The sequence below is a fragment of the Lytechinus variegatus genome, chromosome 4 (genome assembly GCF_018143015.1).
Source record: "Lytechinus variegatus isolate NC3 chromosome 4, Lvar_3.0, whole genome shotgun sequence".
Classification (NCBI taxonomy): Eukaryota; Metazoa; Echinodermata; class Echinoidea; order Temnopleuroida; family Toxopneustidae; genus Lytechinus; species Lytechinus variegatus.
The window spans coordinates 21306902-21417968 of record NC_054743.1 but is presented as its reverse complement, the minus strand read 5'-3'; the positions used below and the strand labels follow the sequence as shown (position 1 = coordinate 21417968).

At 35.6% G+C, this 111067-nt stretch overlaps 3 protein-coding genes and 1 long non-coding RNA gene across 5 annotated transcripts; 3 read left to right on the top strand and 1 right to left on the bottom strand.

Moving 5' to 3' along the window:
• The first annotated feature begins 10933 nt into the window (after positions 1-10933).
• On the top strand, positions 10934-46897 carry LOC121412886 (activating signal cointegrator 1 complex subunit 3-like). Its single transcript, XM_041605648.1, has 35 exons — positions 10934-10954; positions 11337-11540; positions 12055-12195; positions 12604-12768; positions 13979-14236; positions 14960-15094; positions 15679-15870; positions 16295-16519; positions 17279-17380; positions 18570-18845; positions 19095-19268; positions 22633-22867; positions 23171-23454; positions 24141-24318; positions 24521-24630; positions 25273-25413; positions 26473-26558; positions 27315-27472; positions 27975-28108; positions 28449-28569; positions 29252-29397; positions 30140-30277; positions 31456-31576; positions 32650-32785; positions 33363-33491; positions 33941-34049; positions 34507-34647; positions 36525-36580; positions 38128-38302; positions 41480-41637; positions 42787-42910; positions 43302-43413; positions 43742-43839; positions 44372-44531; positions 45030-46897. The coding sequence occupies exons 1-35, from the start codon at positions 10934-10936 to the stop codon at positions 45119-45121; spliced, it is 5235 nt and encodes a 1744-aa protein (XP_041461582.1). The 3' UTR covers positions 45122-46897.
• A 5908-nt stretch (positions 46898-52805) lies between these two features.
• Positions 52806-88473, top strand: LOC121413617. Its single transcript, XM_041606518.1, has 12 exons — positions 52806-53019; positions 56982-57128; positions 67617-67796; positions 68082-68903; positions 70078-76509; positions 79693-79803; positions 81801-81967; positions 83417-83495; positions 84021-84152; positions 84846-84973; positions 85396-85568; positions 86099-88473. The coding sequence occupies exons 1-12, from the start codon at positions 52906-52908 to the stop codon at positions 86191-86193; spliced, it is 8580 nt and encodes a 2859-aa protein (XP_041462452.1). The 5' UTR covers positions 52806-52905; the 3' UTR covers positions 86194-88473.
• Positions 88474-97009: 8536 nt separating this feature from the next.
• Positions 97010-100232, top strand: LOC121413616. The gene is made up of 2 exons (XR_005969758.1): positions 97010-98654; positions 99045-100232. It is a non-coding gene; the product is annotated as an uncharacterized LOC121413616 (long non-coding RNA).
• Positions 99136-107701, bottom strand: LOC121413615 (transmembrane protein 50A-like). Of its 2 annotated transcripts, none has more exons than XM_041606515.1 (7): positions 107616-107701; positions 106245-106388; positions 105684-105796; positions 103201-103268; positions 102295-102402; positions 101665-101725; positions 99136-100719 (listed from the first exon to the last, which is right to left on the bottom strand). In XM_041606515.1, exons 2-7 carry the CDS (start codon positions 106344-106346, stop codon positions 100674-100676), a joined length of 498 nt encoding a protein of 165 aa, XP_041462449.1. In that variant the 5' UTR covers positions 106347-106388; positions 107616-107701; the 3' UTR covers positions 99136-100673. The 2 variants fall into 2 exon arrangements, with proteins under 2 accessions (XP_041462449.1, XP_041462450.1); XM_041606516.1 differs by having other exon boundaries at positions 106245-106385; positions 107616-107699.
• Between the last annotated feature and the right edge of the window lie 3366 nt (positions 107702-111067).

Sequence of the window (111067 nt, the reverse complement as noted above, 5' to 3'; positions counted from 1 at the left end):
AATTGAACATTTACAAAAATGATATGAAAAATACTTGGAAGATTATTAATAATGTACTGAACAAAAAGAAAAAGAGCTCAACAATCACAAAAATAAAGTCAAATAATACTATTACAGACGACGCTAATAAAATCACAGGAGAGTTTAATTCATATTTTTCAAATGTCGGCAACAACTTGGCTAAAAATATACCTCGAACTAACAAATCCTTTTCTGATTTCCTTGACGACCCTACCCCCAATTCTATGTTTTTTAGCCCTACTAATTCTATGGAAATCATAAACATTGTTAGCAATCTACAGAATAAGCAAAGCCCGGGGTATGACGGTATACCAAACTTTCTTCTCTTACCACTGGACGGGTCCCCAATAAAATGAAAATCTCCAAAGTCATCCCACTGTTCAAAAAAGGTGATAGCCAACTCGTTTCTAACTATCGTCCAATATCCTTACTAACTTCACTATCTAAAATTCTAGAAAAACTGGTCCATACCAGAACTAGTGATTTCTTCAAATTACATAACATTTTTTCAAACTTCCAATTTGGATTTCGTAAAAATCACAGTACTTCCCATGCAATTTTGTCATTTATAAATAAAGTCACCACTTCCATCGATAATAGTTGTCATACTGGGCTAATTTCGAAAGGGTGGGTGCTGTCGCGTTAGGGTGCGTCAACGCGAACGCGAAGATTCGTCCAAAGCCCCCCCCCCCCCGGTTTGGCCGAAAGGGTGCGTGTGTTTAATAATAATGAATAAATAAATACAAATATTTATAAGAAAGCTGAACAAACAAAAAAGACGAGTGATATATGAAATTTGCATAGGAACATAAATCATCATATGGCACAAACATTCTTTTTAAGGTAAAAAAAAAACAATGACGGCATGCTGCATGAGGATTTTTCGGTGGAAATATTTTATGGTGTAATATTGATACATGTACAAATTATGACTGATTTCAAGGTTCTTTCAAATAAAAAAAAGTAACTTACCTTCAATTTTATACTTTGCAGGTGTGTATTTATTACAAAGGAAAACATTCGTATACCTGGAGATATTCGGTGTCCCCCAAATTATAAAACTTACGGCAGATGTGTCCTGGAAGGGCAAGGCCAAAATTGATGTCGGGTCAGCATTCACAACGTTTAACTCTTCAGACCCTACCTTACTATATTTTACACTTGAGACCCTGCCTCAGTATATTTTGTGAGATGTATCTGTTGTGTATGTGTGCGTGTTGTGTGTATAATAATAATAATAATAATATGTGCGTGTTGTTTGTATAATAATAATAATACTTATAATAATAAAAATAATAACAATAATAATAATTATAATAATGATAATAATAATAATTTTCACCCCAAAGAGTGAATTTATGGAAATGAATTTGGAGTGAAAAATTGGCGCCAAGTGGCTTATTGCAAGGGTGGGTATCTGATTTTATTATCATTATTATTATTATAATTATTATTATTATTATTATCATTATTATTATTATTATTATCATTATTATTATTATCATTATTATTCTTAGTTGAACTTTTCTTTCTTTTCCTCAAATTGTCAATGCTTTAAATGATTGAAAATCCACTATTTTACGTGCAAATTGGCAATGTTTGACAAAATACCTTATATTCAGCTTTCTTATAAATATTTGTATTTATTTATTCATTATTATTAAACACACCCTTTCGTCCAAACCGGGGGGGGGGCTTTGGACGAAAGGGCGCGTTCCAGTGAACGCGACGCGACGTGGCGCTCCCAACGCACCCTTTCGGCCAAACCGGGGGGGGGGGGGCTTTGGACGAATCTTCGCGTTCGCGTTGACGCACCCTAACGCGACAGCACCCACCCTTTCGACATAAGCCGTCATACTGTCGGTATCTTCCTGGACTTCTCCAAGGCCTTCGACACTATAAATCATGAAATTCTCCTTCATAAACTGTGTCATTATGGAGTTAGAGGGAAGGCCTTGGAGTGGTTCAGGAGTTACCTCACTGATAGGACCCAATTTGTATCAGTAAATAATTGCAATTCGACTACTCTTCCAATTACTTGCGGTGTCCCCCAGGGTAGCCTACTAGGCCCACTTCTTTTTATTACTTACATCAATGATATTAAAAATACATCAAATTTACTTTCATTTATACTTTTTGCTGACGATTCCAATATTTTCTTTTCCCATGATGATATTAACCAACTCGTTAGAACCTTAAACTTTGAGCTAAAAAATGTTACAGATTGGATCAAGGCCAACAAACTTTCACTTAATCACCAGAAGACAAACTACATGCTTTTCAGTAATAAAGTCAATACTCTAAGTGACAGGATTTTCTTTGATAATTTGTTCTTAATAATGTTTCCACTACTAGATTCTTGGGTGTCCTTATTGACGACAAATTATCCTGGAAGCCTCATATCGATAGTATATGTAAAACAATTTCTAGAAACATTGGAATTATTAATAAACTTAAACATTTTCTCCCTTCCCGCACTTTGTTAACATTATATTACACACTACACATATTCTACCATATATTAATTATGGAATTATTGCGTCGGGATGTGCAATACAAACACAAATAAATAGAATATTACTTCTCCAGAAAAAAAGCTCTAAGAATAATTTTTCAAACACACTTTAGATCACATACTGATATCTTATTTTTTGAAAATAACATTCTTAAAGTAAATGACATATATCTTTTCGAACTTAGTCAATTTATGTTTAAATTAAGCAGGGACGATCTCCCCGCCATTTTCTTTAATATGTTCCGTAAAAATGCTTCCGTACACAGCTACCCAACAAGGCAACGTCAATGTTATCATCTTCCTTTAACAAGAACTTTATTTGCAAAAAACTCGTTTGTCTTCTCCGGGCCTGCCTACTGGAACTCTCTGCCTCAAGATTTCAAAGAATCCCCTAATGTAAATATTTTTAAACGCAAACTGAAAAAAATGTTAATTCTGAAATATTCGTCGCAAACAGGTCAAGCTGAATAACTAAAATAACTAATTTAATTATACTCAACTTTTATGTATATGTGTTTATATTATATACATATAGTCATGAATATTATTTGTTTTACATTCTTTTTTCTTCTTAAAACTGCAATTAGCCAAGTACCTGCTCCTGCTGCCTGCCATCTTTCTTTCTACTTAGTGTACTGCACTGCTCTGTCCCTTCTGTCCCCCCCCCCCTTACCTCCCCCTCTCTTAAAATATTGTATAACGTAAATATTTCTTTACATGACCCATCAGTTACGTTTTTTCAAGTGCACAAAAATTGTATTTATTTTTAAACAAATTTATTATTACGACCCAATATTTATTTGTTGTAGTTTTATATTGAAACTAAGTTAGGGGCTTGCCTCCTGTACAAGCTTTGCTTTTTTCGGCAAGTCCCTCCGTTTTCCTTTCAAATACAAATGTGATTTCAGATAAATTTATTTACTCAATTGTGTTCTTTAAATTTATGATTATTTATATATACATATTATATTTCGTAGTATTTTCGACCTTGTTTTGTTATGTTTATTATATTATTGTTATGTTCATTATATTATTGTGAAACGGAAATAAATAAATCAAATCAAGTGAAAAGTTAAAATGACTGTACTAATAGCCCTACACTCACCTCCGTGCATGAGTAAACATTACGCACGGCGCGCCCGCAATACCCCCAAATATATACCCCCGATGACCAAGAGTCAAGGTCATAATCATTTAAGAGTTGTGCATGTGTCTGGAGAGTTAAGGTCAAGTACGTGTTCAGCAGCAACAGGCAGGGCCTCCAGACCGTGCTGGACACCATGTACTAGCGAGGGATATTAGGCACATTGGAGGGGCCTCTCACTCTCACCACACCATTCATCCAATAATAACGTTCAAAAAATAAAATGATTAAGGAAAAATACTTTTATCATCAATCTCACATTAAATTAATTGAAAAGATATTTTGTAATGAAGTTTACTGCAACATGATTATATTGGATATTATGACGTAATGCACAACTGGATTCATTCATTGCCGCATGCAGCTATTATACCTGGCTTACTTTGGCAAAAATCGCCTCACAACTACCTCCTAATTATCCAAGATCGAACATTTACCACATTAAAAAATTTCGTATTATTTGATAGAAGATACTCTTTCAGGATTATGAAAGCTTTGTATTCATGACTTTTTTTCATTCCATTCACGATTTTAAGATGTATTATTTCATTACTCATTCGTTATACATATGATACATATTCTCGGTTAATTTATTTAACACTCCTGAAAGTAATTTATCATTGTCTTCAATCACATATCATCATGATCATATGAATACCTTTGGGTACCGCCCCTACCCCAATCCGAACTGCCAAAGACTAAACAGAAAATTACTGACATGCGACAGTTTGATTCAGGACTCTTGATAGTCGCAAACCCTTGAGCACCGAAAGGGACAAGGAAAGGGCATTATGCCCCATGGAATTTCGATGGGCTATTTATATTTTTGTGGGAAGGGGGTTATCAGAAATCTTGTCAATTGTTCGTATCGAAAACTTTGTTGACCTTTACCTCTTTTATTCATTTTTATAAAATTGGCCCCTTACGATGTTTTTTCCATAGGCATCAGGTCTTTGGACTACTGGCTACATGCAACGAAATGTAACAGTTAGTGCCTCTATGTGATTATAAGTTTGATTATTTGTGTGTTCTATAGGATGGTGCTTATTCTTACGACTACGACGATGACGACGACGATTACGATGCTTTGAAGGCAACACAATTTGTTCCCTTTGATGGTAATCAATTTGGCCATCAGAGTGTAAGATATGATGACGACGAAGGTGGCGTGCAGGCCAATGACAACCTTGGAAATGATGATGCGCTATGTGGAGCCCTCATGGAAGAGATGTACGAGGGCGATGGCGATGATGATCTCCAGTGTCTGCAAATTGGGGAGTAGGTTGATGAAGCTGTTGCTGCCACTTTATCTATTTCTACTTGGCATACATGTAGACTATTTGTCAATCAAACTATTTTCATTTTGCCTAATGACAGTTTTGCTTTTCACATTTCGCATAATATAATTTTGTTTTCATGAAATAGTAGCACGATTCATACTTGATCCTTGATGTAGTAATCCCTTTGGCAGCTCATACAGAAGCTATACTGGGATGATAATACATCCACTATTAAACTATATATCCGCTATTAAACAAAACTAATGATAGACCAAATCAAAAGAGGTTGTTTTGATGGAAAGTTAAAGTACACAAAGTGAGACAAAAATGATGGCAAAGACAAAGTGAAAACTAAATTAAAACAGGTAGAATTTCGACGAGTTGATTTTAGGAGAAATGGTTTCAAACAATTTAAGAGCATCCGAAGCGCGCGAGGGAAATTTCGATATTTTTATTACAAAATCCAATTTTGTGATAGATTTTGACATAATATTCAGTGAATAATATACAGTGCGTATAAAAAAAGTTTACACTTTGAAAAAGCCCTGGGAATTAAAATATATACCACACCTGGGTAATTTTTTCGCATATAATCTTAGGTTTGGGTCTCATTCACCCAATGAAAGTAAAAGTTTTGACAGAATGTTACACTTGAGTAAGCACTGTCCATTTTTGTAAAGTTCGCAGTAATCTGTTTGCGCAGAAATGCTAGTTTTCACGCAGTGTCAAGGGGAAAGAGCGAAATCAAATTTACCCTGCGAAACATTTCTCATACATTTCCCTTGCACTTTTAGTCGATTGAAATAAAACAGATACATTCAAGCATTTTTTAACAATTTTGCCACCCAAATTGAAATTTCAACACTTAGTAAGCACAACCTTTACCCTTTATGTGCCAGCTGGATCTGAGGACATAAATAAATCTGAACAAAAATTTATATCATACATCTCCAGCATTTTTCTACTAAGTTTTTATCATTTAAAGTGGGTTTACATTTCATTTTTTATGTAATACTTGTTTCTCCACACCTTTTCCAAGCCTGACAATGATTAACAAAATGAAAATCAAGCCTAAGCCATTTCATGTATGTAAGTGTTAAGCAAATACCATCACGATGGCCTTGGTGTGTGGGGGTGGATGGGGCGCAATGCACTCTTTGAAGTGTTTTGGGCAAGGAAAAGGGTTAAAAGGGTAAAAGATAATTTCAAATCAATTTTACTAGCTAAATTCAACGTGTTCTTTATGATTAAGGTCTACTTTTATTCGCATAACTATTTCAAAGTTCTGCGCAAATCATTTTTCACTAACTTATCAAAAGTAAGTGGTGGTCACTCAAGCGGAAATATTTTTCGACAGTTATATCGTCATTTGCTTAAATGGATCTGTACCAATGTTAAATTGAGGAAAAATTTTCAGGATATTACAAATGTATAATTTTACAGGATTTTTTTGATACGCACTGTATATCACCCTTCTCTCTTTCGTTTTTATTCCTTTCCTCTTTTTTTTCCTTGGTTATTAAAAAATTGTACGCCACTGGATTAGTTGATCAATTTTGACCAGTCTCCGGTAAAAATGAGATGTTTCGTGAAAAAATTGACTTGTTTCAATAATTTTGATTAGTGATTATGTAGTATTGAAAAGATTATCATATTACAGCGATGCTTTGCACCATGATGACTTTGGGGACGCCTTGCCCGATGACGGCTTAGATGACTATGTCTATGATGAATTCGCCGATGGTTCCTTTACCACTAATGTTGTGGCAGGATCCTTGGTAATTAATAATAATAATATATATCATTTTTTAATGAGATGGCGAGTCATCTAGTTGCCTATTCCATGTATTCAATGGCGCACTATATATTACTATTTATGATTGTAGATTTACCATAGATTAATAACATGAACCTCAGGAAGTGATAAGATAATAATAATGATAATAATTATGGTGGTGGTGGTGGTGGTGTTGCTGCTGCTACTGATGGTGATGACGGTGAGGGTGATGATGATTATTGATGATGATGATGATTGTGATGATGATGAAGATGATGGTGATGATGATAGATATTGTATGATTATTATTCAATATTTTGTTTTGCTATATATAATATAATTTTTCGACATCGTTGTCATCATGAACATCATCATGTAACTATTTTTTGTTGTCATGATCTTCTGCTATCTCTAGGTGAAATTACCAAGAGGCAGCACACACGTAAATAAAACACAGTCCGAAGAAGTCACCATTCCTCCAAGTGACAATGCTTCTTTGTGTGATGATAAACCAGTGGAGATATCCAGCATTGACCAGGTGAGTCTCATAGGCTTTCCAAGAGTAAAATGAGATGCAGTTTGAACTCTTCGCCTTCGAAATGTTAATTTTGTGTTTGTTCTTTGATTCTTATTAAAGCTTTCTCTTAAGAATAGAATTAAACTCAGATCGCCGAATTTGATAAAGTGTTGAATTCGATTCCAGGATAAAGCCGCTTCTAGAAAGTCATCTACTTAAAATGTGTAAGAAATGACTTCTCTGGAATGGCTCTTGCGGGTGTAAGCTGTAACTAAACAGTTTCTAAAACCATCGGGACAGTCAACGATATTGGTATTTCAAACTAACCGAGGATTGTTATTCTCTCTTTATTCTTTTATCCAAATCTAACGAGGGGGGGGGTCGGGGTAGAGTCCCTCTTTACATAAGCAAATATCATATGAAATATATTTCCTTGATATTCAAACGAAATTTGAACTTTGGATATTAATATGCAGTAAATTGCCTTGAGCTACTGGACTTAGTTTTTAATAAAACTCTCTGCAAAATACCGTTCAAAATATAAAATGATTAAAAAATGACTTTTATTATCAATTCTCACATAAAATTAAATGAAAAGATATTTGTAATGAAGTTTACTGCAACATAATGATGTAGGATATTATGAAGTAATGTTATGTAGTATGTATTTAACTTCCTTGTTATCATTTCAATCATTCACCTTCACTTCCCCCAATGTCATCTAAGAATCTCCAAGCCCCCAATACCATTTAACTCCTAAACCTTGACCATAAAAATACCAACCCTCAGTGACGTCAGCTAACTTCAAGGAACAAAAGTTCTAAGAAGTATGACTCACACTTCCAGCCTCAATCACTTGCATAGAGCATCACCACACAGAGAAAGTTTGATAGACAGTTACCTGTAGACCAATCAGATCAAGTTGAGATCACTCCCACCTTAAATTGTTACACCCCCAAAACTAATGATATAAATAAGACTTCTTGATTCTTAGAGAGAGATACAGAAGAATACTAGACTCACACTCATCCATATAGACTGACTGACTTCAAGACTTAGACGTCCATCCAATATCATTTTAACTTCAGAATTTAATCTTATACTTCGAAATAGTTATATTCATCGTCTCCTGTTTTATCTAAATCTTTGTTGATGTCTTCATGTACTTCGAATTGTAAACTGTAGCTGATAATTGATTATTAAATACCCTGTGATTTTAAACTTAATAACTTTCTCCAAATTTTCTTCAACACGACAGTAATGCACAACTGGATTCATTCATTGCCGCAGCTATTATACCTGGTTTACTTTGACAAAAATCGCCTCACATCTACCTCCTGATTATCCAAGAACGAACATTTTACCACATTAAAAAACTAGTATTATTTGATAGAAGATACTCTTTCAGGATTATGAAAGCTTTGTCTTCATGATTTTTTTCATTCCATTAACGATTTTAAGATGTATTATTTCATTACTCATTCGTTATACATATGATACATATTCTCAGTTAAGTTATTCAACACTTCTGAAACCAGAATAATTCATCATTGTATACAATCACATATCATCATGATCATATGAATACCTTTGGGTACCGCCCCTCCCCCAATCCGAACTGCCAAAGACTAAACAGAAAATTACTGACATGCGACAGTTTGATTCAGGACTCTTGATAGTCGCAAACCCTTGAGCACCGAAAGGGAGAAGGGAAAGGCATTGAACCCCCCCCCCCCCACCGATGGAATTTCGATGAACTATTTATATTTTTGTGGGATGGGGGTTATCAGAAATCTTGTCAATTGTTCGTATCGAAAACTTTGTTGACCTTTACCTCTTTTATTCATTTTTATAAAATTATCCCCTTACGATTTTTTCCATAGGCATCGGGTCCTTGGCCTACTGGCTATCAGGTCGCCCTTGGCCTACATGCAACGAAACGTAACAGTTAGTGCCTCTATGTGATTATAAGTTTGATTATTTGTGTCTTCTATAGAATGTTGCTTATTCTAACGACCACGACGATGATGACGATTACGATGCTTTGAAGGCAACACAAATTGTTCCCTTTGATGGTTATCAATTTGGCCATCAGAGCGCAACATGTGATGACGACGAAGGTGCGGGCGAATGTGGCGTGGAGGATAATGACTGCCTTGGAGAAGACGACGCGCTATATGAAGCCCTCATGGAAGAGATGTACGAGGGCGATGGCGATGATGATTACAAAGAATTGGAATTCGATCTCCAGTGTCTGCAAATTGTGGAGTAGGTCGATGAAGCTGTTGCTGCCACTTAATCTATTTCCACTTGAAGTACATGCAGACTATTTATCAATCAAACTATTTTCATTTTGCCCAATGACAGTTTTGCTTTTCACATTTTGTATGACATTATTTTGTTTTCATAAAATAGTAGCACGATTAATATATCCGCTATTAAACAAAACTGATCATAGACCAAATCAAATGCGGTTGTTTTGATGGAAACTTATAGTACACAAAGTGAGACAAAACTGATGGCAAAGACAAAGTGAAAACAATTAAAACAGGTGAAATTTCGACGGGTTAATTTTAGGCGAAATGGTAATATTGATTAGTCCAGTGGCGTGATGGGCAAACAAGTTTGAGGGGCCAAATATGGCGCATCGGGCAATTATTTTTTTTAAGTTACGAGCATGCGAAACTCACGAGCAAAATTTTCGATATTTATAGTACAAAAAATAAAAATTTGGGATAGATTTTGACAAAATATTCAGAGAAAAATATATGTCAACTTTTCTGTCTATCGTTCATTCTTCCTCTTTTTTATACTTGGTCGTTAAAAATTTGTACGCCAAATAGTTGATCAATTTTTACTAGTCTCCGGTAAAAATGAGATGTTTCTTTTAAAAAATTGACTTTTTCTATCAATTTTGATAAGTTTATGTTTCAATATTAAAAAGACCATCATTATCATATTTTCAGCGAGGCTTTGCAACTGGATGACTTGTGGGACGCCTTGCCCGATGACGGCTCAGATGACTATGTCTATGATGAATTCGCCGATGCTTCCTTTATCACTAAACTTGTGGCAGGATCCTTGGTAATGGATATTTATCAGGCCGGTCATCTAGTTGCCTATTCCATGTATTCAATGGCGCACTATATATTACTATTTATGATTGTACATTTACCATAGTTGAACATGAACCCAAGGAAGTGATAAAATAATAATAATAAAGTGTGGTGGTGGTGGTTGTGTTGGTGGTGATGCTGCTATGTACTGATGGTGATGACGGTGAGGGTGATGATGATGGATGATGATGATGATGATCATCATCATCATATCACTCTTCGACATCGTTGTCATCATCATGAACATCATCATGTAACTTTTTTTGTTGTAATGATCTTCTGCTATCTCTAGGTGAAATTACCAAGAGGCAGCACACACGTAAATAAAACACAGTCCGAAGAAGTCACCATTCCTCCAAGTGACAATGCTCCTTTGTGTGATGATAAACCAGTGAAAATATCCAGCCTTGACCAGGTGAGTCTCATCGGGTTTACTAGTATGTAAAGAGTATGAACTCGTTGCCTTCAAAAAGGTTTATTTTGTATGTCCTTTTTGGTTCATATTAAATTATCCTCTAACGAAATTAAACTCAGGGGTTCGTTGCAGAAAGAGTTGTGTTTAAATGCAAGTCAAAAAATCAATTGTAAGTCCAAAATGCTCGCTGCTGATTGGCTGAAAATAAAGTTGCGTATGATTTTTAGAGTTGCATTTGATTGCAACTCTTTTTGCAACGGATCCCAGGTCGCCGAATTCAATAAAAAGATTTCGATTCCAGCAGAGCTACTACTAGAAAGTCATCCATTTTCAGATTTGTAAATTTGGTGGCAGATAAGAAAAGAGTTGTCTTCGGAATGGCTTTTCTTACTGTTGTACGCTGTAATGAATCAGTTTCTAAAGCCATCAAGAGTGTCATCAACAATTATAGTGGTCATTCATCCTAACGGAGCATGATCCTTAATGATACATTTCAAAGTAAATTAAATTCATTCTCCGCTGTTTTTTTATTATTATTATTTTGCTCCAAGGTTGGGCAACTAGCTTTCAAAGGAATGAAGACTCTGAATCGAATTCAATCGGTGGTCTTTGACACGGCATACAACAAGAGTGAGAACCTTCTCATATGTGCCCCTACGGGTGCTGGAAAAACGAACATTGCCATGTTGACTATCCTCCATGAAGCTCGGAAGCATCTGGATGCACGAGGTGCCGTCAAGCACAATGAATTTAAGGTGAGAGATCATTGATAATTCCTTATCATCCAGTGGAATGACAGCCAGAGTTTGTAGGCCAAACGATCTGTAAAACCTGGATAGACCTAGATCTTTCAATACCAAACAGCAGAAAATATTTGTTTTTTTAGCTTGTACTGGCAAATGTTTTTGAGCATCTGAAATTTTTTGTATGATTAGCGAAGTGCAAAATGTCAGCCCTTTCAATGATTTTAAACATAATCCATGAAATATTCGTGATGTATGATTTCTCCATGTGTCAGAGATCATTTTCACTCACTACCATGAAGCCCATTATTGAGACACAAACATGTAAAAATAATCACCTTGGTTTGCTAGCAGTGCACTGTCTTCACGTTCCGTGACATTTTATTCAAAAACACAATTTCAATTTTTAAGTTACAATTGTATCATGGTTGCTGATTGAGAGAAATACAAGCCAACCAACATCAAACTTTAGAACGGGAACGTACCCCTGAAAATATAATAAATTGTTGCAATTTTTCTCATAAAGGTCGTCTACGTAGCTCCCATGAAGGCCCTTGCCGCGGAAATGACGCTCACCTTTGGATCTCGCCTTAAACCCCTAGGTATCTCAGTACGGGAACTTACAGGGGATATGCAGCTCACCAAGAAGGAAATGATGGATACCCATGTAAGTGTGGCAAATAAATATTGTTAAATTGATTGGACAAGTGAAAATTCATCGTAATTTTTACTAACAGTCTGCGAAACGGGCGTCCTGAGCATTGACTTTATAAACCAATATTCGTGTCAAGTTCCTCAGTCATGTCTGTTAGTAGCCACTATAGATTACATATATTACTGAGGGATAAATGCAACTTTGGGCTTACTGGACCTTCTTTGGGTCAAAATGTACATTTGGTTTGTATTGTAATTATAGCATAGAAATTGTCATCTCTTCGTTCTTTGGGGAAATTGCCAGACAATAGCTATATATAGCCCTGCAACTATCCTGATCATTTCAGAGACTTCCAGCAGTTGAAGATAATGTAGATGGTACTTATAACTACCATATATGCCTGTATCTGATTGTCTTTAGATGTTGGTGACGACCCCCGAGAAGTGGGATGTGGTGACCAGAAAGAGCGTCGGGGATGTGGCCCTGACCCAGCTCGTTAAACTCCTCATCATCGATGAGGTCCACCTCCTCCATGAGGATCGCGGTGCCGTCATCGAAAGTCTCGTCGCAAGAACACTTCGGCAGGTAATGACTGGGCACCAAGGGCTTAAAGCATTTTTTGCAATACAGGGAAAGTATGTCGATGTTGTCACCATTAAATGAAACGGCGCAAACACTCAAGGCCTGGACAGTATTTAAGTAAAGAAATTGTTGGATGGTTTATCTGGCAAAATCTTTTTCATTCTAAAGTTACCGTACAATATTAAACACTACTGCCTCTAAGCCGATCACAACAAAGGGAAATAGTCAGATCTATAGATGACGAGTTAGAGGATGACACATGTTGGTGACACATTCCCAAGGCGTCCTCTAGGGCCAAGAGACAATTGCGATATTAGTAATCGGCATTCTTTTCGCAACCTGTCCGGACATTTTTTTTAAAGAGGTATGCCGGCTTCCCTTAATAATAATAATACTATCCTGACTATATAGCTGGATTTATAAAGCGCTTTTTGCCTGATGATACAAAGCGCTACTATTATTTCCCCGGCTTTAGCTCGAGCTCAGTGCATGCAAGGAATTACTCCTGCCGAGTACCCATTTACCTCACCTGGGTTGAGTGCAGCACAGTGTGGATATTTTTCTCGCTGAAGGAAAACATGCCATGGCTGGGATTCGAACCAACGACCCTCTGTTTCAAAGGCGAGAGTCAGAACAACTAGACCATGACGCACCCACAATTGTCATTGTGGGTGTCATTCACTTGTCATTTCTAATTACCTCCTGGCGTTTGAGAGCATGCAGGGGGATCCTGGAGAGAATTTCATCAATATTTGTCGGATCTGACAACTTTACTTCATTTTGATTAGCTTAGAAGCAAAGGTGTCTGACTGTTTGTCTGGTAACCGTCGGATAAAACATACGACAATTAAGTTTCTTCTTGGCACGCATTCCAAGATTTATTTAACAACACTTTGACAAACAAAAAACTAATCGAATGAAATATTACCTACATATGCATACGTCCACAATATCTATTTCCAATCAATGAACCTGCTAGAAGCCATATTTTGATAGTTAGATCTTCCGACTCTGTTTCAGTTGTAGTAGATTGATAAATTGTTCTAGGTGGTGGTAACATCTTTGTAATTTTAATGACTTTTTTTATTATTGATTTAATTAAGGTTGATGACCAGGATCCCAAGAGGTGAATACCATATCCCCGCCCCTAGTTAAACCATGATGATGGTTAATAAAACATTAAAAGATTCAATGTACTGATGTATGTTTCCAGGTGGAATCCTACCAGAGCAACATCCGGATAGTTGGGCTGTCTGCAACCTTACCCAACTACAAAGACGTTGCTAAGTTTCTCCACGTCAATCTCAAGAGCGGATTGTTCTACTTTGATGGCCGATTCAGACCAGTGCCCCTTCAACAGACGTACATAGGTGTGGCGAAACCTGCCCTCGGCGGGTTTACCGAACAACGCACAAGAATGGACGGCGTCTGCTATGAGAAAGTTCGTGACCTTGTTGATAAGGGTCATCAGGTAAAACTGAAATATGAATGTGGAATATCATTCAATATGATGAGAGTCTGATCATGTATTTGAAACAAATACCTCTCATCTTATAGATGTACACTATGCATTTTCATAACACGTTTACACTATTCATATTAGATCTTATCTACAAGCCATGAAAAATTATTAGCAAATAACCAACAGTGATCGCTGAAAAGTTAAGCTCTTGTTTTAAATGATTCTTCACATAGATATTCAAGTAAAATAACAAGGTAAGTAACCTGCACTGCATTTGTACACAACATTCCAAACACCTACCACTGCGACATATTCCTACTCTCTCACCCACACCCACCCTATACATCACGGCCCCGGATGTGGTATATATGTCATTAAGAACACCTTGTAATAATATCCCACCGCTGCCACCATATACTTAACTTGACATCCGGAGAATGTTTTATGAAGCAGTTGCAAGCTCCCATGTGATTGGCTGGAAGCAACTTTGTCAACAAATCCCCTGCGAGTTGCTCTATGAATAGGGGGTTACGGTTTACCAGGGCCTCTCTTTACGAATATCAGAACGGCATAACCCATAAGACAGAGACATCGCTGTTGAAATACCAGAGGAAATCTTTAACAAAATAACATGTTTTAGTCGTTTACGTCATGATTGTGTAACTTGCGAATAGCTTTATCATGTTTATGAAACAACCCTGATACATTTCTTCAACTCTTATTGGTCTACAGGTTATGGTGTTCGTGTTTGCTAGGAACGCTACGGTGAAATCCGCCAATGACCTGCTGGATAGAGCAAGACTCCACAATGACACCGAAATGTTCAAAGCTGAAGAGAACGAGGAGTTTAATGCTGCTCGCGAAGAGGTACATGTAATATATATACGGATTCGTGAAAATCACAAAGATATGACATAAATGAATTCGGTCTGAGTGTGACCAACTGTATCTTGACCCTAACCATCTCCAGTGGCGCCAAAACTAAGCAAACAAAGTTATTGTGCGTTTGTATATCAACAACAACCCCACCCCTATCCCTCTTCTGTTTTATCGTCTATGCCTTTATTTGGTTGTTATCGAGTTTGTGCTTTGGTAATCATGTTATCGAGTTTGTGCTTTGGTAATCATGGCCTCGAGTAGGATTGCTACTTTAAAAACCATTGCAGTATTGATTAGCATATACAGTGGTGCTAAAAAGTTAGTGAACCCAACCAGAAAATGCACTCCTTTTTGTCGAGTGTTGAATGGCGACCCCTGAGAAACAAGCTTTATTGAATCTAATATCACCTGACTTCACAATTAAATATTAAAAGATGGCAGAACTTGAATACTTTTAGATAATTGTGTTCGTTTTCCGGTGGGATTCACTAACTTTTTAGCACCACGGTATAGTAACATAAAGATATAAGCCCCTCATAATCGAAATAAGAATTGTTTGATTTTAATTTTAGGTGCAGAAATCCCGTAACAGGCAGTTGAATGATCTGTTCGATTCGGGGTTTTCCATCCACCATGCCGGCATGCTTAGGCAGGACAGGAACTTGGTTGAACGCTACTTTGCTGCAGGGCTTATCAAGGTTCTCTGCTGTACATCTACCCTTGCATGGGGAGTCAACCTTCCAGCCCATGCAGTCATTATCAAGGTATGCGCAGCGGCAGATCCGTGGCAAGTGAGGGTGTCAGTATTAAGAGCAGGAAGACCTTCATTTGTCTGTCTTCAGAGAAAACTAAATAGGCCAGGGGTCGATCCATGAACCTGTTCATTAGTTACGCATCATTATATTGACAAACGACTGGTAACCCTTTCTTGTAGTAAGTGAATTGCCAAATATTATCATCGGTGACGATTTAATTCCTAGTGGAAGGCCACCAGTCATATGTAATCAACATCTTCCATTAAATCCCTAATTTTGCCCATTCAGCTCTGATCCTTTGTCAGGAATGATATCCAATTTAGTTTCGTAAGATCGGTCGATGGGCCTATTGGTTTAAGGAGCAATGAATCCTCATCACATAGCAAAGTGATTCCTACTGTAAGTCTATTAAAATATGTTCAATCATTTCCAGGGCACACAATTCTACAACCCTGATAAGTCTAAGTTTCAGGATATCGGCATCCTTGATGTCCTGCAGATCTTTGGCAGGGCAGGGCGCCCTCAATACGATACGTTTGGAGAGGGGTACATCATCACTACTCGTGAAAAACTTGTCCACTATCTGAAGCTCATGATGGAACAAACACCGATAGAGAGTCAGTTCATCAAGCGTCTGGAGGACAATCTCAATGCAGAGGTATTTACAAATAAAATGTCCTTAAGGCGACGAAAGACTACCTAAATTGCTTGTTTTGGTAATCAGTAAGATTGTCAGGATTACCATTGCAAACTAACTTAAAACAATATTAACCAAACATCCAGCATTGATTAAGACTTTTGTCCAAATGATTGTATCTGTGTGGATTCAATCTAGAGTAGATGTTTAACTAGTCCGTCTAGGGTGGAACCATGATACTTTTGAAAGATGGGGAAACAAGTTAGCACGGGGAAAGTATAATTTATCGTTAGAATGAAGATAAGGATATTGAATGATTCCCCTTCGAGCCATTTATTTTGACAATATTCTCATTTCTAGTAGTTTTTGTTTTTCCTTGTATTCATTCTCCATTTTATTTCTATTATCAACAGAAGGCTCATGATTAAATATGATAGTATCTTGGAATATAATGCTGAAATATTGCATACAAATTTTGAGAAAGAAAAGGCACCTTGGTTTCAATCGTTAGTGGCACTATGAGGTGTACATAAAAGTTCAGCTCTTGTTTAATTAATAAAAGAAGGAGAGAGAAAAGGGAGAAGAAAACAAGAAGGGAAAAAAGATCGATTATGGTCAAGTGACTCTGTATCATAGTACGGTTACATTGTTCATCCTAAAAAAAACACATGGTAGATATGATGTCTATCTTTGACCCAATTCTCCTGCTTACATCTTGATTGACATGGTGTATCAAACCTTTAGTATTCACTTAGCATGAATTATATTCACATTCCATAGGTTGTTCTTGGCACTGTGAGTAACGTGAAGGAAGCAGTTCGATGGCTCAGTTACACATACATGCATGTGAGAAAGCAGGCAACTAATGATCTTTTCACAAGGGTAAGTGTTTATGATTTAACGTTTTTTACGATTAGTAACTATCGTTTTCCCCACATATATTATTATGAACCCATGATACACTGGTCAGTGATATCATACTGGATATAAATGCTAAAATGAAAAGTATAAGAATTAGCAGCAAACAATAGATGCTATAGTAGAAAAGAAGAGTACCCTATGTACAAATATTAGCAGTAACAATAGGATTATATCAGTATTCATTATGATAGCAATAATTGATTTCGTAAGTAAAATGGAAATAGAATAAGGCCTATTCATATTAGGTTTTAAAGTAGTCATGTAGTATTGGGCAACATTGTAGATAACTACTAGTACTAGTATATCGTCGGGATACTAATGGTAGTAGAAGTTGTAAGGTTAAAAACAGTATAGTAAAAGAAGTATTAGTAACAGTAGTAGTGGAAGTAACAGTAATAGTATTATTACAAGTACTAGTAGTAATAGTAGTAGTTGTGGTAGTAGTAGTTGTAGTAATAGTAGCGGCAGTAGTAGAAGTAGAAGTAGTAGCAGTAGTAAAATAAGTAGAAGTAGTAGTAGTAGAAGTAGTAGTAGTAGTAGTAGCAGTAATAGTAATAGTAGTAGTAGTAGTAGTAGTAGTACTAGTAGTATTAGTAGTAGCAGTAGTAGTAGTAGTAGTAGGAATAGTAGTAGGAATAGTAGTAGAAGAAGTAGTAGTATGAATAGTAGTGGTAGTAGTAGTTGCTGTAGAAATAGTGCAACAACATCATTATTAGAAGATGAAATAGAAGAAGGGAAAAAAAGAAGTAGTAGTAGTGGAAGTAGTAAAGGTAGTTAAGCAGGATAAATTTTAGTAAAATTATTTTTTTTTATTAATTTATGAAAATAAATATAACTTGAATATTAAAAAGTATTAGTATACATATGCTTGATTTTCGAGGAGAGTGCAAAATAAAAATAAAATTAAATCTATCTACAGTAGATGTTAAAATAGTAATTTAGTATTTGGCCCCGTTTTTAAGGAACCATGTTATATTAATAGGCCTACTAATAGAAAAAATTTAATGTGTATATTCCATAGCCTTCTCACTTTCCTGATTATTTTGTCAAACTATTCTTTCAGTTCATTGCCTTGTTAACACGGAATGGCCCATCAATCGTTTACATCGTTTAATTTTCCTTTTCTTTCCAATTTTTATTCTTTTTTAAGCTGCGTGACCCTGATATGACGAGGTACCGTGAACAGCTCATAAAGGACTCAGCACAGGCTTTGCACCGTGCCAAGATGGTAGTTTACGACAAAGACTGTGGGACTTTGGACTACACAGAGATCGGGCGAATCGCAAGCCATTTCTACATAAAGCAAGCCACTATCATGCTTTTCAATGCCTCTTTGGAGTTGTGCCGAACACGTGAAGAGATACTCAAGTTGGTGGCGAAGGCCGCGGAGTTCAAACAAGTAAAGGTATGTTGTGGAGTAAACTATTAAAGTGTAACTAAAGATAAATATATGTGTTTTTTTTTATTTGCCTCATCCCTAGCAAATGCAAATCATTTCTCGTTCATTTTGCAGACAAAGTCAACACTATTTTAAAAACTTCAAAAAATTGTCCGAACATGCTAACGAAACAAAAATGGGCACTGACCCCCCCCAAAAAAAAAAAAAATTGGGCATTTGTCATTCATCAAGTGGGAAACCATGAAACATATTGCTGTTTTCATTTCTTATAAGTAGGTTCGGAAAGAAGAAGAGAGTGAACTTGAACAACATAGGAAATATGACTGTGAGGTCCACGTGAGCTCGGTCAAGGATTCGCCTGGCAAGGTCAATGTTCTTTTGCAGACTTATATCAGTGGAGGAAACTTGAATTGCTCTTCTCTAGTGTCGGATACAAACTATGTCGCACAGGTACGGTTTTGTTTACGGCGATATTAATCGAGTCGAATCGATAGGAATGCATGATAAAATGTCAAAGGTCAGTTTCAATGATATGAAATTAACAGATTGTATTTCGCTATGAACGATGAAATGAATCTATAACTAAGCCTATTGCCGTAGTCACAAATTCAATTCAATTCAATTTTTCAATTCAATTCAATTTATTGTTAAACCATCAAATACAAGAACAATACAAACAAATTAACAACAATGAATGGAAATTACAATGATGGTAAGGTGACCCCGGCGAAGCAATGCTTATAAAAGGGGCCACCAGATAACATATATATCAATAAATATAAAAAAAACACAAACATAATAACACACTCAAAGGCGAAACTGACTCAAGATTGACAGAATCTATCTATGGTATGTCCAATGACGTACTATTGCTTGGTTTGGATTCAGTTTCATAGGTGACTTCATCATAAATTCATCATATATTTCATATAATCAGAGAAACCATCAAAAACTTGATCTTAACAATGTATGGTATCCTATATGGAATGGATATTTATCACTTGATTACTATAAATGCTTTACCATGTTTACATTGTAAGCCTAAGCATTGGACTAATCAATAAAACCATGTAAGATGACCTACCATTGATTAAGAAAATACAAGCAGCAGCAACAGAAGAAGTAGAAGTAGTATAGTAGTAGTAGTAGTAGTAGTAGTAGCAGTAGTAGTAGTAGTAACAGCAGCAGTAGTAATAGTAGTAGCATGCAGCGGTAGTAATAGTAGTAGAAGTAGAAGTAGTAGTAGAAGTAGTAGATGTAGTAGTAGAAGTAGTAGTAGTAGAAGTAGTATAGTAGTAGTAGCAGTAGTAGTAGTAGTAGCAGCAGTAGTAGAAGTAGTAGTAGTAGTAGTAGTAGAAGTGGTAGTAGTAGTAGTATATTGGTGGTGGTGGTTGTAGGAGTAGTAGTAGTAGTAGTAGTAATAGTAGTAGTAGTAGTAATAGTAGTAGTAGAAGTAGAAGTAGTAGTAGTAGTAGTAGTAGTAGTAGTAGTAGTAGTAGTAGTAGTAGAAGTAGTAGAAGTGGAAGTAGTAGTAGTTTTAGAAGTAGTAGTAGTATTAGTAGTAGTAGTAGTATATAGTAGTATAGTAGTGTGTGTTGCTAAACTTCGAGTCTCGAGTATCGAGTTTCGAGTCTCGAGTTTCGAGTATCGAGTTTCGAGTCTCAAGTTTCCAAAATTTGATTAGAATTGGTCATTAAATACCCTCGCTTTTAATTGCTTTTAATTTAACCGCTATTATCCACAGATTAGCGAAATCATGCACGTCAAACAGTTTTACTATGGTGCCGCTAAAATCTCCTAAGGACATAAAAGGAAAATGAAGTTGACACGTTGCAAGCTGTTATTCCATTGAGGCAAAATATGCTTTTTTTCAGTTAATCGAAGCTACCTATGCAGTAGAAAATGATTTAAATTTTCGATTGGACAATTATAAAAAGATATGCAGTTCAAGGCTAGAGAGTACAATTATGTAGCCTCCCGCAATTAATATAGAAATTATAGCTAAAACACAATGAATAAATCTAATTTAAAAAAGGCTCTATAATGACATAAACAAACATCGTTAAATACACATTTCCACCATTACTAGGAAAAGTCATTTTTGATGACTTTGTAAAAATAATTTCAAGACCTATCTTCTACTATTAACAAAATATTATAATTCGAATGAAAAAGGCGAGACTCGAATGTTTGAAAAAATTCGAGTTAAAAGCGCTGTCATTTAATACTAATAGTAGGAGCAATAAATTTGATTAATTTGTAAATAGAATGTCAAGGCCTATCTACTATTATTAACAAAATATTATAAGTCGGATGAGAAAGGCGAGACTCGAATTTTTCAAAAATTCGAGTTAAAAGCGCTGTCCTTTAATACTAATAGTACGAGCAATAAATTTGATTGATTTGTAAATAGAATGTCAAGGCCTGTCTACTACTATTATCAAAATATTATAATTCGGATGAGAAAGGCGAGACTCGAATTTTTACAAAAATTCGAGTTAAAAGCGCTGTCCTTTAATACTAATAGTAGGAGCAATAAATTTGATTGATTTGTAAATTCGGATGAGAAAGGCGAGATTCGAATTCTTGAAAAATTCTAGTCTCGCCTTTCTCATCCGAATTATAATATTTTGTTAATAGTAGTAGATAGGCCTTGACATTCTATTTACAAATCAATCAAATTTATTGCTCCTACTTTTAGTATTAAAGGGCAGCGCTTTTAACTCGAATTTTTGAAAAATTCGAGTCTCGCCTTTTTCATCCGAATCATAATATTTTGTTAATAGTTGTAGATAGGCCTTGACATTCTATTTAAAAATCAATCAAATTTATTGCTCCTACTTATGGTGGAAAAGTATCTTTAACGATATTTGTTTATGTCATTATAGAGCCTTTTTTTAAATTAGATTTTTTTCATAGTGTTTTAGCTATAATTTCTTTATTAATCGCGGGAGGCATACGTGTACTCTCTTGCCTTTAACTGCATATCTTTTTATAATCATCAAATCGAGAATTTGAATCATTTTCTACTGCATATAGGTAGCTTCGAATACCTGAAAAAAGATAAAGCATATTTTGCCTCAATGGAATTACAAGCTTGCAACGTGTCAACTCCATTTCCTTTTAAGTCCTTAGAAGATTTTAGCGGCACCAGAGTAAAACTGTTTGACGTGCATGATTTCGCTAATCTGTGGATAATAGCGGTTAAATTAAAAGCAATTAAAAGCGAGGGTCTTTAATGACCAATTCTAATTAAATTTTGGAAACTCGAAACTCGAGACTCGAAGTTTAGCAACACACTATAGTAGTAGTAGTAGTAGTAGTAGTAGTAGTAGTAGTAGTAGTAGTAGTAGTAGTAGTAGTAGTAGTAGTAGTAGTAGTAGTAGTAGTAGTAGTAGTAGTAGTAGAAGTAATAGTAGTAGTGGTAGTAGTAGTAGTAGTAGTAGTAGTAGTAGTAGTAGTAGTAGTAGAAGAAGTAGTAGTAGTAGTAGTAGTAGTAGTAGTAGTAGTAGTAGTAGTAGTAGTAGTAGTAGTAGTAGTAGTAGTAGAAGAAGAAGTAGTAGTAGGAGTAGTAGTAGTAGTAGTAGTAGTAGTAGTAGTAGTAGTAGTAGTAGAAGAAGTAGTAGTAGTAGTAGTAGTAGTAGTAGTAGTAGTAGTAGCAGCAGCAGCAGCAGCAGCAGTAGTAGTAGTAGTAGTAGTAGTAGTAGTAGTAGTATCAGGAGTATAGTAGAGAAGTATAGAAGAAAAGAAGTAGAAAACTGCTTGGAAGATTCATTTACTAGTATTCTACCTCAATTACAAATTTCTTCTTCAGAACTCAGCCAGGATCATGCGAGCTTTATTTGAGATAGCCCTTCACGAAGGGCGTCCTCAGTTAGCGTCCAACGTTCTCACCCTGACCAAATGCATTGATCAACAAATGTGGTCTTCCAAGAATCCTCTACGCCAGCTGCAATCGCGTGATTGTAATAGACTTCTCAATGTCGCAGGGGACACCTTCGATAATAGCCGACTTGCAACCTTGTCTCCCGATCAAATAGGTGTGCATTGTAAATTATGATAGTCTAGAATGAATGGCATTGATAGTAATCATTCCGATGTTATTTCACTTGAAGAATAGTTGATATTGTTTATTGATCGACCATTCTATCTATATTTGTTTTGATTCGGTTTATTTGACGTATAATAATCAATGCATGAATACTTAATATTTCTGTTTGTTATTACACGAGGCACATCTTAACAATATATTCGTCTTGTTTTTCTTCCAGTTCAAAGGTGGAACACTTACTTTTTTCTATGAGGTTGACCCTTACTACCCATCTGATGTTTTATTTCTTTGTTTCATGTAGGTGACATAGTTCATGAGTTCGAACATAAAGTCAGCAAAGCGGAACGCATTGCCATCGGAACACGAATCAAGCAGGCTGCCAAGGAGTTCCCCCGTCTTCTCCTAGACGCTACTGTCCAGCCTCTTTCGACAACTGTCCTCCAGATCCGTTTGAAGGTCACTCCCGATTTCGTGTGGAACGACAGGCTCCAAGGCTACGGGACGACCAACTGGTGGCTTTGGATTGAGAATTCATCCGCAGACATTATGTACCATCACGAGTTCTTCAGCATCACTAGTCAACAGGTTGGAAATAGGTCTGGGTGGTGCTTTGAAAAGATTGAAGCATAACTCCAAGCTATACCTTGTCACTAAAGGCGTGTCCCCTTGGCATCATCTGGGAAGCTTTCCTTAATTTTGATCGGCCGAGAGCAACGGTTACTAGAGTAACTGTTGGTTAAAACGGGACTTGTCGGATGAAACGTCCGATAAATCCTTTCATGAAACGCTCCCAAGATCAATGTGATTATGCGATAAATCACCTGCAACTAGGAATTAAAGATCTTAAAGGCCTTGCTCAATTCTTTGTGTAGCTCCCACTAGAGTAAAGCATGACATGGGTAACACTAGAGGGGGCAGGTATCTTGGACCCTTAGATATCCCTGATAGTAATTGGGTTACAATTTAAAGTATTTACAGAATACACTGCCAATCAAAGAGTTAATTATTCCTCCTATATTACAATCTCCGGGCATTTGTGCTTTTTAATTCCATTCAGCATGAATGTATGATGAGGCAATAAGGCAGTGACGTAACAGTTTGTTTCAACTTCAAGCACTGAAGAATATCAAGACTCCACATTATAATACGTAAAGTTTTAAGATCTATGAAACAAAAAAAATCACTTGGCATGCTCAGGATCGCTTTATTCCTCGATTCATTCCCTCACCTACTTAACCCCCTTCAACAAACTTTGTCCTTGTCTTTTACAGGTTCTCAACACAGAAGAGCAAGAAATTACAATGACCATACCTGTTTCTACGTCGGAAAGGCTTCCCGCCGAGATCAACGTAAAAGTGGTATCTGATTCATGGCTTGGTGCAGAAACCAACCTGCCTTTGTCCCTTACTACAGTTGTTCTTCCTAGAGAAAAACTTTCCGAATTCAATGGTAATTTAAGCTTCAGATTTTAAGAAAAATAACAATGATTCACGATGAATTTTCGTAGACTTCAGCAGATCTATGAAACTAAAAAAAAAAATGATGAAGGAAATACCAAACAGGAAATAAAGCAAAAAATGTTCATCCATAAAGCAAAAATAGAGTTTATCCCTAACCTATATATATATCTATCTCTCTCTCTTATGTTTAGTGTTTCGTCAACTAAAACCAGGAGAGGAGCCGAAGGTCCTGCCCAAGACAACCCTCCAGAATTTTCGGCATCAGATGTTTCCTTTTTACAATTTTTTTAACCGTTTCCAGGTAACAAAACATTAAGGAAACATAGTTATGGTGAATAGGGTAATACTATCCAGTAATTTGATATCTTCCTTAGATCTGTCAACAGAACAATGCTTTCCATTTTCAGAAGAATGTGGTAGACCCTACCGCAAAACCAGAAAATAGCCTTGAACTCGGACATGATGTCTCTTTTCGACCTGCAATCATCAGAGTAATAACGCATGGATGAACAGAACACTAAAATGAAACAACCGTCATTCAGAGTCCACCGTTTCTTCTAGTTCTGTTTTCCGATTTCCATTCGCCTAAACGAAAGGGTTTTTTTTAATCTAGGTATTTCAAGGTAAGGCAAATCAATGGAAGAACTGATATAGGATGATGATGCTGTCAACGGTATGATGTTGATTAGCAGTTGGGTGTATGTCTAAATCTTTTTATCACTGTGTTTGATAATTTAAGTTTAAATTGTGGATATCGCCAAAATACACCAAATAGGATTTGAAACTTGATTAAATTAGATATTTGATGATTATCAATACATTATTATAATTTTGAAACCATCTTGGGCGACATGCAACGGAGGTTTTCATCAAGCTTGCATCTTTGCAAAGAGATGTTTTACAATAACTGACATTCTTTCTCTATTTTCCATCGGTATTGGAGGACCTACAGAGAGTACTCTTTAGCCAGCTGTACACAAATGCAGGTAGCAATGTGTTGATTGGTGCCTCGGGTGGAGTGGGTAAAATTGTGGCCGTCGAACTAGCAATCTTAGGTGCCTTCAATGCCGAATCCGACACCAAGGTGAATTAATGAATAGTCAAGTACAACATGGGAAATTATCATTTTTGTCGCGACATTGATACTCTGATTAGATTTTTAAATTTATGAGGCATCATAAAATGCATGAGAATGCACTTACCTTGAGGGGTATAACATCCTTGTACAAGAAGTCGATTCATCATTATAATCATTATCTTCATCATCACCACCACCATCATCACCGTCATCATCACCATCATCACCGTCATCATCATCATATTCATCATCATCATGGTTTTCGTCCTCGCCTTCATCATAATCATAATTTTCATAATTCTTTCCACCAATATCCCTCTAACCACTATGGCTCCATTTCCATCAGTATCACACTCACAATCATCGTTGTCTTCATCATTATCTCTATCAGTACTATTATTGCTGTCATCATCTTCATCTTTGAGCATTATAGTAATACATTTTCATATCTTGGTTCTAGTGGAGGCTTAGCATGGGAGATGCCCTGTTAAAATCATTCAAGTGCGAATGGTGCAAAGAAATAATAAAATATTGTTATAAACACAATATGTTAAATTTAGATATGTTCCTGGCTGTTGCAAAATATTATATAATGCATTAACAATGTAGATATAAACAAAAGTTAAAGGTATTGTTTAACTTTGTGAGCAGCCGATTTAAAAAGATTCTTAAACCAAAATGAAACATGTGTACAAGTGCATGTATTAGAACTAATAAACCTTGAAAACAACCATTATTGATAATGAAAAAGCTAAAACTACAAGGCAAACCCCGATTTTGTAAATAGGCATCTTATAGACGCCTAAATAGTACACATTAGTGTATGGGATGAAATTAAGATGGTCTTTCCGGTCACTTTATATTTCAATTTTTCCGGTCACTTTATATTTTGAATTTTTGAAATAATAATTATTTTCGAATGCACTTTCTTCTGGGCTTAATTTTTGTAACATATCACAGACACAGGTGACAAGTGTGACCTTCTAGCTGAGATTTTTTAAAAGTCAAACCAATGTTAACCAATCACTTTAAGTTATGTAAAACAATATTCCAATCTATCTGTAGGCTGTGTACATAGCCCCTCTGAAACCTCTCCTACGGCGCCGCTTCAAAGACTGGCGAGCACGGTTTGGCGATATCCTAGGGAAGAAGTAAGTTTAGATTTTAGTATTGAGTCTTTATCTTTTGATGGTGTTTTCTGTATTTTTTTCCAGAATAGATATATGATTAAACATGTATTAAGAGAACAATCTATAAACACTTTTAAAACTCTATCCAAATCGAAATAATAATTGTAATAATAGAATAATAATAATTAAATTGAGGCAATGATGAGGGAAAGGGAAGGAATGAAGTAAGAGAAGTATAAGGAAGAAACGAAGAGAAAAACGAGGGTCTACGCGCACTGAGACCTTTGTAATGTGAAATGCGCTATACAAAACCATTCTAGTAGTAGTAGTAGTAGTAGTAGTAGTAGTAGTACTCAATGGCGGACCGTGAACCGGAGGAGACAAAGCATTGGAGGGGCTCAGCGTTTTTTACAAACAATTCAGTGCCCCTCCATTGCTTTGTCTCCTCCGCGTCACGGATCGCCACTGGTAGTACTTGTAGTAGTATCATTATTATTATCATTATTATTATTGTTCTTATTATTATTATTATTATCATTATTATCATTATTATTATGATTATTATCATCATCATCATTATTAGCAGTTTTATTATTATCATTATTATTATTATCATCATCATTATCATCATAAAGACCCTCCTTATGTCGAGAAAATATAGGTGAAGGAGCATGCAGAAGGTGGCGAGAATATAAAGAAATGAGATGATCGTTGTAGGTAATGGTTTGGTTTTTTACTTGAAAAACAGACTATAATCAAATCAATTATCTTTTGTAGGATCTACATGTTGAATGGTGATCTCATTTCTGACATCAACACGATCAGGAGAGCAGATATTATTTTGACAACCCCTGAGAAGTGGGATGCTGTCTGTCGGAGAGGACATAATATCGAATCCATCTCTCTCCTCATTCTGGATCAACTTCAGTTTCTTGGTTTGTGAAACTATCACCATTATATTCACCATTATTATTATTATTATTATCCTTGTCATCTTTATCATGCTCATCACTATCGCCATCATCATCCACGTTATCATCGTCATCATTCATGTAATCATCATCATCATCATCCTCGTCACTATCACCATCATCATCACTACCACCATCATCAACATCTTCGTCATCATCATCGATATCGATGTTTTTTTCATTGCTATTTGAAGAAATTGACAAAAATCTAAAATTGTAGTAGATTTTGCTATGACCGTTTGGTATGATTGTTACAAAAACTGACTTATTGTTAGAGGAATATTTAATCAGTTGTGTCGTATTTAAAAAAAAATTACCGTCTCAGAATTTCAGTGATCAAAAATTATATTCAGAACAATGATATACCTATTAATACTTAATCTAGTTTCACAGATTTAGATATGGTAGCGAATTTCATGTTGTGTTTAAATGCCTTGAGTGAAAATCAATATTTTATTTTATCCAGCATCTAACAGTGGCTCATCGCTAGAAGCCATGGTAAGTCGGATGAAGATGAGATCATCCAAACTCCGTATTGTGGCTCTTTCAACTCCGATGGCAAACTCCAATGATGTTGCAGAATGGCTTGATGTAAAACAGGTATAAAAAAATTATCAGACAGATCAACGAATTCGGGTGTTGTCATTTAGTTCCGATTCCCTTGAGAACATAGGTGTCCCTTTGCAATTATTAATATTAGCTATAGGCAGCTCTAGATTTGCAAGAGTAATATAGGTCTTATCCCTCAATGATCTTGCGACTACAGGCCTGCTATTTTCCCCTCAGTCTTATTTGAAATAGTAGGACTAAAATCTCAAAATCACTTAGAGGGAATAATATTTACTATTTCCCTCATGATTAGTTAATATTTGCATATTATACGCTTGTCTTTCAAACTCTATAACAATGATTGCTTTTACTAATCACCTTTTCATATCAGGGTTCCTCGTTTAACTTCAAACCGACGGAAAGACCTGTTCCTCTCCAGATAGTCATACTTGGATTCTCTGGCAAGTACTACCACAATCGAGCTGCTGCTATGAACAAGCCTATATATCTGGGTAATTAAAGATTAAAGCTTTTACATTCATTGTTCCGATTTTATTGGGTTAGATATAAATAGAAATGATCGTGCTTGAAATAAGCCTTAGAAAATACTTAAATTTATAAAGGTACAACAACTTAACATGATGATATGAAAATATCATCCCGGGGGTGTTATTTCTATTGAAAGGTGAGTATGTGTGTGAGTGGGTGTGAGTTTGAGTGCGTGATCCCGTGTGGGAGAAGGCGCCGTGACCCAGAGGTCTAAGGCGCCTGACTGCACGTGGAAAGTCCGGGGTTCGATCTCCGACCGCGGCGCCTATGCCTGTGACCAATGAATTTAATTGGCAATGCTCTTTTATCCTGCATTGAAATAAATGAAAATCCTTCACTCATTATTGGTAACTAGGTGTGCACTTGTTTGTTTTAAGTGGTTGTGTGCATTATTTTTTTTGTGTGGGGTGTATATATGTAAATGTGTGGGTGGGTGTGTGTGATAGTGGGCGTCTCTATTTTCTTGTGAATACCTCTTCATAATTGATTCTTAATAATATTGAAATTGGCTGTAAAACAGCTATTCATTCATAAAACTATTACATAGGAACAGAGAGGGAATAAGCCTACCTGTGCACATACACGACAACATGAAAATTCCTGTAATATACGAAGCACTTTGTTATGATTTATTTTCATGTATAGAAATCAAGGCAACCTCCAAAAAGAAGCCTGTCATTGTGTTTGTAGCTTCAAAGAAACAGACGTCAGCCACAGCCTTTGAACTTATCGCTTTCCTTCGATCTGAAAAGGATCCAAAAATGTGGCTCCATGATATGACACCAGAAGAGGTAGATCTCAACTTTCTTTATATGAGAATTATTGCCAAAATTTTAGTATATTTTGTCTTTATTGTTCAGAATGATAGTAGATCATTTATAAACAAGTTTACATTCTTTCCTCATGTAGACAGAATTCAGTGTATGGAACCCCGCCCCCTCTTCCTCCCCCCCCCCCCCTCACCTCCTTTTTTCTCTCTCTCGCTTCATATATGTTCATCAAAAATTATTCATCATGTGTGTTTATCTCAGTGTTTCCACAGCTCCAAAATAAATTTCCCGAAACTGAAACCTGAAATTCATAGATATTTCCTTGAATTTTCAAGTTTGATTTTAAAAAAAATCGGGCAGTAATACAGCGAGCCTAAATTTGGCGTAGGTGGCCAAAATCAAGGAATTTTTTTTTTTTTTTACTCCCTCTTTTTTCTCTCTCTCTCCCGCTTCATATATGTTCATCAAAAATTATTCATCATGTGTGTTTATTTGTCTTTTCCCATCACATTCAATGAACCATCACGTTTACCTTAACGTTATTTAAAGAATGAAACAACGCAAGAAGGCGCAACTACTCATACCTGAATGGCAGCGCCCTAAATTAGCAAAAACAACGTAAACATTCATTAAAGTAACAAATTCTATTATACGAATATATTTAAGAAACTTTATTTACAAACATCTTACCTGATTAGAATCAAGTGTCTTAATACTTTAGTATAGGCTATAGTAAATTTTGATTATTAATGTTATTCTTCAGATTGCTGATGTATGCAAGGATATCACAGATGACAATCTGAAACTCTCCCTAACCTTCGGGGTTGGCATCCACCATACCAGTCTCTCTATAGATGATAGAAGAACGGTAGAACAGCTTTACCGAGCAAAACACATACAGGTATCGTGAGCATGATGATGAGGAGGAGGATTACGATGATGATGATGATGGTGTTGATGATGATGATGGTGATGGTGATGATGATGATGGTGGTGGCGGTAGTGATGATTGTGATGTTGATGATGATGATGATGATAATGATGATGATGATGGTGGTAGTAGTGGTGGTGATGATGGCGATGGTGGTGATGATGATGATGATGGTGGTGATGGAGGTGGTGGTGGTGATGATGATGATTATGGTGATAATAGTTATGGAGATAAGAGGAGAAAATAATGATGATAATTATGATTATGATTTTAGGAAGATGATGGTGATGATGATTAGAGGAGTCGAAGAATGTTCATGATGATGATAATAATGTTGATGATGATGGTGGTGGTAGTGATGAATATGATGGCGATGATGATGGTGGTGGTGTTTGTGGTAGTAGTGATGATGGTGATGTTGATGGTGATAATTAGAGAAGGAGAGTGATAATGATGATAAAAATAATTATGATTATGATTATGATGAAGATGATGATAATGATGGTAATGATGACGATTATGACGATGGTGATATTGGTGGTGGCAGTGGTGATGGAAATTTTGGTACTTATAGTGATGGTGATTGTATGTTCTTATGATATAGAAAGCTAAGGGAAATAATTTCTATGAGAAAAACAATTAATGGAATATAAAATAAGAAAGTAATAACTCAAAATTTTCGGCTTGAACGTGAGTACCCTTATGGTAATTAGTGGGAATTTACTAAAATAATAAAATAATTGAAAAGGAACCTTTTTTATTAATATTGATAAATGATGAAATACTGGCAATAAACGTAATTCTTTGACAAAATTAGAACACATTGCATATTCATGATGTATGAAGAATGATACATGATTGATGGCTGCCCTAGCTCCAGAAAAACATGAAATAATTCACACATTACATTATGTTCTAAAACTTTTGTTCCTGATAAAACTCTTTCGATAAATCAATGTTTATCCACAGATATTTTAATAAAGTATTCCAGTGATATCGTTTCTCCATCTACGTCAGGGGAGCATTTCATTAAAAAAATAGTCTATGAATGTTGTTATAAGCTACTGAAATCCTTGCCCCTGATTGGCTCAGAACAAACTTGCCAGTGAACATCACTTAAAAAGAGGCTTCATGAAACACCCTCACAGGTACTTGTAGCAACCAAGAACCTGGCATGGGCGACAGATCTGCGTGCTCGTTTTGTTGTTGTCAAGGGAACGGAGCAATATGATGCCAAGACTGAGAGATACGCAAACATGGCTATTACAGGTAACAAATTATTTGTAATACTAGCGGGGGTACATGATGCTCCTAAAACCATACTCTTTGTCAATGTTGGCATGTCTTGTTAACAATTTCATTAATTTGTATTCTTGGTGATTTTCATGGCGTATACTGTAAATAAACTTTAAATCAGTTTATGTAGGATTTTGCATCACTGCATCCAAGCGGCGAAATCATTGTTCAGAGGGGGGGGTGTATTGTTTCACCCCCCCCCCTTTGAATGGTATGACGTAACGTATTTACGCCAATGTTTGGGATTCTATGCTATGATTCATGCTAGTAATGAGATTCTGAAGTTTAAAAACATATTCCAAATAATATAGACATTTTTGACGGCCATATGCAGAAGGGATGCTGCACAAATTTTAGGTTCCTGAATTTTATTGCAAATTTTTATGAAATTCCACTCAAACATTGCAAAAGTCATTTTCAGTTTTCGAAAATATTTGGTGGGATCAGCCCCGTCGATTTGCTTCTTCCCTTATATGTAATACTTCATGCACTACCCCCCCCCCCCTCGATCCAGAATAGCATTACAAGTATGGCAATAATTGATTATTTATTTTTACACAAAGGCAGTTTGGTATTGCATAGTCGTAGTAACAGTTTTTTCTTTGTCATATTCAAATGGCCAAATAGTCACATCTGATAATTGATGCAAACCATTCCTTATATTTTCCTCCCCTTAACATTAAAATCAGTATAAGATAATAACAATAATAAAAATGATAATATAACAATTGCTAATATTATTCATTATTATCATATATTATTGTTATCAGTATTATCATTAATATCATTTTTATTATTATTATCATTATTATTGTTTATTATTATAATGATAATAAGTAGTAGTAGTGGTAGTAGTAGTAGTAGTAGTAGTAGTAGTAGTAGTAGTAGTAGTAGTAGTAGTAGGAGTAGTAGGAGTAGTAGGAGTAGTAGGAGGAGTAGTAGTAGTAGTAGTAGTAGTAGTAGTAGTAGTAGTAGTAGTAGTAGTAGTAGTAGTAGTAGTAGTAATATTCCAATTCTCCTTACCATGATCTATTTCTTCTGATCAGATATACTTCAGATGGTTGGTCGTGCAGGACGTCACAGTGGTGATTCTAGAGGCTCAGCTATGGTACTGGTCCACGATGTCAAGGAACACTATTACAACAGTTTGCTCAAAGAATCGGCTGTCGCCATTGAATCAGGGTAGGTCTGTTTCACAAATTCAAGAAAATTAAACGCAACTTGACTTTCAGCCAATTCTGCAACTGATTAAAAAAATAGAAATAGAAATTCTCCGAAAAATCAGTTTGTTCAATTGATTGTCGGCCCGGCAGCTAATATAGGTAGCACCAGATCAAATAAGAAGGGCATATCAAGGACTTGTAATTTTATTTTTTTATGATTGTAGGAGTTGAAACCAAGTTACGTACAACAAGTCAACAGGGCATCCGTTATTGGTTAAAAAGAATATCTTGAACATGGTGTTAGTAGATAATGTGTATGCTTATAAATTCTAGGCAGCCTTATGTGAAAGTGAGAAAGTGATCTTTATCATTGATAAAATATTCTTAAACAGGTATACACCCAAGACAATTATACAATGATTATCCGGTGTGATGCCACAAAATAAATGATACATTTCTTATAAGGTGTGATATCTACATGTGAGTTCTTTTTTAGCAATCGTACAGGATACAAAAAGGTTACTCAGGTCAGGAATAAACAAAGATTTACTAAAGTATTTCCTCTCAAATTTGACGATGTTTGGTGATCCTTGCAGGCATTCCGTGGACTCCCTGGCAGGTCATGTTAATGCAGAGATAGCAGAGGGAAAGATCGCATCTGTGAGGGATGTTGAAAAATACCTCAAGAAAACGTTCTTCTACAGCAGACTCTCTTCCAACCCAAGGTAATCTCATTCGCTCATTAGAGGCTTTCTAAAGTTACTGTATTCAACTCAAGTATAGTTGCTCTATCGGTTTAAGAGATTCACGGCTTATAATCTACAAGGTTATCCGTCAATGACAACAATCTTTTATAAAATGTAGATATGAAAATAAATTTAAAGCCATAAAACCTGTAATTCAATGAATGCAAGTTAGCCCGTTTGTCAAGTTTTCAGGATTTACTACATGCAAAGGTTTGATGATCAAAATATCAACAGCAAACGTACACTCAACTTTTTATTCTTTCGAATGTAAATGTGAAAAGCAAAGCTTAAAAAAGGGTGCTTCAAGATATTAACAGTGGTCTTCCGTACTAATATTCCCCCATTCTTTCCCATTCCTTCTTTGTATTTGGATCTATCTCTCTCCCTCCTCCCTCCCTCCCTCGATCACTCCCTCACTCTCCCTATAGTTTCTACGGTGTGGAAGACTCCCACACTGCTACCATCAGATCATTCCGCTCAACCATGGCTGAGGAAATCTTGATGAAACTCATGGATGCTGAGTGCATCAATACGGAGGTATGTCTATATGTTGTCTCGTTCTCATTACGCTTTATTGAACTATATATACTTCAATTGTATGCCACAATCCTCTCTCTTAATAATGACCGAAGTTTACTCTCCCTGGATTTGTAGGTCTGGCACATTCTTCAACATCTGTGATCCCGTTATAAAAATTTATAACTAGGTAACTTTGCCATTACTATGATAACGGGGCTCAATTACAGCCATTCAAAATTTAAGTTCCCATGGTAGATCTAGTTAACATAATAGAAAAGATACCATGGTTTTAAGTTTTAATTCATGAAACGGTCCTGATGTTCATTTTATATTTGTTATTATTAGTATTATTGCTGTTGAAAGTCTTTCATTTCTTTTTATATCAGGAAATAAACGTCAAAATGTTGCGCAGAAATTCGGGCAATGTTCATACTGTAAATACTAGCTATTACATTTTCTGTTCTTCCTATTTTAGTCTGCCCTTGGCAGTACATCCTGCGAGCCAACAGCGCTGGGGAAGATAGCAGCAGAACACTATGTCCAACCAGGAACAGTTCTGAAGTTCAGACGCTCAACAACACCCACATCCTTGCCTGACTGTCTCAAAGTCTTGTCGGTGAGTTCACTCTCTAAAACCCAGTAGATGTGATGGCAGTGGGACTATTCATAATAATGATAGGCATTTATATAGCGCCATATACAGTATCTACAAATATTCTATTCCGAGGTGCATTGTATCACTAAAGTGGTTCAAGAAATATCTAACCGGGCGTTCACAGTTCGTTTCACTTGATGGTAATATTTCTGAACATAAACCTGTTCTTTGTGGAGTTCCACAGGGCAGCATTCTTGGCCCACTTTTGTTCATTACTTATATAAATGATATTGATATGTCATCGAGATTGCTTCAATTTATACTTTTCGCAGATGACTCTAATATATTTCTGTCGCACCCCGACCCAGACCAATTGACGCAAATATTCAATGACGAACTAGAAAATGTTTCTAATTGGATAACAGCTAACAAACTCTCTCTTAACCTAGAAAAAAATAGCTACATCCTATTTAGCAACAAGATTACGACTGTACCAAAATATCTAATTTTAAATGATACTGTTATACAAAGAGTGCGATCTACTAAATTTTTGGGACTGCTCATCGACGATAAACTTTCTTGGAAAACACATATTGATAATATTTGTAAAATCATTGCTCGCAACATTGGTGTCATTAAAATATAAAGTCACTTCTTACCCCATTCCATTTTGTTATCATTATATTCAACGTTAATTTTACCTTATCTGAATTACGGAGTTGTTGCATGGGGTAACGCAGCAAATTCTCAAATTAATAGACTTTTTATATTACAAAAAAGAGTGATTCGTATTATTAGTCATGCAGAATTCAGGGCACGTACAAACATTCTGTTTTTGAAAAATAAAGTCTTGAAGGTTAAAGATTTATATTCTTTCAACTCGGACAGTTAATGTACAAGTTTATTAATAAACAATTACCATTACCTTTTAATAATATGTTTGTAAAGAATGATACGATTCATAAGCACTTCACACGCCAGGCGAGTTCCTTTCATTTACCTCTGAAGAGAACATCGTTTGCTTTGCACAGAAGACATTTGTTTTTACTGGTCCAAAATTATGGAATTCTTTTTCAAAGGATATTATACAATGTAATTCAATACAAAATTTCAAAGGAAAACTTAAAAAATATCTTCTGAATTCATATTAGATTATCGTTTTTCACAAAGTAATGTAATTCAGAACTTAATATGTAACTGTGTTTGTTAATTTCTCTTTGTATATATGTTTAATCGTTTGTTTGATTTCTGTATACAGTGTATACTGAATCATTTATTTTCATTTATTTATTTTTTATTCATTATATATTGTTTATTTCTTTATTCTATCTTATTCTTTATTCATAAAATGTACGGGGCCTTCACCCTACAAGCTCTGCTTTTCAGTTGGTCTCCTTCTCTTTCGATTTCATAGTATTATCGTATTATAGAAATGATTTACATGTTATAATTTGTAAATATGTATATTGAACTATCATTGTAAATGTAAAAAGATTGAAAGAGAAAACAAATGAATTGAATTGAAATTGAATTATTATTATTACCCGGCTTTAGCTCGAGCTGCCTTTCAGCGCTCATGCATTCAAGGAATTAATCCTGCCGGGAACCCATTCAACTCACCTGGGTCGAGTGCAGTACAATTTGGATACATTTTTTGCTGAAGGAAATTACACCATGGCTGGGAATCGACCCATATACATTTCATTTATTGATTAAGGCCTGTGCGATTATTTTTTCTTTGCAAAAATTTTTCTTTCTTGCCCCTGTCCCCTTTCATATATAATTTCAGGGATAATTCATCTTCATCAGCTTGTCTTGAAAGTGTTGCCGATGAAGGCAACTTTTTCACTCTCCGAGATACATGTATCTCTTTATCTTTCTCTTTCTTCTTTTTACAGGAAGCAGAAGAGTTTTCAGGAACTCCAGTGCGTACAGATGAAGCTACCTCAAACAGGTCAATAGAACTATAAACCTTATCCTTGGAGTCAAAAGTATTCAGGCCTGTATCAGGCGGGGGTCTCAGGGCACATACCCCTTTGACCCCATGATTTTGTAACGAATACCTCCTAAACCAATTTCGGAATAATAGAGGAAAATGTGTATTTTTAGTGAAGTTATTTAGAACAAAAATATTGATAGTCGGTTTCTCCCCATGAAATCCTCCATCTACCCTGCTGTATTTGAAGTCATAGCAGATGTTTTAAAGTAAATTAGTAGTAGTAGTAGTAGTAGTAGTAGCGATAGCAGTAGTAGTAGTAGTAGTAGTAGTAGTAGTAGTAGTTGAAGTAGCTGTAGTAGTAGTAGTATTTGAACTAGCCGTAGTAGTAGTAGTAGTAGTTGAAGTAGCCGTAGTAGTAGTAGTAGTAGTAATAGCAGCAGTATTGGAATACTAGTAGTAGTAGTAGTAGTAGTAGTAGTAGTAGTAGTAGTAGTAGTTGAAGTAGCCGAAGTAGCCGTAGTAGTAGTTGAAGTAGCCGTAGTAGTACGCCTAGTAGTCGATGTAGTAGTTGTAGTAGTTGTAATAGTAGTAGTAGTGGTAGTAGTGGTAGAAGTAGTAGTAGTAGTAGTGGTAGTAGTGGTAGTAGTAGTAATAGTCACTAGCAGTAGTGGTAGTAGTAGCAGCAGTAGTAGTAGTAGTAATAGTAGTATAGTAGTAGTAGTAGTACCAAATAAAAATAAGAAAATATAATTTCATTTATTTTTTATTTACAAACATTTAGAAATGTCAGAAATGTGTCATCACAAATCAAAATAATGATAACATCTTTAATATTCGATGGATTCTCCTCATAAATTCACCAGTATTTTTATTTTCTACTATTTTTACAATAAACATTTCTTCAGGGTGCACTTTCCTTTAAAATTTTTCTTACCCTCTATCAAATTTACATGGTGCAACCTCGTCTTCAGTAGATGTTGAAGTAGTAATTGACAGACTCATTATGAATTGTACATTGCGTTGTCACTTTTCAGACAAGTTCCCTTGTTTTAACCAATTCTTGTGTCTGTTAAAGAATTGACATTCATTTAACCATTTCAGTCTGACAGATAATTCAGTGGCCATTATATCTATTTTGTACTGTATATTGTCTCTTTGATTAAGAAAATTGAACTTTTTAAGGCTCTGTCATTTTGTAGGCCTTATCTATTTTTTTCAGTTGCCAAATCAATGCCATAATTTCCACCCAAGTCCACGTTTGAGAAATTGTTATAGGGGGATCTTTATCTAAATTCACATTATATTGTAGGGGATCTGGCTTTTTTAATAAAAGAGAACGTCACCTTTCCCACAGATTTTATTTTTCATTTAATCTTTCATTTTGTCTGACAATGAATTCCAAATTTCAAAAAACGAATGAAATAAAGATAATGAAACAAAACTTAATACAACCTTAATTGATTTTCATAATCACTACAGTCAATTTACATGAACTTATTTCATATTTTCACAGTTAGATAATTTCTTTTGAATGACATTCCATTTTGCTTTTATTTCTACAGAACACTTTGTTACTCCTTGCCACGCTTTGGCTCATCAAGTTTTTTTGGGATTACTAGTGCTCATTCCAAGGCTTACCTGTTACTACAAGCCCATGTAACCCGGGCAGATCTCCCATCCAAGGACTACACGATAGATACAAGGACCATCTTGGATCGCATTGGCATGCTCCTAGATGTAAATATTCAAGAATTATGATTTGAATTTTTTGTTTTATTTCATTCCGATATTTTAGTCAGGCAGCATATGTCATTTACCTCGACAAATTGGCTAAGTCTGATTTTTCACTTTTATGTGATTGGTGACATCACAAGGAACAACTTCCAACTTGGTGACAAATTTCTAATGGTCATCTTGACCATGTTAGGGGTCAAAATGATGTCAATAGGGGTCAATTTTTTAAATTGCCCCAATTCTGTCAAATGACATATCAAATTGTTTGTCTTGTTATACTGAACAAAAAAGTGTACACAATCATATACTCTTGACCTCCCGTTAAAAAGTTATGACCGGAAATGTCAAAGGTCAATGAACTTTCGTTCAATGGCAAATTACACTGAAGGTGTTAAGAAAGCTCATTTTTTCCGTGTTTTTATGCATGTGTGTACTTTTTTATTCTCGATTTTGATAAGTCCATCGTCAGAAGTCCTTATCCAGAAGATATAAAGGGTCAAGACAAGGTCAGGGAAAGGTCAAAAGGTCAACAAACTTTCATTGGAGGCCAAAATACACGTCTTATATAGCGGTTAGAAGTTTAGAAGTCTTATTTTTCGTGGGTTTTTTTATTTTGAGTCTATATCTAAGAAGATATTTTATATACAAAGGGGTCAAATATGCTTATTTAAAATAGATAAACAGAAATAGACGTCGAATACATTCAGTGTGGTACTTTGAAACGACTTGAAAAAACCTTATGCCCTTAAAATCATCTTCATGATGTTATAAGTGCAACCAGCTCTTTCCGAGTTTCTGGATTTAGGAATTCAATTCAAGTTCAGTTCATTTTCAATTTACTCGTCTTTGATATGTAAAGATACATTTAATACTTAGTTTGCTTTGTACATAATATTTTAATCAATAGAGAGTGTATTGTAATGTATTGGGGAATATAATTATGTGCACTATGTTAACAGACACATCGATTGATCAGTGCTCCCAGCTCCTAAGAAAGATGCCTAACATCTTATTTGGCTTAACTTACGAATAAGATAATGAGGTAAGGAATGAGGATGATATGATATAAGTTGGACTCAAATTGCTATTAATTCTAATGTGTGACTGTTATATTATTTCTGACAAAGAGGCAACATCGTGTATGCATGATCATTGTAGTCATGGGTATCCATCATGCTGATGTGATATGTTCTGACCATTACTCGATCTCTGGAGCCAACGACTACACATTCCTGATTATGTGCTGACATTAACGCGGCTTGTACTATTTTATCAAGTGTGTGTTTCCAGAGCATACAACGTGAAACTAAACTTAATACAAGATGCAGATTTTGTTTTCGTTCTTTTGTCGTTCTTGTTTTTTTTCCTACTTGCTGAATTACCTGCATGTTACTAGAAAGAATAATTATATAATTGAAGTAAACCATAGCCATACCGCAGCGGGAAGGGGGGGGCAGCTGCCCCCAGAAATTGTGAAGACTTGCATTTTTACTAAAAAAATAAATACAATTGACCAAAAGTATGCACGAAATCCTTATAAATTTTCACTTTACAAAATGCAAAAGGGCCCAATGATAAGCTTAGAACAGCACATAAACCATAAATGTGAATATAGTCCTTCTTGACTCCAGAGATCGAGTAATGGTCAGAATATATTACATCAGCATAATGGACATCCATGACTACAATGAGCATGCATACACGATGTTGCTTCTTTGTCAGAAACAATATAACCGTCAGACATTAGAATTAATTGAGGAGCAATTGGAGCCAAACTTATCATCCTCAATCCTAACCTCATTATCTTATTTGCAAGATAATCCAAATGAAATGTTGGGCATCTTTCTTATGGAGTTGGGAGCACTGATCAATCGATGTGTTTTTTTCTGTTAACATAGTATTATACTTATACCCCAATACATTACAATAATTTCTGTTAATTAAGATATTCTGTACAAAGCAAATGAAGGAAATACTTCTTTACATATCAAAGATTAGAAAATGGAAAGTGAACTGAACTTGAATTGAATTCCTAAATAAAAAACACACTGGTTGCACTCATCACATCTATAAGATCATAAGATTTTAAGGGCATAAGGGTTTGTCAAGTCTTTTCAAAGTATTCCTGCAATACCATACCACACTGAATGTATTCGACGTCTATATCTCTGTTTATCTGTATTGTTCCTAAATAAGCATATTTGACCCCTTTGTATATAAAATATCTTCTTAGATATAGACTCAAAATAGAAAACCCACGAAAAATAAGACTTCTAAACTTCTAACCGCTATATTAGACGTGTATTTTGGCCTCCAATGAAAGTTTGTTGACCTTTTGACCTTTCCCTGACCTTGTCTTGACCCTTTATATCTTCTGGATAAGGACTTCTGACGATGGACTTATCAAAATCGAGAATAAAAAAGTACACACATGCATAAAAACACGGAAAAAATGAGCTTTCTTAACACCTTCAGTGTAATTTGCCATTGAACAAAAGTTCGTTGACCTTTGACATTTCCGGTCATAACTTTTTAACGGGAGGTCAAGAGTATATAATTGTGTACACTTTTTTGTTCAGTATAACAAGACAAACAATTTGATGTGTCATTTGACAGAATTGGAGCAATTTAAAAAATTGACCCCTATTGACCACATTTTGACCCCTAACATGGTCAAGATGACCATTAGAAATTTGTCACCAAGTTGGAAGTTGTTCCTTGTGATGTCACCAATCACATAAAAGTGAAAAATCAGACTTAGCCAATTTGTCGAAGTAGCCGGTAAATCATGACATATGCTGCCTGACTATTTGTCAATTTTAGATTTCTGATTCAATTTACGAATCATTTCATTATCTTTTGGGGGCCTGCTCCTTTCCGTTTTACTCTTCTCCTTCCACTTGTTCTTCTTCTTCTTCTCCTCCTCTTTGTTCTTTCTTTCTTTTTGTTTGTTTCTCTCTTTCTTTCTTTCTTCCTCCTCTTCATCTTCTTATTCTTTTTTTCTTCTTCTTACTCCTGTACTTTCGAGCTTCTTCTTTTTCTTCTTCTTACTCCTATACTTTTCAGCTTCTTCCCTATTACCATTATCCCCTCTTTTTTATTTCAATTTCATTTTTGATTATTACCTCTTGTTACTTTTCATCCTCCAATTTCCTTTTTTTCTTATCTTGTCCAAATAAGGCCTTAGTGGAAGTTTCTGCGAACAAAAACTCATTGTCGGAGATCCTCCTGAGCATGCGCAGTAGCCAGTCAATCATGCAAGCCAGATGGGCGGATGAGTCGCCTCTCCTAACCCTCCCTCATGTCACCCCAGCCATCATCCCTCGTTTCACAATCAGGTATGAAATAATTATTGATGTGGTACACTAGTGTACCTGAGAGAAGATAGAGAAGCGGTGCCAGAGTGCACCCCCGACATAATTTTGATGTCTTATTTGGTGGTCATCTTAAATTTTTGGTCGTTGCATATTCCCCTTTCCTTTTTGTCACCAATTGTCATTTTTAAACAAATGCAAGAATTGGCTAACAATCGAAATTTGACAATTTCTAGAAAAGTAACTCCCTGGATTGTTTTGCAATCAATGGACACATCCTAACTATCTACATTGCACCCCCCCCCCCTTCTGTTCACAGGCATACAGATGGGGATGGAACACAAAAGTTCCACAACCTAAAAAAAAGGGAGAATTAAGAAAATGAAAGGAAAAGGGGTAAAATACAATATTGATTGTTGAATATTATGTCCAAAACTATTGCAAGATAATGTTTTCATCCTTAAAAAGGCTAAGTTTCCTTGGGACCTTTTTCTAAATATGCCATGTTGGGTTCGCCTCAAACTTTTGCCTCATTAAAGGTCAAGTTCACCTCATAAAAATGTTGATTTGAATCAATAGAGAAAAATCAGACAAGCACAATGTTGAAAATTTCATTAAAATCGGATGTAAGATAAGAAAGTTATGACATTTCAAAGTTTCGCCTATTTTTCACAAAATAGTTATATGAACGAGTCAGTTACATCCAAATGAGAGAGTCGATGATGTCACTCACTCCTCACTATTTCTTTTGCTTTTTATTGTTTGAATCATACAATATTTCAATTTTTATGAATTTGACAATTAGGACCTCCTTGCCTGAACCACAAAATGTTAAAATAATGGAATCCCACATGTTTAGGGAGGAATGAAACTTCATTTCACATGAAAATGACGAGAAAATCAAAAATATTTCATATTTCACATAATAAAATGCAAAAGAAATAGTGAGTGAGTGATGTCATCAGTTCCCTCATTTGCATACCGACCGAGATGTGCATATAACATGTTTTGTGAAATGAAGCGAAACTTTAAAATGTCATAACTTTCTTGTTTTACATCCGATTTTGATGAAATTTTCAGCGTTGTGCTTGTTGTATTTTTCTCTTTTTATTCAAATCAATTTTTAGTTGGGGTGGACTTGTTCTTTAAATGTCACTGCTTCTTTTCACTCAGAAAACTGGATAGAGTGATTCGAAATGATGAATTGCTGAGTGAGGTCATCAGTACATGTCAAGGAAGTAAAGAAGTTCTTCAGGAGATGCTCCAGAATGATCTTGATCCACTTCAAATCGAAGAGGTGATAACTTATGATGATGACAATAATAACAAGTATAATAATAATAACAATAATAATAATAATAGAATAATAATATTGATGATAATATAGCAATCATCATCATGAAGACAATAAAAATATGTGATAGCTGTGATAATGGAAGTAATAATGTGATAAGGATAATTGCAATAATAGGGATTATAACACTATTGTAGGTCTTCATAACTGTTGGCATTATTGTTTGAATTTTAATTGGTAATTATTTTCTATCTCATATCTCATTCTCTATCAATTTTTTTTCTGTCAATTTCATTTTGTTATCAAGTGCCTATTACATGGCTATCTTCATGAGTTGTGACAAAAACTTTTAAAAATCAAAATCTGGAAACAGTACTTTTCATATCTACATTAGATCTGGAGTGTTCTTGGGAAGTTACCTACGATCAGAATGGATATATCTATTAGTGACGAACCAACCAATACACCATCCAGAAGGCATGGGACTAGGCCACTTCCTATGTCTAGTAAGTATAAAAAAGATAGGTCAATGATATAATGTTTTTTTCGAAGATTACAAAATATCTTTCCAATTGAATCCCCCACAGTTGTTTGCATGAAATACTTAATGAAGGGTTTCGAGATAAATGTTGTGTGGTTATTATTGTATCACCAAGTCTATTTCAGCATTTGTTTTTCATCTGAAAGTGACTGATGAAGGATGTGCCTAAGGGGGTGGCCCAATTGAAGACAAGCCAATAAAAAGGGGTCGTTTAAAAAGGGCATTGCACCCTCCTCCCTGGATCACTGCCTGCCCTTAACAACATTCTTCCGTCACTTATTTTTCAACACCAGTAAATAAAGAGAGGTTAAGCACCATAACAACGACAGCTGAGGCAGGCCAAAGGTACATCATTCACGTCAACCTGAGACAACAGAATAAGGGAGCTAAGGTATAAAAATAAACCTTCAAAACTCAGACAAAATATATTGTTAATAAATAATTGTTAAGCAAGCACAAGTGGTAATTATAGATCATGATTTTTTTTTAATTGTAAAAAACTTAAGGAAAACAAGAAGATCAAAGATAAGATGATCGTATTCTACTTTACAAACTTAATAAGACTGTGTTATCGTTATCATTTTTATTGTTGTTTTTATTATTATTGCTTTTATTTTTATTATTTTTATTATTAGTAGTATTATTATTGTCATTATTATTAGCATTATTATCATCATCATTATTATCATGCTAGTGTGATTGTGATCATTTTCAATATTAGTCTTTGTTATGATTGTATTTAATATAACTGTTAAAATAATAAAATTGCATTGAATAAGAAAAGTCCCGAAAACTTAAGCATGTCTTTATCAGCGCCATTTCTAGATTTTGTTGTACCACACAGCGTTCATTCGTATTTTCATCATTATTATCATCACTCTCATCATTGATATTAATATCACCGTTTTACCACCACTATATAGAGGATGTCTCATACCCCAAGATACCCTAAGTTGAGGGAGGTTGGATGGTGGGTGGTGCTCGGTGAAACTAGCACTAACAGCATCCTGGCTTGGAAGAGAATTGATCACATCTTTGGTAGGACTAGCGTTGCCCTTCCATTCAAGTTGCCCGAAAGAAAAGGTACCATTCTTTTAAGTTATTTACGATGTAGTTTTGCAGATAGTTAAACCATAATGAATGACATTGTATGATGGGGGTATGTTAGGAAAGACATTTTTAAAATTCTTTTGATAATGATTAATGATAATGAGTAATTCAATTTTGATGTGTTATTTATTAGTAGTATTTAAATACGATAGAACAAATTTGCCACAAGCCTTATTTCAGGGATATAATCAGCCTAATTCAATTTATGATACATATGTATAGGAATTACTTCTACATTATGCAGAGAATTGTCAACAGATTTAATTAAGTGGTATAATTCTTTTGCTGATGAGTATTTATAATTCATTAATTTATTTTTTTATAATTTATTCATAAATAATGGGATTGTCAAAAAGAAATATTAATATAGTAAACATGAAAGAAATGCCCTTTAATTATGACGTGTTTTATATGGCATACTGAAATTGACACAAAATTACAGTAATAAAAAATGTTTTTGTTCCTTTTCAGATACCATACAATGCTCTCTTCATCTTGTCAGTGACTGCTATATTGGTATCGACAGTGAAATCCAAATACCATTTCAGGTGAAGTCATTGTGAATCTACACTGATTTCATATGTACATGGACACCGCATAAAGAATGCTGAGAAGGCTCGGAGCAGGTTCTTAATCAGTCTATCCCCGCACCCCTCCCCCACTGCCATTGTAACAAGATTCTTATATACAATATTTTGTTTTTCTTTCAAGAACTCAAAGGGTGACCGTTTGTCATAACTCTAGTAAAGACCGCTTTAAATCGAGACAGAGCGAACTTTACTAATTCTTCTTTTGGTTGAGTGTATTTCATAGATAAGAAACCTGGAAATGGTGATGGGGAGACCCTTTTAACATAATTCTGTAACTTTTGTTGGGAACCTCTATGGTACTTGTAAACAAGAAAGAATGAATGTTACTGATGCCTTTCTGTTTGGATTTTATTTCATTCTCCATCAGAGTGCAATTGAAGAAATCGTAATGAGTTTCTCTTTCTCTTTCACATGTTTTCACTATCCCTATGAATCACACTATGACACGTATCTAGTAGACCTACCCCATCTTAAGAAGCAAATTCTTACGTAGATAATAATAAAACCATACAACTTTCCTCTATATACAGGACAAGTTATACATGTTCATGTCACTTATTTTGTAATAGATTTTTTCAATGCATCCTCGAGAAATTTACCACCCTAGAACTCAACAAGCGGCATGTCAATTTTCTCAAAGCAGAGAGATGTTCAATTTTCCTTGTTTTACGTCCGAAATATATGCTCATCAATAATCTTCATTACTTGTTCCCTCGGAGAGGATCTTTAAGTATATACAAACAAGTTTGCTAGTAGGTCCATGGCCATACTAACGAACTGGCTTCAATTCAACTGATTATATGTAGCCAGAATTGAGTCAGTTTGCCCGTGTGATATGGTATTAGGGATTGACTCAACTATCAACTCTTAACTTAATAAATTGAATTGAATTTAAATTATTGGAACATCACTGGCATCTGTCAATATTCTGTTCAAAACAAAAAAGTAAAACAGACATACATGTATATACAATTTGAGGAACATTAGAGGAAGATCAAAATAACACAAGGTAGGCCTATAACAAATTATTGAATACAAATGACTTCCAATGGAATGTATATACATCTGTGAATATAAATTATGATACTGACATTTGTATAGTATAGATAACTGTTAATATTATAATTACTATCACTATTTTTATTATTATTTTTCTTTATTGGAATATACGTAGGGCCTGTTGCACTTGCTGAAATCGTCAATTTACAGCATTCAATGTTCTATGTATTCAACCATTTATCCAATTTGTAAGCTATCATCAGTCATTGTCTTAGTGCCATTTGAAAAGACAATGATACTTCCTCATTACCTGGTCCCTCAGAAGGGATCTGAAGCCATCAGTCCTCTTGAGTAGTAGGCCTAGTTAGGTCAAATGACCAGAAATTTTGTCTAATTGGAAGTGTATTTTTGCATGAATGGATGTACTCTTCATGTAATGTTTTGAATGTTCTACAATTGTTTTTAGAGATTTCCATTACAGTGACTTAATTCAATTAACTTGAAAACAATATATATATTCATGATTATTGATAACTACATTTGATTATCATGTAATAAAAGTTGTGAAATTAGCTTGCATCCAATTATATCTGGTACGTGAGTATTGGTTTCAAAAATTTAAGTTGCTTGTTTAAGTAAAAAGAATAGTAGTTTGGTATCTGGTAATAAATGTGTTCATTTTGTTGAATGAATTATGGGAGTATTGCTGGGCAGTTTTAATGATATTACTTCTGGTTACCAATCAGTGAATTCTATCACATGTTCACTCTGTAATCCTTTTTTATTGAAGTTTATTGTGATTGTAGATTTCGTTTTATACTTGAAATTTTGTGAGTTCATGTTAAAAGGCTACTATTATAAGATATGTTTTATATACATGTATGATCTGTCGTATACTAGTACCATGCATAACCCAGACAGACAGATTTGATGTATTTGGTTGAAAAATGACCAACAGTTTGACCAATAAGAGTTGGTTAAAAGTCATGATCAATTATTTAAAAAAACACCAGGGGCCGGTAACACAAAGCTTAGCAATGATCATATAACATTTTTCTACGATTGATTGTATTGACTACAGTGTACAATATCAATCTTAAAAATCAAGCTGCAGTTAATTGATGACCTTTGTGTAACGGAGCCCAGGTCATTAATATTACCCAATTATTGATTTAAAAGAAGGACAAAGTTATTATTTCTTCTTTTTTTTCTAATACAATTATGTATGTTGTACATGGTTGGTCTTGTCTTAAATTCATTGTACCTTAATATATTCCATAATATCATAATCATGTCTAGCATTCTTTTCTATTTAGTCAAAATAAGTGTTAATGTGTCAGTTAATATCCGAATGACTTTTATGCATTTGCTGATTGTTGGTAATCCTCTTAAATGAAAATTCCAAGTTACTGGAATTGAAAATAATTCCTGTACGCAGTTATGGTTATAAGTTGTACTCTGGATTAAAGCATCATCTAACAGATACATTTTGAATTTCAAATTATTTAATCTAAAAGGATTTGAATTCAAATCAGAATTAAATTCACGGTTTAAATCTCAAGCCACTGTTTGACTGCTTGGTCACCAGCCTCAGACGATCTGTATTGATCTCAAATCTATAAAAATTTATAATTAGAGATTTTGGTGACGAACAGTAAGCTAAATCAATGCATAATTATATAAATCAGACCTCCATTTTTTTTTAAATTGATCATTATATTCATACCCATTTTAGCGAATATTAACATGTGCAATATTTTATCCTGTTTTAAGAGTCTATCCCAATTTTTATTCCATATAGAATAATGGTTTGGAAAACCGAAAGTTCTACCAACATTGCTCAAAGTTTGTTTTGTACATAATTATATTAACCTGTTTTATAATATTCATATAACTTTTTTTATTATGTGGAAGTATAAATTTAATGGAATTATTCACCTTCCCTTAACCTAAGAAATAACTTCATACGTACATGAGGTTTTAATGAAGTTCAAATGAACTTTTAAACGGATTAAAAAGAGTTGCATTCATTGAAACTTTTTTAGAAACATATCTATTTCCAATTTGTCTCTCCTCTTCTGGAAATTATGAATTATGGCATAAAGTTTAACCCTATCTTTTGATCACGCGTATTTCATTTATACTCATGAAAAGCTCCTATGCGATGTTGTGATGCACTAGTATATAATTTGTCTCTCATTGCTGTATTGTTAAGGAGGAAACACTAATTTTTGCGCCTTTGAATAGATCATTTCGACATAGGCGGCGCCATATAATGCATATTATCATGCCATAATGTGTGACACCTATGTCCAAATGGATATCATATATACAGAATTCGGAAATAAATGGACTTTGTTCTTTTAATGGATTACAAGTTCTTTTTATTTTCTTTATTATCAGGAAAAGGAAAATTTAATCAATATCTAGCTGATTCTTCAAAAATATAGCATTCGTGTCTTATTTGAGATATTCAGTCCCGGGATTCAGTCATGCAAGTTTTATGCCTCTCTGTTTTGTAAGAAACTGTTTCATTTGTTTTGGTCAATACTTCATTTGTTTGATTTTTGGTTTGCTGATTGTCGATGTGCATGTTTTTATTTTCACTTTCTCTTTCTCTCTTCGTGCTTCCTGTTCATTATTTTTATTTCTTTTTGTTTATTTTTGTTCGTAAGCCTAATCAACCGTGCCTTTCTCAGAGGGTAAGGTCTTCCCGCTGTCACTTTTGGGGATGATATTGGTAGGTGTTTGGGTTTCTGGGATATGTAAATGTGTGTTGGTGGTGCGTAGTTGTGTATGTGGGTGTGCTAGTGCAAATTTGTGTGTGAGCTGTATGTGAAAACAAGAGAGGTTGTACGGTCTATGGAAATGGGTTTGGTGTATGCGTGAGGGTGTGTGTGTGTTTGGGCTTGAATAGGATTTCTGGGATATTGAAATGTGCATTGTGTGAGGGTGCGTATGTGTGGGTGTGTTAGTGCAAATTCGTGTGTGTATGAAAATAAGAGAGGGTGCATGGTGGCTCATATTGTCAATGGAAATGAATGGGTTTGTGTGGGTGGGTGCGTGTATGTTGTCAATTGCCAATTCGTCCACTGCCAACTGGTCCACTCACCACATGGTCTACCTTCATTTAGTCTAATGCCATTCCGTCCATCAACATTTCGTCTAAAAACCATTTGGTCCAATCATCACGTCCTTAAATCACCAGTTTGTCTATTAATATTTCGTCCAATAACCAGTTAGTCTAAAACCCATTTTTTCCCCTTCATTTTGCACAATTAACACTTAAGTTTAATTAGAACAGATGGTATATGGACTAAATGGCCATTGGACTAACTGGTTATTAGACGGAATGGCATTAGACTAAGTGAAAGTAGACCATGTGGTGAGTGGACGAACTGATGGTAGACCAAATGATAGTAGACGAGTTGGCAACTGGACGAATCGGCATTAGACGAATTTGAAATAAACCGTGTGTATGAGGGTGTGTGGACTTAAATGTGGGAGGATGTTCGTTCTAGAGCAAGTATGTGGGTGGATATGAGACGATGTTGGCGTATAGTGTGTGAGGGCGGGTATGAAAATGGATTAGAAGCAGACTCCAAGAGCGAAAAAAACAACGTCCAAAGATGCCTACTAAATTCCTCAACAAGATAAATTGAATCCTATAGTGGTCACTTGAAGAATAATAATGCGATCACATTATTCACATTCAATTTTCGATCTTTCAATATTTAAGTAGAATTTACTCTTTGTCTCACAGCCTTTATACCCTGAAATCAAGTTACATCATATTCAATGGAGAGAATTATTGACTTGATAAATGGGTAAATATTTTTTTTGTGTGATATACATGCATATACCAGATCGATACACTAATCAAGCAGTGGAGACTTATGGGTAATTCCATGAAATATGCATCCGACCCCCTATATGTGGGACCTTCATGACTTTTTTGGGTCTGATTTCTTGTTCTTTTGACAGTCATTCTGTAATGTTCTCTAATTGACCATGACTTGGTCAGTTTACGAAGTGAAGGCTAGAAAAATGGGAGGTCGGACGTACACAAAGGTTAATTATTTTATGGAATTGTCCTTATTCTTCCTGAATGTGCATTTTATGTAAGCCTGTCGAAGCATTCATTTGCGGACCCATGACCGAACAGTTGAAAACTAGAGAACATTGCATTTACTCATTACATTTCTTTGTCTCCCACGTTATATTGTGGACCTCCTGTATATGTTTTAAAGACTGAGCGAAGCTTTTATATATATTAAAATGTTTATTTAAGAAAATATATTTAACAAATACATGTAGGCCTAATGTTTGTTTTAATGTCAAAGGTTCAACCCGGCAAACACACATTCATGAAGAGTATACTTTTTTAATAAGGCCCCGAGCATGATAAGTATAGGAGCGTCAGATTTTTAGGTTGTTAGAATTATGCAAAAATTTTGCCAATTCAAGCGTTTTGACGGATTTAAAAACGAGTTCACACGGCATATTCTGATGATTGAAAATTATCATTAATTTCTTGAGAAGTTTGGGGAAGTGAAATGTTTGCAGAGGCTAGGGCCCCCGAATAGTACGTGTGCCCCCCCCCCCATTAATTGCGGGATATGCAAGTTTGTTTGTGTGTTTGATTAACTAATTTTATACACTGTTAAAAAAACAATATGATAGTTGCCCACAATCAGCATCATCTGCTTTACAGCAAGGCTTTGTTAAAAGAAAATAAAAGAATACAAAAGGTATAAAAAGAAAATAATAAAAATAATGATAATAATTAGAATGTGTGTTCAAGCAGTCCTAAAGAAGGAATGGATGAAGGCAACAGACATATGCCTAAAGTTAAAGTATTTATGTTCAAAAGTTTAATAGGCCTTGAAATAAGAAACAAACATCAGAAAAGAAGGTTCATGCATGATAGGCCTACATAATGTAAAAATATAGGCCTATTGTACAATGATTTTAGAGTGTATAAAGAGTCTTTGTACAAATTTAGTAGTCGACACTTTCCGTCCCGAAAATCTGACAAAGGTCGTGATCTCCACTAAATTCAATCGATAGTTGTTGTTTTTTTTCTCCCAGGAAAGGGGCCAGTCAAGCGAAGAAATAAAAAGGGGTAAAATTCATTTTGTTCATTCATTCATTTAATGGTTTATAGTATAGTATGTCTATGTATAGTAGCATGCATCGCAGTAAAAAATGAATTACACATGCTCGGTATCTATTGCAACCTGATACATGGTAAAATAAATACATAGGCAATTAAAATTAATGACATACATGTAAACTTTACACATTAATTATTCACAAAGATGAATAAAATAACAGAAGAATGCATTTAATAAATTGATCAAAATCATTCTTACAAACTCTTAAAACGCGATAAATTAATGTTTATTAATGAATTAACATTGCTAAGCATGTGGATTAAACGTTTGAGAATTTTCCAATTACCTCAATTAAGATTTCTAATATTTATTATTACAAAACACTTGCCCGACTCTTACTTTTACGTGCCCTGGCAATCGGGCAAGATTGCCCAATCACGTGCAAGATTATTATAGGGATGGCACTGTTTCTAAATCTGTTTTTCTTGCATTTGAATTCGTGATTATAGTGTTTGCATTTCGAAGAAAATCATTATTTCTTTGAGCAGGTAACCAAGACTGACATATTTTTTTTTCAAAAGAAATAGCAAAATCTTTAGTAAGTTTTTCTCTCCGGGATAGGAGATTTGAAAAACCTAACTCTACCAATGCATCATCATATGACTTTTAGTTTGATCCAAGAATAATTCGACAAGCTATTTTTTGTATAGATTCCAAGTTCTGTCTGCTAGTCAGACCTGAATAAAAGAGAGGTACACAGTACTCCGAAACAGGTCTTATGAAGCCAGTATAAACAGTAACCAGATCACAAACAGTATAGGTTGTAGGTTTTTAATCTACATTTTTTGATAAGTTTTTTTTATTACATAAGCATTCCATTTAGGTTTACTAGGATCACGCCAGTTATCTTGACTACATTAACCAGGGGCAGCTCAGAACGGTTTTCAAAGTGGGAGGCTGAGCGTGATTGAAGAGGGGGGCTGACCATGCAAACAAAAATCACAATCATACGGTTATTTTGCGTTCTATATAGTAGGATCCATGGTTTTATGTACACGGTTTTGGAAAACCCGATTATGTAGGGCCCATATTTCAAAATGTGAAATACACTGAGTGGACTGAAAACATTGGGTCAAAACTTAAGAAAATTACACAATTAGAATCAAGAGTAGGATCTGGGGGTACATCCGGCGAGGCCCCCCCCCCCCCCCGGAGGCATAATCAAATTTTTAATGTAAAAATTCCATTTCGTACACAAAATGTCACAGCATGTGTAGTTTTAAAAAGAGAATATGTCGTCCATTTACAAGTAAGGACCTTTGGCTTTTTTTTCTTGTTATTTAAATTATCCGCCGCCGCCCCTGCTTATACAGTATATGTCTATTTTCATAATCTCGAGGTTTTGGGGCAAGCGGATCGGATCAAATCCGTACTCAACGAATAGCGACATCTATCAAATATTTTGAGCAGAAGTAAATACCGATGTTTTGCATACGGTATGGCCGGTGGGCGTATGTTGATATGTGTGTATATTTTGGCACGCTAGCATATCATGTACCGTATGCATACCGCATATGCGCAGTGAGTGCAGTGTGAGTGGGCCTGGGAACTGGCTGGTTGAATTGACTGAAAACACATAAAATGGAGCTGGATTCAGAAGGGATTAACTCGCAGGAGGAATTAATTATATGTGATGAAGCTGTCCGGAATGATGATTATGAAGTGGAGAAAATCACTGGAATGCGTTTGGTGAAGGTAAGTTTACTCAGATTCTCAATTTTCTTGTTTGTGAGCTCAACCCAGTGTCGGCTCACTCAGTCACTGACTCAGCATGCTCAAGTTGTTTTGAAATGCAGCAATCGCTGCCGCCGCTGCCGCCGCTGTGGTAGTTGGCTGTGGAGTACCGGTAGTAGGAGGAGGGTCGGGTGCCCGGACACTTTAAAATTTTGGAGCATTCTTTTTTGTCTTTGGATTGCATAAAAATATAAATTCAATATTTGTGGTCATCTGCTATTTTGTTCTCTAGATTATTTCCTAACATTTTGTACTAAAAATTGCTGAAACTTCGCTTGTTAATTTTTCCAAATGACTTTCATCTAATTCATTGATCGTCCGTACACAACCCGTCCGGACACACAACAACTGGGTACCGTATACAAGTAGGAGGAGGTTCGGGTAGTCTTGAGGACTTCATGATGATGTTTTTTTTTAATAAATATTTTGACATAGATCTATACTTCTTCATCATGGAGTCTTGACATTCTTGCCATAAAATCCCATGTACGCATTAGACCAAAACTCTCCGGTCTCTGTTATGTTGGTTGTTCAGCTGAACTCAACTCCGTTGGCTTCACTCACCAAATACAGAACAGAGACCGAAGTTCTAGCGCAATCTGTACAGGGGACTCAATGGCCATGTTTATGTATTAAGTTCAAATAAAAGTTATAAAACAGGGAAGTGAAGTTGCACGTCAGCAGAGGTAAGTTACTGTTTTTGTTCCTTTTAACTTGATTTTTTCTGTTTTTTGCAATTAATGCCAAGTTAATTTTCAAAAGTTTGATTCATTAAAGACAAAAATTGAAGAGCCCCGATGGGGGGATTTTGCATTGTGAGTCCCCAATGGTGGCTATGTATGTGTACGAGGAGAAATGTTTTTAAAATGTAAAAAAAATTAAAACTCCTCGAAAAAGACGTCTGCTACATTACCTGTCTATGTAAGCATAAGAGACCGACCAAAACAAAGATGAATTTCCCTGGAAATCCATCTTTTAAGATAAAAATCACGTAAATGGTGATTTTATTTATTTTTACACCTTCCTATGCCTAATTTAAATGTATATGAAGATTTCAAAAATTGGTAATAAAAATGTGAAAAATTGAAGGTTTCTTACCTGATCTCATGTAGATCCCTCAATTTGTTTGTCAACAAAGCAAATACTTTATAGGTTTGATCCTTGAACCGCTTCGTTATGACGTACATTGTAGCTACTTGTACGATTAGCGATGTTACAAAATGCGGTTTTGAAGAACAATTATTTCATCTATAAATTGTAGTGCTGTTGTCGATAGGCCTCATATCAACATTGATGTTGACATACGAAGGATTTTCAATGTTTCCGACATGTCGACATGCACTCACCAACATCGACATGTAAACATAAAATAAAATGGTCTAGCCTAAAGTCACGAGTGTAAAGCTTAGCTGAAAAGTTAGTAGCATTTATCCACAGTAATTGGCACGATTAAAAGGTTTATTCAGCTTAGCGGCACATTAAATGAAAGAAGAATACCGGTACCTGTGAGTTGCGCGGCAGCAGAAATACGTCAGTGCGGGCCGGCCTGCCCGATCGAGCCACCCCGGCGCCTCCCGACAGTCACTCTATATCTAGCGTACAGCGAGCGCTAGCGTAGCGTAGTAGCATTCACCGTACCCATCCACAGAAATATGTACCCATCGCTATTCACCGTGATTGATAATACGTTGCTCCTCAATGCATTACTTTTCACATAAATGTGAGCAGCAGCGAAAATGTGTTTTTGTCAAAGTTGTGATCGCCGCAACTGAGCGCTTACTTCAAATCACGAAGTCACACAAAACTTCTCTTCCTTCATTTGGAGATCGTTGCACAGATCGTCGCGGAAGTGATACTGAAATTATCGGTCGATTTTCATTATTTTTTACTGTAAATTTGAGGAGCTTGCATCTGCAGTACATGTGTACCAGTGTATGATACGCAACGATCACTGTTGTAATTGGTGATTCTCAAATTGGCTCCGAGTGTTATTGCGCAATGCTTTCGAGACCGGATCGTGGTACAAAACTTGATTCTGCAGAAAAATATGTGGATTAAATCGGTGATTTTGAAAGTGAATTCACTCTAGCTTTTAGTGAAAATATGTTTTCCCGAGCTGAGCCTGTATTATATAGATCTAGTGTGGGGATATCACTCGTGTCAAGGTGAATTCATTTGATTGAGAGTGTTATGTTCCATGATCGAATGATTTTTTTGTTAGGGAACCTAGGCTAAATTACGGTCCCTTTTTCATGTCAACATTGTCGATGTCGGGATTAATTTTTAAGCGACATGTCGACATGGATTTTTGTTCCCGACAACAGCACTAATAAATTGTCAGACCAAAATTTTAAAAAAAATGGAAAATGGAGCCTCTGGAAATAAATAATTAATTTTTCCCTGAGTCTAATGCAGTTCTTGTATGAAAATTAGAATGTATCCTGGTTTAGGGTATCCCAATAATAAATGAAATTTCTGTTACGGTGTGCATATCTGGGGTACCTGCAAAAAATCTGTGTTTAGGCCTTGGGGGTGTCCTAGTGAAGAGACAAGAAAAGGATGAGGATGAAGATTTAAAGATGAAATTAAGATAGAGAAAGATCAGAAGATACAAGATTAGGACACGGATAGGAGGAAGATGAAAGATGAGGTCAAGACAAAAGATATATGAGAAAGAGACAGGGGTAGGATAAAGAGGGGGATATTAAGAGGAAGGGAGAATGGAGGAGGATATAGATGAAGAGAGAAGAGATGGATGGGATTAAGATACACCAACATGATGGACTGTACTTTAACAGATGATGATGATGAAGATCGATGAGGATAAAGAGGAAGATGGAAGATGCTATATAAAGGCCAAATTGAGGATAAGAGGGAGTACAATAGATTATAAGATGGAGATAAAGATGAACACAAAGGGGAAGGTGAGAGTCTGAAAGATGGTATGAACTACATGTACATGTATGAATATGAGGAAAGATGAGAATGAGAAAGGGGAAAATGAAAGAATACATGTATATGCGAATAAAAAGGAGAAGGGACAGAGGGAAGATGCAATAATATAGTAGCTCAAAATCAAAACAAATTGAAGATAAATGATTAAGCTTTAAAAGAGAAGTAGTGTAATGAAGAGAACAATATTAAGGGGGAAATGTAAATATTGAGCAAAGGAGAACATCAAATGAAAATTAGGAAAAAGATGAGATGAAGATAAAAAGGAGAATATACACTGATTGCAAAACACTAAAGCCTGAATCCACAAGGTGGTTTCAATATGGTACAAATTACAAAACCGTGGACATGGCAGATTTTGTGTACACAATTTACACTTATTTCATTGTGAACTCTTAGAAAAGTCCAATTAAATGCATGATTTTGGCAAATTGCAATGATACATGTATCATGCTTGAATGAAGCACGATATTTCAGAAATCTGCATTTACAATGTATGATATGGTTTTGTACTCGTCATGATGGTAGTATGGTTCATCTACAGTTGAAACCACCTTTGTAAATTATTTGTCTAACAAGTCCTTTTGGTAATCATTAATATCTTGGTGCCTCATTATCCACTCTCTTTTTATTCATTTGTTTGATAATATTATCCCCTTCTGTTTTTTTTTTGTTATTTTACCAAAGATACAATGCTTGATTCTTAAAATATGTATTCCTGTATTTTATTGTTAATTGGATATTTTCTTTAATACAAGTCCAGCTCAAGAAGGGAAGCCTAAGGGCTACATGTACAGTAATTTATTTAACTTTTTCTTTTCCCATGCAACCTTTGCACTATCATTCTTGTTAATATGTCTTTGTACTCATGTAAATTTCTTGTAATTTGATCTTTGTTGAAATGCCTAAAATAATGATAATATCCAGAATTGTAAGGTTTAATGAATCGATATTTCGTACTTGCTGTACAGGGGAAACTATGGTTCCGTGTGCGATGGAAAGGTTACGGTGCGGACATGGCTACGTGGGAGCCAAGAGGAAATCTCAACCACTGCGAAGAGCTCCTGGAAGATTACGTCTCCAAAGTACAAGCCAAAAAGTACAAGCAGAAAAAGAGGGTAGGTGTACACTTCAACCTTTGATTTAACACAATACCTTATCCTACACCCAACCCAAAACCTGGTCCGGGGGGAGGGGAGCACTTGCATTGATGAGTTGATACCATGCGTGACCATGGGTTTAGAAGAGAATCCTAAACAAGTATTTTTTTCCACTTTCTGAAAATGTGCCCCTAACAAGTATTGGCGTGTGAAACCCTACCCTTGACAAGTATTGGCAACAAAACGGTACCCTTGGCAAGTATTCCCTGAATTGACCCTCAAACAAGTACAACAATATCTTAATTGTTATGTCATGGACATGATCATGAACATCGGCTTTACCCTAACTTTCGCTGTTCGCTGGATTAATACTGAGCTTGCAATCCCAAGTCAACCTTCGCACGTGCAGCATAATGCATCAATAAATCGCTCTTCTTGCGATGGTGGAGACGGGGTTTGTTGAATATCGAGATTAATCGCGAAGAGAGCTGATCTGGCCAAATCTCGAGATTAGGCAAACTGGGGCGGGTGCAGCACCGCCTCATGTTTCATTCTGATACTCTTTCAGTTTATACAGTGCGTATCAAGCAAAAATGTTTACACTTTGAAAAAGCCCTGGGAATTAATAAATATACAATATGTTGGTAATTTCTTCACATATAATGTTGGGTTTGGGTCTCATCTATCCAATGAAAGTAAGCGTTCTGATAGAATGTTTCGCTTGAGTGAGCACTGTCCATTTTTGTAAAGCTCGCAGAAATCTGTTTGCGCAGAAATGCTTGTTTTCACGCTGTGTCAAGAGGAAAGGGCAAAATCAAACCTCAAACATTTCCCTTGCACTTTTAGTCAATTGAAATAAAATTGATACATTCAAACATTTTGGAACAATTTTGCAACCCAAATTGAAATTTCAACACTTAGTACGCACAACCTTTACACTTTTTCTGCCAGCTGGATCTGAGGACATATAGCTCAGTGTATTGCAAATATCTTCACGATGGCATCGGTGTGTGGGGGAGTGGGGTGGGGCACAATGCCCTGTTTTGGGCAAAGGTAAAAGATATGTTCAGATAAATTTTACTAGCTAAATTCCATGTGTTCTTCATGATTAAGGTCTACTTTTATTCGAACAATTATTTCAAAGTTCTGCGCAAATCATTTTTCACTAACTTTTCAAAAGTAAGTGATGCTCACTCAAGCGTAAATAATTTCGACAGTTATATCATCATTTACTTTTGGATCTGTACCAATCTTAAAATGTGAAAAAATCTTGAGGATATCACAAATGTATAATTTTATAGGATTTTTTCTAAGTGTAAACTTTTTTTGATATGCACTGTATAATTTCAGACTGGAGTTCGAGTATTGAAACAAATACATGTTTGATGTTCTCTTTACAGGCCTACTCATCATCTACATTGTATGTGGGAAGTCCAATGCACATAGCATTCTAGCCTCAATCTATAGTACAAATGTATAAGATTTTGGGAAGTGTTTCATGAAACGAATGGTGATTTTCACTGACTGATTGCTCTGGTCCAATTAGATGCAAGGATTTTGGTAGCTTATAACAATAGTGAATTTGTGAAATGCTGCCCAGATGTGTAATGCATTCATTGAACATCATCTTGGTTCTTGACACATTGAAAAGTGTTGCTTTCGTCCTTCAAGGGTATCATTGCTTTTGAAAGCTTCATGGACCAGAGTGCAATGTTGGAAACAATAATACATGTACATAAACCAGCTCTAGAATCAAAGACCCCGTTCACATTATGCTTTCTTAAACTAGTTTACTGGAAACTGGTTTAGGAAACCAGTTTGGAAGATTGCTTTGCTAGCTTTCCCATTTGATCACCCGAAAGTGGTTTTCAAAATCACTTCACGTAAAGCGATCTTGTAGCTATGGGAACTCTTTCAGTGGGGTGACACATTTTGCCCGAAATTTGAAACTGCATTGTAGGCATTCTACACACAGCGCTCAAAATGTGCGGAGATCACTTCCTGAAGAACGGTTGTGTCCTCACTTACATTGTAGGCCAAAACCAGTTTAACGAGGCAAACGATCTTGAAAACTACATGTACATTGCAAGGTGGCTTTATGAACCGGTTTGGAAGATCGCTTTGACCGTTCTCATTACATGTTAAACTTCTAAACTAGTTTTAGGAAGGTAGTGAGAACGGTGTCAAAAACTCCTACATGAATTCCCTGTATGAATGTTGAAGCTGTGAGTTTTTTAATGAAGACAAAGAGCAATTAAAAGTACTTGTAACTGACACATTTATAGCCATGATAACTGTTTCTTGATTTTATTATTACACTTTGTCACTTTCCAATTGTAGTTTTATTGGAAATTACTTGATACAAGTGTCACTGATCATTTGGTGTGACCTTCAGGTCATTATATTTAGATCAAACTCAAAGGTCATTTAAGGTCAATGGACTCAAATCATGCTGTGATATCAACATGAAGATTTTGAAATTATGCAGCTTAGATTTATATTCCATGTAATGTAAGCAGAATATAATGGTTATTTCTGAAAATATCAGCCATTATGTGACCAGAAATTCATCATTTCATGTATCTTGGTCAAGGTCAAAGGTCATTTCAGCTCTTTAGAAAGTAGGCCCCTACCCAGTTGGCCTCATACAAGAACTCGTGTAGCTTTTTAGAATGTTATCTTTACAAAGGCAAGCCAATAGTTTAGCCTATTATATGTACTATTTGCTTATTACATGTATCAGAGAATTTACTCCTGCTTCCCTTCTCATGACTCTTCTGACCACCCCCGCTCCCCACCCCTTCCCCAATACATGCAAATGAATGAGATATTGTCAGTAGGCCTTGAGAAAAGGCACAAAATGTGACATACAATTAAGTATACAATACTAAAATCTATGCTAGTTCTGCATGGTAATACAGTTCAATGCACAATGGTTATGATGGTTGGGTCAGGTTTGTGTGCTAATGAGTCTTCTCACTCCGCTGTGTACTTTATATGAAACCAGAAAAGGGCAACTCTGCTTTATACATGTACTATGATTATTGATGGAAATTACCCCATGGTCAGAAACAATAATGGTACATGCTAAAACCTTCTTTTAGTTTGATATGTTTCTTTCATTTACACCTGGATATCTAGCCTTTATATCCCTTGAACTTTCTATGTTGATTGTGTGCTTGAAGATCACACTACAGACAGTAGTTTGCAGTGTCAGACCCTCTTTGGAACCGACTAAAGAAACATACATGTTTGATGAATAAACCAGAATATTGTACAGGCTACAAATTTCCAAATGCATTGGGTCAGATAAAACATTTTGGCCAGCCAAAACTTTGGGGGCAGGGAAAGAAATTGTTCACGTCCATCAGTCCAGTTTGGCCCCAGTTAGGAAGTCATCTTTCCCAAAATATAGAGGGATACTTTAAAAAATGGTTAAGTCTGACTTCAGCTAGGCTTTGCACATCTTAATACAGTATTTTCAATCCTGAGAAGGGTACATGTACATGTAGCTTGGAACTTAACAATTTTTTAGCATATCCTGCGTCATGCATTCTATACTGTTGAGGCACTATGTGTTTAATAATGATAGGAAACATTTTTGGGTTGGTGAAAAGCTTTCATCCAACCCAAATGTGAAAGACTTTGGAAGATTTTTAAAATTTTGATCTACTGTAGATATTCCTGGCCTCAGCTCAAGAGATTTATGCTCAGGCAACTAAAATGAAAATTAATTTGGTGGATTCATCTGTATTCATCCTTTTGTAGGCCTATATTTTACTTTCCAATTATATTTTCTGAAGTACATCTACTGTACATGCAGTTTTGCTTCATTCTTTTGGCTTCTGGATGTCTAGTGGACAGCTATTGATGGACTTTGATCCATTAAGTGATCAATCCTTTGCCAAGCCTGCATTGGATCGTGGCCTATTGTTGAAATGAGCTCTATGAAATTACTGCAGGAAATGTTATCCTTGCATCCAGTATTGTCAGTGATATTCTATGTTTCAAGAGCGTTATTCTATTATTGATCTCGCTATTTATTCTAAGGGAATTCCTTCATTCCATTTCAATCTCCCCCACCTCCTGTTTTGTTTGAGGAATTCAGAAACAAATGGGGGAGAGAGCTATCTTCTCTCACAGAAATTTCGAGCTAGCAGCTAGCTAATCACTAGCTACAGTAATTCTAGATGTTGACCATTTTTTTCTACACGTACAGGTATGTAGCTAGATTACGGTACTACAGCCATGGAGGTTTCTTCCTACCTCTATGCTACAGCTACAGAAAATTGCCGTAAAATGTTTGTATAGAGGTTCATGCCTCGATATAATGACTTACCTTTAGATATCAAATTGATCAAAAAATTTACATTTATTACTTCTTTGAGCTGTAAGATTTTTGATTGAATTACATTTCAAATTACATTGATCTCTAAATTTCTGTAGATATGCAGGAATCATGGCAATTTATTCAGACCTAATATATCTTGCCACATAATCTCAAGTGCAATTTAGAAATGTCTTGAAATAGTTTTATATCCAATGAAATTCTTTAGAAGTGTTAGATTAAATTTTCTCATTTTATACAGATCATTTTGTTTTGTTGGGATCGACTTTGATGAATGAATGGACTTTGTTTGCTAATGTGCCAAGTTTGGTTGATTTTGAATGCCACTTTCTTTACTTACTATTCTGAAAGAGTCTGTTTAGCAAGAATAGCATGAGAGAGGACACCATCTGACATCACCCCAAGAGAGATATCACTAACCTGGGGAAAACCCCTAATGACTGTACTAGCATCCCAACAAATAGAAGTCACATTCACACCCGTCCCATTACAAAAAAGGAGCCTACCTAGGCTGACTTTTACATGTAGAATACGTACCTGTTCCGGCACCTTTACACAATTCAAATATCGCAGCATCCTTGGAAATAATCTCCAGCAAATTTTCTTGTAATTTTCGGAAGTGCCTTTTTTATGGTATTATGGTATTCTCTTTGGGGAATATTACAATTAGGCCTACATGTACATTGTTTCAACTGGTAAAATTTCACGTATTTTCTTCCTGATTGGGGAGGTGTGTCTAGTTACATTTAATAGTACCCTTAATGTATCTGCCTGTTGTTGGAGACTCTGTTCTCATTATACTTTCTAAAACTGGTTTACTGGAAACCAGTTCAGGAAACCAGTTCAGAAGATCGCTTTGCGAGCCTTCCCATTGATCACCCGAAAATGGTTTTCAAAACCACTTCATGGAAAGTGGTCTTGTTGCTATGGGAACACGCTCAGTGGGGTGACATGTTTCGCGCGAAATTTAAAACCGCAGCATAGGCATTCCACATACAGTGTGTGGAGTAGCGCGCTCGAAAATGTTAGAAGATCGCTTCCCAGCTTAATAGAACAGTTTTGTCCTCACGCTAAAACCAGTTTAAAGGACAAGTCACCCCCAACAAAAACTTGATTTGAATAAAAAGAGAAAAGTTTGACAAGCACAACACTGAAAATTTCATCAAAATTGGATGTAAAATAAGAAAGTTATGGCATTTTAAAGTTTCGCTTCATTTCACAAAACAGTTATATGCACATCTCGGTCGGTATGCAAATGAGGAACTGATGACATCACTCACTCACTATTTCTTTTGTATTTTATTATATGAAATATGAAATATTTTTATTTTCTCGTCATTGTCATGTGAAATGAAGTTTCATTCCTCCATGAACACGTGGAATTCCATTATTTTAACATTTTGTGCTTCAGGCAAGGAGGTCCTAATCGTCAAATTTGTAAAAGTTGAAATATTGTATAATTCAAACAATAAAAAACAAAAGAAATAGTGAGTGAGTGACATCATCGACTCTCTCATTTGGATGTAACTGGCTCGTTCATATAACTATTTCGTCAAAAATAAGCGAAACTTTGAAATGTCATTAATTTCTTATTTTACATCCGATTTTGATGAAATTTTCAGCATTGTGCTCGTCTGATTTTTCTCTATTGATTCAAATCAAAATTTTTCTGAGGTGGACTTGACCTTTAACGAGGCAAAGTGATCTTCAAACTATATTGCGATGTGGTATTCTGAACCTGTTTGGAAGATCGCTTCCAAGACCGCTTCGACCGTTCTCATTACACATTACACTAGTTTCCACTAAAACTCGTACATGTATCTCAAAATTTAAAAAAGAATTGAAGGCAGCTCAGAAAAGGCTGTATTTTAAAAATATAGCAATGGCCGCGGTAGTCTCATGTTGTCTGGAAACAGTCTCCTGATACCGGCGAAGAACTCTTTTTCAGGCAAAAGAAGGTTGCTACAACATTATAACTACATGTATAAATTCTAGCTTATTCTGAGCTGTCAACAAAATATTTAAATTTAGAGATATAAGGTTTTATCAGCCCAGCTGCAATGATAAGGAAACTTCAGAAGGAAGGTGGAGTGGGGACATGGCATTATCAGCCCATGTACTGCATATTTCATGCATACTTTGCATATTAAAATCAAATGATGATGTGTACCGATATATACATTGTAGGCTCATTATAGCTGTTTTTACATACTAAACGTGAAAATTCAACAGCTTTACAATCAGATTTTGATAAAATTGTTAAAAGTGTTTTGCTCTGTGACATTTACTCTATTAAGCCTCGATATTACTTGCTAGTTTATTAGACCTATGACTTTTTATCAATCCATAGCCTATGTTGGCATGTCCAGCTTTTATGCAATCTTTTCGTAATCACCCAGACCTTTGAATTATTACAAGGCTGTGCATATGAAGTGATTTTCCTATTGCAAATACAGTGAACCCAATCTTTTTGTGTGTCAAAATATGACTAGGCTTTAAGATGTAGATGCCTTTAAAGGACAAGTTCACCCCAACAAAAAGTGGATTTGAATGAAAAGAGAAAAATCCAACAAGCACAACACTGAAAATTTAATCAAAATCGGATGTAAAATAAGAAAGTTATGACATGTTTAAGTTTTGCTTAATTTCACAAAATAGTTATATTCACATCCTGGTCGGCATGCAAATGAGGGAACTATGACGTCATCCACTCACTATTTCTTTTGTATTTTATTATATGAAATATGAAATATTCTAATTTTCTCCTCATTGTCCTGTGAAACAAAGTTTTATTTTGCCCTGAACTTGTGGAATTACCGTTGTTTAACATTTTATGTTTCAGTCAAGTTGGTCTTCATTGTGAAATCCGTAAAAATTGAAATATTGTGTAATTCAAAGTTTTTTCAAACAATAAAAAACAAAAGAAATAGTGAGTGAGGGACATCATTGATTCTCTCATTTGCATGTGACTAAATTGTGCGTAACTATTTTGTGAAAAATAAGCGAAACCTTAAATTGTCAAAACTTTCTTATTTTACATCCGATTTTGATGAAATTTTCAACATTATGCTTGACTGATTTTTCTCTATTGATTCAAATCAACATTTTTCTGAGGAGGACTTGACCTTTAAAAGTCATCTACATAATGTATATTTTACCTGTAGCTTAAAGTACGCTGGTGTTGTATATTTATACTAACAGCATTGATCATACACTTCATGAAAGAAGATTTACTGTTAAATGTATTCAAGGCATTGAAGTACCCTAAACAAGGCTCACAAATTATTTATAGTGAGACATGTCATGCAGGCATCCATATCCCTATATAATTCTACCAGTCCCCAGATTTGAAAACCATTTTGCCTGCTACAAGCTTTCTGTGTGTTTGATGCATTAACACGAGTCAGCGGTCATAGAACACAGAGCTACACACTGTCGCACTTCATACACAAATGAAAAGATACATGTATGGATAAAAGATTATGATTGATGCATTAAAGCTTTTTAATTACAGCGGGTGTACATGTGAATGGATGGCAGTATATTACACGTCTTCCAGGCTTTTAGCTTTGCCGAGCATTATAAACCCACTGATCGATTATTATCAAATTTCTGGCTGCTTGTCATCCATTTGTTTACAGAAGACATCTTAAAATGGTGTGTGATATTTACTCTCCAATTCCCTTTTTTCATCTCTCATGCCACCATTATTATATTCCTACAGTTTGTGTTTGTTGGCCCAACGGAGAGATATTGAGTAATTCCTGGGTTTTTTTTAAGTATATACATTGTACATGAACTAATCAGGGACTGGGCCTATGTAGTGCTTTTATCCAACTGTACATTTTCTCTAACTTGTCAAGAATAATTGAACTCAAGTTGGGAAGAAAGTGTTTGTTTTAATCATATAAACTATATGAAGTGAAGACCTGGGGGGTGTTTCATCAATATTTTCGTCCGACAAATTGTCAGATCTGACAACTTTCCTGGATTCTGATTGGTTGAGAAGCATTGTTACTATAGTAACTGTCGGATAAAACAGGACTTGTGGGATAAAATGTCCGACAAGTCCTTCCATGAAACGCTCCCCTGTAATTCCATGTATGTTGAAAAATAACACAAATGTTATGTCAGTCAGCCAAATTTTGCCATTTTTCCCTGCTATTCACAGACATTAATTGAATTATGAAACTTCGGGTCGGGCAATCACGTATACCTGACCCAGGGTGCTACATCAGCACTTGCCCGATTGCCCGGGACAAGTGTTTTGAGAAGTAATGATAAAAACTATATGCCCAAATTGGGCAAGCAAAATTCTCACAGTAGAATGACCAAAATTAGGGTTGATGATATGATATTGACCCTAATTTTGGTCATGGCAGGCAAGATAAAACACTTTGGAAAAAGAAATGCAATAACAAGGTAGATTAGTTCATGTCAAAAGAGAGAAAAGGGTCAATGGTTTATAAAACTGCAAAAATTTATTTGAAAGAGGTAAAACTTTTTTTTCAAGGATTTTTTGGGGGCAAGTGAAATAGATTTTGGGGCAATTGTATTCCAAGTATTTAAAAGTTTACTTGCCCGACTGGGCAAGTACTTCTTAAAATTTATGTAGCACCCTGACCTGACCATTTGACAAAAGGCACACCTAAATTCCTGAAATATTTTCGTCCGACAAGTTGTCAGATCTGACAACTTTCCTGGGTTCTGATTGTTTGAGAAGCACCGTTGCTATAGTAACTGTCGGATAAAACGTCCGACAAGTCCTTTCATGAAACGCTCCCCAGTTTACCTGATTTTTTGTGAAAATTATAGCAAAATTCTTGAATGGTCGGGTAAACCGGACCCAATTTTTCTGGAATTTATGTGTTTTCTAGAATGGTCAGGTATGCGTAATTGCCCGACCTGACGCTACAGCCCGATGTGAAGACACAAACTGTATCTCGACAGAAGTCTAGCAAAAGTAGATATCTTGGAATGGGAGCTTCATTCCACAAGTCCCAGTCAGAGCTGTTAGGCTGCAAATTCAGACCACTTTCATCTACATGTATATTGTATCGCAAACTAATCTGGCTGTTCCACAGTCATGTACTTCACATGCCATAAAAGGTTGTGACTTTGGCAGCTTTAGAAATGGAATTGCCATTAGAGAGCATCATGTGCGTGATTTTCCATGCGTGAATTGTTCTCTTATCATTGAGGATGGGTGATGGGGAGGCGTGGGGGTGGGGGAAAGTGTCACCTAGTGTAAAGAGGTTGGAGAGAAGATGAATTATGGAGATGGTCTTTAAGTTTAAAGAGAAATGCCAGTAGTTGCACTAAACACTGATTTCATGGGAAAGTCTGCAAAACCAGGCTTAATTGTCAGTATATCATCAAGGATCTAGATCTGGTACAGTTACATAAACTGAACTTTGTGAAATCTTGAAATCTACGCTGAAAAATGTTCACACTGAAGATCACCAACACAGATAGGCGCACGTAGGACAGTGTATTATTATTGCTTTGGATGTCGGTGCGACGCTGGACCCGAATCCTGTGCTTATTTGCTAATTTCTCAGCATTTACACAATTTCTTCCAGAATCCTTTGGCACATATTTTTTATTTATACAAACAGACACTTTGGTGGTCATTTCATTGGGTTCTGTTCGAACTCATTTTGATATCGTTATCACAACTGGCATTTACCTTTAAGACAGCTCTTCATTGCTATTAATGGTACATGTTACATGTAGATCACTCTTATAAAAGAAACAATTTACTGGTATTTTAGTTGTAGGAAATGGTAGATAAAAATATTATGTCCTCTCCATATCTATTTTTTATATTGGAAAATATCTTGATCCACTTTGAGGATTCATGATATTTCTAATGCCTTCTCTTTCAAATTAACTTATGATTCAAAAGCAAACAGAAACAGTTGGTTGTTTTATAAAGCTGTTTGTAAAGTAATGCAAAAACTTTATGCAAGACTGGAATACGTTTTTAGGTGCTATGTCAGCTTCATATGGATCATCTAATACAAGAAAGGGTCACCAGTCATGCGTAAAGTCATTCATAACTTACTAACAGCTTTATGAATCAACTGCCAGATGAAGTGGTCCGGCTGAGCATTTTGTTATCATTCTGCCATCCTATCTTCTTTTGTATCTTTCAGAGGCAAATACAATCTGCCTTGATCCAGTCTGTTAAGAAAGACCAGAAGGAGGATGATACCAATGTCACCCTGGGGGTCAATCATGCTGTCAAGAGCAAGTTGCAGTTCAACGGAACTATCATGAGAAAAAAAATGATCAAAAAGTTCATCTCAAAGCCAAATAAGTTCTCCAATCAAACGGTAAGTGGCCTCAAAACATGCATTTTGTCAAAAACCATTCTAAGGTTTCAATCCTAGTGATACATCAATTTAAAATTGTCTAGTAAAATTACCTACCTATAATGAATCAAAATTTGAATTTTCAGAAAGAATATGGTTTCAATAATGTTTTTTTTTATATCAGTGCCCACTATGTGTTTGTAGGATTAGAATGCTAAATGATACTCAAGTGTTGTTCACATTATTGACCTTTTATCAAAGCTTTAGACAGTCTTTTTAATTACAATCATTCATATTTTCATACAGAACCAGAAAAAATGGTCGCTGAATGAAAACCCATTGGATCTGGTCAGTTTGAAGACGCCAGAGGAGTTGCCTTTGGAGACGCCAAATGTTGAAGTGCCAGTGAAAGGAAGGATGAAAAGAAGGGGAAGGGGAAGACCAAAGAAGAAAACCACCAAGATGCCTGATCTTCAGCCACAGACAGAATTTAGTTTAAACAGACAAACCTGCCTTGAGACTGAATCCCAGTTAGGTCTGGACAGCCAAACTTGCCTTCAGCCACAAACTCAGTTACGTCCCAACAGAGATACTAGCCCTCAGCAAGAAACTTGCCTTAAGTCCAAGACTCGGTTTTGTCCCGACGACACAGAAGTTCGCCTTCAGTCCCAAACTCGGTTGTGTTCAGTCAAAGAAACTCGCATTCTGCCGGGGTCCAGGTTGTGTTCGGACAGTGAAACAATGAAGCAGCCATGCCCAGAGATTGAAACTCGCCTTCAACCCACATCTGAGCAGTGTCCGGAGATCGAAGCCCGCCTGCAGCCTCAATCACAGCCGTGTCCGGACAGAGAGCCTCTGGAAACTGTAGATGACATTATTCTGCTTGAGGGCAATTCAGTATCGCAAAAGAAACATGACTCTGTAGTTAAAAGGGGCAGAGGAAGACCCCCAAAGAAAAAGAAACGGAAAGAGTTGCATGAAGATTTGTGCAGCCAAAAGAATCCAACGAACATTCGTAGGAAAAGAGGAAGACCAAAGAAAGCTGTGGCCTGTGGTAGGGTTACCAAGGCAAAGACTTATGAACATTACAATGGACAAATCAAATTGAAGAAAGTGGTCATTAGAGAGGTTGGTCCTTTTTTTTTCTTCAAAAGAATCGTGTTTGTAGATGTTGTATGTCTGTTTCATATTTAATACTTGTAGTTTGCTTTCCTACAGTTCAGCTATATAATGCTCATTGCATTTAATGTAGAAGCAAATACTAAAAGAAAATTATGAATGAAAAGTACATACATAAATGACAAATAGTTGACTATTAAGAAGAATATTGTTTCCTTTGAAAAAGAAACTCTTTGGTAAGACTTTCACTTTTTAAAACCCTTTGAAATAGATTTGATAACAAGTTTTGTGACAATGATAAAGGCATTTAAAATTACATTTGCATATTAGGAATTTTTGGTAATAACCATTCATTTATTCTTTCTTATTGCAACTCGACCTAATTCCATTTTGGGATAATATTGTACTCTAATACCCAATATACATGTATGTCATTTCCCTGCTTGAAACTGCATGAATCCTCATAATTATTCACAATATTTGTTGTATTTAGTCTTTAAAGGGATGCTCTGGGCTGAAGATATTTATATCTCAAAAAATAGAGTAAAATTCACAGAGCAGAATGCTGAAAATCTGATCAAAATCGGATAACAAGTAACAAAGTTATTGAATTTTCAAGATTTGCATTATTCCAGCGAAAAAGTTCTAGGCATGTCTTCTTGAATATTCATTAGGTAGGCTGATGGTGTCATATCCCCACTTGTTCTTTTGTATTTTATTATATGAAATTAGGTTTATTAAAAAAAATTACCAAGAACTAAAACAATTGGATTGACAAGTGATTAAATGCATTACTGCATTATGTATTGCTGCAACTTATTTCATGGAGACACATCATACATGTATGAAAAAATGAAACAATCATGATTTCATGTAATAACATATTCAAGCTAAGGGAAAGTGGGGATGTGACATCGGTTCACCTAATGAATATTCATGACGACGTGCATATAACTGTTTCCAAAAAATATTTGCTAAACTTTAGAATTAATAACTTTGTTATTTGTTATTTGATTTTGATGAAATTTTCAACATTTTACTATATTTAGACATAAATATCTTCAGCCCATAGCATCCCTTTAATGCTCTTACAATTTACTTTGAGGAGCGTGGTGAGTTATATTCCCTGACATGTATATATGATTATCTTTGTTTCCCTTTATCTTTATGCATCCCTTATCAGCTGAGAAGTTTAAAGGCTCTCTTGGAGTTTCAAAGGCAGATCAGCGATGAGGAGAAAGAGAACAAGACAAACACCTATAGCAACAAGGAAGAAGTTGTTCCATCCACCTTGGAGCACAGGCATGTCCTTGCCTCAGAATACCGCAACCGATTCTTCATCCGTATAAAGACTGGAAGCTTCAAGGACCAATCCACGAAACGCAGGAGGAAACGAAAAGAAGATAAGGAAAAGCGAAAGAAGAAAAGAGAATCTCGTCGGATGGTGAGGCGTAATGAAAGTCATAAAGGAAAGAAGGAGCTCTCAGATGTCAAGGAGATATGTCGCGGGGTAGAGGAAGATGGGAAGGAGGATTGTGCTCTTCCGGAAGTGGTGGAAATTAGTTCTTCCTCTGAAGCAGGGGAAGGCGAGGAAGGAAGCGCTGAGTCACAAATGGACACACCATCTCACTATGGATATGATGACTTGATTGATTTCAGTAAGGAAAATAGTATGGCAGACAAAAACAAGGGAGATGACACCATTTATGCAGATGTGCAAGAGGTAACTGAGAAAGAGAATATCTGCACTGATAATATTTTGCAAGATGTGATGACAGTCAGGCCTAAGAATTTGGTAGGAGATGACAAAGAGGTGCAGGAAACTGGAGAGGCTGATGACGAGGAAGCAGCAGCAGCAGCTGATGATGAGTCGTCATCTCTTGTCATTCCATTTGATGAGGAAGAGGAGGAGTCTTCATCTTTGATCATTGCTGACGACTGCATTGAAGATGATGACGATGATGATGATGATGACCTAAGAGAAACTGTCAAAGAAGGGGAATGGAATGGTGTTCCTGATTTGACAAGAGCTGGTAAAGAGCAGTATAAGAAAACCAAACCTTGTCAGAAGAGCTTTGAAGATCCTGACTCTGATGAATTCATCTTTGAGAACAGTGGCAGTGAAACTTCAGAGACCCCACAGATATTAGAAAAAGAAGAAAACAGCCTAAGAATGTCTGCCAATGTTTTTAGGAAAGAGGATAATAAGAGGGAATTCTATGTTGAGGATGAAAGCCATTATAAAAGCCATGAAGACATCACTGATGAAGGAGAGGAGGATACTATGCGATCACTGGAACCTATGGATTTAACATTCGCAGGGGACAGTGGAGAAATGGTTGAAAATGGAGACTCGTTCATGGGTGAAAGTGCGGAAAAAACAAACTTTGAGAAATCAGAGAGTGAAGTGAATTCTGGGCCACCTATTCAAATGGAAATGGAAATGGACAAGACAGAGAAGCCAGTCAATGCGATGGCTGAAGATGTTGGAGACATAAGACCAATACGAGCCAGCAGAATCCAAGTCTTAGACAAATGTATGGAAGAGGAAGATTTTAACCTTGAAATGAAGACTTCTGAAATATTTTTGAAAACCAGAAAAGATAAAAGAAATCATGAAGAAGAAAAGGAAGAGGCAAATGATAGGATAATAGTGGATGAATGCAGTGGCTATAGAGATCTTGAAACTAGAGATGACCAATCTGAACCACAATTACCAGCATTAGGTGAAAGTGAGAAGATGAGAGATTCGAAGAAAATAGATGAGAACAATAAAACAGAATCTGGGTTGGAATGCCTTGCAACCTCAAACGAACATACTCTTCAAGAGAATTCTGATGTCATAATGATGGATTCTGAATCAGGAGAAGACAAAAGGGATGATATTGAAAATAAAGGTAAAACGTATGATGCCCAGATAGAAGAAGATTGCAAAGATAATCATCTCAGAACAGATGCAAACACTGACCTACAGAACCCTCAAGTTGCCGAGCTTGTGAAGGAAGCTGAGAATGAACTGGTGTCATTATCAATATGTCCTCCGAAACCACTGGAAGACAACCAAGCTACCGGAACAGTGATTGGTCCACTAGTTTTTCCAAAGAATGATGGAGAAGCACTTGTTGTCAGAAGGAAAGAAGAGAGTTATGATGACCCGATGGAGATGCAACAGAAAGGCCTTTCAGAAACAAAAGAACTTAACAAGGTGTACCGGGAAGAGGGTAAGGAAGTGGTATCAGATGTGCTTGATTCCAATCAAAGTTCAGAACAGAAGGAAATACAGGATGGAAAGACGAATGATGTGGATCCGAAGGAACAGACTAATAATATGAAGGAGCCACAGGGGACAGTGCTGTCTAAAATTGAAGAGCAGGAGAGGATTCATCTGGAAGATACCAAACAAAAGGAGTCAGACATGGCCAATCCCAAGGAAAGTGGAGAAATTGAAGTGGTACAGGATAGAGAAAGCAAGGATGCTGGAAGGAAAGAAGAGATTGATGATGTCCCTTCTGAGTCTCAAGGTTTAGAACTGTCTGAAACCAAAGAACAGGACTGGACTCATCAGGAAGATGTCAAGCAAGATGAATCAGACCTTGAAGATCTTAAAGAGATTGAAGAAATTGAGGTGGTACAAGATGGGGAAATAAAGGATGCTGGAAGAAAAGAAAAGAATGATGATGACCCGTTTGAGCCTCAAGGTGAAATGCTGTCTGAAACCAAAGAGCATGACAGGAATCATCCAGAAGAAACCAGGCAAGATGAATTTAACATGGCTGATCTGAATGAAAGTGCAGGAATGGAGAAAATAATTGATGAAGAGATGGAGCAGGTGAAAATTGCAGGTGTCTCCCAAACAACCACTAAAGAAGGCGACAATGAAGCAGATAAAAGAGAAGGGGGAGAAGATTGTCAAAAGATTGTTGCAATTGGTTCAAGCGAAGCAGATGACCACAAAGAATTTGGTGATGAAAATACAAAGGAAACCAAGGGGATGGGAGAATTAGAGGAGGTGAAATACAAAGACGAGGACAGAGAAAAGCAGAGCCTAGATCTTGAAACGTCCCTAGCAATACTTTCAATTGGAGAAAATGAGAAGAGAGTAGAAGCTTGTGATGGAGAAACAATGGAAACCGAAGTCGTAAGAGAAGATGAAGGAAATAAACAAGATCATGAAATGATGGCAGCAGTACATTCAATTCAAGAGGAGAGTAAAATAGAATATTTTGAGGAAGAAATGCACAGTACCAGCAAGAAGAGGGATGTTCATAGTATGAACAGTACAGATGAGGATAATAAAAATCAAAACAGGGATCGTGAACAAAGGAATGCAGCAGTCTTGCCTACTTCCATAAATAGTGCTGGAAATAAAGAATTGGGTACTGACCATATCAGTAAACATACAGAGCTTGATGTGCCTCAAGGTGACATTGAAATTTCGGAATCTGCATCCATAATATCAAATGAGAGGGAAACTGGAGGTGAAAACCGAAAAGTAGAGTGTAATGAAGAAATGAAGGATTCCAATGAGGAAAGACAGATTGAAGGTTTGAAAAGTGAAGAACAAGTCACTACTGATGATAAGAGGGAAGGGGATTCTAAAGAGATAAATAAACAAATGTTACCATCTTCAGGAAGTAATGAGATGGAAGGAAATCCTCAGGCTGAAGAAACCGACCTTGAAACGGCTGCTGCTGTAAAAGCAATAGAGAGGGAGTTGGGAATAGTTGAGGTTGACGATCAGAGGGAAAAGTCAGCTCAAAGATATGACAAGATGAATCCTGAAATATCACAAGCACAGGAAACAGAAGAATATAATGGTAGAGATGAAAAACAAAGGAGGGTGGATGATGAAGAAATGGAAATAGAAATGAAAGATACCCATGGAATTGCAGAAAAAGAAATGCCAAAGGTGGAAGCATCGGTGAGTGAGCAAAACATGTTGCATCAAAGAGACAACCAAAACCTAGTGCCAGAATTGAAAACCATAAAGGAAGTGGAAATTGAGCAAATGAATGATGTAAGAAAGCAGAATGGGAAAGAAATGGTAGATCAGGAAAAGGACGAAGAGGAAAAGGGAGTGAGGATTCCTGAAATAACATCTGCCAAGACTGGAAAGAAGTCGGACACTAAGGCAAACAGTGTAATGGAGATGGAAGAAACAGAAGAAAGTCAAATAGATGCTAAAACAATGGCTGAAGGCAAAGACATGACTGGATTTCAAGAAGGGGGTGCTGTTGTTCTGGAGGATGATAAACCTGAGGAACAAATGATGAAGACAAACTCAGAAGAGAATCTGATGGATCAGGGAATCAAAGAAGGGGATATAAAATGCTTGATCACTGAAGAAGAAACCACAGTGACTGCTGCCATTAGAAATGGTGCAGATAACGGGTGTATATTGGAGAAGGAAACACCTGACCTTTCAGTAAAAGACCAAAGAGACCTAGGCAAGGTAGAACATAATTTCGAGAAAGTTGTGAAGGTGGTGGAATCTGAAGTCTCAAAGGCTACCTGTGTTCATGAAGAGAAAGTGGAGGAGACTAATGAACAGGACAAACTGGACAAAGCTGAGAAGGCTCAGAGTACAGAAATACCAACAGGAGAAGGCAATCTCCATGCGGAGAAAAGAAGAAATAGGGAATCTAGGCCAAAAGATTATGTTAAAAACGTTGGAGTTGCATCAAAAGATGATCACATGGAGATTATAAGAGTAGACAAAAAAACTATCAGTGATGTTGACACCAGGCTTGCAAATGACCATTTGAAGAGAATTGGCTCTGAGGAGAAGCTGACTGGCAGAACTCTTGATAAAGTGGATACTAAGGGAGATAAACACCGGAATAATGAAATGAGCGAGGATGAAGCTGTTGCGAATTCGTGCCATAGGAATGACATGGAAAGTACTAATGAAGGATTGCCAGCTGACATAGAAAATAAGTGTGATAAAAACAACAGAATTCCATCTCCAAATGAAGCAACAGAGGCACGAGACATAACCAGTGGAAATACAGGCCATGTTCAAGAAGCTGCTCTCAAGGACAAAGTGGAAGTCTTCGAGAGTAAAGCACCTTGGAACTCTGAAGATGCACTTGATTTACATATTAGCCTAGAAGAGAGAATAGAAGTATCAGGAAAGACAACTGCTGACAATCCTTGTAGCAACCTGGATGATACTCCAGACGAAGTGGACCTTTATGAAAGCAAAGACGGTGACACCAGTACAAAAGAAAGAGCAAAAACCACATTAGAAGAACTTGAGGAAGGTGAATTACCAGAAGACGATGAGGAGGATGTCATTGAGGGGACAGATGGTGACAAAGAAGAAGGAGAGATAACAGAAGATATTGAGGATCTAAAATATGAAAGAACAAGAACTGTTGAAATTGGAGATACACCTCCAGTAGTGACAGACAAGACAGAGGTGCATAGGCATATCTCACAACAGGTGAGGAGAAGAAGTCAAGAATCTATTGACGTTAACAAGATCAACTCGGATCATCAAACAACTCATTGTGATGTACAACAAAAGTCCATAACAACTGTGAGAAGTGCAATTGATTTCAATAAAAATGGGTCCTATTCAACAAAAGACCGTCGAAGATCAACAAATTCAGAGCCTAATAATGCCATTCCAATTGATGAGGATGATGAAATTGAAGTATTGGAAACTAACTTTTCAAGGAAAGTAAACAGAAGCAATAGTGGAATTAACTCTTTGGAAAATGACGTTTATATCGTTCATGAAGAACCTGCCAAACCGGGAGTAAGACTGCGCAGCCACAGAAGGAAAAGCACTGAACAAGCAAAAAATAGGACAGCTAAATCTAGCCAAAACTGTGAAACACTGTCCACAAAGTTTGGAAGTGGGCTGAAAAAGGTATCACCTAATTTTAATTCACATGTCAGTAAGGGAGACAAAGATGGAAATATTGCAAGGAAAGTGGTGCATAGTGTGAAGGCTCACTTACACCAGGCTGTTAATGGCCCTAAAGAATTTGACAAGAGTAGAGAATCTGTAGTAGAAAAGAACAGCACTTGCCAGAATCGGGTCTTACGACCCAAAGATTCTGTAAGCAGTGATAGACAAGATTACCTGTTCAATAGGATAGAAGTAGGCAGTGGTGACGCAGGTACGTATGCTGGTAAAGGTGGAACAAAAAGGAAGAGCGATGAAGAAGATGATAGTGACAGCGGGTTCCAGAGTCGTCCAAAGAAAAAACATGCAGGAAAGTCCGTCTGGCAGATGGTTCAGAGAAAAGAAAAGAAGCCAGATGAGCCTGTCTTTGAAGGCAACACCAAAATCAACCGTCAGAAGATTGTCATCAAGATCTCCAAGAAACTCTTGTCAGATCAACCTGAGACCAATGAGCCACAGAACATCACCAAAAGGAAGGAGTCGGAGAAGTCATCAAGTAGGCACAGCTGGAATGAAGGGGAAAAGATGGAGGTAACTGATAGAGATGAAGGATATCGAGAAAGAAGGATGACTAACAGGGTGGAGGATGAACCAAAGGAGAAGCGAGAGAAGGCACAAGTGAATGGAAGAGGTGGAAAGACTGGATCATCATCATCAGAGGCTTCAAGGAGATCGTCATCACTTCCCAACACAAAACAGGTGAGTTCTTGTCCACATGCAAAATACCTATATATATTTTCATGGCCCACAATTAATCCAGCTCTATAAAAAGAGACTATGCATGTTGAATGTAGTACAATAAATGAAAATCTAAACCAGAAAATACTTGAACAGAAATTGATCAGAAAAAGGATTTTTGTTTGCAATGTTACCGAAAAGAAAATGATTGATTGTATGTGAATGAAGCATTAATTCCAGTCTGAGGGATGGAGTGTTTTCCATTGTTGTCCATTGTAACAGCCTGGTTTAGATTTTCTTTCTCATTCATTGAACTACATTCAACGTGCAAAGTCTCTACTGTTGGTTTTAGGTGAGAGGTCACATGCACAATAGCATAGAGTCCTTAGTTTTTTGCGATATGTAACATTGACAAATTTCATGGGATTCCGAAAGATACAGAATTCATGGAAATTCTTATTTTCAGTAAACAAGAATAACAAAATATACATAAAGAGAAAATGCATTAATAATTATGAAAATCAAAGTGAAAAATCGGCCCATCAACTAACTGTGTTTGCAATGTTTAGCATGAGGTAAGTAAGCCTATCTGAATGGAGACTTCAATATTTTTGAGATTTTATCTATTTACATTTGCTCTATCTTGTGCGTGTAGGACAGCAAAGAACATTGAATTCTAGAAAATTGAAAACTGGGATCTTTAATATAACAATATTTAAACAGAGAAAGGGGCAAATTGAGAATTAGTGTCTGAATGTTAGAACAATCATTTGTCATTTTAGTGATATTATATACTGCTGTCCCACATGTGACAAAAGGAAGCAACTCTGATTTTTTTTCTTCAAAATTTGCTTTTAGCTGGCTAGATTTGGGACATTTTCCATATATGCTCTACATTATGCTGAAGGGATTGGAGTCACGTAGCTCCTAATTTCTTCAGTACAGACGTTTCAAGAGCAAATCACTTATTTCCACATAAAATAATGCCATATTTTCCTCCTTTTCTAAAAAAAAATCATTCTAAACTCATTTTGTCATGGTACGGCAGTATACATATTATAGTGATAGATAATGAGAGCTGCATTTCCATTATGACGATGTAATTTGGACATATATCATTTTAGCAGAAAAAATGGAAACCACTTCAAGTTTTGCCTTTATCTACATGTAGACAGCAACTACCGGCATAAGTGATGCACTGCAAAATTAATGATTTTTAAAAGATTCTATTTTGTTTGCTCCTGAAACTGTTTTTGGCATACAGACCAAATGTTATTTATACATGTACTAATGTAGTTGCAGATTTAGAGAGTGTAGTCGAAATCAATGCCAAATGTCAACCTATAGTCATGGAGATCTAGATTTGGTAGATTTACTAACTTTTGTAAAACATTAAATCTCAGCAAAAAAACACAAAACAATCACACACCATTTTTAAAGCTTGGAAAAAGATGCCTGGCTATTAATGCTTACTTTGCTAATTTCTCAGCAAGTAGACATTTCTACCAAAATTATTTTGTTGCATACATGTAGCTTCTGTTAAAATTCATTTTGAGATTTTTAAGACAAATATGGTTGCATACAATCAGAAACCAAATATACATGTAATATGGATGGAAGATTCATAGGAAAATGATGAGCCATTTGCTGTAATGATTTCAATTTTCTTTCTAGCTTCCCTATTTTATGATCATATATAGTAATCAATTGCCACTTACAAGCTACAGTTAGAATGTAAGCTTCTAAAATCATTCTTTATCCGACAATCATTCTGATAAGCTCTATAAACAGTTCCTGGTGTTGACAGCTCTCAAAAACTCAGAATCTATCAAATACATTCAGGATCAAAGTTGAAGACCTACATGTACGGAGAAAATATCACTTTTCATTTAATAATTAAAGCCAAAATTGGGTCATCATATTGAGCTATTATTTCCAAAAAAAGGCTGTACTTATCAAGCCGTATTTACCACATGCTGACGTTTCCTATACCCTCACTCAGACACCTGTATCATCTGTATTATTGATTATCAATTGTCCACCATGCCATGTGACGTGCAGATATTCCAATACTCGGGATCAACAAAACATGTGCTCATGCTATTGTTTAAAAATGTAAATACAATGTACATGGTATATGAACTGCTTTCAGAAGCGTTGTCAGGCTGAATAGGAATTTCCCACCTGTGACGAATGTGGAGTTGGGTTCATGATAGCATTGTGTTGGTGGATAGTTGTACGAACATTTTCAGGGGGTTGTTATTTTGTGGGAATGTTACATACCCCTCACACATGTACACGTATGCCCCCCCCCATCCACCCTGCATCTTTCATATTTTTGCTTTATTGTGAATAATATTTCATTCATTTTGTTTTGTTTTTAAAAAAACAGTCCCTGGATATGGTCAAATCCCCTTCGAAAATAAAATGTATTTTCAGATTTCAAGAAATTTACTGTGAATATTCTGTGATTTCTCAAATTTGTCCCATTTAACAGTCTCTAAATTCTTTTTAGATAATGAGCTATCATGATACATGTATAAAAAAAATCAAAAAAACAAAATCCATCACATACTTGTGATGGAGCGTTGGAGCGTTGTGGCCCAGTGGATTAGTCTCCGGACTCTGAAACAGAGGGTCGTGGGTTCGAATCCCAGCCATGGCATAATTTCCTTCAGCAAGAAATTGATCCACAATGTGCTGCACTCAACCCAGGTGAGGTAAATGGGTACCTGGCAGGAATTTATTCCTTGAAACGCAGCGCGCGTAACAGCTGCACTGCTAAAGCCAGGGTAATTATGCTGCATTTACTGTAGAGCGCTTAGAGACTTCTGACAAAGTAAGTATTAAGCACTATATAAGCAAGTATAATTATACTTTTAGCCCTCATAAAGGGCCATTCCATTTATGAAATATTTACGTCTGACCCCCCTACATGTGGGACATTTATGAAATTTTCAGTCTTGATTTCTCATTCTTTTGACAGTCTGCAGTGTTCTCAAAGGACCATGACTTGGTCAGTTAATGAAGTGAAGTAAGAATTGAGAAAAATGGGGGTCGGACATACAAAAAGGTTGATCATTTTATGGAATTGCCCTAAAGAGCTTTTTTTGTGTGTTTATCTCAAAATTTTTTTTTATTCAGATGATTTGTGAAAAGTGGCATTTATTTATAACTGTGCATTATTTGTTTTTTTTTACACAGGACAAGAATATAAATGATACTAATCTTAAGAATGGGAGAGAAAGTAAGACCAACTCGAAATCGATGTCCAGTGATCTTCTCAAAGACTTAAAGAAACTCAAAGCTCATGGGGTAAGAATGGCTTTTGTTCTATTATTTCTATTTACACTCCAAGAAAGCTGCCAACTCGTCATATTTTGAAAGAAATACTTATACGTTTTTACCTTCAAAATAAATAATGTAAATCTGATTCTTTTTGTCCTGTGTCTTAAGTGAGAAATCATTTCATTTGATGTGAAAATTGTTCTGTTCATATATGTTATGGGATTGTCTATCATAGCATTGCTCAGATGACATAATGTTCTCCAAATTGACAAAATAATACTCTTTGTTATGACTAGATTAAAGTCCTTTCCAAGTCTCTGCCCTCTACAGTGTATTTGCAAAAATAAAATTAAAGGGAAGACTTTTCTATTGGACTCTGTGTTATCACACCCAACCTATAAACATCATTTTATCATCACATGAGTAATTATTTGGGTTTTGGCAGAAATCCCAAGATGTCAGAGACAACTGCCTGAGTGGACAACTCCTAGGGCAAACAGTTTGCCTGGGGAGACACCCCCCTCCCATGAGTTGAAAGATGTCTTTGAAGCACTTGCAACTTAGATGACCTCTTTGGAGACATATATTCTGAAATGGTCTCCTCTAGGGTCTTGTAACACACAATATGTGATAAATCACCAATTGATTTTCAAGATTAATTGTACTTTGTAGTCAATGCAGTCAATCATAGACAAATGTCCCAGGTGAGATGTGTTCTAGGAGAATGTTCACCTCGGGATCTTGTAGAAGAGTTGTCCTGTCTTGGGAGCTATCCTGTTATGTCACACCAGCAAGACAGAACAGGGCCCCGTCTTACAAAGAGTTGCGATTGATCTGATCAACCTCAACTATGGAAAGCCAGCAACACCCACATCTGAATTCAAAATTTTTTCTAGATATGATGTATATTGCATAAAATCATTGTTTTCCTGACGATTTTATGTTTTGGGGGTCAGTTCTTTTGGTATGACTGGGACATTAGGCTTGTTAACCCTAAAAAGTTTTTTGACCGCGTCGCTCGCTGACTTTTTACTTTAAAGTCTCGCGCAACTTTTGAGACCAAAATTGTGACCCCCGGGTACGTGGTTTGGAAATTACGCAACATTTTGTAAGTGCATGCAGACCCAAAATTACTCAAAAACATGAATTTGTGTACAAATCCAATGCAAATAGTGTTTTTAGCCAAAATGCATAAATGTAGCATTATTTTCCCTTTTACTGCTTAAAATCAATTAATTTTATTTTTTTATTGTCAAAATAAAGTCCCCGGCAATTTCCATTGAAAAAACAATAAAAAACAAAAAGTCGAAAAACACAGAAATACATAAGAAATTTAGAAAACAATAGAATACATAAGAAAATAAATGTAATGTTGAAATTTGTTGAAATAAATTTGATCTGATGCCTATCTAGAGTATGTGAAACAAAAATTAGCATTTCAGGGGCATTATTTTATTAATTAGAGCAAACTTATGATTTTACGCATAAATGAGCATAATTGATGAGAGAGGAGATTTTTTGCAGAATTTGATGTTATAGTTTTTTAGATCATGGGTAACGCGTGTGCCAATTTTTGTCACGATCGCGCGATCGACGGCTGAGATCATAAGGGGGGCTGAATCAGCCCCCCCCCCCTTCTTCTTAGGCATCAAAATAGCCCAGTCTATTTAGTGTTAAGAGACAATGAGTAATGTGATATTAACCAAGATAATTAACTAAATGTGGGCACGTCTTGGTCTAGTGGTTCTGACTCTCGCATTTCGAACAGAGAATCGTTGGTTCGAATCCTAGCTATGGTGTGTTTTCCTTCAGCAAAAAATTTATCCCCATTGTGCTGCCTTCAACCCAGGTGAGGTGAATGGGTACCCGGCAGGATCAATTTCTTGAATGCTTGAGCGCTGAGAGGCTGTTGAGCTAAAGCCGGGGTAATAATAATGATAACAATGCGCCTCGGAATAGATTATTTCTAGATATATAGCGCTATATAAATGCCTTTTACTATTATAATTTTTTATTCACCTTAGATCAAACAAGGTGATCTGCCATGGGTCAAGGACCTCCTAGGAACCAAACATGTTGCGTGCCTCTCCGAAGTATGTGCTGCCCTCACCAAGTTCATGGATAGCAAGGATCATAAAATCAATCTTGTCGTTGAGATGGGATTCTGTCCTGTGCTGGTCAATCTTCTCAGGTGAGAAATGACTTTTGTTGGGATGTGTTCATCATGGGGGTGTTTCACAAAGTCTTCATTCTGACTAAAAATCAAACCTATTTTCCCAGTATTGTGTGGTATATTATACAGATATTGCCTATCTAGAGTTTGAATATAACATTTCCTCGCCCTGACATAGTTATATTTTTCCCCAAGGAATAATATTTTGCCCAAAGCATGCAGCGCTGAGGGAAAATATAGCTTTGGAGGGGAGTTGAAATGTTATTAAAAAGATAGATCAGAGATTGCATTCATCATCTGGTTCTATGATTAACCCGAAATTCTTGCTACAGCTCTGATCCTTCTATGTCATATTAGAATTTTTGTTTAAATATAGCAAGAGCATTCTTCATGCAATCGATGCGTTAACACTAGTGCGAGCATCAAATAAACTAACTGATTACGCAACTTGTAAGCAGCGAGTGATTTCACTTTAGTGAATACAACCTTCAACTGACAATACAATGCAGTTATATTCACTGAGGTGACGTCAAAACCTAGAATATAAAAAATGCAATCCTTGCAGGTATGGTCACGTGATGGCGAATTGACCTATCACTGATTTGAATCTACATGTGATATAAGGCATCATCGCATTGGTCAGATTATATTCAGGGGATGGGCACTAACATATTTTCATCAATGATATTTTAATAGCCATTTGTGCTTAATGATCATGTTTCAGTCACAACTGACTCTTAGTGAAATACCACAGATGTCTTATCAATGATTTCTACTGATAAATTTATTTTTGGTCAATTAGGTGCAAATGATTTCGGAAGTAGTGACACCATGGACAATGATTTATGATAACTTGATTGTAGGAGCTAATCTCCCCCATCTCCCGGCCCCCTTGTGGGGGTGTAATATGTCTGATTCTGTGTATTATACTTTATATTGTATTTTTTTTTGTGTCCTGGGGGTGTTTCACAAAGATTTAAGTATGATTTCGGTCGCACTTAAATGTTGACGCGTATCTGTAATGCTACGCGCAATCTTATTGATCAATACGCAGTAGTGCGCGTCCTCTTTGCATGATCTGACCAATGCGGTCAAGCCTTTTATACCTCGCGCAAGTAGGCATTTAAGTGCGACTCTAAGTCATACTTAAATCTTTGTGAAACAACCCACTGGTAATTCACACAAATTTCCACGAGTATCTTCGATGGTGGTGATCATATTCCCTGACTGCTATGAATACATGAATATATGTGCAAGTTGCAACTGCATGAATGATGACTTGACGTCCTCTCCAAATTACTCAGTAATAAGGATGAATACTTCAAGGCATTCATTCATTGCCTTGGTTTCAGACCCAGCTTGGCCAGAATATGAAACCACTGTCCAACCTACTGAGTTTGATATTGCGCCTTGAGTAATCTATTTGTTTTTAATAAATACATTTACTTGTTTTTATTTCCTTGTCAGGAGTGAATCGTCAGAAGTGATTTCAAGTGCTCTCTTGGCAGTCAGCCATATAGTATCAGGGAATGACTATCAAACACAGGTTTGTAGTTTGGTTTTTACGTCAAGGGAAACCCTACCATTAAAGCTGATACTAGTGAATGGAAGCAAGGATTTAAAGCAACAAGACAAAGAAATTTTGAAGAAAAAAAATTTGGTTGCAGATATGAAATGCTGGAATTTTTTCTCATTTGGGAAAAAAAAGTGTTGTTTTTCCTTATGTACATGCAAGCCCACCTTTCATTAGTGGGCTTAAGATTTTTGAAAAGCTAAAGGGAGCCGTCATTTTTGAAAAACCTTCACATTTCCTATGAAGATGATCATTTAGCATACATTGACCCTGAATATGATAGTTATATGATATTTGTTTTTATATATATTTTATTATATTTATTATATACATGAAAACAGACAATATGAAACATTTTTTTAAAGATCATTTAATTCTCTTACATTGCCAAATTGGACTGCATGATGTTATGTATTTGACAGAATGATTTGGCATTAACTTCTGTAATATTTTTGTGCAGTCCCTCATATTCATTTCTGTGTACCTTTTCTTGTTCAGGCTGTCCTGGAGTGTTCCCCATTGCCATTGTTCTGTAACTTCTTGAGCCGTCATAAACACGATGTCACACTCAGGAAAGAGGCATGCCTTGCTCTCTCTAACATCACAGCTGGCACCAGTCAACAAATACAGGTAGGTATATATATCATGTGCAGATGATTTCCAGCAAACATTTGTGTCTCTCTATGAATCTAGCTGTAGTTTCTGGAGAATTAGAACTGTTTTGATTTCAAGTTTAATCTTAAAACTCTCCTCTTTTATTTGTTGTGATTGTTAACATTACAACATAAATTTATAACAAGAAACTGAAATTTCTTTTGCTCTTTCTGACGATTTTGCTTGATGAATTCCTCTCAGCTTTAATTTTCCACCACTAAACCATTAGTCACAAAATTGGCATTCTTTGTTTTAAAATTTTGTTATTATTTTTGTTGCATTTAGAAATTATCGCGAAAAATGTCGAGGGGGGGCCTTTTTACTCCCCCCCCCCCCCCCCCCCCCCCGGGCTATATAGGGTTAAGATTGATCTATTTGTTGTGAATATGCAACTGAAATTTGCATTTTCCCTTTTACCCTTAGTATCAATCATGCACACCTGGGCCCTGTCTTACAAAGATTTGCAATCGAAACAAATCAAACTAAAAAAATTGGTTGGGTTGATCTGAGTTGCTATCACATAACTACAGAATTTGAGATCAATCTCAGTTTGAGTTTAATTTGAATATATCCTAACTCTTTGTGTAAGATTTCCCTAGATGATTTAGATTGCACTTAGTACCATTTTGTAAACTAGAATCAATTTTTGTTTGTCTCCATCTTTCATAGCATCTTGTGAACGATGGTCTGTTTCCAGTTTTACTTAGTGCCATGCAGCACGATGAGTTTCAGGTCATGTATGAAGCTACATGGGCAGTCGCTAATGCAACGGTCAATGGCTCACCAGAGCAGATTAGGTAACTTAAAAGTTGATCACCTCACATCATGTGTGTGTTGTGTTTATACTTGATAATGTATTTTTGAGCATAGAAAGGTAATGATAATGTATTTGTGACTTGTGAGCATAGGAAGGTAAATGCTTGTCATTTGTTTTGGTAGGTGGATGGATGGATAGATGGATGGATGGATGGATGGATGGGTAGACAGAAGATAGATGGATGGATGGATGGATGGATAGATGAGTGAATGGATGAGTGGATGGATTGATGGAAACTTAGATATATGGGGATTGAGATGGATGGGTAGGTGGATGGAGGGATAGAAAGATAGGCAAACGGACGGATGGATGATACAAATTAATAGAAAAACATAAATAGATAGATATAGATTGATGGATGGATAGAAAAAATGACCTGATGAATTAATTATTTCTTATCAGGTACATAGTAAAGCAAGGTTTCTTCCAAGCTTTCTCTGAGATTCTTAAACACAACGATGACACACTGATCCAGATTGCGCTTGACGCCATGTACAATGTTCTCAAACTAGATACCAAACACAAGAAAGTTGGCAAAACCACTCCCTATTGCCGACAGGTCAAAGAATTTGGAGGTGAGTTTCATTGTTACAGAATGAGGTTATTGATATGATTACGCAAATTTTGTATATGGATCGTTGTGGCCCAGTGGATTAGTCTCCGGACTTTGAAACAGGGTCGTGGGTTGGAATCCCAGCCATGGCATAATTTCCTTCAGCAAGAAACTGATCCATAATGTGCTGCACTCAACCCAGGTGAGGTAAATGGGTACCAGTAGGAAGTAATTCCTGAAGAAGCTGTGTGCGCTCTGAACGCCTAGCTCAGCCGGGTAATATAGGAGCGCCTTGAGCACCTAACAAGGTGGATATGTGCGCAATATAAATTATCCTATATCATTATTATTATTATTATTATATTTCCATTTTCGTGAATGTCTCATATTATTTCATGCATTACAATATTGGTGACTTGCAACCATGAAAAGACATCAAGCATTCTTATAATCTTTTTTGTTCCATTATTAATGTGAATATAAATTTCCTGTTGTGAGCAAGTAAGAATCTTTAAATGTTCTTATTTTCCATTCCCTTTTTTGCCCATATAGGCTTGCAAAGAATCAGAAACGTTCGACTGAGCGGTTCGACTGTTGTCAAGAAGAAGGCTTACAACATGCTGACTACTTTCTTCCCGGACTTCTAACAATGATTTCATATTCATTGGCCATCTCAGGTGATAGCGTGGCATTGCTTCATGGATAGTACTGGTCTGCGCCTCTGCAGAAAACTCTTAGCACCCGCTCTACAGCATCTTGGAAAGTTCTACATTCTTAGAGATCGGACGTTATTGGCCTTGAAGAGCAGATTGTTGAAATAATTGATGCAATGGAAAGCATTGAAAAATATGGTGTTGGTGCTTTGAGTATCTAATGTGTCAAGTGGTGTTGTTTTTTTTACATATTGTGATTGTATGTAACAGTTTACCTCACTATATTGCACATTAGATGAGAAAGGCATTATAGATTCAAGGCCTCTTACAGTTGAACAGAATTAGAAAGTGCACCGTAGTGTAGTTCATTCTTGCATTTCATTTCATTCTGTCATTCATTATTGACTATTTTATGGGATTAATGGGCTATATCTAACTGATTTTGATCAATCAATGATATTGTATCACTTCACAGACAAATCAGAGTGAGCTGTTACAAGTCTATTGCTAAAGAAAATATATGAATAAGTGGTATACAATCATGTTTTGTTGATTTGTCAGGATTGTTTTCCCCTACTTGATATACCAACTGTTTATGAGGTCATTACTTCATAATGACAGTCTATTTAATTGTGATTGAAGTTTGGGTTTCTATTTCTTGAAAGAATATAGAGATGTCCATGTGTCATGAGGTCGCCGACCAAAAAGGGTGGTACTGTTACATATTTTGGTTAATTTGTTGAGCTATTCCTAAATAATTTCAAAACCAAAGTAGCTATGCCAAGAAGTGTATCATTTCAAAGCAGATTTTGAATCAATTTATTGACCATACACCCAATAAAATTTTACATTGTTAGAAAGGTCTGACTCTGTACTGTACAGAAATGTGATTATTTTGGTCATAGGGGACTATACAAATTATCATAATCACAAATATTAGATTTAAAAATTATTAATATATATTTGTTCAACACGATATAACACTAATGTCTGACACCTAATTCTATGTCTGAGTGCATATTTGGGTTTATTAAGCAATATCCTTTCAGAAAATATATACTTTTACTATCACAGGGTGTATAATAGTGAGATAGAGACTTTTAAAGTTAAAAAGTGACACAAAAGCAAAAATCACTATGTACCGCAAAAGTAGGCGGCCTCATGACACATGGCCATACTATACCCCCTTAGGAGAACACTCACTTATTTCAAACAATCACAAAGTGATTCTTAAATTCTTTAATATTTGTAATTTTGCCTTCTTTGATTGCAGCTTATAAAGAAGTACCATTTGATAGTACATTTAAATCACCGATCAATTAGAAACTAAATGATGGTATTATATTATTGTTAGTAAAAGCTCCTTGTATTAAAATGTGTGATGTAGGTATAAAGCATTAGATGCTAACCCTTACCAATGATACTCTTGTTCTTTCAGATATCTTGATAATATCATATAAGAAATATATCTATATCTTTCTAGATATTTTTACCAGAGTTTATAGGATATTTTACAATAGTATAAATGTATATCAAATAACAATGGGGTCTACGATTTATATATTTTGTTTGTGTGTGAATATATTGAATCACTTTACGGTATCATAAGATAGAAATATGAACATATCAGTACTCTGACTTTATTCTAGTGTTTAAAAGCAACACTTATATACGCAATCTTCTAGTAAAAAGTAAAAGTAATTGGTGCTCATAAAGTGCATAATCAATGACAACTGCTATATGATATACACTTCTGCCCGGTGGCATGTGGCTACGTCAGGACTGGCACATACTCATGAAGTGCAAAAATATTTATAAGTAGGTTTGGGGACCTATTTGTTGTTAACAAGTTATATCCCACAAAGATACCCATACTCATCTTAAAAAAACCTGGTTATTCAGCTTCTTGATTATAAGGATAACAAATTTATATCTTTGAACGGTATTAATAAGACCAACAACTAGACTTTAATAATCAAATCATAATTGAATATGCCTTGAACTTTTCCACAAATGGGGGGGGGTGGAAGTTACTGTGCTTTGTGTTTTAAATATTGTCAAAAATTAACTCAATTTAATAGGGAGAGATTGCCATGTATACATTCTACGAAAGCTTGCCTTTTATGAAAACAAATCATTTTTATTTTAGATTTTAAAAGTCTCAACTTCACAACTGATTTACAGAGTCTTGCCATGAACCACCTCATTTAAATCGTGCCATTTCCAGCTTTATAAAAATAGAGCCCTTCAACTCAGTCATAATAATAATAATAAACATGATATGCAACAGTTATATAGCACATGGTATCAAATATTTTTTAAAACTTACATGTTCATTATCTCAGCTTAGCGTGCATGTAGCCATGTTTTCACACTATACTGGTGGAAATGATTGGAAATAGTAATAGCTTCATTTCTTTCATAATTCTTTGTGTATATTGTATGGTAGATAAAAGTTAGTCTGGTGATAAAAACCAGTATTTACTGTAAATCAGTTTTATTTGTCTTGAAAGAAGTCTACCCCTATTCCCAATGCTAGTACTGTCACAAAAGGTATATAAATCAGTAAAATGTACTTTTATGTATAATAGAAAAATATTGTGGCAAATAGTCCATTGTGACTCCTTGCCAAAAATTTCAGTTTATCTCTCTTGGCTATCATACAGGTCACTTTTACCTATGCCAACAAACCAAGTTACTGTATTTGTCTGTTGAAAAGACAGTTTTCTTAAATTTATTATTTTGTATTCTGTATAGGAGATGTTTGTGTTTATTTGTTTCCAAATGATTTACACGTTATAGATAAATTTTGAAAAACATATAACATGCCTTTCACTAATTTTGCACAAAACAAGGCTCAGAACAAAACACATAGGGGAAGGCGGGGTAAGTTGGGCATAGGGGCAAGTTGAGCCACCAGCCCCAGGCCAATAATGAATGAGTCAGACATTGTGGTGGTGTCATGTATTGATGACCCATAGCATAACCCCTAACCCCACCACATTGTTTCCAACTTTGAAACAAAAAGTAGTTTTTTAGAGGGAAAAATATGAATTTCAGCCAAAAAAGTAAAAAAGAGTGTGAAATAGATAAGTGCTTTATAAACACACACGTCTTTAAATATAATAAAGACATGATAACAATATTATTAGTCCAGGTATGGATCTTCATTCTTGTCATAGTCTTTTATATAATGGATTCATAATAAGTGTGTGGATACAAAATTATTGCACTAAGTTCGGACTGGGGTAAGTTGAGCCAAACAGCATGGGGCAAGTTGAGCCATGGTAATTCCTATGGTAATGTATCTTAAAAAACAAACAAACCATAAAAATAGATTGAAATGCAGGCTGAAAGGAGCAAATTTACATGACTGCTCTTTTCCTTTTACAGGATGTTAGTATTTATAGAGAATTAGCAAGTGAAAAGACTTTAAACAAAAAATTGACATGCTGGTTTTCCCCCATACATTTTGTACATAGTTTTTGTGGCTCATCTTACCCCAGAAGGTGGCTCAAACTTACCCCATATATGGGGCAAGTTGAGCCATTTGACATCGTTTTTTTCAAAGGTCACGATGACTTTCAGTGTTGGGGTAGAAAGTTATATATAGGTGGAAAATATTTCAGAAGAATGAAATTTCAAGGCAAGGTACTTATTTCGACAAGATTATTAATCATATCAATTCTAACATGCAAAAAGCAAAAACTGTCACAACTTACCCCGCCTTCCCCTACTGATGAAATGGCAAGGAATATATTTTACAAATATTTTAGTACTGATAGAACATGTGTATGCACTCATAGAAAAAGATATTTCACAAAATCAAAATCAGTATTTTTTCACTACATCTTTATAAAGCTAAATTGGAATTTCAACTGTGTATAGTTTATATATGAATTCTTTCTGTACATACTTTAGACTGGGCATGTACAACATATATGTATTTCCCCAAAAAAGTCTAATTCTATACGTACAAAGGTGTGTTTAAGACTGTACATTCATTTAATCATGTATGCACTAATTTCATCACAGAGTTATACAATGTTGTAAATTATTTGTGTCAAAAAGAAGAAAAGTTTGTTGTGCTTGTTGAATTTTTGCTGATGCAAATGGTTGTTGACTTTTGTTGGTATCAGTAGTGAAGTAACCTGTAAATTTTATGTTGGTTTGGATTTCTGGCTAGTATAAAGCTTGATAATTAATACAAATTGCAACTTATGTTATATGAATTTTTCAGTTTGTCATGCCAGTTTTCATATTGAAATAATAAGCATGACTTCATTCTTCTCCTTTGCTCCTTTTTATTTTGTAAAAGAAAATCAAAATAAGCGAGAGGAGAGGCTCTGCTTTTAATTATCACTTTTGTAAATAACTCATTGTAATATTTACAGTACTCCTAGTTCTTTCTGAAAAGTATTTAACTAATATCTATTTAAGGATTTTTCCCATCTAATTGATCTTCATCTAACTATTTCCTATTTCTTCTTTGAATTACCTTATCGAATAAAAGATAAAGTGTACTATATACCCTGGGGGCCGTTTCATAATGCTGTTCGTAAGTTAAAAGCAACTTTAAGAACGACTGGTGATCCTTTCTTATAAACTAAACCATTACTAATGAATATACCATTTACAACAAGACGGGATCACCAGTAGTTCTTAAAGTCGCTCTTAACTTACGAACAGCTTTATGAAACACCCACCTGCTATGTCATTCTAATGTTGTTACGTTATGTGAAGTGTAGATGGAATTAAAAAAAACACTTTCTTTAAATTCAAGAGTGCCATTAATGCAAAAGTCCATTTTATGTAAATAAGCTCTTTTTTTGTGTTAACAATAGATAGATAGATCACCTTGATTCTGATAGCATTGATTCTACATGTCATGTTTGATGGCAAAGGAATTTTCTTGTGTGTATTTTCTTATTATCTTTACTTGTTTTTCTTTAAAGTGTGCCTTAGAAAGCTTCTTGTTTGATATTACCTTGGTAAAGAATGTCTCAGATGTTGTGAAGCCCGAGCTTCTCCCGTCATCTGGCTCAGATCCAGGATTTTTCAAGGGCGGGGGCAGTCTTGTTCAGAAATATTTTGACAAGCAAAAAAAAGTTTTCATTCCCAATTGTGATTAACATCAGGAAGATTTGACAAGCAGAATTTGTTTCCACTAAGAGATATTTTTAATGGCTCTCGTAAGGGGGGTGTCTGACTTCATTCAAACTTTCACCTATCAGCTTTTCTGATTTGTTTTTAATAAAAATCAATTTCTTTTGGCTTCTTCTATAAAACAAAATGAAAGCCTACTTTTAAACCTAACAAGAACTCTTATCCTCATATTTTATTTATCTTCAGAGAAACTGAGATATGAGCAATTGTTGCGAAGCTTATTGTTATTAGCCTTTCTGTGGATCACATTAGCTAGACATTTTATCTTTGATGTTTCAATGTTAAAATGAGCGTAAGATATAAGAAAGAGCAGATGCATTTTTTCTGATAGTGCAACACATTAGTAGGCAAAGACAGATTTTAATGTATATGTTTTCACTGTACATATTATTTGCACAAAGTGATTTTTATCTTGTCACAAATTTTATACTGTTATATGGTGTACAGATTTACATTGTTGAATTCCAAATGTGTTGGAAATCTGTCTTTTCAATTTCATGTGTGTTTGTATGTGATTGTGCATTCATTAGCACTATAGAGTATGAAAGTCAATCTAAGTGGCAAAAGTTTGAAAATCAGTTGACAAGTTTGTGCCAAAGGCCTCCATTTCTCTTTTGATGCTCATGTTGTGAATAGATCTCTGTTGCATATTTTAGGTGTACTGTTGACAAACATTTCAAATGGTTGTTTTTATGTAGGGTCATATGATCATGTAATAAGCCTATCAAGCAGTAGAGACACATGGATAGAGTCAAGAAAAGAGCCGAGCATTGGGTAATACTGTATAAGCCAATATGTTCAAATACAGATATCTTCACAATTTTAGACTAGGAGGGGAAATTCGTGAGAGCATGTTTTTACTACTTTTGTGATTTTTTTTTCATTACTTTAAGTAGCCTTATCTTGAAGTGGAAATTTTGCGAAGACTTACACGTGAAATTCCTGAAAATCAAACCTCAGTGAAAATTAAAACTGTGTGCTTATGGTAACTTTGCCGTTATTATAACCCCAAATGACTGCTGAGCATTGTAACCCTGGCACTGATACCATTGATTTCTATGCTAACAGGATTCAAAATTCTTTCTGAAATAGGCCCCTTCTCTGCGCAATGTGTGGGATATTTCACTTACTACCTTTGATACTTATAGAGAAAATCGGTTTAAAAACATTGACCACACAGTCTGCCTTCCCTGTTAAAATGTTTGTATTTGAAAAATAATGTCAAAACTTTCTTATTTTGTTTTTTATTTATTATTCTTATTATTTTTTTGGGGGGGTCAGGCAAAAGGTTGCTCGGGTACATGTACAAGGGGTAATTTACCCACCCCCTTCTTACCCCAAAAAGCCCTCCAAATGATGTCCCAAAAGAGCCTCTGCATTACTATTGTTTGATAAATACATTGTGTTATTTGGCACAAACAGAAGGAAGAAAAAAAATAGCCCCATTCAGAAAATGTTACCATGATATTTCCTTTGCTGTGGCCTCTGAAAATATGGTACCCACCCCCCCCCCTCCCTATATCCCACCCTACCCCCATTTCTTAATATAGTTGTACATACACCTTGGTATTGCTTCATGAAATATGTGTAATTGTGTATGTGTATTGCTACCTGTGACTAATTAAATCCTGAAATATATTGTCAAAAATGATAGTACATTATGGTCTCAAGTCCAAGTTTCAGTGTTAATGCCGTGTGATTTTTATAATTGATTGCACTATAAAATGCACATTAATAATTTCCATGCATCAAATGCAGTGGTCATGATAAAATAGATGTTCATGTTTGTAACTTTATTTTTTTTTCAATCTAAGCACATTCCAAATCATAAAAGTATGTATACTGTCTTAGTACATGTTTTTTAATCAGATTAACATTATACGTGTATGAAAATCCTATTTTTTCTTATGAATTGGCTTTCAATGAACAAATACTTGACCTTTGAAAACCGAGTTTTATTTTTTCTTAAAATTTTTGCTCAGGTAAAATAACAGACTTTAAGTGCAGGTTTTAGTTTATGGGTGTTATGCAGTTTTTATCAAATTCATATTGAAAAGAATAGAAGAAATATTACGTCCATTTTTACGTGTCTAGTTTAATTTAAACGTCAATCACTTTTATTCTTATATATTTCTAGTTATTGAGTTTGTGGTGAATGGCCTTTTTCAAATTTCACTTTTTATTTCAATTTTCTATTTCTAGTAGAGTATGTATTGAATGGCCTCCAAAATAACAATTTTCATTCTACTTTTTCTTGTTTCAAAAAACCTGATTTGGGTTCCTATGCTGCAATTTTGAGGTGATTTCTATTAATGTCCTTTTCATATCCTTTGTCTTTCTTTTTCATGAAATTTGATGTATATACTTTGAACTTTTATCGTATACAATCCATTTCTGTATATTGAAATTACAGATTGTGCACCAAATAAAAGTATCAATAAGCATTGATTTTTGTGTGATAAGTGTTATTATTGCTGAATGGATTTTGCGTTTTTAACCTTCAGGGAAACCACCACTACTTATTTATCAATAGGCTCATATATTAATGAGATTTAATAAAATCACCCAAAATATATCAGAATGACTGGATTATCAAGTGTCAGAATATGAGCTCAGATATTTTTTCTAATAATTGAGTATGACCACATTCCAAATACTTGTAATATCATTTATAATGTGTCATTAGCCCCCCCCCCCCCCCCGGAAAAAAATTTGTTTACTTGGCGTAACCTGCCCAACACTAAAAATATCGCCTTTTTTCATCCGATATCGATTGCGTTAATATCAATATCGCAATGCAAAAAAACCTTGGATGTACTTTACTTTTAAAATTTCGACAATTTCTGGCTCATCCTGTGTCCATATATATCAGCATGTGTGTGTAGGGGGTTATTTGAACATATTGTGGTCTATCCCTCTCAGATCATCCCCAATGTCTGAGGACCTGTCTACTAAAAATATCGCCTATTTTCATCCAATATCGATTGCGTTAATATCAATATCGCAATGCAAAAAAATCTTGGATGTACTTTACTTTTAAAATTTCGACAATTTCTGGCTCATCCTGTGTCCATATATATCAGCATGTGTGTGTAGGGGATTATTTGAACATATTGTGGTCTATCCCTCTCAGATCATCCCCAATGTCTGAGGACCTATCTACGTATGTGTATAAATTGCTACTTCCATCTATGCAATGACAACGACAAAAAAGATCTGCCCTACCTACCCAAATTTTCCTTGGCCTGTCACGCAGAGTCAACATTCTTTTTGGGGGGGGCCTTATTTCCACTGGAATTCATTTAAATCCTTGAAATGCAACAATCTGTGTGTAGATTCAGTTCCTCTAACTGAAAATGGATAATCCGTTTGGGCTTGCCTTGTCTGGATTATGGGGGTAAAGTGCAGCCCCTCAGGCAGGCACCACAAGCAGTGATGCCATGTGCCAACTATTCCTTTTGTCTTCTTAAGTTAACAGATTTTATACCTTTTTTCAATGAAAATACTGCAGTTCTTTTTAACGATGCTGGCATCCCTGCATAAGATTTATTTTGCTTCGGTGTGAATCCCCGTTTTCTGTCCCTAATATCTCCCCCCCCATGTTTGAAATATTTTTCCACACCCCCCTCTCTCTATTATCGGTATCTGTACCATCTCTTTTTCTCTTTATCCACCATCTTTTCATCTATCACTTCCTCATAATGATTCAAATACTGGTTACACTTCGTAATTCCGAAGGTTCTTTATTCTGAAGTTTCGTAATTCCGAAACACGTAAATTGCCTATACCTCAATGTTCGTTAATCCGAAAACGTAAAAGGGTTTGTTAATCCGAACATTTGTGGCATTATTCCAAAGGTTTGATAATCCGAAAAAGAAATAAGGTTCGATGTGTTGAAGGTTCGTTAATCCGAAAACGAAATAAGGTTCGTTGTTGCGAAGGTTCATTAATCCGAAAACGAAATAAGGTTCATTGTTCCAAAGGTTCGTTAATCCGAAAATGAAGTAAGGTTCGTTAATCATTTAGTTTTTGGCCTAACGAACCTTTGGAATTACGAACCTCATTCCGGATTAACAAACATTCGGAATTACGAACCTCACTTCGTTTTCTGACCAACGAACCTTAGGAATTACAAACCTCATTTCGTTTTTGGACTGATGAACCTTCGGAATTACGAACCTTCGGAAATACGAACCTTTGGAATAACGAACCTTTGGAATGTCCCAAACCTTCGGAATAACAAAGCTTCAGATTATGAATACTCTTACCTCCTAATTCCCTTCCTTGTCTGGTGCACACACAAACACATGCATATATTTTCAGAATGAATACTTTGTTGAAATTTGACATGACTGTGGACATAAGCTCATGATGAGAGACCTACAGGTCACACTAATTGAGTTCTTTCGAGCCTGGTTGGGGAAAATCCAAAGACATTCAAATATATTTAAAGGACGTGCCCACCACAACAAAAAAAGTCGACTTCAATGAAATGAGAAAAATCAAATCAGCATAGCACTGAAAATTTCATCAAAATGATAATAGCCAATTTCATATTTTCCCAGAACGGCTCAAAGTGCTTTACAGCCTTTTATTAGACATAAGCTAAGAACATTCTGGCAATTTTTTTTTTCCAGTTTTATATTATTTACTTATCATAGGCCCTGTTGCATAAATGTTACCACTATGGTAACTTTGTCATCCAATGGTAACTTGCATGGAATCCTTGATTCTGATTGGTTGTTGATAAGCATCACCATGGCCATTACCAGTGGATGGCAAAGCTACCATAATAGTAATTTTCATGCAACAGGCCCAGGTGGGTGTTTCATAAAGCTGTTTGTAAGATACGAATGACTTTACGCACGACTGGTGATCCTTTTCTTGTGCTATCTGATATCCCTATGTAATTGAATTATGACCCAAGAACAGCTTCCAGTCGTGAGTAAAGTCATTCGTAACTTTACGAACAGCTTTATGAAACACCTACCTGGTCAGTATGCAAATGAGGGGACTGATGATGTCGCACATTTAATATTTCTTTTGTATTTTGTCATACAAAAAAAATATTTTAATTTTCTCATTGTCATGTGAAACAAAGTTTTATTCCTTCCTGAACATGTGGAATCACCATCGTTTTAATATTTTTTGGTTCAGTAAACTTGGTCCGTATTGTAATATCCGTAAAAATTGAAATATATTATAGAATATAATTATAAAACAAGAAATAGTGAGGGATCTCATCGACTCTCTCTTTGCATATCAATGAGTTGTGCATACAACATGTCACAACTTTCTCATTTTACATCCAATTTTGATGAAATTTTCAGCGATATGTTTGATTTTTCTTCATTGATTCACCATCAACATTTTCCTGGAGTGAACTTGACCTTTAAATTCTTTGGCTTGTGCCTTCCAAGGCACAAATGATGCAAATACAAAAAAATAATATATTTTCATATTTTTGCTGAATTGTTCAATTTATTAAAGAACAAGTGATCACCTGAAGCATTAACTGCTGGGTAATTCCATAAAATAATCAACTGTACGTCCAACCCCCATTTTTTCTCAAGTTTTACTTCACTTCATAAACTGATCAAGTCATGGTCATTTGAGAGCATTACAGATTGTCAAAAGAACAAAAAATCAGAGATAGATAATTTCATGAAGGTCCCACATATAGGGGTCGGACGTACATTTTTTATGGAATTGCCCTGCTTTAAACCATCAATAGCTACAATACATCCATATCTCTACATGAATCCTCATCAGAACGTCCTGAAACTTGACATTGAATTCCATTTCAGCCACGATGTGTAGGAACGAATATAGTGTTCAATCATGGTCACAAATCCTGAACCGTAACATACTTCCATTGTTTGAATGGTGTACCACACTTTCTCAGAGACTTCAACTTCATGGAGTTCCATTCTGATCCCTGCTATGGTGCCCGGGCTATATGGTGCATGCCAAATATACAATGGGTTCATTTCAAGTACAACAGTAGTTTTGAGAGTGGGATAAAGGCTGCTGAACCGAGCTCCCAACACCAACTAGTTTAGAAAGACGATACGATGGTATTATCAACAGTTCATAATGTCGCACCTCTGTCTAAATCCATGCTAGAAGTCTTGAGGATGAAAATTGATGGAATTGGGGAGAAATGCTGTAAAATCTTTGTACAGAATGCAAAATTAAAACTTACTTCAGGAAACCCAAAGAAGTAACAATTGAGGCAACATTGAAATGTATAATGCATTGATAACTTCCCCTCCACTTATCTGTACAAACTGAATTTTACTGTGATGTGTTTATTTGGTTCATGATCTTGAGATCACCAACACCAACACAGAATTGGATTCATGGTTTCCCAATCCATAGGGGTAGGTGATGGTGAATGGTGAAATTACACATAGATCGTCAACACCAGCTGTAACACTCTGTTCTGAAGACGACATTCAACACCAGCGCCCAACATGAACTGCCAGAAAAACCCTATTTTCCAAAGTCAGCATGTTTTAAACGTCTTAATTAATGCGCATGAAAACCTTTCATCATGAATAAGGCAATTCATTGAAAACGTTGAAAAATATAGAGATGTCTTTATGCGGTAATATTGGTTTAAGATAGCTATCCAGGTGGGTGTTTCATAAAGCTGTCCGTAAGTAAAGAGTGACTGTTCAGTTATCAAGATCCTTTCTTGTGGTAAATGGTATAGTGAATAGGCGATGGTTAAGCGCGTAAGAAGGGTTCACCAGTCGTTCTTAACTTACGAACAGCTTTATGAAACAGCCCCCAGATTGGCTTAATACTCTCATTTAGGCTCTGATATGTCAACATTTGTACATTCATCTTCATTTAATATGACATTAAGAAGGTGGTATATTCACATTTTGCATAAATACACTACAAAAAGACTTATATACCTTGCACATGGAAATTGAAAGTTGATCGATAATCAATCTAAATTCTACAAATATATGTAAATGATTTATTTACAAAGACATAATATAACTCAATATATTTCTATTTTGCAGTCCTCTCTAATGCATTTTGTAAATGAATTGAGTGGCATTGTAGGATTTAAAAAATGCAACAGGAAGCTGAAATTTCAAAAGAAATTATTAGATGAATGAAAATCATATCTTCAAACATATTTGTATTGTACATAAATGAATTACATGTATATAAGTATAGAGTTTGAAATTAGAAATATCAATTGAGTTGAACTGTAGAAAGACAAAATATATTTTGTTCATTTTATGAATTGTAGCAAATTCACAAACTTGGTTTACACAACATCCGAATAGCATTACATATTTCACCATTTCAAATTCCAGAAGGAAAGGTAAGTGATTTCCATTTTAGAAAGGCAGAGTTCTCAAATCTTCAAGAAGAAAAAATGCCCTTTGGGGTTGGATTCCCCTAAGATGTATTTCTACATATTGAAATCTAACCTCTTTCCATATGTAATGTATTCATAAATAATAGAAGTATTAATTATGAGATTTGAAATAAATATAAATACCTGTTGATTAAAAGCTTTATTGAACTCATCACACAAGCTCTCACTGTTTGTTATATATCAGCTCATCCCCTCTGTGACATTAACAAGTTTATGAAATATACATGTATATATATCCTTTTTAGCATCTAGTCTAATGACGCAAGGAGTACAGAACAATTGCTCCTGCTACAGTTGCTCTTGTCTTACTAATTTAGAGGACAATGGTTTAGAGCTGGGATTGTAACAGAGTTCTTGGTTCAGAATAGTGGAAGCATATCGTGCTGCACTCAACCCAGGTGAGGTGATTTCATCAAATGCTTGAGCGCCAATGGCCGCCAGGCTACGGCCGTGGTAATATTATTGTGATACCAAATGTAAAGCACAGTAGAGTATATTTATATGGTAGCTGCGCTGTATTGGTCCATATTATTATCTTCTTTTTTTCCATCAGAGCAATTGTCGCCAGAACAAATGTCATGAAACCGACACATGACCCTTGACCTCCACAAAACGTTAGTACACCTTACCTTCTCCTCATAAATATATTTAATGACTAATAAATAAAATATATGAAAACTATAAACCTTTATATTTTGACATGATAAAACCATAATACTATACATATTTTTTAAAGAGGGTGTCAGTGACGTGTCACCCTCTTTTCAAGACTGCAATAAACACGGCATGTAAAGTATTTCATCTGTAGAACAGAAAATTTCCAGTTGTGTGCGATTTTCGCGAATACTTATTCAGACGTATCAATAATACATGTAGAGTCATCAAACATATTTTCAAAATTGTTTGGAAGATGGGCAAAGAGGGGGAAGATAATATTTAAACAACAGAGAACAGATTGTGGGGATATCAGGCGGGTAGATCAAATGGTATCAAAAAAATATCCCGTTGATTGAGGAGCAATACCTATTATTCACCAGGGGGATCAAATACCACATCTACAACATGATTCTGGTACACCCTCTAAATGCTAACCATAAAGTCCAAATATATTCATAATCATGTTTGATTTGTTAATTTCAGCCACTGTGTGAAAATTCTGGGTCAGACCTAGAACACATTCCAACAGAAATTTAAAGCTGTGATCATCCTCCAAAGTCCCTTCTGTGAAATAAAAGAAATCCAAATACAAGAAAGTTTTTTCTTTCAAAGTTGGAAAAAAATTCCTGTTTTTTAATTTGGCTATACTTTTAGAGCATAGAAACAAAGAAATGTAATATTTTTTTTGTGTGTGTGAATCTAGGCAGTGTTATCTTGAACAAAAACTCACTTTGAAGATTACATGAATTTCCAGGGAAACGCTTAACCTTGATCATACTGATCCATGTAAGGATTCTTGGCCAAATAGTTCTCATCTCAACATTTGGACGACAAAAAATCTGAACATTTTTGGAAAGTTTCATCAATTAGAACAATTTATTCTAAATAGGTAATAATAAATATTTTTTTTATGTATTTTGATAAGATATGGAAATGTGCTGCACATATTATGATGAACATTGAAAGGGGTAGAGGGTTCTGATATATTGCAGGACTCATCTAAAACATGGAATACAGAATTTTATTTCAAATTCAGGGTATATTCTGCAACATCTGGTAGAGTAAAACTGATAATCCATTATACTTCGTAACAATTAGTGACACCTTTGTCATAAAAGACCAAATTATTCCATAGAGAATATCAGAACAGCAATATGACAAATAACTAAAATCTATGGGCAAGTCAGATGAAATAACCAAGACCTTATTAACAACTTTCATGAAGAGAAAATCATTTTGGATTCCTTCAATCCCATAATTCTTCTGTTCTCCCAAATTTGAAGACAAGTGCTCTGAAAGAAAAACAAAATAGGAAAATAAGTTATAAGGGTGATTTATGCTAAAGGTCTTTGAGAGTTATAAATGCCTTTAACCACGACAAATGACCCATTCTTGGAAAAGCCCCGACTTTATTCAAAGAGTTGCTATTAAATCAACTAACCATAACTATAGACAGCCTGAATGCATGTTTGTTCAGATTTTTTCTAGATATGATGTATATTTAAAAAATTCAGTGTTTTCTTGGCAATTTGGTGTGTTCTTCTTTGTGTACAAAGGACATTTTGCAATTTTCATGTAGAAAAGTTATGACACTGTTGGATTTCCATACAGAATAGAGATACAATTGATTGGATCAATCATATCTCTTTGTAAGACGGGGCCCATGATGTACACATAAGTAAAGAATTTACAATTTGTCACAAAGTGATGAGAGAAATTCCCTTCACATATGTTAAAGCAGGAACAAAATTTGGGAACTAGTATCCAAATTAGCACAATAACAGGTTATCTGTTGAGTATAAAGTAAACTTTCAAAACAGCTCTTTGAACAAAAATAAAAGAATGCATGAACAATTAATGCATTCAAAAAAGAATCATAAATGAATAGTTGCATATAAAATCAATTGAATAAATGAATTACTAAAATCAATACTTACATACTCAATTTCAATTCAATTCTTTATTCTATTTCCATTCAAACATAACACAAAGTAATATAAAACAGATAAAATTCTATAGAAGAAATATTTATCTCATAAAAAGAAAAAAACAGTATAAAATTAAGCATAAATGGAAATAAATGGAAAGACTCTTTCTCTTAAATTTTGCTAATATAACTGAAAACTAATCACAAGTTTCCCCTAATAATGCAAAGCAAGCAATCAAATGTTAAAAAAACTGTTAGCATACAGAATTTTATGTCAAAATGTATTTGACGTTTGATACACTCTCCTTACCCCATGAAAATCAGGAAATTTTGCAAGAAAACAGCAACACCAGGATAAGCATTTGGAGCCTCTGCAAATGAAAACATATGGAAGGGAAAATGAAAAGCCTAATTATGTATACTTGCCATCACAATAATATTTATTACACCCTTCTTAAAATATCCTTTTATATTATCTGTTGCAAAAGGCCTTTTTTACCACATACCAGCCCAGAGAGGGTATTATATAAATATAAATATATAATAATAATATTTTGCAACAATATATAGTTTTCACAAAGAAGAGACCAAAAAAATTTTACTTAAAAACAAATAGAGTTTAGGACTACCCATACATGGTAAATAATTCCACATCTCCAGTTACCATGTATAATGGAACTTATAGATAGCAGAGTATGATGTTGAAAACAAACTTTTATTTTGCTTTTATTACCTTGAATTATCTTACTTTGCCAAAACAGAAACTACATTCAAACCAAGAAATGTATAGCCTCTTAATATTAAACAGTGTAAATATAAGTAATGACCTGCAATCAAACATAAATCATTTGTGACAAAGCACTAGCTACAATGATATGTCATGGGAGAATAGTAGATTTATCATGGGAGTTCTACTCCTAGGTGATGAAGGTTAACTCACCTGGGTTATTCTTGGGATTAACAACGTAGTCTTCAAAAAGGATCCACATTGATGCAATCAACCCAGCAAACGACAGCACAAATCCAACGAAAAGCCAAATTCTTGCACCTGAAGAGAACATATGTAGTTGCACGCAGGTGTTGATTCAGATTTAATAAACAAGTACTGTAGGGTGATTGAAGTGTTCTGACCCCCGAAAGTGTTCTGACCCCCGAAAAAATAAAAAGCAAGGACCTGGAGAAATGTCCAACTAGGGGTATTATGCCCTTTCCAGTATAAAATTCAGACTGCTCTATCATCAACATTTCTGTCTGACAAGTTGTGAGATCTGACAACTTTGTTTCCTTGCTTTTGAATGGCCGAGTATCTATTTTACTGTGGTAACTTTCAGATTAAACAGGACTCGTCTGACAGGTTCTGTTTTATCCAACAGTTACTATTGGAAATGTGCTTCTCAGTCAATCAAAATCAAGGAAACTTGTCAGATCCGGAGAGCATTTCATCAACATTTTTGTCTGACAAGACGTCAGATCTGACAACTTTGCTCAATTGGCTGAGAAGCATTTTTACAATAGAAACTGTCTGATAAGAAGGGATTTATCGGATAAAAGAAGTCCTTCCACAATTGAATGAGAAGCATTTTTACAATAGAAACTGTCTGACAAGATGGGATTTGTCAGATAAAACAAGTCCTTTCATGAACACTCCCCCGTCTGACTTGTCAGACAAAAATGTTGATGAAATGCTCCCAAGGGATGTACAACTGCAAACTACAAAAATGTGGTTCAGTATACGGACGGCATAACCAAGTTACATTATTGCAGATATTCCTTTATTCATACAATCATTACAAAAGAAATAAAATAAATGAACCGAATATTTTATTTTGACGAACACCATTCTTACCAGTTTGTCCCATACATCCTTCATTGTAAGAATCTCCTCTGACCTGCCCACTGGATACTGCATTTATCCTACAAAAATATAAAATAAGTGGTGACATAGCAGAATATGAAACAATTCCAGAGAATGAAAAAAGAAGAGCTAAATACCAAATATAATACAACTTTCCAGGTTATTTTTTTTTAACATATTTACATATAATATCCTTGGTGTCTTGTATATCTCCAACACCAACTGATCATTCATTCACAATTATTAAAGGTCAAGTCCACCTCAGAAAAATGTTGATTTGAATCAAAAGAGAAAAATCAGACAAGTACAGTGCTGAAGATTTCATCAAAATCGGATGTAAAATAAGAAAGTTATGACATTTCAAAGTTTCGCTTATTTTTAACAAAATAGTTATGTGAACGAGCCAGTTACATCCAAATGAGAGAGTTGATGATGTCACTCACTCACTATTTCTTTTGTTTTTTATTGTTTGAATTATACAATATTTCAATTTTTACGAATTTGACGATTAGGACCTCCTTGCCTGAAGCACAAAATGTTAAAATAATGGAATTCCACGTGTTCAGGGAGGAATGAAACTTCATTTCACATGACAATGACGAGAAAATCAAAATATTTCATATTTCAAACAATAAAAAACAAAAGAAATAGTGAGTGAATGACATCATCGACTCTCTCATTTGGATGTAGCTGGCTCGTTCATATAACTGTTTTTGTGAAATGAAGCGAAACTTTGAAATGTCATAACTTTCTTATTTTACATCCGATTTGGATGAAATTTTCAGTGTTATGCTTGTTGAATTTTTCTCCTTTTATTCAAATCAAGTTTTTATTGGGGTGGACTTGTCCTTTAAGATTATTGCCCTCTTGCTTTGGTATGTTACAAATTTCCAAAATCTAGCCCCTTCAAAGCTTCTGTCCCCATGGGTCAGATGCATAAAAAGTAGCAATTACTTTTGCTTGGCTTATGCTTGATTCCATATTCATATGATGAGCGAGGAAATGCTTTTGCTATTAAGTTCAAGCAATCTGTTACTGACTGCAAGCATTTCCTTGAGGATTAAGCTATTGCTAAAAAGCGTATGCATTAAGTGAACATTTCACGTGTGTGTTTAAGCAGTTGCTTGGGTGTTTTCAAGCTCTGTCAATGCAGCTTGAGCATTTGCTTGATAAGGCGTTCGCATGTTTTAGTGTTTATGCACCTGAGAGAGAACCCCAAGGTGTACCGTAGCCTACATTACATGTTTTCTTCCCGATGAAGTCAAACCTAAGGCCAAATATTTAAATTTATCAAAAAGAAACAAGTTAGTTTGACACCACATCTGAGGAAAAGATGTTATGAAAAAGCAGCAGTAATTTGCACTGCCACGCCTTTGTGTTCCAGTCCTGCCTTTTTTGTGAGTCGTGTTCTTACCAGCATGATGTCATTATTGTTCAAACCACTAGCAATTGCTTTCTGAAAGCAAGGAAAAGGGTTCAAGCACTAGCAAAGGGTTGTGCATATAAAATAAAGCAATTGCTGAAGCATGATCTTTTGCTTGGCTAGACATTGCTTCTGCTTGAATTGCTACTTTTTATGCATCTGACCCATTATCCTGCAAGCACATTTGAAATCTCAGGAAATATTGCTAAATGTCAAGAAATCTTAGTTCTTTTCACAGGAAAAAAAGTTATTTATCCTGTCAAAACATCGTCCACATTTAGACTATGAATGAATTTCCCATAATTACCATATGTGACCTGCCACTCTAAAACCAACCAAAAGCCACTAAAATAAACTGAGATTTTCATTGACCTTGAAAAACACACATAGTTAGCTTTAAAATGGTATATAACTTGTCAAACTTTTCCAAGAATAACCCACTCAAGTACTTGATTGAATATAAGCAAAATTCAGTGAGACTTAGAATGAGGTGAACACATGGTTTGAAATCAAGGGTTCACTCAAGCATGAGATGTGCACACTGTACAATCTCAATGAAACTTTCAAGAAGTCTGAAAAGAAAATGGCATCAGATAACTATTTCATCTTCATGAGAAGAATTAATCTTTCAGATTGATTAGAAAATATAAAACTGTTCCCCTCAGTCAATATATTTTGACAGTAATGAGTCATGACCTGGGTTTATCTTAATCGTTATTATGTTTTGTATATTTATGCACTTTGTAAACTTATTTATTTATTGTGATCCCAATTAAGTGACATCAAATAATTTTTTTCACTTTTGAAGGCCAAACTCCTATTTATGTTACTTAATATAGAGAAAGTTCCCTGGCAACTTCTTGTTGGTTTGGGGTGGCAGATCTATGAAAGAAGTTCTGGGGCCCATAACACAAAGCATAGAAATCATCATACAACACTTGATTACGATTGATTTGCATTTACTACAATGTATAATTAATCGTGAAAATTAAGCGAACGATTAATTGCTAACCTTTGTGTTACGGGACCCAGGTCACTACCATGTACTTACATGAAGAATGCTATAGTAGACACTACACCGCATGCATGGTAGGCATGCTTCATTTCACTGTTATCTGGAAACACAACAGCAGCATCAATGATCACCCACCATCCTCCAAAGAACTGGAATAAAAATAAATATGAATAAATATTCTTGATTATTCTTATAATGAATTTCTGCTTTTTACTCCCCTGTATAATCTGATTGAGTCAACTTGTGGCCCTGATGGCCACACCTTTCCTCACAGTAAAGTACATGTCAATCTAATTTCATCAACCTTTCTTGACAATGATTGCAACACATTCCACATGCAGATTATCTAGAGATAAATTGAAGGAAAACAAAGATAACACGACAATTAAATAAAAAAACAACTTTTAATCCAACCTTCAAAAGAAGGGGATAAATGAGAAGGGAGAGAAACTGGAAAAAAAAGAGACAAACTCAAGAAGTAAAAACAAGGAAAGAGAAGTAAAGAAAAGAAAAGAAAAGAAAAAAACAACAGGGAGAAGAAAAGAGAAATAAAATGAACAATACACACAGAATAAAAAAAACAAAAGAAAAACTTACAAGAATGCCAGCTGCAATAGAAGAAATAAAGTTGCGTTTCTCAGGTATGGCATCACAGCACTCTGGCCGAGGACACTGCACTGTGTCTAAAAATCCAGACATGATGATGATAGACACTGAAATACAGTATCTTAGCAGATTCTTCTGTGTAACACGAAAATGAACATCAAATGAAACATATCACATCACACAGCATAATGCATTATGCTCCATTATAAGTGGTCATCCACTTGCTTCTCTCTCTAATCAGAGAGAGACAAATAGACATTTATGCTTTAGAGTCTCAACCTAGTTGTTATAATAAATAAAGGTGAAAAAATCCCCGTCATAATGAAAGTAGTGGGATTGCCTTTATAGTAGGCTTGGGTCATAACATTTATTTTGAAAAATATTTAATCACTGATAATGAACTGGCAGTTAGGGTTAACTGGCAAGGGTACAACAACAACAACAAAAAAGAAGAAAAAAGAAAACACTTGGCCACTGATTCTTGGAATATTTTCCCAAAATCTTAGAATATCAGGGGCTGCGGAACGCTTTTCAGAGTGGGGGGGGCTGTCCATGCAAAAAATCATACCGGTAATCCTATTGTTCTTTTTTACGTTTTCCGCGGCCCCTGAATATATCTGGTATTTTCTGAGCCATCCAATTATAATGCTGTTTGGCCTGCAACTGATCGCATGCAACATTTTGAAATCGGCCATGAATAATACGTGTGCGGAATTTGATACTGGCCCAAAATCACCAATTTTGAGGATAACCGGTGGATGGACACCGAGTGAAATAATGATGAAGAGTAATATATTAAGCTATTTTCTTTCTTGTTATATTTGTTTTCTTTGATTTCTACAATTTTTGATCCCACCTTTGTCACTCGGAATATCTGATCGAGTTCACCGTCCCGAATTTCGAGTACATGTAGGTGAAGCGTACACCGTAGCGTAGTGTAGGTAGTACTAGTAGTGAAGCGGAGTGGAGCCTGCACAACACAAACTTCGCTCGAGGTATGCTTGACTTTGACTGAGGCCGATCGCCGACGCATAGGCCTAGTCCCACATGCGGGTCTAGGCTCAGCGATGTAATTGAAATATCAAAATCATTTTTTAAAATATTTCCTTACGGAGTCCTCTGGGCTAGCCCCGCCACCCCACCCTCATAATCAATAAGAGAAAAAAGTAGTAACCGCATTCTTAGCGTATGGGACTACGCGAGAGTCAATTAGACACAGCTCACTTCATACAGCTCGAGATCTTCTCCGAAATATAGTTTATAAATCCTCTAATCTCAAACAACAAGAAATATTAATACTTGTTAAATATAAATGCAATGTCAACCATTGTATCAGTACTATTTCATTGTATTACTACTTACCGATTATCGGAAGAAATTGTTGTTTTCACAGCAAAAATGAAATCATCACATATTTTTGGCACTTGCAGTGTTTTTATTTCCTATACTGAATTAAACACGAGAGGGCGGTATCACCTTGGCTGCTTGGCCAAATTTCGTTCAGTTTTTTTTCACAATGCCAGACCAATATTAAATCTTCTAATATGACAGCCGTTTTTAGTTTATTTGGTAGACTCCGGGGTAGTCACTACAAAGGTAAATATGAAAGTTGATGAAAAATAATATAAGTTAATTGGTAAATGCAAAACAAGATAAATATAACCCCCGGCCCGGATTATAACGTCCACGTCACCATATTTATTTTATTTTTGTACACTGTCTTTACTCATGTTGATAGGAAAGCTGATCATTCAAAGACTAAAAAATAGATAAACAATAGAAATTTCACATTTTATATAAAAGTTAGAAAACATCATATTTTAATCTTGATGATGTGTAACTAGTCCTGGAATACTATTTCCCCTTCCGTATCTCAAGGCCTATTTTCAAGATATACACTCTTAAAACAAATCAGTCAAATTGATTACACCAAGTAGTCAGCTGGGTGCAACTGCTTTTCTGACATATAACAGCTAGAAATAACTCTGTTCTTGTAAAATACTACTAAAATAACATTGCACCCAGCTGACCCTACACAGCAAAAACCGTGAGTGTTAACCGATGTACATAGAGCCCACACCAGTTATTTTACACCGGTGTTAACTTGGTGGTGTTAGTTTTACACCTATAGGTGTCTTATTACAACACCTTTGGTTGTTACATTTACACTCTCTGGTGTTATGTTCAATCTCTAGGGCGTTATTCTCAGGGTGTGGTCCTCTATTGACACCAATTGGTGTCAGTTTTAACACCGCAGTTTTTACAGTGTATCAAACTAGTCATTTTTTCACATTTCTTTATAATTGCGGTCGACACCTATGTAAGCGAAAATTACGTAAGGTACGTTCTGTAATCTGTCAGACACAAATTGCTCAATTGTGAATGCAAATATATTTCTAGTCACAGTCCATACGGCATAGGCCTACCGTAATGGAATATCATCTATTTTTTCTGATTATCAATCATAATAATCATAATTTATGGTCTGAAAAGTTACAAAAATAATTAATCATGGATCCTACTAGAGGACCCATGATGAGACTGAGAATGGTCCATATATAATGAAAGTCATGAATGAATTTGGGTTAGCCAGTGAAGTATCACAGTACATTTTTAAAAAAGGCCTTTCTCTTTCTGACTTCTCTGAAACGAAAGTCTTTTCATTCCCCTCTGTCTCAACTTAAAAAAAATCCCAACCATCATTATTATTTGCAAAATTTCATAAAAGTGGCACGACGATGCAGAGGCATAATGAGCCAAAAGAATTGAGAGGGGCAGATATGGTGCATCGGGCAATGTGAGCGAGTGAAACCAGCGAACAAAAATCTGACCTTTTTTATTAAAAAAAATCCAATAAATATTTTGTGTTAGACTTTGACGTAATTTAAACATCAATATCACTTCTCTCTTTCCTTTTCTCTGTTTTCTTTTCTTGGTCGTGTTTTTTTTGGGGGGGACTCACCAATTCGCTACCCAATCTGTACGCCTCATGCACTTTGTCTTTGTCTTTTTGTCACAGCAAAGGCTACAAAAAAGCCAGGGAACCAGAAGGGTATACAACTTCCGACCTGATATCGGGAAAATTGCCCTTGTCCATAACTGTTCCAATCCAATTATTGTCAGTGGAAACAGCAATCCCACTATAATGTACATATAAACTGCATAATATTTTCGACAAAAATTATAATGACTTTGGCGTTAGATGGCGGTATACTCTTTCCGTATGGTTGTGAAGTAATTCCAAGGGGTTGTGGATAGGTCGATTACCACAATTTTCAACAGTTTGTTGACGTTTGTCAAACCTGGAATTTTTAAAGGGACTTTAAAGGAGAAAGAGAAAAGCAAACACAGTATTCTATTTAAAAACATGAATTCAAAAAGGGTAAATAGACACCAAGGCCACTGAGAGAAAATAAAAGGTTCGATCCGTATACATTATTGGTCAATACTTAATTATACCTCTCTCTCTGAGCTGATCCCTCCACTATTTTGTAGATTCCTAGAATCCAAATAAAACAAATTCGGCGTGCCTAATCATACAAGTTCGGGCGCATTATAACTTTAGCGGCATGCATCAATTTTAAAGAAAAAGAAGAGGGATAATAGAAGTAGGCAATTATATATTTCCTTTGGTAAACAAGAGTGAATTGGTGTAGGGGTATTATACCACATTATAAATTCAAATCATACATGGCATTACAAGATTGGTTGGTTTTGTTGTGTGTGTTTTTTTTCAGGGGGAGGGGCGAATTCCTTTCCAGGGGGGGGGGCTAGGATCCTCTTTTCACTGAGCCCTCCCCATTGGCGTGAATCCAATCCAAGCAGAGGGGAAATATGGCAATATGTTAGGTGAAATTCAAACTTTAAGGTGCACCCCATATCAAGGGCTATAAACGTTTACACTGCAAAAACGCCGGCGTTAATTTAACACCTGGTATATCTATATCAGAAAACACAAGAAAAGTGTTGAAATAACACCGGTTTAGAATCAGACCGATGTCGTTTTAACACTAATTGGTGTTGCTTAACTGTTAGCCTAACAACCAAACTTGTGTTGTTTCCTCTCTTGTGTTTTCAGATACCAGGCTGGTGTTAAATTAGCACCGGTGTTTTTGCAGTTTACATAATTATAATTAGACACACTACCACTTTTTGTGATGACAGGGCTATACATCAATTTTTTTTCAGATGGCTATTTAAATAATTTTGTTTTGATATGAACTACTGAATTACAGTTAGGCTATATATGCGAGGAAAGCGAGCGAGAATAATTATTTCCCTGAACGGGACGGTGTCCAAAAACATCTTTTAATGGCTGTGTAATTTACTAATGGGATGGACTGAAAGCCTTGATGTGGTTGCTTCAGTCCAGGATTTTCCTAAGGGGGGGGGCACATTTTCCCGATGAAAATTTGACCCCCCCCCAAAAAAAAAGGGGGGGTTTCACCTAAAATTGAAGGTCATTATGTCCGCGCAATATTGACAAGCAACAAAAAATGAGGGGTTCTCTCATTCAAATGGGGGAGCACACATGGGTAAAAACGGCATATTTACATTACAAGATTATAGCTCTCACGGGGGGGGGTATGAGCCGAATGCCCCCCCCCTCGATCCGCCAGTGTACAGCCAATGATCACTTATCGATAAATAAAATAAACTTCAGAGGGGGGGGTAACCAAAAATTAAGGACATTCATCCACGAAAAGTTTGAAAAGAAAAAAAAAAAGGTCTTCACTTTAAAAGCACACTTATCATAGACCATCACATATCCCATTGGGGACGGATCCAGGATTTTCAAAAAGGGGGGCACACTT

Bases quoted from the DNA above. Each gene is read 5' to 3' on its own strand.
- LOC121413617 (XM_041606518.1), top strand. From the start codon at position 52,906: ATGGAGCTGGATTCAGAAGGGATTAACTCGCAGGAGGAATTAATTATA. The intron at 57,129-67,616 runs GTAGGTGTACAC...TGTATCTTTCAG, and splicing joins AGTACAAGCAGAAAAAGAGG to AGGCAAATACAATCTGCCTT. The intron at 79,804-81,800 runs GTAAGAATGGCT...TATTCACCTTAG, and splicing joins AGAAACTCAAAGCTCATGGG to ATCAAACAAGGTGATCTGCC.
- LOC121412886 (XM_041605648.1), top strand. From the start codon at position 10,934: ATGCAAGTCAAAAAATCAATT. The intron at 10,955-11,336 runs GTAAGTCCAAAA...TTTTGCTCCAAG, and splicing joins TGCAAGTCAAAAAATCAATT to GTTGGGCAACTAGCTTTCAA. The intron at 25,414-26,472 runs GTGAATTAATGA...ATCTATCTGTAG, and splicing joins ATGCCGAATCCGACACCAAG to GCTGTGTACATAGCCCCTCT.
- LOC121413615 (XM_041606515.1), bottom strand. From the start codon at position 106,346: ATGTCTGGATTTTTAGACACAGTGCAGTGTCCTCGGCCAGAGTGCTGT. The intron at 102,403-103,200 runs GTAAGAATGGTG...TGTTCTCTTCAG, and splicing joins AGGATGTATGGGACAAACTG to GTGCAAGAATTTGGCTTTTC. The intron at 100,720-101,664 runs GTAAGGAGAGTG...TTTTTCTTTCAG, and splicing joins AATTTCCTGATTTTCATGGG to AGCACTTGTCTTCAAATTTG.